The sequence below is a fragment of the Coregonus clupeaformis genome, chromosome 1 (genome assembly GCF_020615455.1).
Source record: "Coregonus clupeaformis isolate EN_2021a chromosome 1, ASM2061545v1, whole genome shotgun sequence".
NCBI classification, from domain to species: Eukaryota; Metazoa; Chordata; class Actinopteri; order Salmoniformes; family Salmonidae; genus Coregonus; species Coregonus clupeaformis.
Window position 1 is genome coordinate 33,558,250 of NC_059192.1, and position 141,263 is coordinate 33,699,512.

The 141,263-nt window shown below is 43.0% G+C and overlaps 3 protein-coding genes across 7 annotated transcripts; 1 reads left to right on the forward strand and 2 right to left on the reverse strand.

Moving 5' to 3' along the window:
• Positions 1–22,282: 22,282 nt before the first annotated feature.
• On the forward strand, positions 22,283–77,705 carry LOC121567065 (myosin-binding protein C, fast-type). 5 transcript variants are annotated; one of them, XM_041877011.1, is made up of 32 exons: positions 22,283–22,372; positions 37,033–37,050; positions 37,170–37,196; positions 37,480–37,497; positions 41,934–41,957; positions 43,998–44,021; positions 46,289–46,315; positions 54,926–54,994; positions 55,288–55,436; positions 55,611–55,728; positions 61,645–61,693; positions 61,913–61,972; positions 63,991–64,160; positions 64,302–64,434; positions 66,705–66,829; positions 67,509–67,614; positions 67,853–68,016; positions 68,244–68,409; positions 68,664–68,770; positions 68,943–68,972; positions 70,694–70,836; positions 71,054–71,318; positions 71,459–71,647; positions 71,941–72,075; positions 72,849–73,016; positions 73,345–73,433; positions 73,707–73,902; positions 74,246–74,385; positions 74,772–74,931; positions 75,093–75,229; positions 76,968–77,154; positions 77,585–77,705. In XM_041877011.1, exons 1-32 carry the CDS (start codon positions 22,351–22,353, stop codon positions 77,617–77,619), a joined length of 3,450 nt encoding a protein of 1,149 aa, XP_041732945.1. In that variant the 5' UTR covers positions 22,283–22,350; the 3' UTR covers positions 77,620–77,705. The 5 variants fall into 5 exon arrangements, with proteins under 5 accessions (XP_041732945.1, XP_041732954.1, XP_041732951.1 ...); XM_041877020.1 differs by lacking the exon at positions 46,289–46,315; XM_041877017.1 differs by lacking the exon at positions 41,934–41,957.
• A 1,670-nt stretch (positions 77,706–79,375) lies between these two features.
• LOC121567097 (testicular acid phosphatase homolog) lies at positions 79,376–93,437 on the reverse strand. Its single transcript, XM_045219870.1, has 13 exons — positions 93,199–93,437; positions 93,026–93,084; positions 92,552–92,707; positions 91,869–91,964; positions 91,460–91,546; positions 90,497–90,652; positions 85,351–85,449; positions 83,186–83,284; positions 81,444–81,576; positions 81,121–81,203; positions 80,788–80,894; positions 80,068–80,246; positions 79,376–79,832 (listed from the first exon to the last, which is right to left on the reverse strand). The coding sequence occupies exons 3-13, from the start codon at positions 92,639–92,641 to the stop codon at positions 79,723–79,725; spliced, it is 1,239 nt and encodes a 412-aa protein (XP_045075805.1). The 5' UTR covers positions 92,642–92,707; positions 93,026–93,084; positions 93,199–93,437; the 3' UTR covers positions 79,376–79,722.
• A 13,991-nt stretch (positions 93,438–107,428) lies between these two features.
• LOC121567109 (leucine-rich repeat-containing protein 4B) lies at positions 107,429–121,032 on the reverse strand. The gene is made up of 3 exons (XM_041877050.2): positions 120,274–121,032; positions 111,021–111,621; positions 107,429–110,890 (listed from the first exon to the last, which is right to left on the reverse strand). The coding sequence occupies exons 2-3, from the start codon at positions 111,261–111,263 to the stop codon at positions 108,875–108,877; spliced, it is 2,259 nt and encodes a 752-aa protein (XP_041732984.1). The 5' UTR covers positions 111,264–111,621; positions 120,274–121,032; the 3' UTR covers positions 107,429–108,874.
• Between the last annotated feature and the right edge of the window lie 20,231 nt (positions 121,033–141,263).

Consider the following 141,263-nt stretch of genomic DNA (forward strand, 5'->3'; position numbering starts at 1 on the left):
TCCACTCATTACCTGTATTAACTGCACCTGTTTGAACTCGTTACCTGTATAAAAGACACCTGTCCACACACTCAATCAAACAGACTCCAACCTCTCCACGATGGCCAAGACCAGAGAGCTGTGTAAGGACATCAGGGATAAAATTGTAGACCTGCACAAGGCTGGGATGGGCTACAGGACAATAGGCAAGCAGCTGGGTGAGAAGGCAACAACTGTTGGCGCAATTATTAGAAAATGGAAGAAGTTCAAGATGACGGTCAATCACCCTCGGTCTGGGGCTCCCTGCAAGATCTCACCTCGTGGGGCATCAATGATCATGAGGAAGGTGAGGGATCAGCCCAGAACTACATGGCAGGACCTGGTCAATGACCTGAAGAGAGCTGGGACCACAGTCTCAAAGAAAACCATTAGAAACACACTACGCCGTCATGGATTAAAATCCTGCAGCGCACGCAAGGTCCCCCTGCTCAAGCCAGCGCATGTCCAGGCCCGTCTGAAGTTTGCCAATGACCATCTGGATGATCCAGAGGAGGAATGGGAGAAGGTCATGTGGTCTGATGAGACAAAAATAGAGCTTTTTGGTCTAAACCACTCGCCGTGTTTGGAGGAAGAAGAAGGATGAGTACAACCCCAAGAACACCATCCCAACCGTGAAGCATGGAGGTGGAAAAATCATTCTTTGGGGATGCTTTTCTGCAAAGGGGACAGGACGACTGCACCGTATTGAGGGGAGGATGGAAGGGGCCATGTATCGCGAGATCTTGGCCAACAACCTCTCTCCCTCAGTAAGAGCATTGAAGATAGGTCGTGGCTGGGTCTTCCAGCATGACAACGACCCGAAACACACAGCCAGGGCAACTAAGGAGTGGCTCCGTAAGAAGCATCTCAAGGTCCTGGAGTGGCCTAGCCAGTCTCCAGACCTGAACCCAATAGAACATCTTTGGAGGGAGCTGAAAGTCCGTATTGCCCAGCGACAGCCCCGAAACCTGAAGGATCTGGAGAAGGTCTGTATGGAGGAGTGGGCCAAAATCCCTGCTGCAGTGTGTGCAAACCTGGTCAAGACCTACAGGAAACGTATGATCTCTGTAATTGCAACCAAAGGTTTCTGTACCAAATATTAAGTTCTGCTTTTCTGATTTATCAAATACTTATGTCATGCAATAAAATGCAAATTAATTACTTAAAAATCATACAATGTGATTTTCTGGATTTTTGTTTTAAATTCCGTCTCTCACAGTTGAAGTGTACCTATGATAAAAATTACAGACCTCTACATGCTTTGTAAGTAGGAAAACCTGCAAAATCGGCAGTGTATCAAATACTTGTTCTCCCCACTGTACATACACATACACATCCTTTAAAAAATATTTGTCCCTTTATTATCTTCCAACCCCACCACCCCTTCCCTAATTGGAGTAAACTAGTGAACAACAATGCTTAGGCTTCTACTTCCAGCTTATACATACTATATAAAATTTATGGACACAGTCAATTTTACAATAATTCTATTTTGTTTGTTTTTACTCCTGAACTTCCCTCAACCTCGCCAATCATTTTCATGATGTCCATCCGGTTTGCTTCTATATGCCATACCATATATTTCTAACTGTGCTCTTTCACAAAAGCTCTGAACCTATAACCTATATACTTATTATGCTTATTATGGACACAGTATGCTTACATTATTAGTTATCTTGTTGTTATTGGTTGTTGTTAGTTGTTTTTAGTCCCATCCTTCAACTCCATTCAACACCACCCATCTATCTCTTAACACCATCCATATTGGATTTCTATTTGCCATATATTTTTCAACTGTACTGTGATGTTTTACTAAAGTTCTGAACCTTTCTATTCTCATTGTTTCTGCAGATTGTAAATGGAAAATAAACATTTTTGCTAAACGTATTATTATATTATTGATCGATTGACTATGACTTTTCAGATCACCCAGTAATGCTATCTGCAGGGTTAGCTCCAGGTAAATATTGCAATCCTTTAGCCATTCCTGGACCTGTGTCCAAAAACAAGCTACAAATGGACAGTACCAAAACATATGATCTAATGATTCTGTCTCTTCGCAGCAAAATCTGCAGAGCTGGGAAGATTGTATCCCCCATATAAATAACATTCTATTGGTTGCAAGAATTTTATATAATAATTTAAATTGAAAATGTTTACGTTTTGAATCCGGCGTCGTTTTGCGAATAAACACTATGCCATGGAATTGGTACGTCAAAAATCTCTTCACAACTATTTTGCAATCTATATGGGACGGCTGTCAATCTTTTGGTCCTTAAATGAAACTGGTATACTTTTTTATTTATCACAGTTTTCATTAACCAATTATGTTCTTTAATGCAAGGCCGACATACAAGTTCCTTACTTTTTCCCCCTTCCACTTTCCTCTTCCATTTTTGCGGTAATGCTGCAATTATTTGGCTGTAATTTTGGGTAGAGCAGACATTTCCATATGTTTTTGTTAGCTGCATGTGCGACATGACTCCACCAGTCCTACCGATGAGATCATTTACGAAGATTATACCTTTTTTAAACATTTTGTCCCAAAAAGTGTTTTATCAATTAGTATATTTGAGTTTAACCACAATATTTGTTGCATTATTTGTTCTGTCGTTTCTGGAGGATTAAATTGAAATTGCAACCAACGTTCTATGGCTTGTTTTAGAAATAGTGATATTTGGGAGATTATTTCCTTTTCAAATAACTGAAAGTGAGAGGTTGTAATCTGATAAAGGGAAAAAGGACATTCTTGAACATTGGGTGTGTCACGATCGTCAGGGAGAGACCAATGCGCAGCGTTGAAGGTGAACATATTTCTATTTATTAGGGTATGATCACACGATCAAAATAACAGACGAAAACGTGATGTCTACGGTTTAACACAAACCAAATAAGAACAAGAAACCACCAACACAAAGTGAAAGACAGACAGTTAAATATGGCTCCCAATCAGAGACAACCAGCTGACACTCGTTGCCTCTGATTGGGAGTCACTCAGGCCAACATAGAAATACAAACATAGAATTACACACCCTGGCTCAACATAACAGTGTCCCCAGAGCCAGGGCGTGACAGTACCCCCTAAAGGCGCGGACTCCGACCGCGCCAACTAAATCACCACAGGGGAGGGACCGGGTGGGCACTCCGCCTTGGCGGCGGATCCGGCTCGGGCCTGATCCCCACTCCCTCTCCAACCCCCCAAAGTACCCCTGGTCCGGTCTGGCCCCGCTGGCCGGAGCTGGACTGCACACTGATGGAGCGGATTGCTCTAGCTCCGGCGTAGCGCATCTGACCGGTGCCAGACCAGGCACCAGTGGAACAGGCACGGGCCGTGCCGGACCGACGACGCACACCACTGGCTTGGTGTGGGGAGCAGGAGCGGACCGAGCCGGGCTGACGCAAACGCACCACTGACTTGGTGCGGGAGCAGGAGCGGGCCGGACCGGAGCTGACGAGCGCACCACTGACTTGGTGCGGGGAGCTTGGATGGGCCGGACTGGGCTGGCGACGCGCACCACAGACTTGGTGCGGAGAGCAGGAACGGGCCGGACAGGGCTGACGAAACGCACCACAGACTTGGTGCGGGGAGCAGGAATGGGCCGGACTGGGCTGGCGACGCGCACCACAGACTTAGTGCGGAGAGCAGGAACGGGCCGGACAGGGCTGACGAAACGCACCACAGACTTGGTGCGGGGAGCAGGAATGGGCCGGACTGGGCTGGCGACGCGCACCACAGACTTGGTGCGGAGAGCAGGACCGGGCCGGACAGGGCTGACGAAGCGCACCACTGACTTGGTGCGGGGAGCAGGAATGGACCGGACCGTACTGGGGACACACACCACTGGCCCTACACCGGGATCTGGAACGGGCCGGACCGGACTGGCAACACACGCCAGTACCTCTCGCCGTGCCTCTACATCCTCCATCCCCTCTTCGACCAGTGGCCCCCGTAACCTGGCGGCCTCCTCTGGCAACCCGCTGGACCGCTCTATCGCGGCCTCCTGCTGGTCCGACGTCGTGAGCCCCCCCCCCTAAACATTTTCTGGGAGTCTCTCTTCCCCGTGGGCCAGGCCTCGATAATTCTCGCCCAACTCTCGCTCTTCTGCTTCCAATCTCCGCCATTCAGCTCCTCATTCGGCTTGACCCAGTCGAAGCTCTGCCTCCACTGTTGCCAAGTCCACCCACTCTGCTCCTCACTAGGCTGCTTGGTCCAGTTCTGGTGGTTTCTTCTGTCACGATCGTTGACACATGATGAAGCGGACCAAGGCGCAGCGTTGAAGGTGAACATATTTCTATTTATTAGGGTATGATCACACGATCAAAATAACAGACGAAAACGTGATGTCTACGGTTTAACACAAACCAAATATGAACAAGAAACCACCAACACAAAGTGAAAGACAGACAGTTAAATATGGCTCCCAATCAGAGACAACCAGCTGACACTCGTTGCCTCTGATTGGGAGTCACTCAGGCCAACATAGAAATACAAACATAGAATTACACACCCTGGCTCAACATAACAGTGTCCCCAGAGCCAGGGCGTGACAGGGTGACACGATCTTACTAATTTGCTAGAGAACCAGTTCAGATTTAAGTATAACTTTTGTAAGACTGAAGCTTTTAGTGATAGGTCTTATGCTTTAATATTTAATCATTTCTGTCCTCCGAATTCATATTCATTATATAAATAGGCCCGTTTAATTTTGTCTGGCATGCCGTTCCAAATAAATTAGAATATTTTTTTCTCATATAAATTAAAAAACTGTTCACTAGGCGTAGGCAAGACCATAAGCAAATAGGTAAACTGGGATAATACTAAAGAGTTCATCTGGGTGATTTTCCCACATAGGACAGGTATTTACCTTTCCATGGTAGCAAGATCTTATCTATTTTTGATAACTTTTTTGTCCAGTCCAGATAACTCTTGTCCAGTCCATTTACTCATCAGATTTCAGTCACAGAGATGATTTCGTCTCGTTTCTGTCAACCAAAACAAAAAATAATTTTCATTTAGTTATATTTTTTTCTGGGTCTGTTTAGTCAGTTATCGTCTAGTCAATTGCCACTGAAAAATAGGTGTATGACGAATATTATTTGTATCTATTTATGTTGACTAAATGAACACTGAGATGGATTTGTTGTCTTCTTTTGGTTGAAAAAGTGAAAGGCAAGTGGTGAAACGTCACAACATTTTCTCTGTGTCCCACTTGTATTAACGACTTGGAGGGTCGTTCAAGAGAAATGTCCCAGTCAGAACTCTGACCTCCTAATAACTCCTATAGCATGTACCTCAAAAGGTTCTTACCCTGTCACATGACACTGTATATACCAGGAAATGGAAATTATGAGTTCTTCTAAAACTTTTTCCTCAAATGACCTGCATAAATCATCTTAAAGTAGCTTACACAATCAATTTCAGACACTTTGGGATGTTTTGGGACGGAAATTTAAAACATGCTAATTTGAGGGATATTGACTTGCATGGTTTTGGGACAAAATACTTAAGTCAGCATTTGATGATGGCAACCAGATAAACAAAACCAAAATACAGGTTGATGTCTCTCTCTCCTTTTCCAAAGACTGTTTACAGGGTAAGGAAACCAATATGTACTTTTTCAAAATATGATCAGTGTGACCGTGACCACCCTTATTATAGTTTGTTTATTTGACAAACCTTGCTGTTATGCACTGTGATATTCCCCCACAAGATGGTGCAATGCAATAAACCAGGACATCCCCTTGTGTCTCTGGACATTTTGCCTACGTTTCAGGCTGGTGTATCTATCAGATTGGCCTACCTGTCAGCCATCCTGGGAGAGACCTGCTGTCAGAATGAACTACCTGTCGAAATCCCACATCATATAGGCAATAAATTGTTGTTCATACTTTTCGATAGTAGAATACACAAGTGCTACAAGTAGATCACAAAACAATTGCATTCTTGAGTTTTATTGGCAAATGTCAATCAACAAATAAGGTCCGCCAAGCAAAAACCTGATAAGAAATTAATTCACAAGAATGCTGTAAGTTCAGAAATGGTTTTCTCTGTGACAACTGTGAGGAGTTTGGAGGTTGTGACAGCAACTATGTGTTATAGACACTATGTCCTGGGATTTCCTATGATCTACTGGATGTAGAATAACCCCTTTCCTTCTAACTACGCTTGTGTGGCTTGTGAATTTCATAGAGCAAAACAGATTACATGTAGGTGTTCGTGAGAGTCTCAGCTTTAATAGCTCAAACCGTTCGGACTTTACAGACGTTTTTCAGGATCCGCCCTTGTCTAACAAACACCACTCTAGTTCAGCCCATGTAAATCGCACAGGCTAATGGTTGGTATCGGTGAATGCAGAAGAAATAGATTAATCCAATGCAAAACAATGATTAATAGGGGTTAGAAGAACTAAATCACACCGGCGTGACCGTGGGACTCAAGCATCACCAATTTTGACAGTTTCCATTCCCCTCTGGAACATTTTTTGTGACTGTAACATAAGACTAACATTCCCGTTTTCACGTTGTCGCTAATATACTATACTGAACAAAAATGCAACATATAAAGTGTTAGTCCCATGTTTCATGAGCTGAAATAAAATATCCCAGAAATTTTCCATACGCACAAAAAGCTTATTTCTCTCAGATTTTGTGCACAAATTTGTTTACATCCCTGTTAGTGAGCATTTCTCCTTTGCCAAGATAATCCTGACAGGTGTCGCTTATTAAGAAGCTGATTAAACCGCATGATCATTACACAGGTGCTGGGGGCAATAAAAGGCCACTTTAAAATGTGCCGTTTTGTCACACAACACAATGCCACAGATGTCTCAAGTTTTGAGGGAGCGTGCAATTTGCATGCTGACTGCAGGAATGTCCACCAGAGTTGTTGCCAGAGAATTTAATGTTAATTTCTCTACCATTTCTCTATCATAAGCCGAGGCGGTTTTAGAGAATTTGGCAGTACGTCCAACCGGCCTCACAACTGCAGACCACGTGTAACCATGCCAGCACAGGACCTCAACATCCGGCTTCTTCACCTGTGGGATTGTTTGAGACCAGCCACCCGGACAGCTGATGAAACTGTGGGTTTGCACAACCGAAGAATTTCGGCATAAACTGTCAGAAACCATCTCAGGGAAGCTCATCTGCGTGCTTGTCGTCCTCACCAGAGTCTTGAACTGACTGCAGTTCGGCGTCGTAAAACCGACTTCAGTGGGCAAATGCTTACCTTCGATGGCCACTGGCATGCTGGAGAAGTGTGCTCTTCATGGATGAATCCCGATTTCAACTGTACTGGGCAGATGGCAGACATTGTGTATGGCGTCGTGTGGGCGAGTGGTTTGCTGATGTCAACATTGTGAACAGAGTGCCCCATAGTAGCGGTGGGGTTATGGTATGGGCAAGCATAAGCTACGGACAATGAAAACAATTGGATTTTATCGATGGCAATTTGAATGCACAGAGATACCGTGATGAGATCCTGAGGCCCATTGTCGTGGCATTCATCCGCCACCATCATCTCATGTTTCAGCATGATAATGCACAGCCCCATGTTGCAAGGATCTGTACACAATTCCTGGAAGCTGAAAATGTCCCAGTTCTTCCATGGACTGCATACTCACCAGACATGTCACCCATTGAGCATGTTTGGGATGCTCTGGATCTATGTGTATGACAGCATGTTCCAGTTCCCGTCAATATCTGGCATATTCGCGCAGACATTGAAGAGGAGTGGGACAACATTCCACAGGCCACAATCAACAGCCTGATCAACTCTATGTGAAGGAGATGTCACGCTGCATGAGGCAAATGGTGGTCACACCAGATATTGACTGGTTTTCCGATCCACGCCCCTACCTTTTTTTGAAGGTATCTGTGACCAACTGATGCATATCTGTATTCCCAGTCATATGAAATTCATAGATTAAGGCCTAATGAATTTATTTCAATTGACTGATTTCCTTATATTAACTGTAACTTGTTACATGTTGCGTTTCTATTTTTGTTCAGTGTACATTCCTACATTAGGAATTGCAAAGAGCTTAAAGGCCATGTAGAAGTGTTACCAAATACATAACGGATCATGAGTCATGACGAGACACTCAAACCCTACCAAGTATACTAACCTCTGATACAAAACTATTTCTGCTATGTATGCAACTGGAAAATTGGTATTGAAACACAAGGTGGATGGGAACGTGCAGGAAGTAAGAATTCAACCTAATACCTCATAAACAGTTTAACCATATTTTGAGATTGTACAATCTTACGTGACTAGTTAAACTGGAAACTCAGAAGAATAAGACCATAATGTATTAGGTTTGGTTAAGAATCACTGATGTCGAGTGTTGTCACGTCTCCTCCTGTTGCTCCCCTTCGGCACTCTGATTCGCCGGCCTACTGAGCCACCGGTCTGAGCGCACCACCTCGGCAACACCGGAATGGAAACCCAATGCACCCTAATCACCTCCAGCGCACCTGCACCTCATCATCTCATCACCACCCCTATATAGCCCTGGACTGTTCTGTATGATGATGATGTGTGTGATTGTTTAGCTTCGTGTCGTTTACTCTATCTTTGTTATTTATCTTTGTCATTGTTAAGTAAACATTGACCTTGTTAATCCCTGCGTCTGCATCCTGCCTCTTCGTATACTCAGTACGCGTCACAGAATCACACACCAAACGAAAATGGCCAAAAAAGACGGAGGACTGAGACCATGCATTGACTACAGGGGGCAGAACACAGTCACCACCAAGTCCCGGTACCCCCTCCCTCTGGTTCCGTCAGCCATCGAGCAGCTACGAGGGGCCCATGACTTTACCAAGTTGGACCTGAGGAGTGCCTACAACCTGATCCGAATCCGGGAAGGAGACGAGCGGAAGACGGCATTCAGCACTACCTCAGGCCACTATGAATACTGCGTCATGCCCTACGGCCTCGCCAACGCACCTTCTGTGTTCCAGTCCTTCGTCAATGATGTGTTCCGGGACATGCTGAGTAGACAGGTGGTGGTGTACATCGACGATATCCTGATCTACTCGGCTACGTTCGAGGAGCACGTCAGGGACGTCCGAGCTGTCCTACTCTGCCTCCGGGAACACAGCCTGTTGGTGAAGGGGGAGAAATGTGAATTCCACCAACAGGCCATCTCCTTCCTGGGATACCGGATCAGTCCTCAGGGGGTGTTCATGGAAGGAGTGAAGACGGACGGCGTCAGGTCATGGCCAGTTCCCACCACCATCAAGGGCCTACAGAGCTTTCTGGGCTTCACTAATTTCTACCGGTGTTTCATCAGGTCCTTCAGCTCCATAGCTGCCCCACTCACCTCTCTCCTTAAGGGTGGGCCTCAGAAGCTGGCCTGGAACCCTGAGGCTGACGCTGCCTTCAAGAGGCTAAAGGAGAGGTTCACCATAGCGCCCGTCCTAAAACACCCAGATCCATCTCGTCCTTTCATCCCAGACGTGGACGCATTGGAGGAGGGCGTGGGTGCAGTCCTCTCCCAGCGGCACGGTAAGCCAGGTATCCCTGTGCTTTTTTCTCTAAAAAGCTTACCCCTGCAGAGAGGAACTATGGAGTTGGAGACAGGGAGCTGTTGGCGGTGGTCCTCGCTCTGGAGGAATGGAGACACTGGCTGGAGGGCGCAGTCCATCTATTCCGTATTCTTACTGACCACCGGAATTTGGAGCACATACTGGCAGCGAAACGGATTAACTCTCGTCAAGCCAGGTGGGCCCAATTTCTCACTCGCTTCCAATTCATTCTGTCCTACTGCCGAGGATCCCAGAATGTGAAGGCCGACGCACTCTCCAGGATGCACCATACCGGAGAAAGGAAGGATCTGGGGGGTCCTATCCTGCCCTCGTCTCTCATTGTTGCTCCTGTCATTTGGGATGTGGACGAAGACATCCGCCTGGCGGCTCAGGAGGACCCAGCACCTGCCAACGCCTCTCCGGGGCGCGTGTATGTACCCACCAGTGTCCGTGACCGCCTGCTGATCTGGGCGCACACCACCCTTACGGCAGGGCACTCTGGTATTACACGCACCCTGCATTCTCTAGCCCAAAAATAGTGGTGGCCCACCTTGGCTTCTGATGTCTCCCGCTTCGTCAACTCCTGTTCCATATGTGCCCAAACGAAGACACCTCAGAACGCCCCGGCAGGCAAACTAGTTCCTCTCCCAGTGCCTCAGCGACCTTGGTCACACCTGTCCATAGACTTTGTCACGACCTTCCACGTTCTGACGGCTTCACCACAGTCATGGTGGTCGTAGATCGATTCTCCAAATCATGCCGTTTTTTGCCACTAACTGGTCTTCCTTCTGCTCTCCAGGTCGCTGAGGTCCTGTTCCAACAGGTCTTCCGGCATGTGTCTCTCCTCAGGCCGGTGGTTCCTGGTCCTCTGGCGGATGCCGTCCCACGGGGTACACCTCCTCCGCCCCTGGACATTGACGGGAGTCCGGCATATGCGGTGAGGGACCTACTGGACTCCAGGTTCCGTGGGGGACGGTTCCATTACCTGTTGGACTGGGAGGGGTATGGTCCTGAGGAGAGGAGCTGGGTTCCAGCTGGGGACGTTCTGGACCCCAACCTAATTCGGGACTTCCACCGACACCCCGCTCCTCGTCCTCGGGGTCGTCCTCCTGGTCGTCCTACTGTCACGTCTCCTCCCGTTGCTCCCCTCCGGCGCTCTGATTGGCCGGTCTACTGAGCCACCGGTCTGAGCGCACCACCTCGGCAACACCGGAATGGAAACCCAACGCACCCTAATCACCTCCAGCACACCTGCACCTCATCATCTCATCACCACCCCTATTTAGCCCTGGACTGTTCTGGATGATGATGTGAGGGATTGTTTAGCTTCGTGTTGTTTACTCTATCTTTGTTATTTCTCTTTGTCATTGTTAAGTAAACCTTGACCTTGTTAATTCCTGCATCTGCGTCCTGCCTCTTCGTATGCTCAGTACGCGTCACAAGTGTACCTACATTTTCATTGCAGTAATTTGGATACCAATACATTTAAAATGCAACACAACAATACTGTTGGTCTTTTATTTTTATGAGTTTTTTAAACAGGACTTACCTGCCATTTACCATAACATTCTGTGGTAACAATAGATACCAGATACTTATAGTCGCTAGTGAAAGTCTACACACCCCTTGCACAATCTTCACATTTTGCTGCCTAAATCAAAAAATTGATACATTTGGTGGTGGGGGGGGATTTCTAAAAAAAAAAGTGGATCATCAACATTGCATTCACTCCACATTACTAAATCATCCATTCTGTTTGCAATAAGGCAATACTACAAGACAACACACAACTACAGGTTTGGGTCAAATTGAATACAACACAGAGTTATGGGTATGCTTGTCATCCGCAGGGACTGGGGAGTTTGTCCGGATCAAAATAAATATGAGAGGAGCAAAGCCCAGGTAAAAAGAGAGAGGTAAACCTGTCTCAGTCTTCTGGAAACCTAACCCTGGGATAGAGTTTTATTTTTCAGTGGGACAATTACACAAATGCCAAAGACCCACCAGAATGGCATTCCAAGAGGTGTTGAGTGTTCCTGAGTGGTCCAGTCTCTCAATGTGCTTGAAAATCTGAGACAAGGTTTGAATATCGCTGTGCATCAATGATTCCCAACCAAATTTACTGAGCTTTAGCAATTTTGACAAAAAGGATACACACTGAGTGTACAAAACATGAACACCTGCTCTTTCTTTTTTTTGTAATTATACTTTTTATTGTTTATTTTCATGATATAACAATGCAATTGAATTACATTTAACACTAAACAATAACTTGACAGACATTAATATATATACAATAAAGAAGATAGAAAAGGAAATAAACGTTTAATTTTTTACCCACAACCCCCCTCCCCATAACAACTATTACAACAAAAGGAAAAACTAAACAAACAAACAAAAAGACCCTACCCCTACCAGTCATCTATGTACAGTATGTCTATAGTCTATCAGGTGATTGTCACGGTTTCGGCCGAGGCGGCTCCTCCTCCTTGTTCGGGCAGGTTTCGCCGGTCGTCGTCTCCGGAGTTCTAGCTGCCACCGCTCGATGTTTCGTGTTTGTTTGGTTTTGTCTGTTAGTCACACCTGTTTTGTGTTAGGTCATTTAGCACCCTATTTAGTTTCCTTGTTGTTAGGTTTGTGTTGTGTGTGATTGTTCATGTCGTGGTTGCGCTACCCGTGTCGGTACGCTATTTTCCTGAGCTTCCTCCTTGTGTTGTGAGGAGAGATTTACGCACCTGTGTGTGCGCTAGTATTTACGCCTGTGTGCGTCTTTTGCCTCCGGGCTGTTTTGGATTACTTTTCGTGCACAGTAAAGTCTTGTTGGACTTACCCTCTGCTGCCTGCGCCTGATTCCACACCACACCCATACACAGCACCGTGACAGAATCACACACCATTAGATGGAATCAGCAGGAGCACCCGTCGACCCCATGGAGGAGCGTCTCCTTGGACACGAGCACCGGATCAACCGTATCGGGCACGCCTTGGAGGGCGTCATGGACACCCTTCGTCGATGGGAGACCAGCGGGGTTCCCATAGCCCCACCTATCGCACCATCACCTTCACCACCGGACAGCCAGCCCGTCCATCGACCGGAACCCAGTGGGATTCGGCTCTCGCTCCCGAGGGCGTACGACGGCACCGCTGCCGGGTGTCAGGGGTTCCTCCTACAAGTGGAGCTCTACATCGCCACCATACACCCGGCGCCCTCGGGATACGAGAGCGTTTCCGCCCTCATCTCCTGTCTCACCGGCAAGGCGTTGGAGTGGGCCAACGCCGAGTGGAGGGGAATAGACGCCGCCACCGTCACCTATGCGGAGTTCTCCCATCGCTTCCGTGCGGTCTTCGACCATCCACCAGAGGGGAGAGCGGCGGGGGAACGTCTATTCCACCTCCGACAGGGGATGAGGAGCGCTCAGGCGTTCGCGCTGGAGTTCCGACTCTAGCGGCTGATGCGGGGTGGAATGAGAGGGCCCTCATAGACCACTTCCGATGTAGCCTTCGGGAGGGACGTCCGCAGGGAGTTAGCCTGCAGGGACAGTACACTAACATTTGACCAGCTGGTGGACATGGCCATCCGACTGGACAACCTGCTGGCGACCCGCGGGACGTCCCAGGTGGGGGTCTCCCATTCCACCCTCCAGCGCCTCCGAGCAGTGTCCGATGGAGCTTGGAGGTGCTGGCGCTAGAGGGAGAGGAGGTAGGAGCCCGAGGGGGCAGTCTCCTGCACCAAGTGTGGGCGCGGAGGGCACACCGCGGCTAGGTGCTGGGGAGGGTCCCCTGGTGAGGGAGAGAGCAGGTCGTACAGTGGGGAGTCCACCCAGGTGAGTAGGCGCCCTACTTACCCAGAGCTTTCTGTCGTTCACATTACCTTACCTGTTTGTTTCCCACAGGTTGCACCTCGGTCCCAGCATAAGGCGCTAGTCGATTCAGGCGCAGCTGGGAATTTTGTAGACCGGAGATTCTGTGTTAAGTTAGGGATTCCCCTCCTTCCAGTCGACAAACCCTTTCCTGTACATGCCCTAGATAGTCGTCCGTTAGGATCTGGGTTGATTGGGGAGGTCACAGCGCCACTTCGGATGATGACGCAGGGGGGTCATGAGGAGACGATTCAACTCTATCTTATCGACTCTCCTGCGTATCCGGTGGTACTGGGGCTTCCCTGGTTGATGACCCATGATCCTACTATTTCGTGGCGAGAGAAAGCTCTTAAAGGGTGGTCTGCTCAGTGTGAGGGGTTATGTCTGGGTGTTTCCGTAGGGGCGACCTCGGTGGAGAGTCCGAACCAGATGCCAGCACTGCACATTCCTCCTGAGTATGAGGATTTGGCGCTCGTGTTCAGTAAGACCAGAGCGGCACAGTTGCCACCTCATAGACAAGGGGATTGTGCGATAGACCTCCAGACAGGAACAGCGCTTCCGCGGAGCCATGTGTATCCTTTGTCACAGGAGGAGAAAAGGGCAATGGAGACTTACATTGCCGAGTCTCTGAGACAGGGATACATACGGGCCTCCACTTCTCCCGCGTCCTCGAGCTTCTTTTTTGTGAAGAAAAAGGATGGAGGTTTGCGTCCGTGTATTGATTACCGCGGTCTCAATCAGGTGACGGTGAAGTACAGCTATCCACTTCCTCTGATTGGGGCCATGACGGAGTCCTTACACGGGGCAAGGTTCTTCACAAAATTGGATCTCAGGAGCGCATATAACTTGGTGCGCATTAGGGAGGGCGATGAGTGGAAGACAGCATTTAGTACTACATCCGGCCATTACGAGTATCTCGTCATGCCATATGGGTTAATGAATGCTCCATCAGTCTTCCAATCGTTTGTAGACGAACTTTTCCGGGACATGCAGGCGCAGGGAGTAGTGGTGTACATAGATGATATTATTGTGTACAGTGCTACTCGGGCCGAGCATGTAGCCCTGGTGCGCAGGGTATTGAGGGAGACTGTTGGAGCATGACCTGTATGTCAAAGCTGAGAAATGTCTGTTCTTCCAGGAGTCAGTTTCCTTTTTGGGTTACCAGTTGTCTGCGTCAGGGGTGAGAATGGAGGTGGACCGAGTGTCCGCCGTGCGTAATTGGCAAACCCCAACTACGGTTAAAGAGGTGCAGCGGTTCTTGGGTTTTGCGAATTACTACCGGAGGTTTATCCGGGGTTTTGGACAGGTGGCAGCTCCCATAACGTCTCTTCTGAAGGGGGGTCCGGTGCGCTTGCAGTGGTCAGCTGAGGCGGACAGGGCTTTTGGGAGACTGAAGGACCTGTTTACCTCGGCCCCGGTGTTGGCGCACCCGGATCCCACTTTACCCTTCCAAGTTGAGGTGGACGCGTCTGAGGCCGGTATCGGGGCAGTTCTTTCTCAACGATCCGGTACACCACCTAAGCTCCGCCCCTGTGCTTTTTATTCTAAGAAGCTCAGTCCGGCGGAGCGGAATTATGACGTAGGGGACAGGGAGCTGTTAGCCGTAGTACAGGCCCTAAAGGTGTGGAGGCATTGGCTTGAGGGGCTCAGCACCCTTTCCTCATTCTGACCGACCATCGTAACCTGGAGTACATTCGGGCAGCTAGGAGACTGAATCCTCGCCAGGCTCGATGGACTATGTTTCTCGCCCGGTTTGTGTTCAAGATCACTTACATCCCTGGGTCCCAGAACGGGAAGGCAGATGCTCTGTCCCGTCGGTATGACATGGAGGAGAGGTGCGTGGAGTCCATTCCTATACTACCGGGGTCTTGTCTGGTGGCACCGGTGGTGTGGGAGGTCGATGCGGAGATCGAGCGGGCGTTACGCACCGAGCCTAGTCCTCCACAGTGTCCGGTGGGTCGGGTGTACGTCCCGCTCGAGGTCCGGGATCGGCTGATTTATTGGGCTCACACGTCCCCCTCCTCTGGACATCCGGGTATTGGCCGGACGGTGCACTGCCTTAGTACGAAGTACTGGTGGCCAACGTTAGCCAGGGATGTGAGGGTTTATGTCTCCTCCTGCTCAGTATGTGCCCAGTGTAAGGCGCCCAGACACTTGCCCAGGGGTAAATTACAGCCCCTGCCCGTTCCACAACGACCCTGGTCTCACCTCTCGGTGGATTTTGTTACCGATCTTCCCTCCTCCCAGGGGAATACCACCATCCTGGTCGTTGTGGATCGGTTCTCGAAGGCCTGTCGTCTCCTTCCCATGCCGGGTCTTCCTACGGCCCTACAGACCGCTGAGGCTCTATTTACTCACGTCTTCCGGCATTACGGGGTGCCCGAGGATATAGTGTCCGATCGAGGCCCCCAGTTTACCTCCAGAGTCTGGAGAGCATTTATGGAACGTTTGGGGGTCTCGGTGAGCCTTACCTCGGGTTACCACCCGGAGAGTAATGGGCAGGTTGAACGAGTCAACCAGGATGTGGGTAGGTTTCTGAGGTCATATTGTCAGGGCCGGCCGGAGGAGTGGGCGAGATATGTGCCCTGGGCCGAGATGGCACAGAACTCTCTCTCCGCCACTCCTCCACCCAACTAACCCCTTTTCAGTGTGTATTAGGGTACCAGCCGGTTCTGGCACCATGGCATGAGAGCCAGATCGAGGCCCCCGCTGTGGATGAGTGGGTGCGGCGCTCGGAGGAGACGTGGGACGCTGCACACGTCCATCTGCAGCGTGCCATACGTCGACAGAAGACGAGCGCCGACCTACACCGCAGTGAGGGGCCAGTGTACTTACCTGGAGATCGAGTCTGGCTCTCAACCAGAAACCTGCCCCTCCGCCTGCCCTGCCGGAAGCTGGGTCGGCGGTTTGTGGGGCCTTTTAAAGTCCTGAGGAGATTGAACGAGGTGAGTTACAGGTTAGAACTACCTATTGATTACAAGAATATTAACCCCTCGTTCCATGTGTCTCTCCTCAGGCCGGTGGTAGCTGGTCCACTCCAGGACTTTGAGATTGAGGAGACTCCTCCGCCCCGTTGGACATCGAGGGGGCTCCGGCGTACACGGTTCGGACCATCCTGGATTCGAGACGCCGGATGGGGGTCTCAATATCTCGTGGAGTGGGAGGGGGTACGGTCCGGAGGAGCGGTGCTGGGTGCCAAGGAGGGACATTCTGGATCCGTCCCTGATGACCGAATTCCATCGTGGTCATCCTACGCGCCCTGCTCCGCGTCCCCCTGGTCGTCCCCGAGGCCGGGGGCGGCGCACGGCTGGAGCCGCGCGTCAAGGGGGGGGTACTGTCACGATTTCGGCCGAGGCGGCTCCTCCTCCTTGTTCGGGCAGGTTTCGCCGGTCGTCGTCTCCGGAGTTCTAGCTGCCACCGCTCGATGTTTCGTGTTTGTTTGGTTTTGTCTGTTAGTCACACCTGTTTTGTGTTAGGTCATTTAGCACCCTATTTAGTTTCCTTGTTGTTAGGTTTGTGTTGTGTGTGATTGTTCGTGTCGTGGTTGCGCTACCCGTGTCGGTACGCTATTTTCCTGAGCTTCCTCCTTGTGTTGTGAGGAGAGATTTACGCACCTGTGTGTGCGCTAGTATTTACGCCTGTGTGCGTCTTTTGCCTCCGGGCTGTTTTGGATTACTTTTCGTGCACAGTAAAGTCTTGTTGGACTTACCCTCTGCTGCCTGCGCCTGATTCCACACCACACCCATACACAGCACCGTGACAGTGATTACATATTGTTTTCTCTTTCTATCTCTGAGAGAAAATGTCCCCACATGTCAGAAAGGTTATTGAGTTTACCAGAAATGTTATAAATCAATCTTTCATATGAAGCTGTTTCTGCCAAGCCTATGTACCATTCCTTATATGAGGGAGGGTCCTTCTCCCTCCAGTGTCTCAATATGACTATTTTGGCTGTGGTTAGAGCAACTTTTAGCCAGTTTAAACATGAGCTTCTCAGTCTATCAATATCCTTAGTGATATTCAGTAATAGCAAAGCAGGATTTGCAAGTATTGTGGTACCCAGAATATCCCCAATCTTTTCCATTACCTTCTGCCAAAAGGTATGCAAGCTTGGACAGTTACAGAACATATGGATCATGTCACCTGTACTTGACTGACATCTCCAGCATAGGTTGGATTCTATCAAACCGGTTCTGATCAACCTCAGAGGAGTCCAATAAATCCTAGTGAACACTTTATAGACTGACCAGGTGACCTTGACACAACATGGGCCAACATGGGCCGACATGGGCCAACATGTTTTGTGTACGTTGGCCTAAAAGTTGTGCAAAGTTAGTATAATCGTATTAAAAATGATTCACAGCTGTAATGGCTGCGTTACAAGGTGCAAGACATCTGTTTTTGTTCATGTATTAATTTTGAAAAATATCGTTTTCTTTCACTTTGAAAATGTTGAGTATGTTTCAAATTCAAAAGAATCCAAAATATAATTAATGAGTATTTATTAGGTAATTGCCATTTACCATGTGATATCACACAGTAAAATAAATACCGGATTAATAGAGACTGTAAAATGAAGTATGACAACATTTTACATTTAATTCACACCGTAAACTTAATGGCTATGTTTACAGGCTATTAAGTGTCAGATCAGTCAAAGGGTGACGGTGTCAGCCACTCCACTCAATCTCTATTTACCTCTCTCACTGCATAGTAACATCTATTCTTAAATTGCATTTAAAAATAGGTGGTCTTCACTCTTCCATCCATTTGGCTATATTGGGTTCAGGATATAAAGTTCAAATTCTGACAAGATGTTGGTCTAATTCTGTGCTCTCCTATTTTTTAAATGACGAATGTGGGAAAACTATTAAAAATACTATAACTATATGAAAAATCCCGTCCTGTACATCCATACAGACACCTACCCATCTAGTTAGTTCATCCAGATTTTAGAGCTAGTATTTAAATAAAAATAAAGCAGAAACCCTGCCACCTTTTTTGGTAAACACTCTCAAATTTATAAACAGAGCTATGGATGCAAAGACTGACCATCCATGAGATAAAAATGATATGTTGTTTTGAAGCTATACAGCATTTGTTTACAAGAACATTGTTTGCAATCAATGAAGTAAGTAAAACAAGCTTATATTTTGGGTTCTAATGGGTTACGACAGTTGAACTAAGTTCACGCATAAGTTATATTCTTCAAGAATCAATGGCTATGTATCATTAATTTAAAAGTCCCAAAATGGATTTAGCAATCCCATTTAAGGGCCAAATCCAAACTTAAAGTCTGTGCATATATCTCACATTTCTGTGCAACCTCAGATTAAAACCAATGCATTTAGGCAACGTGTTAATGCATGTGTATTAAGTTCAGATCTGGCCATAAATGTGCGATGTCCTTAGGGAGTTGGTTCGTGTTAGTGTGTGGACCTTTGGGGTGTTAGTTGAAAGTGACCCCACCACCTCTCTGCCTGTTGAACAAAGGGTATCAAGTTCCTCCCTCTGTCTCACTTTCTTCACTCTCATCCCCTCTATCCCGTTCTCTCAGTGCATTTCAGCCCTGTCTGCAACTATATCCCTAGGTGGGCCCACTGGGCTGGCGTGCTCGTCTCTTTCACAGATTTACACTAGTGCTGAGCAGCAGGGGACTTGTCTCCACGGTGACACTAGCTGTCAAGCCAGTCGCATTCTGCTAGCTGAGGAGGCGGTGACGAGCAGTAATGAAGACATTCCTTCAGACCCGCTTTTAAACCACTAGATGTCAGTGAACAGGAGACAGGCAAAAGTCTCAGATGGCATAACCCTAGTGGCACACTATCCAGTTGGGTCAGGCTCTGTTGACCATTATAGCGTATATAGCTTCTGAGAGCCTTATTGGTACATTTAGAGGGGCCTGGGGAGGGGGAGTAAATTATGAGAGGGAGACATTGGATTGGCTATATGTTCCATGTCGATAGGCCGACAAAAGTGGGGAAAAGAGAAAATCATTAAGAATTCTATATTGTTCAATCTTTATGGTCTCACAAACAAAATGTTTGTTTTTAATCAGGGGTAGGAGTGGTGAGGGGGTCATCCGGCCACTTGTTTGGGTACGCTCATTCACCGGTTATTAATAGCTCTGATATCAAACATAGGAACTAAATTAATTAATATAGTACAGTTGAAGTCAGAAGTTTACATACACCTTAGCAAAATACATTTAAACTCAGTTTTTCACAATTCCTGACATTTAATCGTAGTAAAAATTCCCTTCTTTGGTCAGTTAGGATCACCACTTTATTTTAAGAATGTGAAATGTCAGAATAATAGTAGAGAGAATGATTTATTTAAGCTTTTATTTCTTTCATCACATTCCCAGTGGGTCAGAAGCTTACATACACTCAATTAGTATTTGGTAGCATTGCCTTTAAATTGTTTAACTTGGGTCAAATGTTTCGGGTAGCCTTCCACAAGCTTCCCACAATAAGTTGGGTGAATTTTGGCCCATTCCTCCTGACAGAGCTGGTGTAACTGAGTCAGGTTTGTAGGCCTCCTTGCTCGCACACGCTTTTTCAGTTCTGCCCACAAATCTTCTATAAGTTTGAGGTCAGGGCTTTGTGATGGCCACTCCAATATCTTGACTTTGTTGTCCTTAAGCCATTTTGCCACAACTTTGGAAGTATGCGTGGGGTCATTGTCCATTTGGAAGAACCATTTGCGACCAAGCTTTAACATCCTGACTGATGTCTTGAGATGTTGCTTCAATATATCCACATCATTTTCCTTCCTCATGATGCCATCTATTTTGTGAAGTGCACCAGCCCCTCCTGCAGCAAAGCACCCCCACAGCATGATGCTGCCACCCCCGTTCTTCACGGTTGGGATGGTGTTCTTCGGCTTGCAAGCATCCCCCTTTTTCCTCCAAACATAACGAAGGTCATTATGGCCAAACAGTTATGTTTTTGTTAAATCAGACCAGAGGACATTTTTCCAAAAAGTACGATCTTCGTCCCCATGTGCAGTTGCAAACCGTAGTATGGCTTTTTAATGGCGGTTTTGGAGCAGTGGCTTCTTCCTTGCTGAGCGGCCTTTCAGGTTAGGTTTCGATATAGGACTCGTTTTACTGTGGATATAGATACTTTTGTAACTGTTTCCTCCAGCATCTTCACAAGGTCCTTTGTTGTTGTTCTGGGATTGATTTGCACTTTTCGCACCAAAGTACGTTCATCTCTAGGAGACAGAACGCGTCTCCTTCCTGAGCGGTATGACGGCTGCTTGGTCCCATGGTGTTTATACTTGCGTAATATTGTTTGTACATATACCTTCAGGCGTTTGGAAATTGCTCCCAAGGATGAACCAGACTTGTGGAGGTCTACAATTTTTTTTCTGAGGTCTTGGCTGATTTATTTAGATTTTCCAATGATGTCAAGCAAAGAGGCACTGAGTTTGAAGGTAGGCCTTGAAATACAGCCACAGGTACACCTCCAATTGACTCAAATTATGTCAATTAGCCTTTCAGAAGCTTCTAAAGCCATGACATAATTTTCTGGAATTTTCCAAGCTGTTTAAAGGCACAATCAACTTAGTGTATGTAAACTTCTGACCCACTGGAATTGTGATACAGTGAATTATAAGTGAAATAATCTGTCTGTAAACAATTGTTGGAAAAATTACTTGTGTCATGCACAAAGTAGATGTCCTAAATGACTTGCCAAAACTATAGCTTGTTAACAAGAAATGTGTGGAGTGGTTGAAAAACGAGTTTTAATGACTCCGACCTAAGTGTATGTAAACTTCCGACTTCAAATGTATGTATCACGGTTGGGGTCAGTTCGAATTGAAGGCAGTCAATTCAGGAAGTAAACTGAAATTCCAAATTTTGTAATTGAAAAAAGGCATATATTGTCAATGACTTCTTAATAAACTGAAAAGTAGAAGCTCTTTATTTCAACACTTTTTCTTTTTACGCCCATTTTTTGAAACCTTTAACCCTAACCCTGATATGTAAATGTAGGTCAAGAAAAGGTATCCTATTACATTGACATACATATGATACATTAAAATTGAAACAATATACTTTATATCATGTGATATAATATAATGACAAATAAATCTAACTAGAAATGGAAGAAGGAAAGAAGACAAAAGAGCATAACCCAGAGGTGCTTTCATTTAGCCTCTGGGTCAGGCCCTTTGCATGTGATTTAAGGCTTGCACACATCGCACCGAACGTGACTCTAGCGTTAGTCTGACGATCGTTCAGCGCGCTGTGTTTTAGGGACCACCTGCAGTAGACCTCTGACTGCCGACATTTTTCACTTGATTTTACATGTAAAGTTGTTGCGCATTCGGTTAGCAAATTACGTTCAGAGGTGCTAAATACTCTCGGCCAGCAAACACTATTAGTGTGTCTGAGCGCTTAATGGTAGCGTGAGAGGTGATGATTGGGGCAGCAGATACGTACATGAGGTGTAAGACAAAGTGCTAGAAAAGCGTCAGATGTTGCTATGCTCACAGCATAGTTTCCCTCTAACATGACAAGTATTCAACAAGTTTAATCTCATGGTAAAAGCAACCCCTTTCACCACTCTCTCCACCTTCTCACCCTCTCTTGTCTCCCCCACCTTATCACTCTTGGACTCACTTCATTTCCTTGGAATCCTCATTGGTTTCAAGTGACAGCCTCGCCCTCTCTCTCTCTCTCTCTCTCTCTCCCTCTCTCTCTACCGTCCTCCCTTGTGGATGGGTGACTTAAGTGCCAAGAGAGCTTTGAATGAGAGAGAGAGAGAGAGAGAGAGAGAGAGAGAGAGAGAGAGAGAGAGAGAGAGAGAGAGAGAGAGAGAGAGAGAGAGAGAGAGAGAGAGAGAGAGAGATAAAAGGAGTAAGCACAGCAAGCCCTCAGACTTCCAGCCGAGACGAGAAGGCACTGGGGATAGCCACTGGGATAGTCATGTCTGAAGCCGCTGATGCAGGTATGCACCTGAAGGATCATTAATTTAAATCAGTATGTGGAAATTATTTTAGTTAGAGGATGCATATCTAAGATGGGAGGGTGTAAAGCACTAATTTGTAAAATGTTAAAGGATTTTTACATAGTTGTTAGATATTTAGATAATTGTTCATTTGTTTTTCAAAAGTGGCGTACTGTACACATATTGTTGCAGTATTGAACATGCATTCTGATATATATTTAGGTCAATGTCCATAGAGTTATTTTATTGTTAGTAAAGACTACTTCATAGAAAACTCTATCTCCAAATTCCTCAATGAAAAAATTGGAAATTGTTGTCGTCTCATGAATTTAGTAAATTGAGTTGTCAATTTACTAAACAGTTACGAAAGTGAATTGCTTTGAGCAAATGCATAGATAATATGAATACATACTGTACTGAATATGACTTAAAATACATTCAATGCCAGAGCAATTTCCAAACAGTGTACACTGATGTAATTTGTAATATTGTCAGTAAGCTACAGTACATTTCTTAAACCAGACTGCATGGAATTCGGTTCCAGCTAGCAACAAGCTGATTTGAAAATGTACTGCATATCTTAGGTTGGAGAGGACAATATAATGGAGGAAGAGCTTAGTACATACTGTATGTCATGTCAGAAGATGGAGAGAGGAACTGATGGCAGGTGCAAGGGAAGTGGTTTGAGGGACTAGTTTGCTGAGAGAGCAATTACTATACCTACAGGGGGTCTAACCTGATTGCCCTCTCAGTTTCGTCATTGCAGTACAACTTGAACTTGATCCAGATAATTACTATTGGTGTATGACACTATAGGGTGACCAAATGCATGTGATCAGATGAGCTAATCAGGTGATGCAATCATAGGCGATGGATAGCTTACATATGCCCTAGAAAACTGGTGATGTGTACAAGTTTAAAAGTGCAGGCTCTTGCACATGTGAAGTAAATAAACATATGTGATGATTGCTTTACTATGGAAAACTCAGCAGTCACTAAGTTTTATCAAATAAATTGTACTGTATCTGGGGAAGTTTTGAAAATAATAATAATGTATGAATAGTACAGTTCTGTGTAAGGCACATTCTGTGATTACATACAGATATATGCTCCCTCAAATGTAATATATATATATATATATATATATATAAACATACAAAATGCTGACTATAAGCTCTGATATCTTGTATGAGACTATAATACATAAATAGAAATGTAATAAATTGAGCTGATACCACAACCAATGGATTGGAACACTATCTACTTTATCATTTACTATCTGAATATGTGGTCATAACACTTAAGTAAATTCAGGTTGCTAGTTACGTGTCCAGAAGTACGTTTTTTTAATCGCTCCTCAGTTTTTTCAAATATTACAGCTCACACAAAAGCATATACCTCACCAATATTCACACATTTTCTGCACCTGTCCTGAAAAACACAAAAACATTTTCTTTCAAGGTTTTTTTTCATTTGTTTTTGTTCCACATTTGCTAGCTTGTTTCGCTCCAGACCATTGATTTATACACAAATGCATTCTAGGGAAGGCACACATTGGGAATTATTCCCATCTTGGAAGATTTCGTTTCTTGGTTACTTGGCAGGTCTGTCGGAAAGTTGGGAGATACACTGTTGTTTACGATGATGTCAGCTGATGACATCATATCGAAAATAAGCTTGGTAGCATCATGGCATTTGAATCCCAACTTTTCCTACCTATCAAGGTTAGACTGACATTTAGTAACCCAATAACGTTTAGGTATGTCATGACAGTTTATGAAAGACTTCAATCTTGTCATAAAACTTTGCACACTATATTTAGTGATGTGTGTCTATGGCGGATTTTAATATATGGTTGACTTCCTCTCCTCTGAGGAGCCATCTGTCCTCCCTTTTAACATCCACTTTGACCAAGTGTTACCGTAAATCACAATGCTGATGGTAACCTGAGCGACAGGGACTAGAAAAACAGAACGTGAGAGGGAGATGAGTTTTAATGACACCACGTTGATTTCAAGACAGGACGATTGGCCTAGTCTTTCTTTCATCGCTGCTCTACCCCTTTTTCCTCTGACGGAAAATCTCTATATTTCTTTGACACGTATCGCTGTCTGTTTTACACTGTGTTAGTCTTCAATGACAGTCTATGAAGTCTTGAAATGTAATATACAGTAAGCACTATTATGTTTTGAAGCTCCCACAGCTCCTTATCTTTATGAAGGCCTATTGCCACATTTCCAAGATTTCCAGACTCCTGTCCTACCCGCAGTCACCTAAGAAATAGTGACCACTGTAACCTGTAACCCCCATAAAGTCTCACCTCCTTCCCTCTACTCTCGTTATCTCCTTGCCATGTATGAACCCCCACCACCATCTTAGACCTCTCTTGACCTCGCCCTCACTCAACCGCTAACCTTTGACTGCACAGCTCAAATAACCACCACCCTCCCTGATTTACGGGTTCCTGTACATAAGGCTTACCAGAAAAAAACTCTAAATATAATATTATTTTGAAGGACAGATACAAACAGTTTATTTTGTATTTTATGAAAATACTCTGAAAATATATTACAGTTTTACAGCAAACTTCTGCCATAAAGAGTAAAAAAAATAGGAAATACCAATGTGTTCAACAGATTAACATGTATTTACATAAACAATTGATAAACAATTGGGGATGCTTTTCTGCCTGTCATTTTAGCTACTCAGGATACAGAATAATATACACTGTGTATATTTTACCTGTTTGTCCTTCAAACTACTTATCAATGACTTGGGGGGTCTTGCATTTCTGTGTCGTTCCATTATTAGGTAACCACACGGCCATTTCTTTCTTTCTTTCTTTCTTTTTATCACTGATATCTCTCTTCCCCCTTCTCCCAGTTAAAAATATCCCAACTTCACCTCTAACCTTTTTCCTCATCTACATTACTCCATCCATCTCAATAAGATATCACACCGGCATATCAGGTTTTATCGTATCCAACTTGCAAAATAATTAGCTATAAATCATGATCTAATCCTCCTTCTGTCTCTACAGATGTAGGATCTTAATTTTATCATCCTGTTGCAGGATAACTTTTCTGCAATGCAGGCAATTTAAAACTTGTAGTGTATTTGAGTTTTAAAAAGGCTTCTGAAGTTAGTAATTTCCAATTAGAAATGTCAGACTTGATTTTCCCTTATGAAAATGTATCAATCCCTACAAAACTGTCCATTAATTATAATCAACATAATAATTCCCTTTTCCTGTTGCTGCAGGATTATTTTCCTGCTGTAGCAAACTGGCTCAAATTAAGATATTTCATCAAATACAGTCCAACCCTTCCTATTTGAACTTCTAATTTCTCATACCACCCTTTCCCAACTCCTCCCGTCCCTCAAAAACTTGACAGGTCTGCTTTCAACATAAGTGGAGAGAGATCAGGAGAGAGTGAAGGGTGGCAGGTAGCCTAGTAGTTAAGAGCGTAGGGCCAGTAACTGAAAGGTTGCTGGTTTGAATCACTGAGCCAACTATGTGAAAAATCTGTTGACGTTCCCTTCTGCAAGGCACACTGGTAATAGCTACTGCTAAAATGTCAAATTAAATGTAGAGGTGACAGTTTGTTGGCCATAATTCCTTTCATCATTGCGGCTTGATGAAACATTATGGCGGCACACTAAACTCTTCTTCTCCCTCTCTCATGTTTCCTGTACATCCTTCTTTTGGTTTGACTCACTCTTATTTTGTCTTCCTCAATATGGCTTGTGCCATACACTTCCTGAAACCAGAAAAGGAAAACGTTGGCACTCAAAAAACGTCATTATTACCACCTCTTGCCACTATTACATTTTTGGGCCATATTGCATTGAATTGATTGCATTTCAATTCTTCAAGACATACAGTGCCTTCAGAAAGTATTGACACCGCTTTCCTTTTTGTTGTGTTACAGCCTGAATTTAAAATGGATTCAATTGAGATTGTATGTCACTGGCCTACATACAATACCCCACAATGTCAAAGTGGAATTATAATTACTTAAAAATGAAATGCTCAAATGTCTTGACAAATGGCAAGCCTAAATAAGTTCAGGAGTAAAACTTTGCATAATAAGTTGCATGGACTCACTCTGTGTGCAATAATAGTGTTTAACATAATTTTTTTAATGACTACCTCATCTCTGTGCCCCACACATACAATTATCTGTAATGTTCCTCAGTCGAGAAGTGAATTTCAAACACAGATTCAACCACAAAGACCAGGGAGGTTTTCCAATGCCTCGCAAAGGCCACCTATTGGTATATGGGTAAAAATAAAAAATAAGCAGACATTGAATATCCCTTTGAGCATGGTGAAGTTATTAATGACACTTTGGATGGTGTATCAATACACCCAGTCACTACAAATATACAGGCGTCCTTCCTAACTCAGTTGTTGGAGAGGAAGGAAACCGCTCAGTTACAGAGTTTAAAGGCTGTGATAAGACAAAAATTCAGATGGATCAACAACATTGTAGTTATTCTAATTGACAGAGTGAAAAGAAGGAAGCCTGTACAGAATAACAAATATTCCAAAACATGCATCCTGTTTGAAACAAGACACTAAAGTAATATTGCAAAAAAAGTGGCAAAGCAATTAACTTTTTGTCCTGATACAAAGTGTTATGTTTGGGGCAAATCCAATAGAACACATTACTGAGTACCACTCTCCATATTTTCAAGCATAGCGGTGGCCGCATCATGTTATGGGTGTGCTTGTAATCTTTAAGGATTGGTGAGTTTTTCAGGATAAAAAATAAACGGAATGGAGCTAAGCACAGGCAAAATCCTAGAGGAAACCCTGGTTCGGTCTGCTTTGCACCAGACACTGGGAGATAAATTCACCTTTCAGCAGGACAATAACCTAAAACACAAGGCCAAATCTACACTGGAGTTGCTTACCAATAAGACAGTGAATGTTCCTGAGTGATCGAGTTACAATTTTGACTTAAATCTACTTGAAAATCTATTACAAGACCTGCAAATGGTTGTCTAGCAATGACCAACGTGGTCCTCTGTAGCTCAATTGGTAGAGCATGGCGCTTGTAACGCCAGGGTGGTGGGTTCGATCCCTGGGACCACCCATACGTAAAAATGTATGCACACATGACTGTAAGTCGCTTTGGATAAAAGCGTCTGTTAAATAGCATATTATAATTATATTATTACCAACAACCAATTTGACAGAGCTTGAAGAATTTTGAAAATAATATAGGGGAAATGTTGCACAATCCAGGTGTGGAAAGTGCTTATAGACTTACCCAGAAAGACTCACACCTGTAATCACTGCCAAAGGTGCTTCTACAAAGTATTGACTCAGGGGTGTGAATACTTATGTAAATTATATATATTTCTGTTTAAAATGTTCTATAAATGTGCAAAGAAATTTGAAACATGGTTTCACTTTCTCATTATGGGGTATTGTGTGTCGATGGTTGAAAAAAATACATATTTTATCAATTTTGAACTCAGGCTGTAACACAACAAAATGTGGAATAAGTCAAGGGACTCCCCATTCTATGTTTATACCTTATCTGTCTTGTGTCTGTCATGGCTCTCTTCATGGCAACTTACAGTGAGCTCCAAAAGTATTGGGACAGTGGCACATTTTTTGTTGTTAGGGCACCAGACCAGGAGAGATGTCCGCCTCCCTGTGTAGGATTAATAAATCCTATCATCAGGACTGTCGTTTGAAATCACATTGATTTACCACAAGGCTTAACCGTTCCTCCAGATGTGTCCATAAAAGACGCCATATCTATGTGTCTGTGTATGGCCATGTTGCACCAGTGCTAGATCACATGCTCTGAGCTAAAGATAGCAAGACTGTAACTAAATATACAGTATCTGTTTCTATGTACATAATTTTATGGTATGGGCTGGCTTACCCCTATTACATCAGTCCCGGCCTAAAGTTCCTATTGGCTCAAGGCCAAGGTGGGTGATTAGTGGGTTGAAGGTCCCTTGAGAGGTCAGAGGTGTGACCTGTAAACGGACACTTCACACCTCCAAGGCAGAGGGGGGAGAGAGCCCTTCCTCCTGCAGCAGACTGGCTTTAAATGTAATCAACTCTAGCTCAGGGGGAGAGGGGTTTTAACAGCTGCCCCTCCAAGTTAAAGGACCATATAATATGCCATTTAGCAGACATTTTTATCCAAAGCGACTTATAGTCATGTGTGCATAAATTTTTTCATTGACCATTCAGTCAATGTCCCAATACTTTTGGAGCTCACTGTATGTCGATGACATTTTTACATTTTAGTTATTTAGCAGGTGCTCTTATCCAGAGCGAGTGCATACATAATATATTTTTTCATACTTGCCCCCCATGGGAATCGAACCCACAACCCTGGCATTGCAATCGCCATGCTCTACCAACTGAGCTACATCCCTGCCTGCCATTCCCTCCCCTACCCTGGGACAATTATGCACCACCCCATGGGTCTCCCGGTCACGGCCAGCTACGAAAGAGCCTGGATTCGAACCAGGATCTCTAGTGGCACAGCTAGCACAGGGATGCAGTGCCTTAGACCACTGCACCATCACTACACAGCATTTCTAGAAGGAAAATTCTAGTAAAGATATGAGTTGTCTGGTATTAATAAACCATATCATCAGGACTGTCATTTAAAATCACATTGATTTACCACAAGGCTTATCCGAAGCCTTATACGTGTCTGTGTATGGCCATGTTGCACCAGTGCTAGATCACATGCTCTGAGCTAAAGATAGCAAGACTGTAACTAAATATAGAGTATCTGTTTGTATGTACATACAGAACCAGTCAAAAGTTTGGACACGCCTACTCATTCAAGGGTTTTTCTTTATTTTTACTATTTTCTACATTGTAGAATAATAGTGAAGACATCAAAACTATGAAATAACACATATGGAATCATGTAATAACCAAAAAAGTGTTAAACAAATCAAATCTATTTTAGATTTTAGATTCTTCAAAGTAGCCACCCTTTGCCTTGATGACAGATTTGCACACTCTTGGCATTCTCTCAACCAGCTTCACCTGGAATGCTTTTCCAACAGTCTTGAAGGAGTTCCCACATATGCGGAGCACTTGTTGGCTGCATTTCCTTCACTATACGGTCCAACTCATCCCATACCATCTCAACTGGGTTGAGGTCGGGTGATTGTGGAGGCCATGCCATCTGATGCAGCACTCCATCACTCTCTTTCTTGGTCAAATAGCCCTTACACAGCCTGTAGGTGTGTTGGGTCATTGTCCTGTTGAAAAACAAATGATAGTCCCACTAAGCCCAAACCGGATTGGATGGCGTATTGCTGCAGAATGCTGTGGTAGCCATGCTGGTTAAGTGTGCCTTGAATTCTAAATAAATCACAGACAGTGTCACCAGCAAAGCACCCCCACACCATAACACCTCCTCCTCCATGCTTCACGGTGGGAACCACACATGAAGAGATCATCCGTTCACCTACTCTGCGTCTCACAAAGACACAGCGGTTGGAACCAAAAATCTCACACTTGGACTCATCAGACCAAAGGACAGATTTCCACCGGTCTAATGTCCATTGCTTGTGTTTCTTGGCCAAAGCAAGTCTCTTCTTATTATTGGTGTCCTTTAGTAGTGGTTTCTTTGCAGCAATTAGACCATGAAGGCCTGATTCACGCAATCTCCTCTGAACAGTTGATGTTGAGATGTGTCTGTTACTTGAACTCTGTGAAGCATTTATTTGGGCTGCAATCTGAGGTGCAGTTAACGATAATGAACTTATCCTCTGCAGCAGAGGTAACTCTGGGTCTTCCATTCCTGTGGCGGTCTTCATGAGAGCCAGTTTCATCATAGCGCTTGATCGTTTTTGCGACTGCACTTGAAGAAACGTTCAAAGTTCTTGAAATGTTCCGGATTGACTGACCTTCATGTCTTAAAGTAATGATGGACTGTCATTTCTCTTTGCTTATTTGAGCTGTTCTTGCCATGGACTTGGTCTTTTACCAAATAGGGCTATCTTCTGTATACCACCCCTACCTTGTCACAACACAACTGATTGGCTCAAACGCATTAAGAAGGAAAGAAATTCCACAAATTAACTTTTAAGAAGGCACATCTGTTAATTGAAAGGCATTCCAGGTGACTACCTCATGAAGCTGGTTGAGAGAATGCCAAGAGTGTGCAAAGCTGTCATCAAGGCAAAGGGTGGCTATTTAAAGAATCTCAAATATAAAATATATTTTGATTTGTTTAACACGTTTTTGGTCACTACATGATTCCATATGTGTTATTTAATCGTTTTGATCTTTTCACTATTATTCTACAATGTAGAAAATAGTAAAAATAAAGAAAAACCCTTGAATGAGTAGGTGTGTCCAAACATTTGACAGGTACTGTATTTTATTATAATTTTATGGTATGGGCTGGCTGACCCCTATTACATCAGACCAGTGGTGTGGCTATGATCCGGTCGATGTTCCTCAGACTAGGTACCTTTTAGTCCTCGGACTTGGTCTTGATCATGTGGCCGGCTTGCTTTAGCTTGAGTACTTCTAGTCTGCAGGAGGAGGTTTGTGCAAGGTCTTTAGCCGGTTGCATTCCAGTGCTCCTAGGGTTACGGAGCACTGCCTCCTTCTGTGATTTTGGCTATGATGAGACTGGTGAGACCAGTTTGCCACCTTGAGGAGCAGTTGGTCATTGCAGCTTAGCCATCCCATTCGCACTGTGCTCTTGGGGGCTGTGACAAGGTGACTAGTCATGGTCTCCTTGACTTGGATCTTGTGAAGGACGTGGAGGTGGCGTCCCTCACAGACGTTGCAGAGTTTCTTGAGGTTGCACTTCTCTGCTGAGTGCTATCGGCCACATCTTGTGCAGCGCTCCTCCTCCTCATCTAGGTCATTGCAGTAAGACAGTAAGGCTGGAGCTAGTCCTTAAACTTACGCCTAAGTGGCGAGGCTGGCTTTCCCCAGGGTGGACTCTGGTCGGTTCTGTGGAGAACGTTAGTGCCCCAGCTCTTCTGTGGCCTTACGCTCACACCTCTCTCTGGTCTCTTGTGCCCTGCCCTGAAAATCTGCCTCGATCTGGAGCCAATTCGCTAGGTCTGTGAGATCAGGACGCTCACCATCGAGCGGACAAGGATGGGGAATCTGCGGAGACACTTTGGATCATCCAGGCAGACATCAGCGGCGTCCATCGTGTGGGCGATCTCCTCCAGTGCCAGGTTGTGTGGGTGGCCCCACTGCTGCTCAAGGGCATCCATCGCTGCTGTATAGGGAGCTGGATTGTGCATGTGGGCCATGGCCATCAGTCGGGCATTCGGCAGCTTCAGTTGCTCGAGGAGGCAGGGGAACATGACCACCTTGTTCACCTCAGAGCCTAGCAGGTCCTCCAGGGCTAGCTTCAGGAATACGAATTCCCGGCAGTCATCTCACGTGATATATGGGAGAGATATTTTGGTAGCCTACAGCATCGAGCCTTCTCTTTTCATCAGGAGTCATTTGCTTTCCAACCTGTGTTTTCCCTCGATTGTATTTGAAATATTGCGAAAGGCCTGTTTTGTCTGCATGCTGTTATTTCACAGATTGGCCGTGCGTAACCGACTGTAGGCTATGCCTTGTTATTGGGCTACAATCCACAGCTAAGCTATTTTTAAAAATAAGCTATTGTTCCTCTGTGGCTAAATTATAGGCCTTCTCATGGTGTAGTAGGCTATTCTGAATGATTTCATTTATTTCTGAACAGACAGCAGTAATTCTATAACTTTGGCAAATGTATTTAAATGTATCAGGGGTGTTGCAGTTCCTTCAGAACCCTTTGTGCGGCTATGGTTCTCTAAGAAAATAAATGATGAAGTGCAAGGCTGGAGAGATGAGAGTTGCAGGCTCATGTCTATCAGAGCAGAGAGGGAGAAAGATCCTAGAAAGTGAATGTCATTCTAGTTATGTGAGAGATACTGTTGCGCTTCTCACAAAGCCACAACCATGCGTTGGTCTCAAACATAGGTTACAATGTTGCGCAAACCATAAACCCGGGCCGGCCCAACCCAAATCAACTCTTAGAATATTAGGCCAGGGCTGAAAATCTACTTTTCCACATTACGTTTTTTTGTGGTGGCAGGATAATTAACGAGAGTATGCACTGAAATAGTGAATGGAGGCCACTTTCCCGCCGGTACGTTTTTCACTCATGTTGGGTAGGCTACTCCGGTTCCGGTAATTTCGCTGCGTCACATGTGATATTCCGCCCAAATTCTGAATGCCATGGGCTGTCCAACCCTGTTCCTGCAGCTACCCAGTGCTTAATTTGGGAAACCAAGTGAAATCTGTTCGGGAACATCGATAGTAACATATTTTCACAACTAAACATATTTCATGAAACTGTTGACATCCCTCTGAAAGGGCAACAAGTGAAGAACAAACACCATTGTAAATACAACCCATATTTACTTTTGTACTTTAACTATTTGCACATCATTACAACACTGTACATATAGCCATAATATGACATTTGAAATGTGTCTATTCCTTTGAAACTTGAGTTTAATGTTTATTGTTCATGTTTGATTGTTTATTTCACTTTTGTTTATTATCTATTTCACTTGCTTTGGTAATGAAAACATATGCTTCCCATGCCAATAAAGCCCTTTGAATTTAATTTAATTGAAAGCAATGAAGTAGAGAGGGGAGGAGATGGAAAGTCATGGTGGTGAGATATTCTTTAGTTAAAGGTAATGTGTCAGTCTATTAATTATGAAATAAAAAAATGCCCTATTACTAGGCTATTCAAAATCTAAAACAAATTCACTATACTTGTAGGCTAAATCTGATTTTTTATTTATTTAGGCTTGACCAATTATGTACCAAAGATATCTTAAATCAGTCTTTTTTTATGTTTTTCTGCCATGTGTAATATGTGGTTGGCTATGTATTGTATAATGGGACAATCATTATTTTAATTCCGTTTATTTTTTCGAGCTTGGGCTCATATATAGGCTTATGCTTATGCATAAACTCTAATATGCATATGAGTTTTTTGAATTAATCATCGCCTTAGAAAGCACTGTCCATTTCGTTGTATTAGGCTTTGAAACAACATCCGCAAGACCATGTCTTCCACTCAGTTTCAACCTATTGTTGAACTTCTTTCTTCAAATTGATCAATCAGTGAGGTTAGTTTTTAAAGCACATACAGTTTTGATGATAAGTATTTGATGTCATTTTCAATCCCATTTGCTATGATGTCAGAGTGGTTAGAGGGACAATAGAGCCCTGAGTACCAGGCCTTTAGCGACCTGAAGATCATTAGCAAGTTGGGTAGCCTAGCATGACTCAACGGTCATGTAGAACTTTACTGTGGTCATGACTCATGACTCAAGCAACAGCCCTAGGTACCACTAGGGCTGTGTCTGTCCTTCATCTCGCCAGAGTAACCGTCCCCTATCCAGGCTAAAAGGAACGTGAAAAATAGAGCGCCACCTGGTGGTTGCTCCAAACATCATGGATGTTAAAAACCCTCTCCCCCTGAGCTAGAGTTGAAGAGTTCATTTCCATAATACAATATCCACCAATTTTTCACATTTGTGTTTGTTCATCAGAAATGATTCATGCGTGTGTAAAATATTACTGTTCTCAGAAGTTTTATTCATAGATTTTAGATTTGTATGAAAAGGAGTTTATATTTTTAGGGGGTAGATCATCTTTAATATTGCAGATAGATTGTAGCTTCCATCAATGTAATTGTCTGCATCATTTCCAATTCCCCATATATTTTTTGGTAAATATATACACATACATACACATACATACATACATACACACATACAGTACCAGTCAAAAGTTTGGACACACCTACTCATTCGGTCCGGGGCTTTCCCGTGTCCATTTCGGTCCGGGGCTTTCCCGTGTCCATTTCGGTCCGGGGCTTTCCCGTGTCCATTTCGGTCCGGGGCTTTCCCGTGTCCATTTCGGTCCGGGGCTTTCCCGTGTCCATTTCGGAACGGGGCTTTCCCGTGTCCATTTCGGTCCGGGGCTTTCCCGTGTCCATTTCGGAACGGGACCTCTAACTCCCATAACTATTACATTCAGATTATTCAAATTCATAAAGTGTTTAGAGAGTGATTAGAGGGACAATAAAACACTGAGTCCCAAGCCATTAGCAAATTGGGTAGGCTACGCATCAACGCCATTCATTTGCGCAGTTTTGGATGGGATTACCGTGACCAACCGTCACATGGAATTTGACTGCGGTCATGACTCCTTTACTGCTGGTGTGGCGGTAAAACGGTCATCACGATAGCCCTACATCCGTAATAATAATATGCCATTTAGCTCACGCTTTTATCCAAAGCGACTTACAGTCATGTGCGCATACATTTTTAGGTATGGGTGGGCCCAGGGATCGAACCCACTACCCTAGCGTTACAAGCGCCATGCTCTACCAAATGAGCTACAGAGGACCACCCATGGATCATCAGAGGCCATCATATGTGCCATCACTAGCACATTAGAGGCTGCTGCTGCCTATTGAAATCACTGGCCACTTTAAGAAATGGAACACTAGTCACTTTCATAATGTTTACAGTCACTTTAATAATGTTTACATATCTTGCACTACTCATCTCATATGTATATACTGCATTCTATTCTATAATATTCTACAGTATCTTAGTCCATGCCGCTCTGTCATTGCTTGTCCATATATGTATATTTTCTTAAATTCCATTCCTTACTAGTTTTGTGTGTATTAGGTATATGTTGTGAAATTGTTAGATATTACTTGTTAGATATTACTGCACTGTCGGAGCTAGAAGCACAAGCATTTCACTACATCTGCTAAACACGTGTGTGTGACAAATACCATTTGATTTGATTTGATTTGTTGAACCAAGTCATGCCCTCAGTGACTCCAACCTATCAGATGATTTGAGTTGGCAAAAGTAGGTGTTATGAAGTCTCATTATCTCTTCTACATCAGGAATACCACATACTGAATCAGAATCTCAAGTATGTCCATGACATCTCCTGCTGGTGTTAAGCTAAAACAACTTGGATACAAAGTGAGTTGGTATTAGTGCACCAGCTGTGTCATGGCACTAGGACTGGAGGAGCCTCCATTTCCCTAATGCGCTGGACTCTTCTGGCATACTGAAGAGTGTTTTACAGATTTACACTTACTCCTCTAACAGGGTATCAGGGGCATTCACACAACAGTGGTAGCCAGATAATAGCCCGCTGTCTGTATTATCCAATTACTTCCTATTGCAAGATGTATTTTTACGTAGATGTATGAAGCGGATGTAAAAAATAAATAAAATGTGAGCACATTCTGAAATGTACTTAGAGCAATAAAAAGTGTTATGTGATAACCATTAGTTCTATCTGATACTTACCTAAACACACTGAAGTCAACACAATAAATAAATACCTGGTATCAAACAGTGCATTATGAATCCAAAAGAAACAAAAGTTGGTAACAAAAGGTGTAATTCATGTAAAATGTAATTATTAGACAAAGATACCAGGTAAAAAGCAGACTGTAAAACAAAGTGTAATCTAAATTGGTGAGAAGAAGAACATTTTAAGAACATTTAGAATAACAACATTGGACCAATAAGGATGGTCAATGTATATATTCTAGATCGATCAAAGGTCTTCCTGGAACGAAAAATGTACTTTAGCAGGAGCTTTGGGGTAGAAAGAGAGCCTGGCTGAAGACTGCAGTAGAGGCCAGCTTTGACTATTTAGGACAATGATGGGCAACTCAGGGAGAACGGACATGACTTCAACAAGGATATAATACACTGTCCCTGGCCTTTTCCATCCGCCACGGTAACCCAGTCAGGCCTGAGAAATCGTTGGGAGCCAGCTATATGATATGCCTGATGCATCTATTTCATATTATAGGTTTTCTTACAAGCTTTCTGCCTCAACCAATCCAAAGTCGGTCCCCTGTCCAATACCCCTGATAGGCAAAAGGCTGGCTGGACAGAAACCCGGCCGAACCAGAAAGAGGAGTCATATCCGGCAGAGCAGATAGCACGGTCCCGTTCCTGAAATATCTACTGTAATTGATCCAACGACCCTGAGGTCACAGTGAAATGTGGGGTCAGATATCAAATTTAAGGGTAATGCAGGCTGTGTTTCACAGTCTCCTACAAATTATACTGGTGACGATTTTAAAGTGTATATAAAAGTCTGGTCTCTTCCACTCTAGAGTTACACTCCAAAGAAGTGAGCAACACAGTAAAATGAAACACTAAACTAAACATACCTGGTCTAACGTCATTGCATGGACCATCTGTTGCAAACAAACAGCAAAAGCTGCGAGGGAAAGACAAATATTGAATACAACTCAGTCTTATCACCTTATGTCCAAAATTAGGCATCTCGAAATACCTAAGTATTGTCCGAAAATGTTGTGTACCTTTGACAATAAAAAACAAGCTTTTTTTATTGAAATGCCATTTTTCTCAATTTAAGTGGTAAGCATTGCTTTAATTGTAATGGTTTCATAATTGTAATCGTGCATACATTATTGTAACACTGGCAATTTATGTTTTCCATTTCAGATCAGGTCATGTGAATATTTATTAAGGAATCAACTGAGGATCAACCATGTTTTCCTTACAGTCTTATCAACAATTCTGATGTGTGTGTACTGTGTGTTTCTGTTTTTTAGTGAAGCCGGAGGGCGAGGGTGAGTAACCTATGGTGGTGACCTTTGAGTGCATTACAGTGGCATAGTTAGACATGATAATGACTCACACTTTCACATTTGTCCATGTCTTCTTGTCAACTGGCCATGTCTTGCAACAGAGCAGGCCCCACCTCCTGCGGCAGAGGGTAAGTTACAGGTGCTACTGTACAACAAAGCCATGTCTCCATCTGTTATTATTGTGCATATGAAGGGGCTACATGGCAGAGTGGACTGATGTACCTAAAACATGTAACGAAAACATCCGTACCATGATAATGTAATATCATATTACCTATTGTCTTATTTTCATGCATTTGCAACACCCATAGAAAGATATGAGCATATTGTCATGGTTTTGACCAGTACTGATGATTGGTTATATACTGTCCACTTCTTCTTGTCTAACCAATTTTTTGTTTGCCTTCTCAGGAGAAGCGCCAGCAAAAGGTAAGGTGATTATGTCTAGTATAGACCTCAGTTCAGTGTCAATAAAGCCACCTTTCTATTGTCTTCATACAATGGTTTAGAATGCAACACTTTTAAACACTTGTGTAACACTGAAAATGTGATTCTAAAACGATCAGTTAGCACTAAACCCAACGCCACTAATAGAACATTAATGAATATGTAGTCACAACTAAATCAGCTGGCATACACAATCAAACCTAAATATCCCCCAAATTAACTCAAATGTATAGACTCAGACCCTGAATCACAAATGAAAGTGCAAAAATTACATCTCTGTTTTAGTCTAGCAACAATGTCTTTTAGCCTGGTGAAACCAGCCAGAATGCTACATTCCTCTGATTGGTTGAAGGTGATCCAATCGCTGACAAGCTGGTTTTTAATTATTCCCGTTATTAGACATAAACTCAAACAGTTTAAATATGGAGGAATGCCAGACTGACACGTGCAGTGAAAAAGAATGCTGAACGCAGCTATCAGGCTGGTTCCACCCGGCTAAATGTCTTTGTCCTCCAAACAAAGTGAATATTCAATTCAGTTCAGTGCCAAAATCCAGCAATACATTTTTAAAAAATGGCTCAAATCTAAATAATCCAGGCGCAAGAAATGTATTAAGGAAATAAGAAATGAAATAAACTTCCCAGTTCAGTTGTTAGTCTGTGTAATAATCCAAAAGACTATAGACGGGTGGGTTGACAAAATCACAACAATAATGTGCTGTGTGTTGTTGTCTTCTGAACCGTCAGAACACTAGTAAACATTAGAACACTAGTAACTCCTGAGTGGCGCAGTGGTCTATGGAGATCCTGGTTCGAATCCAGGCTCTGTCGCAGCCGGCCGCGACCGGGAGACTCATGGGCGGCGCACAATTGGCCCAGCGTCGTCCAGGGTAGGGGAGGGAATGGCCGGCAGGGATGTAGCTCAGTTGATAGAGCATGGCGTTTGCAACGCCAGGGTTGTGGGTTCGATTCCCACGGGGGGCCAGTATAAAATTAAATATGTATTCACTAACTGTAAGTTGCTCTGGATAAGAGTGTCTGCTAAATGACTAAAATGTAAATGTAGTAACAGTGACAAGAAGCTGCTGTGTGGTGAATCGTAGATGGCTTATTAAGCTAGTTGTATCTCGTGATGACAGTGATATCCCATTATGTAACAATGTACAGTCGTGGTCAAAAGTTTTGAGAATGACACAAGTATTGGTCTTCACAAAGTTTGCTGCTTCAGTGTTTTTAGATATTGTTGTCAGATGTTACTATGGTATACTGAAGTATAATTACAAGCATTTCATAAGTGTCAAAGGCTTTTATTGACAATTACATTAAGTTTATGCAAAAAGTCAATATTTGCAGTGTTGTCCCTTCTTTTTCAAGACCTCTGCAATCCGCCCTGGCATGCTGTCAATTAACTTCTGGGCCACATCCTGACTGATGGCAGCCCATTCTTGCATAATCAATGTTTGGAGTTTGTTAGAATTTGTTGGTTTTTGTTTGTCCACCTGCCTCTTGAGGATTGACCACAAGTTCTCAATGGGATTAAGGTCTGGGGAGTTTCCTGGCCATGGACCCAAAATGTCGATGTTTTGTTTCCAGAGCCACTTAGTTATCACTTTTGCCTTATGGCAAGGTGCTCCATCATGCTGGAAAAGGCATTGTTCGTCACCAAACTGTTCTTGGATGGTTGGGAGAAGTTGCTCTCGGAGGATGTGTTGGTACCATTCTTTATTCATGGCTGTGTTCTTAGGCAACATTTTGAGTGAGCCCACTCCCTTGGCTGAGAAGCAACCCCACACATGAATGGTCTCAGGATGCTTTACTGTTGGCATGACACAGGACTGATTGTAGCGCTCACCTTGTCTTCTCCGGACAAGGTGTTTTCTGGATGCCCCAAACAACCGTAAAGGGGATTCATCAGAGAAAATGACTTTAACCCAGTCCTCAGCAGTCCAATCCCTGTACCTTTTGCAGAATATCAGTTTGTCCCTGATGTTTTTCCTGGAGAGAAGTGGCTTCCTCGCTGCCCTTCTTGACACCAGGCCATCCAAAAGTCTTCGCCTCACTGTGCGTGCAGATGCACTCACACCTGCCTGCTGCCATTCCTGAGCAAGCTCTGCACTGGTGGTGCCCCAATCCCACAGCTGAAGCAACTTTAGGAGACGTGCTGGCGCTTGCTGGACTTTCTTGGGCGCCCTGAAGCCTTCTTCACAACAATTGAACCTCTCTCCTTGAAGTTCTTGATGATCCAATAAATGGTTGATTTAGGTGCAATCTTACTAGCGGCAATATCCTTGCCTGTGAAGCCCTTTTTGTGCAAAGCAATGATGACGGCACGTGTTTCCTTGCAGGTAACCATGGTTAACAGAGGAAGAACAATGATTTCAAGCACCACCCTCCTTTTAAAGCTTCCAGTCTGTTATTCTAACTCAATCAGCATGACAGAGTGATCTCCAGCCTTGTCCTTGTCAACACTCTCACCTGTGTTAACGAGAGAATCACTGACATGATGTTAGCTGGTCCTTTTGTGGCAGGGCTGAAATCCAGTGGAAATGTTTTTTGGGGATTAAGTTCATTTTCATGGCAAAGAGGGACTTTGCAACTAATTGCAATTCATCTGACACTCTTCATAACATTCTGGAGTATATGCAAATTGCCATCATAAAAACTGAGGCAGCAAACTTTGTGAAAATTAATATTTGTGTCATTCTCAAAACTTTTGACCACGACTGTGTTCACACTTTTTCAAATTCCTATATTGGAGTGTGCATTGGTGTGTGCCTTTTATGATGCCCCCCTTCAAAACATACAGTACCAGTCAAAAGTTTGGACACACCTACTTTTTACTATTTTCTACATTGTAGAATAATAGTGAATACATCAAAACTATGAAATAGCACCTGGAATCATGTAGTAACCAAAAAAGTGTTAAACAAATCAACATATATTTTATACTTCAAATAGCCACTCTTTGCCTTGATGACAGCTTTACACACTCTTGGCATTCTCTCAACCAGCTTCACATGGAACGTTTTTCCAACAGTCTTGAAGGAGTTCCCACATATGCGGAGCACTTGTTGGCTGCTTTTCCTTCACTCTGCGGTCTGACTCATCCCAAACCATCTCAATTGGGTTGAGGTCGGGGGATTGTGGAGACCAGGTCATCTGATGCAGCACTCCATTGCTCTCCTTCTTGGTAAAATAGCCCTTACACAGCCTGGAGGTGTGTTGGGTCATTGTCCTGTTGAAAAACAAATGATAGTCCCACTAAGCCCAAACCAGATGGGAATGGCGTATCGCTGCAGAATGCTGTGGTAGCCATGCTGGTTAAGTGTGCCTTGAATTCAAAATAAATCACAGACAGTGTCACCAGCAAAGCACCCCTACACCATAACACCTCCTCCTCCATGCTTTACGGTGGGAACTACACATGCAGAGATCATCCGTTCACCCACACAGCGTCTCACAAAGACACAGCGGTTGGAACCAAAAATCTCAAATTTGGACTCCAGACCAAAGGACACATTTCCACCGGTCTAATGTCCATTGCTCGTGTTTCTTGGCCCAAGCAGGTCTCTTCTTCTTATTGGTGTCCTTTAGTAGTGGTTTCTTTACAGCAATTCGACCATGAAGTCCTGATTCACACAGTCCCCTCTGAACAGTTGATTTTGAGATGTGTCTGTGACTTGAGCTCTCTAAAGCATTTATTTGGGCTGCAATTTCTAAGGCTGGTAACTCTAATGAACTTATCCTCTGCAGCAAAGGTAACTCTGGGTCTTCCATTCCTGTGGTGGTCCTCATGAGAGCCAGTTTCATCATAGTGCTTGATGGTTTTTGAAAGTTTCTTCAAGTGCAGTCGCAAAGTTCTTGACATTTTCCATATTGACTGACCTTCATGTCTTAAAGTAATGATGGACTGTCGTTTCCCTTTGCTTATTTGAGCTGTTCTTGCCATAATATGGACTTGGTCTTTCACCAAATAGGGCTATCTTTTGTATACCCCCCTACCTTGTCACAACACAACTGATTGGCTCAAACGCATTAAGAAGGAAATACATTCCACAAATTAACTTTTAAGAAGGCACACCTGTTAATTGAAATGCATTCCAGGTGACTACCTCATGAAGCTGGTTGAGAAAATGCCAAGAGTGTGCAAAGCTGTCATCAAGGCAAAGGGTGACTATTTGAGAATCTCAAATATAAAATATATTTTGATTTGTTTAACACTTTTTTAGTTACTACATGATTCCATATGTGTTATTTCATAGTTTTGATGTCTTCACTATTATTATACAATGTAAAGAATAGTAAAAATAAAGAAAAACACTTGAATGAGTAGGTGTGTCCAAACCTCTGACTGGTAGTGTACATATGTTAGCAGTTTTTTTGGCCTGCAGTTAAACAAAAATGCTTTAATATCTTTAGCTGAGGTGCCACCTGCAGAAGAGGGTAAGGAAAAAGCATCCTGCATAAACTTTGATCATGTGGTGTAATTTGTTGCAACCATGTGTTACCATGGCATACATGGAAAACCTGTGATTTTCATTTTTTCACAATAATGATTGTATTAATTACAGAAATATATATATATATATATATATATATATATATATATATATATATCACTGCTCAAAAAAATAAAGGGAACACTAAAATAACACATCCTAGATCTGAATGAATGAAATAATCTTATTAAATACTTTTTTCTTTACATAGTTGAATGTGCTGACAACAAAATCACACAAAAATTATCAATGGAAATCAAATGTATCAACCCATGGAGGTCTGGATTTGGAGTCACCCTCAAAATTGAAGTGGAAAACCACACTACAGGCTGATCCAACTTTGATGTAATGTCCTTAAAACAAGTCAAAATTAGGCTCAGTAGTGTGTGTGGCCTCCACGGGCCTGTATGACCTCCCTACAACGCCTGGGCATGCTCCTGATTAGGTGTCGGATGGTCTCCTGAGGGATCTCCTCCCAGACCTGGACTAAAGCATCCGCCAACTCCTGGACAGTCTGTGGTGCAACGTGGCGTTGGTGGATGAAGCGAGACATGATGTCCCAGATGTGCTCAATTGGATTCAGGTCTGGGGAACGGGCGGGCCAGTCCATAGCATCAATGCCTTCCTCTTGCAGGAACTGCTGACACACTCCAGCCACATGAGGTCTAGCATTGTCTTGCATTAGGAGGAACCCAGGGCCAACCGCACCAGCATATGGTCTCACAAGGGGTCTGAGGATCTCATCTCGGTACCTAATGGCAGTCATGCTACCTCTGGCGAGCACATGGAGGGCTGTGCGGCCCCCCAAAGAAATGCCACCCCACACCATGACTGACCCACCTCCAAACCGGTCATGCTGGAGGATGTTGCAGGCAGCAGAATGTTCTCCACGGCGTCTCCAGACTCTGTCACGTCTGTCACGTACTCAGTGTGAACCTGCTTTCATCTGTGAAGAGCACAGGCCGCCAGTGGCGAATTTGCCAATCTTGGTGTTCTCTGGCAAATGCCAAACGTCCTGCACGGTGTTGGGCTGTAAGCACAACCCCCACCTGTGGACGTCAGGCCCTCATACCATTCTCATGGAGTCTGTTTCTGACCGTTTGAGCAGACACATGCACATTTGTGGCCTGCTGGAGGTCATTTTGCAGGGCTCTGGCAGTGCTCCTCCTGCTCCTCCTTGCACAAAGGCGGAGGTAGCAGTCCTGCTGCTGGGTTGTTGCCCTCCTACGGCCTCCTTCACGTCTCCTGATGTACTGGCCTGTCTCCTGGTAGTGCCTCCATGCTCTGGACACTACGCTGACAGACACAGCAAACCTTCTTGCCACAGCTCGCATTGATGTGCCATCCTGGATGAGCTGCACTACCTGAGCCACTTGTGTGGGTTGTAGATTCCGTCTCATGCTACCACTAGAGTGAAAGCACCGCCAGCATTCAAAAGTGACCAAAACATCAGCCAGGAAGCATAGGAACTGAGAAGTGGGCTGTGGTCACCACCTGCAAAACCAGTCCTTTATTGGGGGTGTCTTGCTAATTGCCTATAATTTCCACCTGTTGTCTATTCCATTTGCACAACAGCATGTGAAATTTATTGTCAATCAGTGTTGCTTCCTAAGTGGACAGTTTGATTTCACAGAAGTGTGATTGACATTGTGTTGTTTAAGTGTTCCCTTTCTTTTTTTTGAGCAGTGTGTATATATATATATATATATATATATATATATATATATATATATACTAGTGTATATGTCTTCTGTATGTTTAAGGATACTTTGCAGGTGGACACATAGTCTTGTGACTATGTGTCGGTGGGACATGTTTACGTATTTGTTGATATATGTGAATGAATATCTGTACCAACGTACCGTAAACATTATTTTAAGGGTGCAATTTTAAATGTGTGTGATTTTGTACGTGTGGCAGAATATTGTTTTACAATAATATCCATGCTGTAGTCCCTCTGTAAATAATTATGATTTTTCCTCAGCCGGAGAACAAAAAGCAGAAGATGGTAAGAGACGCTATGTTTTATGTATTGAGTGTTCAGTGTTGATAGGTTTGGTTGTACATCCAGTATAACCTCAAAGATACACACTTCAGTTACGGAGTGACCGGTCAACTGAATGAGCAATATCAAACAGAAACATTTATTAACACATCAAATAGAATTACTGTGGGCTACCGTACAGACAAACATAAATGTTGTTGTCACGTGCCAAAACACATCAGACATTAACAGTATTTGGCTAAATGGTTACAAAATACATATAACACAACAAAAACGTATTCGTATCCCTGAGGTGTTACTGTACTGCAGTGTACAAGATGCAGTGTACTGTCCTGTAAAATATGCTATCATATGCACTTTGATGTCTGATGTAGTCCTGTGTTGATGATGTATCACCTGCTTTCTTGTGTTCTTCCATTGTTTTTTTTGTTTTGTATCTGTATCATTATGTGATTTGTATTTTTCTGTCTTGTTTTTTTAATTTTTGTACTTATTTGATCTAACTTGTACAGAAGTAGGCAAAGTGTCTAAAGTACTTAAATTAATTTACTTAGTAAAGAAGATGTGGAAATGTATGTACTCTGTCAGCTGTGTGTTGGTTTGTTTGTGTTGCATTACATATGATTTGATAACTGTGTCTATGTATACACACGTTTGATGTGTGTTTGTTTGCACATACTAGTGGCATGTGTGCCAGGTTGGTTTGACTGCTGTATTTTTTAGGTATACAAAGTATATTGAAAGCATGTGCTTCCACACAGGAGTTGCTCCTAAGTTAATTAAGTCAGTCACCAGATCTCAACCCAATTGAACACCAAATTATGGAATTTCTCGAATGGTGTCGCATCCCTCCAATAGAGACACTTGTAGAATGCCAAGGCACCAAGGCGCATTGAAGCTGTTCTGGCATCTCGTGGTGGCCCAATGCCCTATTAAGACAATTTGTGTTGGTGTTTCCTTTATTTTGGCAGTTACCTGTACATATGCATGCATGCATGTCTGTATGTACAGTGGGGTCTGAAATTGACACCATTGATAAAGATTAGCAATAATGACTGGATACAATAAATAAATTCAAAAACTGAGCTATATTGTATGTTCAAACAAATGGGGAAATAATATTTTATACAATTTCTCAGAGAAAGAGATTTTGTTTAACAAGTACATTTTTTTTCTCAAATAGGTAGGGATCAAAATTATTGACACCCCTAAAGATTCTTATAAATAAAGTACTCAAAAGTTTAGTATTTGGTCCCATATTCCTAGCACACAATGACTACATCAAGCTTGTGACTCTACAAACTTGTTGGATGTGTTTGCAGTTATTTTTAGTTGTGTCTCAGATAAATTTGTGCCCAAAAGAAATGAATGGTAAATAATGTATTGCATCATTTTGGAGTAATTTTTATTGTAAATGGCATCAAACACATGGAAATCATGTGTTTGATGTATTTGATACCATTCCACTTATTCCACTCCAGCCATTACCACGAGCCCGTCCTCCCTAATTAAGGTGCCACCAACCTCCTGTGTTCTAAACACTTTTACATTAATGTGGATGCTACCATGATTATGGATAATCCTGAATCAATCATGAATAATGATGAGTGAGAAAGTTACAGAAGGTCAAAGATCATACCCCCAAGGCATGCTAACCTCCCCTGTTATTGGTAATGGTGAGAGGTTAGCATGTCTTGGGGGCACTTGTATTAGTATACTGGACAAGATTATGTATGTATGTACGTAGGTGCCTGCATACAGGCTGTGTTCAGGTCATTGTAAACGTATAATACTCATAATATGGTATTTTGCAAAGTAAAAAAACTAAAAATTTTAGCTGATGCAAAACCAGTAGATGAGAGTAAGGGAAAAGCACATTTCAGGAAATGTGTAGGAACTAATGAATGTAGACCATCTGACTATGAGTGTGTGTATGTGGTATATGGACGTTATGGACACTGAGTGTACTGTATGTGTTTGTATGCATGTACTGCACTGTGCAGTATAAATGTTCCTCAGTGTGTTTACATTTGATATTAAAAATTATTAGATGAAATATCTGTATGTTTGAATAATTCCTCAGACTCTGGCATGTGTGGAACTATGTCATTCTCTAATTTTGGTGGTGTGTGAGCCCTGTTTCAGTCCCTCCTCAAGGAAGTCCAGTGTTTGCAGTTGAGTTGGTTCTGCATGCATCAGAATCGTATGTCCAATACACAGGAATGTGTATATTTGATAGTTTCCCAGTTAAAATTCTTCATTTTTCTCAGATGAAGCACAGCCTGAAGGAGAGGAGGGTAAGATACGTTTCACTGGACTGTATGAACTATCAGAGGATGCCTTTGTACTGTATGACTGCGAACACAACCTATGTGTCAACTGTCAACAGCAGACCTGGGTCAAATACATATAGGTCAAACACTTTAAAATATTTGTTCCGAGCTTGATTTAGTTTGCCCAGTACAATTGAACTAATGAAATAGCTGCAAAACTGCAAACTACAATAGCCCACCTCAAATGCTATCAAGTATTTGACATATGTATTTGACTCATGTATTTGTCCCCAGTCTGGTCTATTTAAGCAAGGCCTGGGGGGTTGTGGTATATTGTGAATATACCACGGCTAAGGGGTGTACTTATGCATGAAGAGACAAATATGTAATTTTGCTGAACTATCCCTTTAGTTAATCAAAATTACATGTTTATATATTTGTTTCCTTACTTTAAAAGCAGTCTATGGACAAGGAGAGACTGCAAATAAGGAAATAAATATATACAGTTGTAAATATATACAGTACATTCCTTTAATGGGGATAGCAGAAGAAACAACAATGATGTATTTGTATATTTTGTGTAATATATGAATGTTTGGATACTTTTGGATGTACAGTGTGTGGAATTTTGCACCATGCACAACATGTATGGGCCTGTACGTGTTGATTGCCTGAGTAATGAAAAATGTATGCACTCACTAACTCTGGATAAGAGCGTCTGATAAATGACTAAAAATGTTTTTAAAAATGTTATGCCATACAATGTATGTATGTATGTATGTATGTATGTACAGTTAATTGGTGTTATTTTAAAATTGTTTGCATATGGTTAAACATTCTATAATGGTTTTGTTTGGTCTTGGACATGGCAACACCATATCATTGTCTTTGATGGTGCATGATTGCAGCACAATAATTGTTTAGAATTAAATTGTCTGATTACTGTAGTTGTATTTTTCTCAAGGAGTACTTTGTATTCCCAGGAAAGGGAGAATGAAAATGTCATAATTTCCTTCTCTTTCCCAAGGAACTATGACCAGTGTTCATTATCAGAGGCAAAAGCTTGTACATTTTTTTATAATTTGATTTTTGGAAATACATACAGTATATGTATTGCAAATATTTATTTGGAAATATATATTTGGAATATAGCTACGAGCAGCAATGAACAGTGTTCACAGGATGAAAGAAAGGACACAACATCAGTTCGATAACAAAGCAAGCACTATCATGTAGGAGCTACTGTATATTCCTTTATGTGCAATCAGTGAAAGCATTATCTCGCAATACCACAAGAATAACACAAGGGAAGTTTAGTCTAGTGCTTTAGGTCGGTTATCTTTGAATGCAGCAGATAATCATTATTAAAATAATTACTTAATGTATTGAGTTTATGTACCAATTCTGGGGTCAATTGGTTTATGTTAAGATTTGTTAAATATTTTCAGCATTAGTGTATTGGCATATTGCAGTCATCTTTGAATTCTGGGACTTTATTTTGTCAATCTGTTTATGTAAATTATTTAAATCTCAGTTGGTACACTCCACATTAGCGTTCCAAAATACTTCAATACACTCTCACAGCTGTAATACGCTGACTGCAAGAGGCAGGACTTCCTGTTTCAAATGTTCCCTAATAAAATATCCACTTTTCACTACGTTCTGACCACATAATAGGGCAACAATACAGTGGGGAGAAAAAAATGTATTTAGTCAGCCACCAATTGTGCAAGTTCTCCCACTTAAAAAGATGAGAGAGGTCTGTAATTTTCATCATAGGTACACGTCAACTATGACAGACAAATTGAGACATTTTTTTCCAGAAAATCACATTGTAGGATTTTTAATGAATTTATTTGCAAATTATGGTGGAAAATAAGTATTTGGTCACCTACAAACAAGCAAGATTTCTGGCTCTCACAGACCTGTAACTTCTTCTTTAAGAGGCTCCTCTGTCCTCCACTTGTTACCTGTATTAATGGCACCTGTTTGAACTTGTTATCAGTATAAAAGACACCTGTCCACAACCTCAAACAGTCACACTCCAAACTCCACTATGGCCAAGACCAAAGAGCTGTCAAAGGACACCAGAAACAAAATTGTAGACCTGCACCAGGCTGGGAAGACTGAATCTGCAATAGGTAAGCAGCTTGGTTTGAAGAAATCAACTGTGGGTGCAATTATTAGGAAATGGAAGACATACAAGACCACTGATAATCTCCCTCGATCTGGGGCTCCACGCAAGATCTCACCCCGTGGGGTCAAAATGATCACAAGAACGGTGAGCAAAAATCCCAGAACCACACGGGGGGACCTAGTGAATGACCTGCAGAGAGCTGGGACCAAAGTAACAAAGCCTACCATCAGTAACACACTACGCCGCCAGGGACTCAAATCCTGCAGTGCCAGATGTGTCCCCCTGCTTAAGCCAGTACATGTCCAGGCCCGTCTGAAGTTTGCTAGAGTGCATTTGGATGATCCAGAAGAGGATTGGGAGAATGTCATATGGTCAGATGAAACCAAAATAGAACTTTTTGGTAAAAACTCAACTCGTCGTGTTTGGAGGACAAAGAATGCTGAGTTGCATCCAAAGAACACCATACCTACTGTGAAGCATGGGGGTGGAAACAACATGCTTTGGGGCTGTTTTTCTGCAAAGGGACCAGGACGACTGATCCGTGTATAGGAAATAATGAATGGGGCCATGTATCATGAGATTTTGAGTGAAAACCTCCTTCCAACAGCAAGGGCATTGAAGATGAAACGTGGCTGGGTCATTCAGCATGACAATGATCCCAAACACACCGCCCGGGCAACGAAGGAGTGGGGCGGTGTAAGAAGCATTTCAAGGTCCTGGAGTGGCCTAGCCAGTCTCCAGATCTCAACCCCATAGAAAATATTTGGAGGGAGTTGAAAGTCTGTGTTGCCCAGCGACAGCCCCAAAACATCACTGCTCTAGAGGAGATCTGCATGGAGGAATGGGCCAAAATACCAGCAACAGTGTGTGAAAACCTTGTGAAGACTTACAGAAAACGTTTGACCTGTGTCATTGCCAACAAAGGGTATATAACAAAGTATTGAGAAACTTTTGTTATTGACCAAATATTTATTTTCCACCATAATTTGCAAATAAATTCATTAAAAATCCTACAATGTGATTTTCTGGATTTTTTTCTCTCTCATTTTGTCTGTCATAGTTGACGTGTACCTATGATGAAAATTACAGGCCTCTCTCATCTTTTTAAGTGGGAGAACTTGCATAATTGGTGGCTGACTAAATACTTTTTTCCTCCACTGTATACATAAGGTTTACATGCCTAATTTCATGGTCCCATGTCCATCAGTTCAGTTCTTATAGCCCTGGTGTGATATGGTGCCATCTAGTGCTGTAGCATGGCCGACTTTGAATGCAGCAACTAATCATTGAGTCTACAGTATATACCAAATCTGGAGTCAATCTGGCTTATGGTTCACGAGAAGAAGATGTTAAAAGTATTTTTAGCATTAGCATATGTGCTAAGATGCATCTATAGGTACAGTGTGGCTATATTTGAATGCAGCAACTACAGTATTTATCAAAACTGTTCAAGACTGATGTAATGAGTCTAAATACAAAATCTGGACTGAATCTGACGTATGGTTCATGAGGAGAAGATGATTGCAGAGGATTTTGAGCATTAGCATTACATATGCAAATAATTCGTTGTTTATAGTTTCGTTGTGTTTTTAGATATCAATACCAAATTCAGTGTGGTTCATCTTAGGGACATCCATGGTAGCGATGACAAGTTTCAAGTTGATAGGCCACTGTGGAGTGTATTTACAGTGGTTTAAATGGACATGTAAAATCTGATTTTTTATTTGTCAATAACTTAGCCATCTTTTCATCAAACGTAAGTTAAGACGTACCATGTCCATACATTCCAAATTTGGTGTGATTTGGTACTGGTTCATGAGAAGAAGATTTTTGAAGTGTTTGGTAGAATATTTTTAGTATGGGCTAATATGCATCTAATGGTGAAGTGTGGCCATCTTTGAATGAATGCATCAATGTTATTTTCTCAAACTCTTTAGGGACTATTGTGATGAGTCCAAAGACCACATTCCGAGTGAATCTCACTTTTAGTCCATGAGAAGATTTTTGGGGGGATTATTTTAAGCATTAGTGTTACATAGTCCAAAAAGTGAATTGTTAATAGTTTCCTTATTTTTGTAAAGATATTAATGCCAAACTTAACATGGGTCATCATGGTAATGTATTTGATGACCCTAAAACGTTTCAAGTAGATAGGCCATTGTGCAGTGGATTTACAAAGGATTTAAATGGACACCAATCCCTTAGCTTTTCTCAAACTAAATTCAGATATGTACCATGGGCCTACATACTGAATTTGGTGTTAGTTGTTAGTTTTTCAAAGGTCTTCAAACATTTTCAAATTGGAGGAAAATATATCCTGATGGACCTTATGGGTCCTTGAGCGAAATTTGTTTAGCATGAGGAAAGACGCCTACATACAAAGTTTCAAGTCACTAGGTCAAACAGGGTGACGGATATGAGGATTTAAGTGAGACTGCTTATAACAGCGCCCCCTATTGGCCAATCAGTGACATATTTGACCAAGTTACTCATTGCCTCTAGTTCCTGTGTGCCAAATTAGAAAACAAGTTACCAGTCCATGCTTGAGTTATTTGACCATGTCAAGGAATTTTTTTTAAATCCAGCTTCACTGTGAACCCCTAAATATATATTTGGAAAGACATATTGATGATTTAATCATTACAATGTGTTATTATTATCAGAGGCACCTGCAGAGGCACCTGCAGCCACTGGTGAGGCTAATTATATTCGGGGAAAAGGGAAGCCACTGGTGAGGCTAATTATATTTGGGGAAAAGGGAGAATTAATATGTCATAATTTTTTTCTCTTTCCCAAGGAAATATAATGGTCGTTATCAGAATTCAAAAAGTTTTTGATTGGAAACAGATATTGATTAATCATTTATAATGTGTTTATTATTTTTAGAGGCACCTGCTGAGGCAGCTCCAGCCCCAAGTGAGAATGTAAATGTGGAACGTTGTTTATATTATCTGTCTCCTCTGTATATTCTTAGATATTAAGTCACCTATTTAGGGGACTTTGAGTGGTTCTGGACCAGTTCCGACTGACATTTTGGTGTACAAAGCGCTCTGTGAACATCGTAGGGTCCTGTTCCTTATTGTGCCAGAAAGCCCCATCAGTCTGCTCTCCACTACCACTCTCTCAGCGGAGCTGACTTAAAATGTCAGGTTCCAGACCCACATTTGCATAGGGAGTGACGTGTCACATTTTCTGACCTATCCAGACAAATAATCGATTTGATCTCCCTGTGAGCAACGGAGCCCAGCCTGGGAGATGGCATAATGAAAGGGGACAGTCAAGCGAATCCAAGTTGTGGTTTCATCTCACTCTGGTATTCCCTGCCGGATTTAGAGCTCTCAACATGAAACAATACTAAATCATTTCATAGAATTGAAACAAGACCACTTACTCTTGGTCACAGACAGACTAAATCACTTCTGCTTAAAGCTGAAGTTGTAACGGTGTCTCTGTGCCACTCAGTGGAAGGTTTTGGAAGAAAAGTATCTGTCGTCAGTTATGAAATGGTGCCAATATTGTACTGTAACTAATGATTATATTTATTTTACAGTTATAATAAAGGTGAAATCTTATAGTAAGTCGTTTATAATTTGATTGTTATTATATTTAGAAAACATTTCAGTCATTTCAAGCCCTATTGCCTCACTTTTGTTGAATAGAAGAACCAATTATTTTTTTACGGCATATTTGTACTACAGTATGTACTTGAGCTTGTGTCCTCAAAAGGGAGTACACCTCAGCATTTATAACAATACAAATCTAAAACTATGCAACATTAGCAGTTCTTGTTTATGGCCATCTCATGAAAAATAATTACGTTTGGGTATGTCTTTTTAGGCGTAAATCTACATTTTGCCCTATCATTCAAGACGGCACCAAAAGAGAATTTGTCATTTTCTGATACCAAAACTGTATTGATTCATAAACGTCTAAAGCCTCAAGTTGCATCGTATTTATTAGGCCTACTTACCAATGGCTTTAAAGAAAACCGGATAAAAGGCTGTAGTAATGGAATAGCCATTGTAGTCAAAAATGTGTTTTTCAACACTACTTTTCAAGGGGTTATCTGGTAATACATTTAAAGCATTTATTCATTCTTATGCTTTACAAATGAACAATAAATGTTATAAATGCTTATGAATTATAATGCTTATAAATGCTTGTACATGTTTACAATGAAGCAGTGTTGTAGTAGCCTACCCGAGACTACATATTGATTGTATCGGCTTTGACTCGGTCTCGGACAATAAGGACTCGTAATTTCTTCTCGAGACCAGCGAATTAAACAAATCATTATCAACAGCTCCCAGGGAGAGACCAGGGGAAGTGTATCTTTAGACCTGTTTGGGTTAGTGATAGTTAGTAGAGTGGCTCTCTATTTGCCCTCAGCGTGTATATTCTCACTATCAATTAAGTATGCTAAGTTGAGAGCCTATGAGAAGGTCTGTGAGAGGGTTTTATGCATGTATGCTTTTTTACATAATAGTATAGTTTAACAGGAATTATAAACGGTGGTTTGAGCCCTGAATGCTGATTGGCTGAAAGCTGTGGTATATCAGACCATATACCACAGGAATGACAGGACATATTTGTCCTGCTCTAATTACATTAGTAACCAGTTTATAATAGCAATAAGGCACCTCGGGGGTTTGTGGTATATGGCCAATGTACCACAGCTAAGGGCTGTATCCAGGCACTCCGTGTTACGTTGTGAAGAACAGCCCTTAGCCGCAATATATTGCCCATATACCACACCCCCTCGGGCTTTATTGCTTAAATATAAACCGTGTTGTTTGGATCGTGGATGCTGATTGGCTAAAACAGACTATGTGCAACGGGTATGATACAAAATACTTGTTTACTGCTTTATTGAAGTATCACTATGCATACCAAGGCAAATGACATAAGAAAACCAATAAGGCTTATATTAACACATTATTTCCCCTTGTTTCTAGCCTAGCAGTTGGTTTGCAACAACGGGGGTTTGTATAAACCTTGCTGTCTGTTTCACCGACTTCAGCAACAATGTAGAAATGTAGAAATGCGATCTCCCTGTAGCCTACCATAGAGAGTGAACGGTGTCCTGACGAAACAGCAACTTTTCTGACCTGACCCAGGCGAAATAATGCATCAGCATCATTACAATGGACAAACAAAAATGAAGCTGCTTTACTGTCATTTCAGCTGCAGAGGCTAACTAGCAAGTCGATGGCTAGCTAGCAAGTGACAAGAACGTTAGCCCACAGATGAAAGGTTAGCCTGCCTGCATAGCAAAAATTATTTGATTGCAACCAGATTTTCATCCAGACTATGTCCTCTGGTGGACGGATGAAATAGTATGAATTTACTTTTCAAAATAGTGTTTTTTATGAAAATATGTCAGTTATTGTTTTAATATGTTGGTAGCCGGTTTATAAAAGCAATAAGGCACCTCTGGGGTTTGTGGTATATGGCCAATATACCATGGCTAAGGGTTGTATCCAGGCACTCCGCTTTGAACTGTGCATAAGAACAATCCTTAACTGTGGTACTACATATTGGCCATACACCACACACCTTGGGCCTTATTGCTTAAGGATAAACGAATATCACGATATGCCTTGCTCATATCAATATCCAATGATATCGATATCATACTGAATTATCGATATTGGTGCCCACCACTATTATAAAGTCTTACCAACTTTTTGTAATGTTGTAGTAAAGTAGCCTACCTGCACACTCAATTGCTCTAACACATAGTTGTGGGGAAAAAATCATAGATCTTGATGACAAAAATCTTGATTACTTCAGAAAATAGCATTCTAATTCTGGATGTTGTGAAATGGTGAATCTGTTTAATAGTAACAAATTAACTGCTTTACTTTATTTAGAGACCCCTAGCATAACCAGCAGCACCATAAGAAGTAAAACATAACAAGAAACAATTCCTCCGTTGTCTGTCATGGTCGAAAGACTGTGGTCCAGTCCAGTATCTTGATTTTATGACTTGTTGATTTTCACAATTGTTTCAGTGGTATTGATTATTCTGGTAACATTCCTGCACAGTTAATATGGGTTTAAAGTATTATGATTCTTTCTGGATCTGTGTATGTATGTGGGTGTGTGTGTTACAAGATGTATCCAAACAATGGATTAGTGCTCATCCAAAAATGTCTGTTATGATTGTTCAAAACGTGCATATGTTACAAAAAAAGGGTGTGAGACCAGGTTATTTCCTTGTGCTTGCTTCCTTGTGTGTGTATGTATGTGTTTCAAGAGGTATCCAAACAACTGATTAGTGCTCATCAAAACATCTCTTTGTTAAAAATATGTATGTAAAAAAAATGGTATGAGACCAGGTTGCTTCCTTTTGCTTGCTTCCTGTGCAGGAGCAGGACAATTCTCAGCAACAAAAGAGTGATCAAATTAATATCCTACATCTGTGAGTGCGTGTGCGTATGTGTGTATGTGTGTGTTTGGAAGTGTGTTCTCATCTCTACCCTCACAACCCTCAGAGTCCCATCAGTCGCAGGAGATTACAGGACTGTTTCTTCAGCACCCTGAGACTACGGTTGCCGTGACAGGTTAGACAAACAACACTGCCAGTTGACTAATACTAGCTACATCCTAGCATGCATATACCAATTTGTCTTACTACCTTGTATTCACCTAGGCTATTTTTGCATTGAGTAGTTATTTGCTGAAAATAAATACTACAGTAGGCCTAATTCTGTCATGTACTTTACCAACCTGTTGCCCTGAAGTTTACACAATTCACCTGTACTGTAGGAACTTTGGTATAGGTACACTTACAAATAGAAAATGGCCAAAATTATACTCCTTTACTGGCTTTCTGAGTGTTGATTGTGAATGGCAGGAACGGACATTACGTTTACTGCCAAAGTGGACTCTACTACGCTATCAAGGAAACCCACCATTAAATGGCTGAAGGGGAAGTGGCTGGACCTGGGCAGCAAGGCAGGAAAACACATGCAGTTCAAAGAGACTTACGACAGAGCCACAAAGGTAGGTCTATGCAAGTGGGTGGGGTTGGCTGGATGGGAAGAGGACAAAAGTGTGTGAATGTTCTATGCATCACCAATCCCCCTCTCTCTCTCTCTCTCTCTCTCTCTCTCTCTCTCTCTGTCACTCGCTCACACTCACACACACACATACACTTAAATGTTCTACTCCACTTAGATCTACACCTGGGACATGAAGATAATCAAGGTGGTCCCTGGTGACGCTGGGGCCTACAGGTGTGAGGTCACCTCCAAAGACAAGTGTGACAGCAGCGCGTTTGACATCTCCGTGGAGGGTGAGTGGGACGTTTTGGGAACACTGACCACTGTCCCCTTAAGGCAGTGGTTCTCAAACCTCTTCTCAGGGACCCCAAGACATTTCACAATTTATTTGTAGCCCTTAACTACCACCACATCTGATTCATCTACAAGGCTTGATGATGAGCTGAATCATCAGGTGTGCTACCTTTGAAATGGATGAAATACATGGAACGATTGGGGGTTCCTGAGAAGAGGTTTAAGAACCACTGCCTCAAGGGACCCAAGGGACCCTTTAAGTTAAAGGCATATTTTGTTGGTATGTTCTGTAGAGCAGAAGGCATCATAGCCTTTGTCAGGAGGTGATGATGTATCACCCATAAACCTAAAAAAATGATCAATGTCAAGTTATACCTAAATACTGAATGGAAAATGTTATTTACCATCTATTATTCCTTCTATTCAGAATTTCAAAAAGAACAGTTAGAAGATTGTATGATGTGTTTTTTGCTATTGGATTAAATGTTAGTTAAAATGACTAAACAGTGAGCCTATCATTATCTGATGTATCGAAAAATGTGTTAAACTCCAATGAATGCACAATCAAAGGTTCTTAACATAAGAAAGGGGTATTACAAGTGCGGCAGGTTGTCAAGGGCTGATGTGGATGCGGTGTTGGAGTCAGGCGCAGGACACAGAAGCTTAGTCGAACCGACTTTAATTGTCAAATAGACGAATACAAAAATAACGGGCCTCAACACACAGGAGGCGAGCGATTACGCAAATGGTGCGTAAAACACGAAACACTAGAAAACAATAAACATACACCAACGGACAGGCATTCAACAACACACAACTGCAAACAAAACCAAAGGAAACTTATAGGTGACCTAATCAATACATAATACGAAACAGGTGCACCAACAAGACAAAACCAAACAAACATAGAGAACATCAAGCGGTAGCAGCTAGTACTCCGGGGACGACGAACGCCGAAGCCTGCCCGAACAAGGAGGAGGAGCAGTCTCGGCGGAATTCGTGACAGTACCCCCCCCTTGACACGCGGCTCCAGCCGTGCGCCGACCCGGCCTCGGGGGACGGCCAGGAGGACGTGGAGCAGGGCGCGTAGGATGACTCCGGTGGAACTCAGTCAGGAGGGATGGATCTAAAATGTCCCTCCTAGGCACCCAGCACCGTTCCTCCGGACCGTACCCCTCCCACTCCACGAGATATTGTAGACCCCCATCCGACGTCTCGAATCCACGATGGACCGGACTGAGTACGCCGGAGCCCCTCGATGTCCAGTGGGGGCGGAGGGGTCTCTCTTATCTCACTCTCCTGGAGTGGACCAGCTACCACCGGCCTGAGGAGAGACACATGGAACGAGGGGTTAATGTGATAGTCATTAGGCAGTTGCAACTTGTAACACACCTCGTTCAATCTCCTCAGGACTTTAAATGGCCCCACAAACCGCCGGCCAAGCTTACGGCAGGGCAGGCGAAGGGGCAGGTTTCGAGTTGAGAGCCAGACTCGATCTCCAGGGGCGTATACTGGACCCTCACTGCGGTGGAGATCGGCGCTCCCCTTCTGCCTGCGGATGGCCCGCTGCAGATGTACGTGCAGCGTTCCACGTCTCCTCCGAGCGCCGAAACCACTCATCCACCGCAGGAGCCTCGATCTGGCTCTGATGCCATGGTGCCAGAACCGGCTGATAACCTAACACACACTGAAAAGGGGTCAGGTTAGTAGAGGAGTGGCGGAGAGAGTTCTGAGCCATCTCTGCCCAGGGGAAATATCCCGACCACTCCTCCAGCCGGCCCTGGCAATAGGATCTCAGAAACCTACCCACATCCTGGTTCACTCTCTCCACCTGCCCATTACTCTCAGGGTGGTAACCCGAGGTAAGGCTAACCGAGACCCCCAAGCGTTCCATGAACGCCCTCCAGACTCTAGAGGTGAATTGGGGACCCCGATCAGACACTATATCCTCGGGAACCCCGTAGTGCCGGAAGACGTGGGTGAACAAAGCCTCAGTGGTCCGTAGGGCAGTAGGGAGACCCGGCATTGGAATGAGATGACAGGCCTTAGAGAACCGATCCACAACGACCAGAATAGTGGTATTCCCCTGAGAGGGGGGAAGGTCCGTGACAAAGTCCACCGAGAGGTGAGACCACGGCCGTTGTGGAACGGGCAGGGGTTGTAACTTCCCCCTGGGCAGGTGTCTAGGCGCCTTACACTGAGCGCACACCGAGCAGGAGGAGACATAAACCCTCACGTCCCTAGCCAATGTTGGCCACCAGTACTTAACACTAAGGCAGTGCACTGTCCGGCCAATACCTGGATGTCCAGAGGAGGGTGACGTATGAGCCCAATAAATGAGACGATCATGGACCTCGAGCGGCACGTACGTCCGACCCACTGGACACTCTGGGGGAGTAGGGTCGGTGCGTAACGCCCGCTCAATTTCAGCATCGACCTCCCATACCACCGGTGCCACCAGACAAGACTCCGGCAGTATGGGAGTGGGCTCAATGGACCTCTCCTCTGTGTCATACCGCCAGGACAGGGCGTCTGCCTTACCGTTCTGGGACCCTGGGATGTAAGTGATCTTAAAAACGAACCGGGTCAGGAACATGTTCCACCTAGCCTGACGAGGGTTCAATCTCCTAGCTGCCCGGATGTACTCCAGGTTACGATGGTCAGTCAGAATGAGAAAAGGGTGTTGAGCCCCCTCAAGCCAATGCCTCCACACCTTTAGGGCTTGAACCACGGCTAACAGCTCCCTGACCCCTACGTCATGATTACGCTCCGCCGAGCAGAGCTTCTTAGAATAAAAAGCGCAGGGACGGAGCTTAGGAGGCGTGCCGGAGCGTTGCGACAGAACTGCCCCAATACCGGCCTCTGACGCGTCCACCTCTACCTGGAACGCTAAAGCGGGGTCCGGGTGCGCCAGCACAGGAGCCGAAGTGAACAGGTCCTTCAGTTTACAAAACGCCCTGTCCGCTTCAGCCGACCACTGCAAACGCACCGGGCCCCCCTTCAGCAGGGAAGTAATGGGAGCTGCTACCTGTCCAAAACCCCGGATAAACCTCCGGTAGTAATTGGCAAAACCCAAAAACTGCTGCACCTCTTTAACAGTGGTTGGGGTTTGCCAGTTACGCACGGCTGACACACGGTCAATCTCCATCTTCACCCCTGACGCTGACAACCGATGACCCAAGAAGGAGATGGACTCCTGGAAAAACAGACATTTATCTGCCTTGACATACAAGTCATGCTCCAACAGCCTCCCCAACACTCGGCGCACCAGGGCTACATGCTCGGCTCGTGTAGCAGAGTACACTAGGATGTCGTCAATGTACACTACCACTCCCTGCCCATGCAGGTCCCGAAGATCTCGTCCACAAATGATTGGAAGACTGAAGGAGCATTCATTAACCCGTATGGCATGACAAGATACTCATAATGACCTGAGGTGGTACTAAATGCCGTCTTCCATTCATCTCCCTCCCTAATGCGCACCAAGTTATAAGCGCTCCTGAGATCCAGTTTTGTGAAGAAACGTGCTCCGCGTAATGATTCAGTCATACTCGCAATCAGAGGAAGAGGGTAACTGTATTTCACAGTGATCTGATTGAGACTACGGTAATCAATACACAGGCGCAACCCTCCATCCTTCTTCTTCACAAAAAAGAAACTCGAGGATGCAGGGGAAGTGGAGGGCCGTATGTATCCCTGTCTCAGGGACTCAGCTATGTATGTCTCCATAGCCGCCGTCTCCTCGAGACAGAGGATACACATGGCTCCGCGGGAGTGCCGCACCTGTCTGGAGGTTTATCGCACAATCTCCCTGTCTATGAGGTGGCAATCGCGTCGCCCTCGTCTTGCTGAACACGAGTGCCAAATCCTCATACTCAGGGGGAATGTGCATTGCGGGCACTTGGTTCGGACTCTCCACCGTGGTCGCCCCAACGGAAACACCTAAACATCGCCCAACACACTGGCCAGACCATTCCTTGAGAGCCCTCTGTTGCCACGAAATGGTGGGGTCATGGGTGATTAACCAAGGAAGCCCCAGCACCACGTGATACGCAGGGGAGTCAATTATGTACAACTGAATAATCTCCTCATGACCCCCCTGCGTCTTCATCTTTAGTGGCGCTGTGACCTCCAGATCCCAACGGGCGGCTATCTAGGGCATGGACAGGAAAGGGTGCATCAACGGGCAGGAGGGGAATCCCTAACTTAGAACAAAATTTCCGATCAATAAAATTCCCAGCTGCGCCTGAATCGACTAGCGCCTTATGCTGGGAATGAGATGCAACCTGAGGAAATACCACAGGTATACACAAGTGAACAACAGAGAGCTCTGGGTGAGTGGGGTGCCTACTCACCTGAAATGACTCCCCAGTGCGCGACCTGTTGCCCCGATTCCCTGGAGACCCTCCCCAGCAGCTAGCCGCAGTGTGTCCTCCACGGCCACAGCTGGTGCAGGGGACGGCCCCCCTCGGGTTCTCTCTCCTTCTCTCTCTAGCGCCAGCACCCCCGAGCTCCATAGGGCTCGGCTCGGAGGTACTGGGGGATGGAATGGACGGCCCCAACTCGGGACGTCCGCGGGTGGCCAGCAGGGTATCCAGACGAATGGACATGTCCACTGGTCTAGCTGGTCGAAGGACAGGTTGGTGTCCCTGCAGGCCAGCTCTCGACGAACGTCCTCACGCAGGCTACACCGATAGTGGTCGACGAGGGCCCTCTCATTCCACCCCGCATCCGCCACTAGAGTCCGGAAAAACAGGGCGAACTCCTGTGCGCTCCTCTTCCCCTGTCGGAGGTGGAACAGACGCTCCCCCGCCGCTTTACCCTCAGGAGGGTGATCGAAAACAGCCCTGAAGCGGCGGGAGAACTCCGCGTAGCTGATGGTGGCGGCGTCTATTCCCCTCCATTCGGCGTTGGCCCACTCCAACGCCTTGCCGGAGAGACAGGAGATGAGGGCGGAAATGCTCTCGTATCCCGAGGGCACCGGGTGTATGGTGGCCAGGTAGAGTTCACCTGAAGGAGGAACCCCTGACACCCGGCTGCGGTGCCATCATACGCCCTCGGGAGCGAGAGCCGAATCCCACTGGATTCCGGAGCTGGTCTGGTGGGGCTGGCCGATGGTGGTGGTAATGTAGGAGGAGGTGTGGGCACACCTCCCCTTTCCCATCGGCGCAGGGTGTTCATAACCTCCTGCATGGCGGAGCCGAGTTGCTGGATCCTGGCGTCCTGGCAGCTGACCCGATCCTCCAGCAACTCGGTCGCCGCCGCTGCTCCTGCTGACTCCATATTCTGGTGTGTTGTTCTGTCAAGGGCTGATGTGGATGCGGTGTTGGAGTCAGGCGCAGGACACAGAAGCTTAGTCGAACCGACTTAAATTGTCAAATAGACAAATACAAAAATAACGGGCCTCAACACACAGGAGGCGAGCGATTACGCAAACGGTGCGTAAAACACTAAACACTACAAAACAATAAACATACACCAACGGACAGGCGTTCAACAACACACAACTGCAAACAAAACCAAAGGAAACTTATAGGTGACCTAATCAATACATAATACGAAACATGTGCACCAACAAGACAAAACCAAACAAACATAGAGAACATCAAGCGGTAACAGCTAGTACTCCGGGGACGACGAACGCCGAAGCCTGCCCGAACAAGGAGGAGGAGCAGTCTCGGCGGAATTCGTGACACAGGTAGCCTAGCCGTTAATAGCATTGGACAAGTAACCGGAAGGTTGCTTGTTCGAAACCCCGAACCGACTAGGTGAAACATCTGTCCGTGCCGTTAAGCACGGCATTTAACCCTAATTGCTCTGGATAAGAGCGTCTGCTAAATGACTAATCAGTTTAGAGTTTAAATGCACGCAACTGTAAACCAGATGTGTTCTTTATGCAATCCCTCTTATTCCAGCTGTGGCTATTGAGGAGGAACATGATATTATGGCCGCATTCAAAAGAACGTAAGCATTTTTATTCATGTTTGAGCTTGTTAGTATTTCTTTGTGTGTGCATGCGCGTGTGTGTGCACGTGCACACCTGTATACGTGTATGATTGTGTGCTATTCATAATATGTTTGACTGCATTTCAGCACAATATAATGTCCATTGCATTTTATGTAATAGAAATCTGCTTAATCTAGAATGACATCTTATTTTGTGTACTGTCTTTCTCTAATTAGGGATGCTGGGGAGGATGAAGGCAGTCTGGATTTCAGTGCTTTGCTGAAAGCTACCAAAAAGTGAGCACTGTTAACACTGTGTGCCTTATGTAGGTATCACATACAGTACCAGGGATCAGGGATCACCTACCACATTCCAGGGATCAGGGATCACCTACCACATTCCAGGGATCAGGGATCACCTACCACATTCCAGGGATCATATACAGTGCATTTGAAAAGTATTAAGACCCCTGACTTTTTCCACATTTTGTTACGTTACAGCCTTATTCTAAAGTTGATTAAATTGTTGTTTTTTCTCTTCAATCTACACACAATATCCCATAATGACAAAGCAAAAACAGGTTTTTAGACATTTTTGCAAATGTATATATAAAAAAAACTTTAATATCACATTTGCATAAGTATTCAGACTCTTTACTCAGTACTTTGTTGAAGCACCTTTGGCAGCAATTACAGCCTCGCGTCTTCTTGGGTATGACGCTACAAGCTTGGCACACCTGTATTTGGTGAGTTTCTCCCATTCTTCTCTGCAGATCCTCTCAAGCTCTGTCAGGTTGGATGGGGAGCGTCGCTACACAGCTATTTCCTGGCTGGGCCACTCAAGGACATTCAGACACTTGTCCCGAAGCCACTCCTGCGTTGTCTTGCTTAGGGTCGTTGTCCTGTTGGAAGGTGAACCTTCACCCCAGTCTGAGGCCCTGAGCGCTTTGGAGCATGTTTTCATCAAGGATCTCTCTGTACTTTGCTCCGTTGATCTTTCCCTCGATCCTGACTAGTCTCCCAGTCCCTGCCGCTGATAAACATCCCCACAGCATGATGCTGCCACCACCATGCTTCACCGTAGGGATGGTGCCAGCTTTCCTCCAGACGTGACTCATGGCAATCAGGCCAAATAATTCAATGTTGGTTTCATCAGACCCGATAATCTTGTTTCTCATGGTCTGAGAGTCCTTTAGGTGTCTTTTGGCAAACTCTAAGCGGACTGTCATGTGCCTTTTACTGAGGAGTGGCTTCCGTCTGGCCACTCTACCACAAAGGCCTGATTGGTGGAGTGCTGCAGAGATGGTTGTCCTTCTTAAAGGTTCTCCCATCTCCACAGAGGAACACTGGAGCTCTGTCAGAGTGACCATCGGGTTCTTGGTCACCTCCCAGAACAAGGCCCTTCTCCCCCGATTGCTCAGTTTGGCCGGGCGGCCAGCTCTAGGAAGAGTCTTGGTGGTTCCAAACTTCTTCCATTTAAGAATGATGGAGGCCACTGTGTTCTTGGGGACCTTCAATGCTGCAGACATTTTTTGGTACCCTTCCCCAGATCTGTGCCTCGACACAATCCTGTCTCGGATCTCTACGGACAATTCCTTCGACATCATGGCTTGGTTTTTGCTCTGATATGCACTGTCAACTGTGGGACCTTATATAGACAGGTGTGTGCCTTTCCAAATCATGTCCAATCAATTGAATTTACCACAGGTCGACTCCAATCAAGTTGTAAAAACATCTCAAGGATAATTAATGGAAACAGGATGCACCTGAGCTCAATTTCAAGTCTCATAGCAAAGGGTCTGAATACTTATGTAAATAAGGTGTTTTTATTAATTTTTCATTTTTTTCTAAAAACCTGTTTTTGCTTTGTCATTTTGGGGTATTGTCTGTAGATTGATGAGAAAAAAACAATTTAATCCATTTTTGAATGTGGGAAAAGTCAAGAGGTCGGAATACTTTCCGAATGCACTGTACATACCAAAAATGTATATATGATTACATTATTATTGTTAATAGGCTATTATTTTTCATGCTACATCCATTTGCAGTGTACAGTACATCCCTTAATGTAGCCTATCCTTTAAATTACACGTACAAAGGTGATTGGATGGTATGATAGAACGTGCTGGAACGAGTCGTTCGTTTGTAACAGTAATATTAAATGGAAAACTGAGAGTCACAGTGGAATGACCATTGATTTGATAGATTTTTGTGTTGTTGACTATGAAACCTCTCCCTTTGTCCACTCTCTTCATTTCGGACACTTCACCTTCATCTTTATCTCTTTCTTTCTTCCTTCCATCTTTCACCCACAGGAAGAAGAAGCCAGTTGAAGATGTGGAGAAGAAAGATGTGTGGGACCTTCTGAAGGACGCTCACCCCAGCCAGTATGAGAAGATTGCTTTTGAGTACGGCATTACAGACCTGAGGGGTCTGCTCAAGCGTCTAAAGAAGATGAAGACTGTTGAGCCCAAGCACAGCGATGGTAAGATGGAAAGGAGAGGGTAGGGAAGGGGAAATATTATTATATAAAAAAAATTTAAAAAGGTTTCTCAAAGTTCACCAAACTACCTTGCCAATCTTACAACAATTGTACCCAATGTCATGTTTTCTGTTTCCCCTGCAGCTTTCCTAAAGAGAATGGAGTCTGCCTACTCTGTGGATAAGGGCAAGAAAATCGTACTGACGGTGGAAGTGGTTGACCCAAATGCCCAGGTCAAATGGTTGAAGAACGGTCAGGAGATAAAATCATCAGCCAAGTACGCACACAAATAAACACAAATACACACACACACACACACACACACACACACACACACACACACACACACACACACACACACACACAGTCTTACTTGTGGGAACATACAATTCAGTCCCATTTAAAATCCTATTTTCCCTAACCTTAACCCAAAAACCTAACCTTAACCCTAACCCTAAACCTAACCTTAGCTCCTAACCCTAACCCTAAAACTAACCCTATTTCCTAAACCTAACCCTAACCCTAAACCTATTTCTAACCATAACACTAATTCTAACCATAACCCTAAACCCCCTAGAAATAGCATTTGACCTTGTGGGGACCAACAAAATGTCCCCAGTTGGTCAAATTTCTCTTGGTTTACTATTATTGAAAAGGTATAGTTAAACATGTCCACACACACACACACACACACACTATCGCACACACACATCCTAGCAGAGATTACTGGGAGACTGAGGCTCAGTGAGGGCCATTATGGTTAGAGTTTATCATGACTGAGGGCCGAACCCCAACTTGAGAAATGAGGGCGTAGCTAGAACCTTCGCATAAATTACTGATGTAAATAAGCTAGTCACATGCATCTCCTGTTAGGATATGGCCATAACTTACTGACGTAATACTAGCAAGGGGGAGCGACAGAAGTGGAATGCTTATTCATGGAGATGGAAACTAATGATTTACAAAGTAGATTCATAAAAGTCTATTTACGTGAGGAAGCTATAGGCTATATGACTGTTTCCTAGTGATTAGTTAACGTGACTTAACCCAAAACACCAAAAGCAAACTCACTAGGTCATCATGGAATAGTCAGACAACAAGATCAAGGTTTTCTTTTTTTTCAAGAGACGTTTTGCATCATGTAAGCCTTCCGTTGAACAATCTCCTTCAAAAGGCAATGTAGGCCTATCTATTTTTGTCTTCTCTCTGGAATGCTTTGGTAGAGCAGAGTCCTGTCTCTCAGTGGCGGCGTACAGTGCAATGCAAGATATGTGATTAATTAGACAGTAGGCCCTATCTGATTTACCGCAAGCTAAGATGGTGGTCTCCGCATCTCCTAGACTTGACTGGCAGCGCTGGAAAATAGCTCTCTAAAATTATCTCTCCACAACTCCATCATTCTAAATGGCGCTGCCATCAACACATTTTATTTATAGGAAGCCATAATCAGCTTCTCAGTGACCAACTGTAGTCCTCTGTAGCGCAGCTGGTAGAGCACGGCGCTTGTAACGCCAAGGTAGTGGGTTCGATCCCCGGGACCACCCATACACAAAAATGTATGCACGCATGACTGTAAGTCGCTTTGGATAAAAGCGTCTGCTAAATGGCATATTATTATTATTATTAAGTCACGTTGACAAGTCATATCATTCCCTGCACATAAACTCCTCATGCAGGTTTTTTGTTTGTTGTTTTTTTTATCAAAAGGGGCTTAGGTGGTGGGCTGAATTTTTGTTACAATTTTAGCGGTGTAGAGAAATCTTAGCAATTTTAAGTCAATTTCTGGCAATTCTACACATTTCTCCATGGAGCTGCAGTTTTAAAGCAAATTTCCTGAAAATGCTATTCATTTTGCCATGGCTAATGCTGTGTTCTTTTGCTCAAACATAATAACACAATCAATACTGCTCAATTCATTTTAATTATTTTTTTCTTTTATTTTGGTGATTGTTAGTTCTCAAAGATTATATTCTAAAAGAATGTATAGGTCAATTATCTTTTCTTCATACTTTGTATCTGGTTTTAGTCGTTTAAGTTTACACTAAAAACTGTTTGGACTTAAGCAGCCAGAAAAAACACTTAGGCTGCCCGCCGAAGCATTTTCTATGCAGAAAAATCCCTGCTCATGCACAAAGCCAGGTCTGAATCATTATCATGGACAAGGCTTAATTGAATGGTCATAGTTGTTTACTTGTGGCCTCGTGACAGTTTGGTTACCTTTACTGTACTTCACATCCGATTACTTGGTACTCTTAGCTAACTCTTAACTTAATACTCTAATATTCTTTATGAGATTTACTGTGGTACAAGAAAAATGAGCAACACTTTAGAAGACTAAAATAACCCATGCATTAGTTATTCTAAACGAATGACAGGTCAATCACTTTCATAAAACTGTAGATTGCCCTTTTATTCAAGTTTACATGTTGCTTATACATGTCTTGTAAACTGGCTTTTGGAGAATGTTAAACGACATTGTAACATTCATTTATGCTGCTGTCTGTCTGTCTGTCCATTTGTCCGTTTATCCGTCTATCTGTGCACCAGGTACATCATAGAAGCAATTGGTAACATCCGGACGCTCACCATCAACAAGTGTAGCCTTGCTGACGACGCTGCATACGAGTGTGTGGTTGGGGACGAGAAGTCCTTCACAGAGGTGTTTGTCAAAGGTATGCCTTCTTCTCACTTTTCTACACTCTTAGAAAAAAAGGTACTATCTAGAACCTAAAAGGGTTCTTCAGCTGGTCCCATATGAGAACCCTTTGAATAACCTTTTTTGGTTCCAGGTTGAACCCTTTTGGTTCATGGTAGAACCCTTTTGGGTTCCATGTAAAACCCTTTCCACAGAGGGTTCTACATGGAACCCAAAAGGGTTCTACCTGGAACCAAAAATAGTTTTTCAATGGTGACAGCTGTGTGGAGTTGTCATTTGTTGATGTCATGTATCATAAAGGGTACCTTATTGGAAAGTGTTACCCATGTATCCTTTATTTAATGAGGGGACCCCCATTTACATAGTAATCTTTTTTGCAATGAAACTTTGACCATCAGAATCATCCAGTATCCATATAATGACAATAATACCATAAAACAAAAAGATTTTGAATAATGTACAAAACATTTAAATAACATTGCAAGTAGCTGGTTGGAAGGTTATCCTTACCTTTTAAGTCAAGTGTAAGTTGTGTACGCTCACTGTCACTCAATTTTCAAAACTACTTTGCCCCTTAGGGCCACCGTGTAGCCAATGTAACAAGAAATAAACACAATGCTTTCTACACTGCACTTACAATAATGTCCCAGTTAAGGAACATGAAAATGGTGTCTTCTTGCTGTTGTCCTCTCCAGAGCCCCCGGTCACCATCACCAAGCTGCTGGATGATTACCACGTGGTGGTGGGAGAAAGGGTGGAGTTTGAGGTGGAGGTGTCTGTGGAGGGAGCACACGTTAACTGGTCAGTAAACCTTTCAGTAATGCTTTATTTTACAGTCTTGTTTAATCTGGTACCTTTATGGTATTTACATGGTGTTAACTAATAAATTGTGTAGTACAAATGTATACTTTATAGTACTAACCTCAAAGTTAAAAAAAAGTAAAAGTAAGTTCAGTTTGGTAGGTCTGAACCATTTTATGTTCCTAGTGTCTTAACAATTCACTAAGGTGTTTCTATGTCACCTACTCTCACTCCTCAGGATGTTTGAGGACCAAGAACTCACCAGGGACTCCCAGAAGTACCGCTTTAAGAAGGACGGGTTGAAGCACATGCTCATCATCCAAGAGGCTACACTGGAAGACATTGGAATGTACTGGTGCTTCACCAACGGCGGGCGAACCAAAGGAGAGCTGGAGGTTGAAGGTACCAATCTTTGTTTTAGGGAAAAGATTAGACAAATATTTTTCAGTCTTCATGGTGATTCAAATTCAGTCCTATATCTGCGGTGGATTTTTTGGTAATGTTATGGGCAAACACTTGTAGGTATGCTAGTTTGGGTATCCTCTCACTTTTCCCTCTCCCTCTCTCCCTGTCTCTCTCATTCCACATTCTCTTCATTCCTCTCTGCCCTCTCCCTGTTGCCCCCTCAGAGAAGGAACTGGAGGTGTTGCAGAGCATTGCTGACCTGACGGTGAAGGCCGAGGACCAGGCCATGTTCAAGTGTGAGGTGTCTGATGAGAAGGTGACAGGGAAATGGTTCAAAGATGGCGTGGAGGTGCTACCCAGCGATCACATCAAGCTGACCCACATCGGAAGGTACGGGACGGGAGAGACGTGGGGACAGGTTACGTGTCAAGTGACTGCACTTTAGATTGTAATTATGTTTTTGTATCAACTTATGTTTATGTTTTACCTACGTAATGTGTTATGGTCATATATAACCACATGGACTGTCGGTTTTATTTTCAGTATGTATTGTATTCTACAATTACGAGGAGCTGTGACTGTAATTTTGTATTGAACTAGAATGTGGCAAGTATCTCAACTTCCTCATCCTTAATGTGTTTTAGAATGCATCGGCTTACCATAGATGAAGTCAAGCCCGAGGACGCTGGAGACTACACGTTTGTCCCAGATGGATATGCCCTCTCACTGTCCGCCAAACTCAACTTCCTGGGTGAGAGAAAGAGAGAGAAAAAAATAGAAAATGAGAATTTTTGGAAAATGACAAATTCAGACTTTGCAGAAAATTACATCATGCCTATACATACTGTTTAAATGGAAATAAAGTCCCTTAACATCAGTACAAGTCACATATGAATAAAACCATTTTGTCTGCCTTTCAACAGAAATTAAGATCGACTATGTCCCCCGCCAAGGTAGGTTTTCTAAATTATTACTATAAACATAAATGTCATAAGTATTGATTCACATCAATATATGTAATATATCAATGTACATTGTATTCGGAAAGTATTCAGACCCCTTGACTTTTTCCATATTTTGTTGCGTTACAGCCTTATTCTAAAATTGATTTAATAGTTTTTTTCCTTCATCAATCTACACAAAATACCCCATAATGACAAAGCAAAAACAGGCTTTTAGAAATGTTTGCAAATTTATAAAAAATACAAAACTGAAATATCACATTTACATAAGTATTCAGACCCTTTACTCAGTACTTTGTTGAAGCACCTTTGGCAGCGATTACAGCCTCGAGTCTTCTTGGGTATGACGCTACAAGCTTGGCACACCTGTATTTGGGGAGTTTCTCCAATTCTTCTCTGCAGATCCTCTCAAGCTCTGTCAGGCTGGATGGGGAGCGTCGCTGCACAGCTATTTTTAGGTCTCTCCAGAGATGTTCGATCGGGTTCAAGTCCGGGCTCTGGCCGGACCACTCAAGCTCATTCAGAGACTTGTCCCAAAGCCACTCCTTCATTGTCTTGGCTGTGTGCTTATGGTCGTTGTCCTGTTGGAAGGTGAACCTTCGCCCCAGTCTGAGGTCTTGAGCGCTCTGGAGCAGGTTTTCATCAAGGATCTCTCTGTACTTTGCTCCGTTGATCTTTCCCTCGATCCTGACTAGTTTCCCAGTCCCTGCCGCTGAAAAACATACCCACAGCATGATGCTGACACCACCATGCTGCACCGTAGGGATGGTGCCAGATTTCCTCCAGACGTGACACTTGGCATTCAGGCCAAAGAGTTCAATCTTGGTTTCATCAGACAAGAGAATCTTGTTTCTCTTGGTCTGAGAGTCTTTAGGTGTCTTTTGGCAAATTCCAAGCAGGTTGTCATGTGCCTTTTACTGAGGAGTGGCTTCCATCTGGCCACTCTACCATAAAGGCCTGATTGGTGTAGTGCTGCAGAAATGGTTGTCCTTCTGGAAGGTTCTCCCATCTCCACAGGGGAACTCTGGCGCTCTGTCAGAGTGACCATTGGGTTCTTGGTCACCTCCCTGACCAAGGCCCTTCTCCCTCGATTGCTCAGTTTGGTCAGCTCTAGGAAGAATATTGGTTGTTCCAAACTTGTTCCATTTAAGAATGATGGAGGCCACTGTGTTCTTGGGGATCTTCAAAGCTGCAGAAATGTTTTGGTACCCTTCCCCAGATCTGTGCCTCCACACAATCCTGTCTCGGAGCTCTACGGACAATTCCTTCGACCTCATGGCTTGTTTTTTGCTCTGACATGCACTGTCAACTGTGGGACCTTATATATACAGGTGTGTGCCTTTCCAAATCATGTCCAATCAATTGAATGTCCAATCAATTGAAGCCACAGGTGGATTCCAATTAAGTTGTAGAAACATCTCAAGGATGATCAATGGAAACAGGATGCACCTGAGCTCAATTTCGAGTCTCATAGCAAAGGGTCTGAATACTTATGTAAATACATGTTTTTTTTACTTTCCGAATGCACTGTATATATATATATATATATATATATATATATATATATATATATATATATATATATATATGTGTGTGTAAATTAATAATCAAAATACTGTAGATAATAATCTAACATTCATATTTACATTACCTTTAACGTTGTCTTAACATTTACATTTACATTCACGCCGTTATTTGCCTTGTGTATAAAGACCCACCCAAGATCCACCTGGACACCACCGGCAACATGGTTTCCCAGAACACCATCATCGTGGTGGCCGGCAACAAGCTACGCCTGGACGTGGAGATCTCTGGAGAGCCTGCTCCCACTGTCGTCTGGGCAAAGGGAGACAAGGTAGGCACTTCTTATAGTAATTCACATAAAGAGTCTGTATGGAAGTTAGTTGCTAATTCTTTAACTCAAGTTCTGGCTTGAGTGTTTCCGGTATGGTTTATATACAGATATGATATAACATTAATCAATTTATATATTAATGAAACCAAACAAACCTTATTTTTAGGCTAACAATATACTGTTGCTCATGGGCGTGTTTTGATTTCCTGTCTCTTAGCCAATCACAGCTACGGAGGGGCGTGTGAGGACGGAGGCCAGGAAGGACCTGAGCTGCTTCGTCATAGAGGGGGCGGAGAGAGAGGATGAGGGCAACTACTGCATCACTGTCACTAACCCTGCCGGAGAGGACAAGGCTCATCTGTTGGTGAAGATTGTTGATGTGCCTGACTGCCCTGAGAATGTCAAGTGTACCTCAGTGGGAGAGGACTGTGCCACCATGGTCTGGGATCCACCCAAGTTCGACGGAGGCGCACCAGTCACAGGTACAGTCAAGATTTTGCATGGTTTTTAAATTCTGAAATACTTTAATGTTAAAAACATGAGTAACCCCTTTTAGTAACAGAACAATGTGGTGGATGGATGGATGGATGGGTCACTCATTCTCTTCCTCTCTCTCGTTCAGGCTATCTCATGGAGAGGAAGAAGAAGGGCTCCACCAGGTGGACGAAGCTCAACTTTGACGTGTACGAGGGGGTGACGTACGAAGCCAAGAGGATGATTGAGGGCGTGCTCTACGAGATGAGAGTGTATGCCATCAATGGCATCGGCATGTCCCAGCCCAGCCTTAATTCCAAACCCTTCATGCCCATCGGTGGGTGGAGTCTCAAACGGATCTCATAGTTTACTCCCTGTCACTATTGGTTGTCTCACGTCTTTCTGGATCGCTCAGTATTGTCCACCCTCTCTTTCTGTACTTGTCTCCCTCACTGCCTCTGTCTTTTTTCTATCAGTCTTTTCTGTCTCCTTTCTTTTTCACCCTCTTTTTCTCTCTCTCTTTCTTTCTCTTTCTGTCTCTGTATCTGTCTCATCTCTGTTCGCTTTAAAAAATAATAATAATACTCTCCCTCTCTCCTTGTCTTTTGTCTCCTTCTCTTCCAACCACAGCTACAACCAGTGAGCCTCTGGGCCTCAAGGTACATGATGTCACAGATACCACATGTACCCTGAAGTGGCTGGCCCCCGAGAAGGTCGGTGCCGGAGGCCTGGACGGATACATTATTGAGTACTGCAAGGAGGGAGGTGAGGGTGTGAGACAAAATAAGACTGTTATCACTTTTGAATGGGAATTTGAATTAGTCCTAGCTGTGTCTAAACACAGATTTGTGTCAATTCAACAATGGCATGAAATTAATGTTGGCCAAATACAGTAATTGATTGTGTATTAAAAGTTGTGGTAACATAGCTACAGAAACGGTACGTTTCCTATGCCCTGTGTCAAACACTATAGTCTAACATTGTCAAACTTCATGTATCTTTGTCAAATCTAATTTATCACTGTCAAACCTGATTTATCACTGTCAAACTTAATTTGTCACTGTCAAAACTAATTTATCACACTGTCAAACCACATTCATTGCTGTCAAACCTCATTAATGGTCAAACCTCTTTTTTAATTTTTTTATTTAACTAGGCAAGTCAGTTAAGAACAAATTCTTATTTATAATGACGGCCTAATTTGTAAGTCGCTCTGGATAAGAGCGTCTGCTAAAAGACGTAAATGTAAATGTAAAATGTACACCGGCCAAATCCGGACGACGCTGGGCCAATTGTGCGCCGCCCTATGGGACTCCCAATCACGGCTGGTTGTGATACAGCCTGGAATCGAACCAGGGCGTCTGTAGTGACGCCTCAAGCACTGAGATGCAGTTATCACTGCCAACCCTAATTTATCATGGTAAAACCTAATTAATCATGGTAAAACCTCATTTATCATGGGCAAACCTTACGTACCACACGGTCAAACCTCATTTATCACTTCCACCTCAGTCTGTTTCCCTTTCTTTTGGTCTTAGACACGGAGTGGGTGGTGGCTAACAATGAGCCGGTGGACAGACAGACCTACACAGTCCGCAACCTCCCCACTGGGGAGAAGATCAACTTCAGAGTGGTGGCCGTGAACATTGCTGGACGCAGCCCCCATACCGGCCTGGCCCAGCCCGTCACTATCCGCGAGATCGTGGGTGAGTGTGTCTGTCACCCATAGGAATAGGACTGTGTGCCCTTCTGAACATGACCCTGTTGTATTGTATGTGGTTCATCATTACATCAATCTGGAGTAGACAACTTAAAACCTCTCTCTCTCTCTCTCTCTCTCTCTCTCTCTCTCTCTCTCTCTCTCTCTCTCTCTCTCTCTCTCTCTCTCTCTCTCTCTCTCTCTCTCTCTCTCTCTCTCTCTCTCTCTCTCTCTCTCTCTCTCTCTCTCTCTCTCTCTCTGTCTCTCTCTCTCTCTCTCTCTCTCTCTCTCTCTCTCTCTCTCTCTCTCTCTCTCTCTCTCTCTCTCTCTCTCAGAACTGCCCAACATCCGCCTCCCTCGCTACTTGAGACAGAAGTACATCAGAAGAGTGGGCGACAAAATCAACATGACCATCCCCTTCCAGGTCTGTTGTTAAAAGTTACCCATTACACCGCGATTTGTGTATTTTCACCATTTTGATTTGAACTAAAGTAGTACGACGTATGATCCAAAGCTATCTTGAATGCTGTGATTTCTACAGAATCACTCTATATGGGACAAGCTTGAACAGCTTATCAGGTGCCCATTATTTAGTGAAGTTGGTTTACCAGGTACCACTGCAGTTAGCCATTGACAGCTACTGTTTTGCCCTTCATTTGTTTCTATTCTGAACAAAGTATTACCTTGTGTCTAATAGGGTAAGCCACGCCCCAAAGTGCAATGGTACAAGGATGGGGAAGTGGTTGACGCTCGAGTTGCCAGCATACGCAATTCCGAAGTGGACTCTATCCTGTTCATCCGCTCGGCTGAGAGAGCCCACTCTGGGAAGTACGAGTTGGTCCTGCAGATTGAGAACATGGAGGCCAGGGCTACTCTGGAAATCAGGATCGTAGGTAAGAGATGAAAGACAACTGAAGACATAAGGGTCCTGTTTATTAGGGCAGTTCCTCCCCTTTTCCGTCCGTTTAATGCCTAATGAACACAACCCAGGATCATAGTGAAGCCGATGGCTAAGTCATTTAGCATCACTACTGCCTTTCTGAGACCTGAAGTAGCTACTGTTGCCCCCAGAACCAGAAACGGCTTGGCTTTTTACATTGTTGTGTCGTGGGTTCCAATCCACGAAGTAGACAGTATACTTGCTTTAGGCCACTGTAATTGTCCTATTGTAGTAAATATTGTGCCATTTTCTCATCCTAATCGTAACAAAATGACCACATATTTTTGTCCAATCAGAGACACCTGGGCCTCCCGAGGTAGTGAAGATCACAGACGTTTGGGGCTTCAACGCTGCGCTGGAGTGGAAGCCACCGAAGGACGACGGCAACTGTGAGATCACCGGTTACACAATACAGAAGGCGGACAAGAAGACCAATGTGAGAGAGGAGGGCATATACAGTAGGGACAAAGGGATCAAATACTCCATCCCCCAGTATGCAAAGCAAAGCTATGGGCTACTGTATAGGATGTGGCACGGGGAATGGAAAAAAAGCAACTAGAACCAAATCAAATTCTTTAGTAATGGACACTGTGGAATTCTTAAAGTAACTTGAAACACCAGATCACTACAACTAACCTCTCTCTCTCTCTCTCTCTCTCTCTCTCTCTCTCTCTCACTTTCTCTCTTTCTCACCCCCCCTCCCCACCCCTCTCTCTCTCTATCTCTCTCTTTCTCTCTCTCCCCCCCACCCCTCTCTTTCTCTCTCTCTCTCTCCCCCACCCCCCTCTCTCTCTATCTTTCTCTCTCTTTCCCTCTCTCTAGGAATGGTTCACTGTCTATGAGCACAACAGGAGGACAAACTGCACAGCCTCAGACCTGATCATGGGAAACGAGTACATGTTCCGCGTCTTCAGCGAGAACCTCGTTGGAAAGAGTGAGGATTTCTGCCTCAGCAAGGACACAGCCATCATACCTAAGATAGGTGTGTGTGTGTGTGTGCTGTACATACTTACATACATTATATCAACAAGGCATACAGTATTTTCACAACATAATGTGTTTCAGAGACATCCATTACAGTATGAATTCATTACCACTCCGTATTAATTCACCGTATAATAACCTCCCTTTCCTTTCCTTCAGGATTGGAATACAACCCACCTCCATTTAAGGAGAAGGACATGCAAAGCGCCCCCAAGTTCATACAGCCCCTGCTTGACAGGTCTGTGGTGGCAGGCTACAGTACCGCCATCAGCTGTGCTGTCAGGGGCTTCCCCAAGGTATGTATTTTGGGACAAACAGTCCGAATACTCTAACTGTAGATGCAGGGGGGAAAATTGTGTCTCTGTCCTAAATGTCTCCAATTACCTTGTTATCATCTTCATGGCCACTGACCTGAAAGGATGTGTCAATGTTTTCAGTATTCTTTCATCGTCGTGAATGCACATTAGAGTGAATTCAATAAAAAACAATGTTTGCCAACCAGAAATATAATTTCATATACTGTATGGTAAACTCATACATGCACATTTATGAATATTCATAAAGGGATTTACAGTGCATTCGGAAAGGATTCTGACCCCTTGTCTTTTTCCACATTTTGTTAGGTTACAGCCTTATTCTAAAATTGATTAAATTGATTTTTTTATTCTCATCAATCTATACACAACACCCCATAATGACAAAGCAAAAACAGGTTTTTAGATTTTTTTGTACATTTATTAAAAATAAACTCTGAAGTATCACATTTACATAAGTATTCAGACCCTTTACTCATTACTTTGTTGAAGAACCTTTGGCAGCGATTACAGCCTCGAGTCTTCTTCGGTATGACGCTACAAGCTCTGTCAGGTTGGATGGGGAGCGTCACTGCACAGCTATTTTCAGGTCTCTCCAGAGATGTTAGATCGGGTTCTCAAGTATATTCAGAGACTTGTCCCGAAGCCACTCCTGCGTTGTCTTGGCTGGGTGCTTAGGGTCGTTGTCCTGTTGGAAGGTGAACCTTCGCCCCAGTCTGAGGCCCTGAGCGCTCTGGAGCAGGTTTTCATCAAGGATCTCTCTGTACTTTGCTCCGTTCATCTTTCCCTCGATCCTGACTAGTCTCCCAGTCCCTGCCGCTGAAAAACATCCCCACAGCATGATGCTGCCACCACCATGCTTCACCGTAGGGATGGTGCCAGGTTTCTTCCAGACGTGACGCTTGGCATTCAGGCCAAAGAGTTCAATCTTGGTTTCATCAGACCCGATAATCTTGTTTCTCATGGTCTGAGAGTCCTGTAGGTGCCTTTTGGCAAAATCTAAGAGGGCTGTCATGTGCCTTTTACTGAGGAGTGGCTTCCGTCTGGCCACTCTACCATAAAGGCCTGATTGGTGGAGTGCTGCAGAGATGGTTGTTCTTCTTAAAGGTTCTCCCATCTCCACAGAGGAACTCTGTAGCTCTGTCAGAGTGACTATTGGGTTCTTGGTCACCTCCCTGACCAAGGCCCTTCTCCCCCGATTGCTCAGTTTGGCCAGGCGGCCAGCTCTAGGAAGTGTCTTGGTGGTTCCAAACTTCTTCCATTTACGAATGATGGAAGCCACTGTGTTCTTGGAGACCTTCAATGCTGTAAAAAATGTTGGGTACCTGGACACAATCCTGTCTCTGAGCTCTAAGGTATTTCTGATTTTTATTTTGTAAGAAATTAGCAAAAAAATCTAAAAACCGGTTTTTGCTTTGTCATTATGGGGTATTGTGTGTAGATTGATGAGAACAAAAATATTTTAATCAATTTTAGAGTAAGGTTGTAACGTAACAAAATGTGGAAAAAGGGAAGGGGTCTGAATAATTTCCGAATGCACTGTATATACCTACGCATTTCTAAACATTTACAAGCATTTCAAATGGCTTATTCATGAAAGTGTTTATAAAGTGTTACCATATTTTTGTTTAATCCCTGATTTGTATTACATTGAAGGCCATTAAGGTCACATACGTGTCATGAAGCCGCTGACACAAGTCTCTCTTTGGCTCCGACTTAGCCTAAGATCAGGTGGTTGAGGAACAAGATTCCCCTGGACGAGAACCCTAGGTTCCTGATGCAGAACAACCAGGGGGTTTTGACCCTGAACATCCGCAAACCCAGTCAGTATGACGGGGGCAAGTTCACCTGCAAGGCCATCAACCCTCTGGGGGAGGACGTCGTGGAGTGCACCCTGCTCGTACGAGGTATGGATGGAGAGGGACGGAGGGGAAGGGAGGTGGAGGGAGAATGGGGGTGGAGTGCAGGGATGGGGAAAAGGATTGAGGGAGAAAAAAAGATGGCGATATGAGGTATGGAGAGAGGGAGGGATCGAGAGGAGGGGTATAGAGGAAAGGATGGGGAGAACGAAACAGGGAGAGGAGAAAGATTGCTTTGTAGCAACCCAAGGGAACAATAGTCAATATCTTTCCACAATCGTGGAATGATAGTCATTGTAATGGAAACAACACCATGGGTTCAAAAATACTACTTTTTATATGGTTGATGGATTTATTAAATGTATTCGTTTTTAATGAGGTTCTATGGTGTACATTATCTCACGTATATTGACCATGCAGTATGAACAGCACCTGAATGTTCCTTTGCAACCGCTGTCATTTTCTCCTCTTTCCATAGCTCTCAAGGACAAGGAGGAAGGAGATGAGAAATGAGATGCAGAAAAGCTAATAATGCAATACATTCACAATGTTTCAGTAGGTCTTGAAAAATGCATTGAAATAAAACAAACTTGAAGTTTTGGCTATTGTCTTTATTTCCTCTTGATCATATTTTCAATTTTTGTGGAATCAGAATAGTACATATAAAATACATAGAATCAGAATATTCAGCACGCTTGTTTAAGTAGGTTGTTACAAGAGTAAGTAGAAATAACAAAGAGTGCCTTCAGAAAGTATTCATACCCCTTGATTAATTCCGCATTTTGTTGTGTTAAAGCCTGAATTCAAAATTGATTAAATATATGTTTTTTCTCACCCATCTACACACAATACCCCATGGTGACAACGTGAAAACATGTTTTTGGAATGAGTGTTTGCATATTTATTGAAAATGAAATACAGAAATATCTAATTTACATAAGTATTCACACCCCTGAGTCAATACTTTGTAGAAGCACCTTTGGGCAAGTCTCTAAGAGCTTTCCACACCTGGATTGTGCAACATTTGCCCATTATTCTTTTCAAAATTCTTCAAGCGCTGTCAAATTGGTTGAAGATCATTGCTAGACAACCATTTTCAGGTCTTGCCATAGATTTTCATGTAGATTTAAGTCAAAACTGTAACTCGGCCACTCAGGAACATTAACTGTTTCCTTGATAAGCAACTCCACTGTAGATGTGGCCTTGTGTTTTAGGTTATTGTCCAGCTGAAAGGTAAATTCATCTCCCAGTGTCTGGTGGAAAGCAGTCTGAACCAGGTTTTCCTCTAGGATTTTGCGTGTGCTTAGCTCCATTCCGTTTCTTTTTTATCCTGAAAAACTCCCCAGTCCTTAACGATTACAAGCATACCCATAGCATGATGCAGCCACCACTATGCTTGAAAATATGGAGAATTGTACTCAGTAATGTGTTGTATTGGATTTGCCCCAAACATAACACTTTGTATCAGGACAAAAAGTTAATTGCTTTGCCACATTTTTTGCAGTGTTACTTTAGTGCCTTGTTTCAAACAGGATGCATGTGTTGGAATACTTTTATTCTGTACAGGCTTCCTTCTTTTCACTCCTCAATTAGGTTAGTATTGTAGGGTTACTACAATGTGGTTGATCCATCCTCAGTTTTCTTGTATCACAGCCATTAAACTCTGAAACTGTTTTAAAGTCACCATTGGTGAAATTCTTGAGCGGTTTCTTTCCTCTCTGGCAACTGAGTTAAGAAGGACGCCTGTATCTTTGTAGTGACTGGGGATACACCATCCAAAGCATAATTAATAACTTCAACATGCTCAAGGGGATATATTCAATGTCTGCTTTTTTATGTTTACCCATCTACCAATAGGTGTCCTTTGTGAGGCATTGGAAAACCTCCCTGTTCTTTGTGGTTAAATCTGTGTTTGAAATTCACTGCTCGACTGAGGGACCTTACCGAGAATTGTATGTGTGGGGTACAGAGATGAGGTAGTCATTCAAAATCATGTTAAACACTATTTTTGCACACAGAGTGAGTCCATGCAACTTATTATGTGACTTGTTAAGCACAATTTTACTCCTGAACTTATTTAGGCTTGCCATAACAAAGGGGTTGAATACTTAATGACTCAAGTCTTTTCAGCTTTTCATTTTTTATAAATTTGTTTAAAAAAAAAGAAAAACATAATTTCACGTTGACATTATGGGGTACTATGTGTGTAGGCCAGTGACAAGAAAATCTCAATTTAATACATTTTAAATTCAGGCTGTAACACAACAAAATGTGGAAAAAGTCAAGGGGTGTGAATACTTTCTGAAAGCACTGTAACTAGTAATTCAATCATTTTCAAAATATTATAAAAGCCCTCACTGTCTCCAAATCACTCAACAAAGACCTGAGATGACTTGACATTCTGCTAAATAGAACAAAATAGAATAGAACTCAATACAATACAATTCAAAACAGTACAATAGATCACAAGAGAACAAAAATCACAAGGTCATTGTATGGATTATTTACATTTTAATCTCAAAGATAGTAGGTCTATAAGTATTGATGTATTGCCCTGTCCTCTCCCAATGCCTCCATGATGTTTTAGGAAGACTTAGTCAAGTCTGGAGAGCCCTACTACCCCTCCCTGGAGTACAGGTTTCTCCTTTGGTGAATAAACACTGCTATGCTGGCCAACAGCGCCACCGTCAGGATAGCTACTGTCACTGCAAGCACCGCAATGACACCTGGCAAAAGTCAATGAAGATAAGTAATCAGATTTAAAAGATTTCAGTCTTAGAGTCCTGTTTCAATGAGTAGTGACAGTTTCCGAGTAAACATTATGTTAACTTTTACTTACAGTATCTGTGGCAATATTTATGGTTATTCTGGTATAGAATGACAGAACAATGAGCTCCTATAAGCCAAAGTAATAAAGCAAAACCTTTGAACCATTAGGAAGATATGGACTACCTTTCTTACCTGTGTCGGGCCATGATGTTTTGAGCCCACACTCGGCGTCCCAGTCCGTTGAGATGACATCTTTAACCAGGTCAGTAAATGAGGTCAGAGGGCACGGAGTTGTCTCACAGCCAGGCACAGGGGTCGGGTAGGGGTCACGAGATGAGTCATTACGGTAATACAAGTCAAGAGAATAGGACCTGGAATAGTTAACACAGACTATGTAAAGAGATAGCCTACAGTCATGTGTTATGCAGATTTCTGTAACACTTTAATACTAATTTCACATCTCGCATACCATTTCGTTGTCATTTAAAGGTGCAATATGCAGAAATCACTCAGACATTTCCAGGTTGCTAAAATTCTAATAGTTTGCCAAATGTTTATGTGACAAGACGAGCAGTGTAAAGAATCATTGTACCTTCTAAACCACTGTGCAATCTCTTTTCAATAACCCAAATTTTTGTTTTTTCAGCTGTTTGAAGCTGGTATACAAAACCGAAAATAAAAGATGCAAATATGAAACTTAAGCACGGGAAGCATAGAAATAGCGCACATAGAACAGATCTACCGCTTCTTAGACTTGCTTTCAATGTGAATGACTATGTGAATTTCTTCGGGTCACCCAAAAAGTTACATATGGCAGCTTTAAACCAAATCATTTCTACACTTTATCGTGCTAAAACATTAGCCTTGTACATATTATCATTTCTAGAGGTATCACAACTAAAACTACATTACCCATCATCCTCTTGGTAGAACTCAAAGAGCTGACAAGCAGCATAAGGAGGAAGAAGACTGTTGTACACATCTAGGGCAGCCTGGAGAGTGATGAGGGTGGAGTCATGCTAGAGAGAGAGATGTACACATCAGGACACATAGAATTAATTGTGTCGTATAAATTGCATTATCACATAGCATTAACATTGTGTTTGGTCATGCGTGGATGTGCTTGTGAATGTGTAAATATGAATACGGAGACATGCTAGATGTCAGATTGCATAATATGAAGTGTGAGTGTACATTTGTGCATGTGGATATGTGTGTATGTGTGTGCCAGCGGTGTTCACTAACTGCTGAATACATGATGAACTTGAGTGTGCTCCCTTGCTCCATTGCCTTGGAGAAATTCCTCAGGATGGCATTCAACAGAACCCCTAAACAATAAACAAACGATCAACATTATAAAAACAATCACAGTGACATACACACAAACAAACTGTTTGCATAATTCAACTCATTAACATAACATTGAGACCAACTCACAATCCCCAGCATATTTCATCCACTCAGCATGAGCAACCTCTCAGCCCACAGTCACAACATTAACTAAACGTTACTTCAACTCTTTTACAACCCACAGCACCTCTGACACCTTCTAAACTCTAACCTCTCACCTCCTGAGAGCCTGGCCTTTTCCTTTCTCTTGTGAGTGACGACGCTGAACATGACCTCAAAGGAGGATATTTCCTGTAGAGTGTTGAGTACTTCCTGTGTGGCCCAGCCAGGGGTGGTCAGGTTGTGATTCCTCTAACAGGGGTACAATGACAACCGTTAGCATCGTTCTGTTTGAAGCGCAATCTTCCACAACACATGAGTCACAACCAAGCCTATACCCGTGTAATTATTTTTGGATACATCCCAAATGGTACCCTATTCCCTTTATAGTGCACTACTTTTGACCAGGGCGCATAGGACTCTTGTCAAAAGTAGTATACTATATAGGGAATAGGGTCCCATTTTGGATGCACCCTGAATTTCATGGTTTGTATAAGTCTTTCTATTTATACCCATCTCTGAAAATAACAGATGTTGGATGTACACTTTGCACCGGTGCGAATGCGTATTACTGTAAATATGGCCAAGTCTCTTATATAATTATGAATATTTCTCATTTCAATGTGCTATTGAGTTATTTATCAAGCCCAACTGCCGAGATGATCACATGGCAGTGTTTCCACTAGATTGTTTGTTCCCAGGCGGGGCACAAAGACCCAAAGAGCAACATCCAGGCTTTCTGGCATCAAAGTTGTCAATTGAAACCAATAGAAGCCAAACTATTTGACACAGGGCAACTTGCAAGAGAGCTAGGCAGGGGAATGGAGGGTAGGTGTCCTGCCTGTACAATGAGTCAGGCAGGATGCAGAGTCAGATGAACTCGTGGATGCCATTTTTATGTCTCTGTGCAGTATGAAGGAAGTTAGAGGTAGTTTCGCGAGCCAATGCTAACTAGTATTAGTGCAATGACTGGAAGTTACATAGTGGCACGGACAACATGCAGGAAACGTGAGTTGAATGGGTTTCAAGCAAGTCTATGTATGCGTCCCAAATGGCACCCTATTCCCTATAGTGAACTACTTTTGACCAGAGCCCTATGGGCCCTTCACAAAGTAAGTGGACTATAAAGGGAATGGGGTGCCATTTGGGACGTAGACTATGTATTCTCTGGTCACCTTGCTCCTTGCCCTTCGAAGGGGGCTACGAAACCCCTACCTGTCCCAGACCTGCTGTTTTCAACTCTAAATGATCGGCTATGAAAAGCCAACTGAGAGACCTGAGCCCTAGGACCATACGTCGGGACTACCGGCCGTGGTGACTCCTTGCTGTCCCCAGTCCGCCTGGCCTTGCTGCTATTCCAGTTTAAACTGTTCTGCCTGCGGTTATGGAACCCCTACCTGTCCCAGACCTGCTGTTTTAAACTCTAATGATCGGCTATGAAAAGCCAACTGAGATTTATTCCTGATTATTATTTGACCATGCTTGTCACTTATGAACATTTTTGAACATCTTGGCATGGTTCTGTTATAATCTCCACCCGGCACAGCCAGAAGAGGACTGGCCACCCCTCATAGCCTGGTTCCTCTCTAGGTTTCTTCCTAGGTTTTGCCTTTCTAGGGAGTTTTTCCTAGCCACCGTGCTTCTACACCTGCATTACTAGCTGTTTGGGGTTTTAGGCTGGGTTTCTGTACAGCACTTCGAGATATTAGCTGATGTAAGAAGGGCTATATAAAATAAAATTGATTGATTGATTGATTGATTGACATGCAACTACCCCCACAGGGGAAACCCTACATGTGGCATAGTGTTTATTTCAGAGTCTGAGTGTGTATACAGCGAGCTACATACAGTAGTCCAGTACCTGACAGGAGAGAGTGTCGTAGACCCTCCAGATAGAATTTCTGCCCAGCAGCCTAGACACAGGGTACCCAGTGTGGTTGGAGAGCTCCTGTATAAATCGCTGTGGGAAGATGTTCATCTTATACGAATATTTTCCAGTCAGTCAATTTGATTATTGTGCCTGATAGATTCCTAAAAGCAATCACTCGGTCACATATTCTATGTCACATTCTTTTTTTGCTTCCATAAACAGTTGATTATTAAAACTATTCGTTTTGTCAAATAAGTGCACTGTACAAAGTTTTTTTTATACCCAGTGCTAAGTTGAGAGAAAATTACTAAGTGGAAGGTTCTCAATAGTCTAAAGCGACATCCTGTCCTTGTGTCCTTCCCTTCATTTACACTGATGCAAAATACATGACAAGTCTTGATTACTGTCAGTGTGTAGTGATAGGTCATCATTCAAGGTCCAGTATGTTGCTTTGTGGGCGACCCAACCAAATTCAGATAGAAATGTGAGTTGTAGATCTGTCATTCTCATTGAAAGCATGTCTGATAAGCGGCATATCCATTCTATGTGAGCTATTTCTATGCTTCCCATCCTTAAAGAGACTGAACGGGATCTTATGGACTTACAATTTCTTAACATATTGTACGAATTGAGCGCTACTTTTCAACTACTGACTGAAATTATACAAAACCTTTATAACGCATCTTTAAGTTTAGGTTTTGCATCTTTTTAATTTTGGTTTTGTACACCAGCTTAAAACAGCTCAAAATTCAATATTTTTTATTATAGAAAATATATTTCACAGCAGTTTAGATTGTCAATGATTCTCTACACTTGTTTTGTCACATAAACTGAAATTAGGCAAACATGATAGAATTTTAGCAACCAGGTAACGGGGAGCAATTTCTACATATTATGCCTTTATGCCCATTAACCTTTCACCTGCTTTTCAGATCACATCAAATGAGACAAGAAGAGGAAGCCACTTTGACTATTGAGATGCACCCAGGGTGACAACATTTTTCAGTTACTCCATGTTCTCACCAGAGGGTAGTAAAGAGTACCAAAGGACGCCTCCATCAAAAGCCAGACATCTCCTTAATAGGAATCAGGATGGGACTTAGTTTAATTAAAGCCTTTTCATTTTAACTCTCAACATAATTCAATCCTGTCATTAATTAACAGCTCTGAGAATGTGAGAGAAATTGTGCCGAGCAGCTTTTTGGAAGATGAAGGAGAAAACAGTGAGTGAGGAAATCACTGAGGACCTGATGTTACACCAAAATAATAACAAGGCCTTTGTGACAACTAACAACCTACTGGAATGAAACAATAATTCCGTCTTTGGATAACAAACACACGTAGCAAGTGAGTCAAAATGAATTCACCAGACAAGATGAATAGGGAGAGACAGGGTTGTGAGGAAAAGGGTTTCATTGCTGTGACATATTGCTCAAGGCTTAGCTATGCCAGGATATGACTTGAAATGACTAGACAGAACAACAAAAAGAAACATTAACAATAACAACATAATAAACAACACGCTGTCAACAAACTAGTGAAAGCGATTGAGGTGTGTTTGATTAACCTTGGAGTTTTCCCCTTTGGGGCTATTCTATTTTGACAAACTAAATCGAGCGCAAACAGTATTTGAAAGTATTTGACATACTGCTATGCATTTGACACAGGTCTGAACATGTTATGTCACGTCTACTACATGTGTAGTTTGCTAATTTGATCACTCTGTTATCGCTGAGAATTTTCCTGCGCCGCAGGATTTTCAAATGAGCCTCGTGATTGACATACATTCACTGAAAACCTGTGGTTCTCTTTCTCTCTTGCTCGCTCAAACACCAAATCACTAGACAGAATAAATGTCCTACTACAGGTTGAAATGCAGCCATACACATCAACAATTGTTGTTTTACATAGCCTAATAACACAACTAGATAATGGTCTATACTACAACATAGTGTATCCAAAATGCAGCCTATAGCCTACTGTAGCCTATCGAAACTAATTCCCGTTAGAAATTATCAGTTAAAAAATAAATTTATAAAATCCTCCTGCAGCAGGATTACTTTTCTCCTGCAATGAAACTGGTCCAATTAAGATGTATGAAGCATCATAGGCTTTATGATTTGATGTGGTACCTTGACAACTCTTCTGAGACTTACCTGGTGTGACTTGAGAACTCTCCGGTAGTGTTCGCTGCCAAACATCTCCCCCATCAGCTCTCTAAACCTGGGGCAGTGTTTGCTTGGGGACTTCAACAGCTTGTGAAATCCAAGACAAAACAACAACTTTTATTCCTCTGTCAAATCCTCTTCCTCTTCTCATAAACCCCATGTAAATTCGGTTTACAGCTTTGCTTTATTAGTGGCCCATTGATTTGTTTTTATCGCCATTTCCATCTCACTGCCAAATGGCCTATTGGTCAGAGAAATGGACATGAAGGTCCATGCTCACATCTCAAATGGGCGTAGTGATATTGCGTTTCACATCAGGCTCCACACAAAGCCAATATATCTTGATTCAAACTTTATTTTTTTCAAATACTTTGAGTGTTTTATTGACTCTGCCTGGAGTGCCAGAATCAGATGGGATGGGTTTACACTTTTGAGACTATTTCATTGGTTCCAATTTTTTTATTTTATTGTTTATTTTTTTATTTTTTTTCACCTTTATTTAACCAGGTAAACCAGTAGAGAACAATGCAATGCAACCAGGCAAGCTCAATCAAGCACAGCTAAAGTTTTTGAAAGAAAACAAACACTATGTTGAACCCAGGTCTGCTGGATAGATTCATACAGCTGTTTTAATGGATGATGTGTGAGTGAGTAGGCATGTTTGTCTATACCAGCCAGCCGCCAGCCCAGGACTCTAAATTAAAGAAATTAATTGATAGCACTGGTGCTCCCAATTTTTTAAATGTAGGAACACCACATGAAGTTTAGGAGCACCAGAATATTTGGGGAATTGATTGAGATACAGCTTATGTGTGACCTATATGAATTCTAGATACTTTTGAAGCACATCTTGTGCCCTAAAAATATGTAACACAGTAAATACATTAGTTTATTATAAAAGCTAAAATGGTGATACGAATACCTGTCATTAAAATTACAAAATCATTTGTGGAATATTTGGTTTGTACATTGTGTAAAGGCACTATTTTCCCATTGAGATGGATTACATTGAAAATGGTACAATGTCTCTTTAAAAACGTCATGTTTGTGATTAATAACAGCACTATTAGTGAAAGGAGGAGCTAGGAAACCCATTGGACAATAAATGGAGGACCGTATAATGCCCCACCCAGCAGACTCGACCAATTACCTTCACGTGGTCAGGCTGCGTCTAGCTAACTAGTCCTTCGCTAACGCCTGCTAGCTAGCACACAGTGTCCTTCGCTCCCACCTGCCGAACACCTGCCCTTAACAGAACTGCAGGAAAACAGTGCCCGACAGGCGGGGGCAAAGTACACTTTCTACCGGTGTCCTAGCTAGCTAGCTAACTATCTTGCCTCCCGCCTGCTATGTACCGGAGTCCTAGCTAGCTAGCTAGCACCCAGGGTCCTTCGCTAACTCCTGCCGAACACCTGCCCTCGCCATCGTTAACAGAACTGCAGGAAAGCAGTGCCCGACAGGCGGGGGTGAAGAACACTGTCTACCGTTTTCCTAGCTAGCTAGCTACCGTTGTCGCCCCTGCATCATCTTCTTTTGCTATGATATCATGGCGGTCCGCAAACAAACATTTAAGGTGCATGCGGGCACCTACTGTGCTGGAGGGTGCGATCAATCATGGGCTGCCTAACTCTGTACTAAGAAAATACAATTTTCAAACCAAATAAATCTCTACTAACTTCTACCACACCCTCCCCCAAAACACCCTTCCAAGCCCCTCAACCCCATTAAACTTGATCTATATCATGTTGAAACAATCCACCCTTAGGATTATTCAGCATGTCAATGACCATTTCGACAGTAACATCTGTTACCCCCAATAACTATTTTGCCATATCCACAATAGCCTTCAACCTGGCATTTCTGCTTTCCACAACTCGAGTCGTGTTGATAACCTTACCAATGAAAGTGATCAAGTTAACTTTATTCACTATCAAAGTGTCCTTTGACACAGCACATTCATGAGCGCAAGATTTCTGAACAGGTCTTGAAACCATGCCGGGACCAGCAGAAGCACCAGCCCCGACAGTAGGTCCACTTACTACAGGAGCAGCCATGGAAGCTCCATCAGTCCTGTAGTTCCACCAATCTGTTTTACAGCCTCAGCATACAGTGCATTCCGAAAGTATTCGGACTCCTTGACTTTTTTCCTCATTAATCTACACACAATACCCCACAATGACAAAGCGAAAACAGGTTTTTAGAAATAAAAAAGTATTCAGACCCTTTGCTATGAAATTGAGCTGTTTCCAATGATCATCCTTGAGATGTTTCTACAACTTGATTGGAGTCCACCTGTGGTAAATTCAATTGATTGGACATGATTTGGAAAGGCACACACCTGTCTATATAAGGTCCCACAGTTGACAGTGCATGTCAGAGCAAAAACCAAGCCATGAGGTTGAAGAAACTGTCCGTAGAGTTCAGAGACAGGATTGTGCCGAGGCACAGATCTGGGGAAGGGTACCAAAATATTTTTGCAGCATTGAAGGTTCCCAAGAACACAGTGGCCTCCATCATTCTTAAATGGAAGAAGTTTGGAACCACTAAGATTCTTCCCAGAGCTGGCCGCCCAGCCAAACTGAGCAATCTGGGGAGAAGGAAGGTGACCAAGAACCTGATGGTCACTCTGACAGAGCTCCAGAGATCCTCTGTGGAGATGGGAGAACCTTCCATAAGGACAACCATCTCTGCAGCACTCCACCAATCAGGCCTTTATGGTAGAGTGGCCAGACGGAAGCCACTCCTCAGTAAAAGGCACATGACAGCCCGCTTGGAGTTTGCCAAAAGGCACATAAAGGACTCTCAGACCATGAGAAACAAGATTCTCTGGTCTTAATAAAACAAGATTGAACTCTTTGGCCTGAATGCCAAGCGTCACGTCTGGAGGAAATCTGGCACCATCCCTACGGTGAAGCATGGTGGTGGCAGCATCATGCTGTGGGGATGTTTTTCAGCGACAGGGACTGGGAGACTAGTCAGGATCGAGGGAAAGATGAACGGAGCAAAGTACAGAGAGATCCTTGATGAAAACCAATTTGCATATCACCCTAACAGATCCACAGATGATGCAATCACTATTGCGCTCCACACTGCCCTTTCACACTTGGACAAAAGGAACACCTATGTGAGAATGCTATTCATTGACTACAGCTCAGCGTTCAACACCATAGTGCCCTCAAAGCTCATCACTAAGCTATGGACCCTGGGACTAAACACTTCCCTCTGCAACTGGATCCTGGACTTCCTGACGGGCCGCCCCCAGGTGGTAAGGGTAGGTAACAACACATCCGCCACGCTGATCCTCAACACGGGGGCCCCTCAGGGGTGCGTGCTCAGCCCCCTCCTGTACTCCCTGTTCACTCATGACTGCATGGCCAGGCACGACTCCAACACCATCATTAAGTTTGCCAGTGACACAACAGCGGTAGGCCTAAAGCTTCCAGTCTGTTATTCTAACTCAATCAGCATGACAGAGTGATCTCCAGCCTTGTCCTCGTCAACACTCTCACCTGTGTTAACAAGAGAATCACTGACATGATGGCAGCTGGTCCTTTTGTGGCAGGGCTGAAATGCAGTGGAAATGTTTTTTGGGGATTAAGTTCATTTTCATGGCATCTGATCACTCTTCATGACATTCTGGAGTATATGCAAATTGCCATCATCAAAACTGAGGAAGCAGACTTTGTGAAAATTAGTATTTGTGTCATTCTCAAAACTTTTGACCACGACTGTACACCTGTTGTATTCAGCGCATGTGACAAATAAAATTTGATAAGAGTAAAGGTTCTGAGTACTTATGTAAATGTGATATTTCAGTTATTTTGTTATTTTATTTGGCAAAATATTCTAAAAACCTGTTTTTGTTTTGTCATTATGCGGTATTGTGAGTAGATTGATGAGGGGGAAAAAACTATTTAGTCAATTTTAGAATAAGGCTGTAATGTAAAAAAAGTACAACTCTTAACCTTCACATTGCTCCCACATTCACCGTAATCATGTTCCCCTCCACACTTGGCACATCTTTTCTTTCCTTTACACTGAACAGCTATATGTCCCATTTTTTGGCATTTAAAACACCGCAATGGGGATGGGACAAATTCTCTGAAATTGAAACTAAGGAATCCTATCTGTACTTTTCCAGGAAAAACCTTCTCAAACCTCAGCAGCACTGATAAGCTTTCACTTTTTTGACCCTCTTTCCTTCTGATCAACCTTTTGGCCTCAATCACTCTGCATCCCTTCACATTTTCTTTAATATCATCTATGGACATAGATCTTGGGACCCCAGTGATGACCCTCCTCAACCTAGCATAAGCACCAGGGACGTGGCTTTTAATCTTCTTTCCATTAAGCTTTTACATTTGCAGAATCTTCCCTTGCTGAGCCTGGCTACCACAAAATATTAGCAATCTACAATTTCTAATGAACCTGGCTAGTTTGACTTCACCTATCTCTTTCTCTATGGCATTGGTTAATTGGATAGGGTGTAAATGAGGCCATGTGGTCTCATCAAACACCATCACAAGTTTCCATTCCGACACATTATTACTCTTGCTTCCTACCTTGGCCCTCTTTATGCTTTGTATACTAGACGCTCCACTGCTTTCAGTATCATTATCTCTCTTCTTCCTATCTCTTTCCACTACAGACCATTCAGATCCTTGACCCTAATCCTCCCGCCCCACATCATCAGAACTGTCACCCATATTGATCGCATTCCAGCACAGCTGTTGCTTCTCCAACCTTTTCTCCATTTCCTCCACTTCGTCCGCACTACTCAACGCCATTTCCAACCATCCGCCATACGTTACCGTTCCTCTACCTGTCTTTTCTGGAGGGAGCTGCCAGCTAGTGATCGATCCGCTATAGGAAGATACAAATGTTACGCCGATAATATGGGTCAGATCTTTTGACCTGGTTGGGCTAGAAGCACGCCGTTTTCGCTGTAGTAATTGTTTAACCACGACGCGAATGAATCTGCCTTCAGTTGTTTCTCTAGGGCACCCAGAAACAATGGTACAGCGAAGCCTTATCGTTACAGATTTTTTTCATAGTCGCTCAGTGCTCCCAAAATAAAACTCCTGGTCGCACAGCAAAATATTTGGTCGCACTTTAGAGCCCTGCGCCCGCCTACCTTATCCTGGGCTCTGGTGACAGTGTGCACTGGAATGGGCCGCCATGGTAACTGGGGCATGAGGGGAGGGGGGCGTCTGTTTGGGGGGAACAGCCCAGCCAGGTTAGCCTGGGCACTCATTAGAGTGCGGTCATAGTCTGTGCTCCGCACGTACACCTGTGTGGAGCGGAAGAAGTAAAGCTTAGGTTCCTATGTCTATACCAGCATACCACTTAGAGAATGCATGTCCAAAAAACTGCTTCACTGTACAGTAAGGGGTATGCCAGTGTGCATAATGGAACAAAGCTTTACTGTATTAAGAATGAATATGTTCTACTTAAAATGTGCTTTTCTGTCATCATATGTGAAGTGATTGCACACTGTAAATCATTTTGACAACATTGGCTTTTCCTGTGATGCCGATAAAGCTTGTTTGAATTCGGATGTCAAGGGACATGAAAGGTACAGCATGAGCTGAAACTTGAGTGCGACAACAAATCCTTAGCGACAGCAAATTAGTAAAGTAGTTATTTTTGGTGATAATTGCATGTTACTTTATGGACAGAGGGAGGGGGACGAGAGAGAAAAATATAAAGAGATAGAATGGAGGAAAGAGAGTGACGGGAAGAGGGAAATCAGATCTTTGTTGTAATGCCAGTATGATCCAAACAGCCTTGGGGCACACAGAGCCAAACAACATGCATGCAGTCTAATGCGAGATCAGGCGAGACTAGCCCACATGTTACATCATGTTATGAGGCCGGGGTGATGATGTCATCAACATGAGTCATTCTCATTAGCCTACACCAAAACAGACATTGCAGGCACTAAGTACCACATAACGTGTGGTCATATGCTCCAAAGAACATAGACGTATAGCCCGAAATAGATATGGCACGACTCAAATGCACAAGCAGCACACATGGTAATCAATGTAATTTCTCTCCTGTGTAATATGTACACGTTTGGGCTCCAGTAACGCACCTCTTTGCTGTTGTAGTCTTCACTGAGGAAGTGTCCATAGCGTCTCTTTAGAAACCTGCCCAAGTCAAACTGCTGTCTCATCCCCAACTGAGCCAAGTGAGACAAAAAAAGACGAGAGAAAGCTTAGACCTCACACAACAGCCTAGGTCAAGTAAGAACTTCTACAGAGAAGATTTGGGAGATACTACTGTGATAATATTGCTTGTTTTTGATGTGGTACAGGATTGTCTAACATTTCATGACAGACTCCTTCAACTTTTCCTAAAAAAAATGTGTGTGCTTGCTTAAGCTTATAGTTGTCTTATTGTTGTGGTAGAAGTTACAGGCACATTCAGAATGAAAATATAGGTATTGGGATATGTTTTTTGAAATATCATTGTCATTGCATACTCAAATAGGATTTCTGTACCTCAGTTAGCTGCCCGAAGCCTTGTTCCCACACTTCCTCTCCATGAGGGTCCATGGGAAACGACTCAATGGGGGATCGATCGCCATGACGAAATACCTTACGCCAGTCATATGTTTTATGTCATATGTATAGAGCTACAGTACCGTACACAAGTCATATGTCTTATATTCTTATGTGATATGCAGAAGTATCTTTTATACCTGGTGCTAACGTGTGCTTTGTCCTAATGTTATCCACATTCTGATTGTGCCGACATATTAGCCGTTGCATCTCCACATGGTATTAAAATGTATCTCTTATCTGTTTACTGTGTCCTCATTGTGACCAGATATCCTAGTCCCTCCGGAGGTGGTCAGGAAGATCTGATCACAATCAGAAAACAATGCGTCTTTTAATCATCTACACCTGTCTAAAAATGTGGGCACAATCAAAATGTGGACAAGATTAGAACAAAGGACACATGTTAGAACCAGGTATAAACTGGGCTAAAATTGGGTTAAATTAAGCTTGATTGATTGGGTTAATACATGGCTCCTACATCAGGCATGAAATACAATATGATTATTGATGATCTTTTTACTTATTTTCCCTTCAAGCATAAAGCAAGTGTTAAATCTGTCAGGATTTCATCAAACATTTCAAAACAAACCCCAGAACAGTAAAGCAGAACTGAAAAGACTTACGGCGACAACAAATTTCAGAACGCGGGATTCAGTCGATGAGACACAAGAGAGAAGTAAAACGTATCCCAAAATCTTCAGGTACCCCACCATCTCTTCTGTAGTTTCTTTCACTTCTGTTACAGTGGGGACGCCTTTTAGAGGTTAACTGAAAAAAAGCTAATATCGAATATCGATAAAGACAATGAAAACGTTCTGCCAAATTCAGTCTATTTTCTCACTCAATATTACTTGGAAACTTTTAGCAGAAACACACTATTTGGCAAGTCCATTAATAAAGTCATTATTTTATATAAATGTAATGGTGATTCAAATTCCACAAGTTTAACAGTTGTTAATTAACTAATAATAGTTTGCTTGTTTAATAATAATTTGTTCATTTGTTTTGAACTCTTATGTCATTAAATGTAAATGATGACCTGTCATGTAACAAATTATAATAATTATAAAACATAATTACTGCAAATGTTCACTTACCTTAATTTGTATGTAACAGACTGGTGTGGTTCCTTACAGCTGTTTGTATTTTAAGAAATCTATGAGAAAAAGGCCCACTGCAGTAAATCTTATCTGTGAAGCTATACACAGATATGACTTGACATTTAGTTCATGTTCCAGTAAAGGATGCACTGCTTTCATATCCCACATACCTGACCCCTTCTTCCTCTTCTCTTCCTCTCTCACTTGTGACGCCTGCTCCCAAATCACACTGGCCGCTCAAAATCCCAAATCACTGTCTCTGTCAATCTCACTCTCTCTCCCTTGACGTACCAATGGACCAATATACCCTGGCAGTTCTCTTTAGATTCGCATTTGATCTGTAGACATATATGTCCACCTCAGACAGGACAGCTCTCCTTATGTAGCAGCCATACAGTGCCTATGGTGAAACAAGCCCTAAACATGAGAATCATAGCCTTACTCACCTGGTGCCTCACTTAGCTCACCCCCCCCCCACACACACACACATACGCACACACACACACACACACACATAAACACACACACACATCCGTGGGCACACAGACACATGCATGAATGCATTAAAACATGCAAGCACACACGCACGTATGCACACACGCACACATACACACATGAATGCATGTATCCACACACACCACACACACAGCCCAGGGCCACAAACACTCATTATATCGTGCCATGTCATCCACCATGGGTTTTGCCCCAAAATTACAGTGCCTGCAGTGTTTTCCCTGACTTAGCAAACTTGTAGGGATCTGTTAGTATCAAAGTCGCCTTATGGGTCAGTAAAATAGGGTAACATGATGTACTATAGGCTTACAGTTTATGCCCCATCATGATTGGAACAAGTGAGCTGACTTTTAGTGCTCACTTATTCATCAGTTCATTATTTTGTAACCCTGTACATTCTTAGAAAAAAAGGTGCTATCTAGAACCTTAAAGGGTTCTTCGGCTGTCCCCATCGGAGAACCCTTTGAAGAAACATTTTTGGTCGCAGGTAGAACACTTTTGGGTTCCATGTAGAACCCTTTCTACAGAGGGTTCTACATGGAACCCAAAAGGGTTCTTCCTGGAACAAAAATGGGTTCTCCTATGGGGACAGCCAAAGAACCCTTTTGGAACCATTTTTTGTAAGAGTGTAGGTATGTTTATACAGAGTAGGATGGTCTAGCAGTACAAGCTAAATGAGACATTTGAGTATACAGCCATAAGCCACAAATAGTATGCCCACACTGTAGGCATTCACACACACACACACGCACACACGCACACACATACAGTGCCTTCAGAAAGTATTCACACCCCTTGACTTTTTCCACAATTTGTTGTGTTACAACCTGAATTTAAAATTGATTACATTGAGTTTTGTTGTCACTTCCCTACACACAATACCCCATCATGTAAAAGTGGAATTGTGTTTTTTGAAATTTTTACAAATTCATTAAAAATGAAAAGCTGAAATGTCTTGAGTCAATACATTTTCAATCCCTTTGTTATGGCAAGCCTAAATAAGTTCAGGAGTAAAAATGTGCTTAACAAGTCACATAATAAGTTGCATGGACTCACTGTGTGTGAAGTAATAGTGTTTAAAATGATTTTTGAATGACTACCACAAAGACCAGGGAGGTTATCCAATGCCTCGCAAAGAAGGGTACCTATTGATAGATGGGTAAAAAATGTATTACACTATGGATGGCGTATCAATAGACCCAGTCACTACAAAGATACAGACGTCCTTCTTATCCTTCTTAACTCAGTTGGAAATCGCTCAGGGATTTCACCATGAGGCCAATGGTGACTTTAAAACAGTTACAGAGTTTAATGGCTGTGATAGGAGAAAGCTGAGGATGAATCAACAACATTGTAGTTACTCCATAATACCAACCTAATAGACAGAGTGAAAAGAAGGAAGCCTGTACAGAATAAAAATATTCCAAAACATGCATCCTGTTTGCAATAAGTCACTGAAGTAAAACTGCAAAGAATTTGGCTAAGAAATGAACGTCATGTCCTGAATACAAAGCGTTATGTTTGGGGCAAATCCAACACAACACATCACCGAGTACAACTCTTCATATTTTCAAGCATAGTGGTGGCTGCATCATGTTATGGGTATGCTTGTCATCAGCAAGGAATGGGGATTTTTTTTTAACAATAAAAATAAACGGAATAGAGTTAAGCACAGGCAAAATCCTAGAGTAAATCCTGGTTCAGTCTACTTTCCAACAGACACTGGGAGACAAATGTACCTTTCAGCAGGACAATAACATTTTACATTTACATTTTAGTCATTTAGCAGACGCTCTTATCCAGAGCGACTTACAGTTACTGAGTGCATACATTTTCATACTGGCCCCCCGTGGGAAACGAACCCACAACCCTGGCGTTGCAAGCGCCATGCTCTACAAACTGAGCTACACGGGGCCCTACAACACAAGGCCAAATATACACTGGAGTTGCTTACCAAGATGACATTGAAATCTATAGCAAGACTTGAAAATGACAGAGAGACTTGTCATGAAGCCACTCCTGCGTTGTCTTGGCTGTGTGCTTAGGGTCATTGTCCTGTTGGAATGTGAACCTTCGCCCCAGTCTGAGGTCCTGAGTGCCCTTGAGCAGGTTTTCATCAAAGATCTCGCTGTACTTTGCTCCGTTCATCTTTCCCTTGATCCTGACTAGTCTCCCAGTCCATGCTGCTGATACACATCCCCACAACATGATGCTGCCACCACCATGCTTCACCGTAAGGATGGTGCCAGGTTTCCTCCAGACGTGACACTTGGCATTCAGGCCAAAGAGTTCAATCTTGGTTTCATCAGATCAGAGAATCTTGTTTCTCATGGTCTGAGAGTCCTTTAGGTGGCTTTTGGCAAACTCCAAGCGGGCTGTCATGTGCCTTTTACTGAGGAGTGGCTTCCGTCTGGCCACTCTACCATAAAGGCCTGATTGGTGGAGTGCTGCAGAGATGGTTGTTCTTCTTAAAGGTTCTCCCATCTCCACAGAGGAACTCTGGAGCTCTGTCAGAATGACCATCGGGTTCTTGGTCACCTCCCTGACCAAGGCCCTTCTCCCCCGATTGCTCAGTTTGGCCAGGTGGCCAGCTCTAGGAAGAGTCTTGGTGGTTCCAAACTTCTTCCATTTAAGACTCTCCATTTCGAGTCTCATAGCAAAGGTTCTGAATACTTATGTAAATAAGGTATTTCTCTTTTTCGTTTTCAATACATTTGCAAACATTTCTGAAAACCTGTTTTCACTTAGTCATTATGGAGTGTTGTGTGTAGATTGATGAGGAAAAAAATAAATGTAATCTATTTTTGAATAAGGCTGTAACGTAACAAAATGTGGAAAAAGGGAAGGGGTCTGAATACTTTCCGAATGCACTGTAATTGCCACAATTTCACAATGGTTGTCATGGAAACCCAGCAGTTGATGCATTTTGACCTAATCTGAAAATGGGAGATGAGAGGTGGAAGGATACACAAATCCACCAAACGAGTGAACGTTACCAAACAGTGCAGGGCATTTCAACACAAAAGGCTCCAATGGGAATGAACTGTTGTGAGAAAGAGCACAAGAGAAAGAGAGAAAGAGTGAGGGCAAAAAGGACGGTGAGGGAAAGAGCGAGCTATTTTAGGCCGCGGGTTGTCATGGAAACAGCAGCCTCGCTACTACAAATGGAGACAACTAGAACACATGGATCGACAAACAAATGGCGTGCGTACAAGCGCATGCAAATGCCACGGCGTGTGTGACTACTCTCCATCTTGGTCGGGTTAATCCTCATGATAACACAGTCTCTTTCAGCCAGAGTGAATATGAATGGGGCGCTTTAGTGAGGGGGGACAAACGCTGGGAGTCAGGGGCTAAGTAATGTCCATTCAGTCAATAGTGAGCCAGCCACTCAGTCTGTCTTTTAATTAACCAGTCCCTTTAGCCGCTTCCTTCCCTCTCTTTTTCTCTCTTTCCCTCTCTATTTCTCTCCCTCTCTCCGCCTTCTCCCTTTCTCTCTCCCTTTCTCTTTCTCTCTCTCTCTCTCTCTCTCTCCCTCTCTCTGAAGGACAGAGGTATTCCCACAGTTCTCGGTTGCTATAGCAACACTGCGGTGAGTGAAAAAAAAAGAGAGGACACAGGCGGGAGGAGGAGGAGAGAGATGGAGGAGGAGGAGAAAGGGGGAGGGGTAGAGAAAAGCAGGGCCTAAGATGAGGGGATGTGTGAACAATGCTAATGCTAATGATAGCCGCTCCCGACCGGGGCGATGGCGAATCTCCCCTTGTAGAGCCGCCGAGAGCCCAGACTGTCACTGTCATTAACATAATTGTCGCTGGATATCTTATCTTGCTTCGAGTCGATATCTCTCTCTCTCTACAGAACACAGTGGAGGCCTATAGCCATCTGCTCATTCATTTGACATTGAGTTCCTCGATTGTCATAATTGTGTTGAATTTATTTACCTCGTGAGCGTCGTTCAGAATGACAGGAAAAACAGTGATAAGATCCAACACATCATTACTTTACCCAGGGAGACTGAGAATGACAGGGGGAGAATGCAGTGTGTGGTTATTCCATAAGAACTTAAACAATGCAAACCAAAGGGCCCATCAGGATTTTTTAAAACATTGTAATAAAACTGATAAACATGGTATAAAGTTACATACTGTTACATACATACTGATATGATACCCTTCCGTGAATGTATACAAAGTCGGCATGCTGTTGGTCCAGTTGACGACACCCGACGCTGACTCTCAGCCGAACATGCCTTCACTCAACCGAGTTCGGCCCGAGTGCTGGTGCTAACTGGGTAATAACGACGGCACTCAATCTCTAATATGTATATGTAGGTAGGCTATGTGTAATATCAAAAATGTCTGTCACATCAACACATGAACACAACCAAAGACATACAGTATGTGCCACTGAAGGCCATGAGGAATATAAAGGGAAAATAATCTGGGTGTCATTGTTGCCAAGGACACTTGGCAACAAGTCTCCTTGTACTGAGTGTACAAAACACCTGCTCTTTCCATGACATAGACTGTCCAAATGAATCCAGGTGAAAGCTATGATCCCTTATTGATGTCACTTGTTAAATCCACTTCAATCAGTGTAGATGAAGGGGAGGAGACAGGTTAAAGAAGGATTTTTAAGACTTGAGACAATTGAGACGTGTATTGTGTATGTGTGCCATTCAGATGGTGAATGGGCAAGACAAAATATTTAAGTGCCTTTGAACGGGGTATGGTAGTAGGTGCCAGGCGCACCGGTTTGAGTGTGTCAAGAACTGCAACGCTTCTGGGGTTTTTCACGCTCAACAGTTTCCCATGTGTATCAAGAATGGCCCAGCACCCAAAGGACATCCAGCCAACTTGACACAACTGTGGGAATCATTGAAGTCAACATGGGCCAGCCTCCCTATGGAATGCTTTCGACACCTTGAGTCCATGCCCCGACGAATTGAGGCTGTTCTGAGGGCATAAAGGGGTGGAACTCAATATTAGGAAGGGGTTCCTAATGTTTTGTACACTCAGTGTACATCTGGTAGACACATGCACAAAGTCCAATAGATACATGTAGGCTATGTATCACAATGGACATCAATGCGTGTCCCATGCATACCGCATTAGGCCTACTACAGGGACTGTTGTTGTTGGCGTCTCGTATACATTCTGCATGTCAACTGTCTCTCTGTCCTCTCTTCTCAATCAATAACTAATCTCTTGACGTCAATACTGTTGTACCCCATGGGACAAAAATGTCCTTCTTTAGGACAAATGGAGTATAAGAGGGGAGAGAGAAAGACGGACGGACACAGACAGACAGACAGACAGACAGACAGACAGACAGACAGACAGACAGACAGACAGACAGACAGACAGACAGACAGACAGACAGACAGACAGACAGACAGACAGATAGATAGATAGATAGATAGATAGATATATAGATAGATAGATAGATAGATAGATAGATAGATAGATAGATAGATAGACTTTTCAGAGAGAAAGAGGACCTGCCCCCAAATTAAGAATACAAATTGGAACAGTAATAAAATGGAATCAATATATTAATCTAGACACCACAGAGAGGCAGCAGACACGAAAAGATCAAGTGCTTTACAACTGCCCCATAATCTCAAGTGCTGAGTTCGCAGACTCAGACTTGTCACTTAGGCCTACTTCTACAGTACCGAGATAGTTGTGAAACTGACAGTTACTTGCAAAAGCATTCAAATTAAATATATATAGCTTATGTTACCAGGTTCGAAACTGAACAATCCACTCAATGAGTAGTGACATGTTCTAGACATCATCCTACGGTGGCCCTAAGGGGCAAAGTAGCTTCACAGTATCATCCAGCAACCAGAGGCCTACTGTAATGTACCATATGCAGGTGTGATGCATACTGTAGTCTATTCCAAGATGCATCCACAAACATCAACATAGTGCATAAACTTACCTCAGCATACCAACATACATGACCTACTACTTCTCCCCCGTTCATCTGCTAGACTGGGATATTGGAGACGATAGAGAAATCGCTAAAAAGCAAGGGATCCCTTTCTAACCTCAAAACTCTTTTCACAGGGGCTGGCCCTGTGCTTGTTAGAGGTTCTGTATTGGTAACATCTAACATGGTTAGAATACATTATGAATGAGATCCTAACGCACTGATGCATTCTGAATGTGTGAGCTATTTTAGAGTGTGTTCATAATGCACCACAAGAAAAATATATTTTGGTCATTGACCCATTGCTGCATTGCTGGAAATGGAACACAAGACAATCATCAACAAAGTTTTTTTTAAAATGAAGATATTTTGCTGACATTTTCTGTTAAGGTAACATGTTTAAGCTGAGAGTAAAATAACATTCTAAGTGGAGACTGGAGACACAATGCTTGACTTGGACTGAAATAGGTGCCGCTACTCAGTTCCGGTGAGCTGCTGCCCAAGTCAAGCACTGGTTTTACAGCTTTAGAATATAACGGTGATAGCGTTGTGTATGTCCTCAAAGACATGGACAAGCTGTTCAGGAAGCTTGTCAAGGAAATAAGATACACATTTTAAAATCATGTATGCATAGTATAAACACTGTATCTCCTCTTCAATCTCAGTACCATTGGGAAATGCACACAATTCCTCCCAGTAACAATACAGGCAAAGGTTTCCATTTGGAATCAAACATGCATTTCTTAACAACAACAATGTCCATATTTTATTCCACAAAATTTGTTTCAGGTGAGCACATGAACCGATTGGATCATCATAAAATAATTGGCACAGGCTCCAGATAAACTGTATCAACCTACTCCCACTCACTACCACCTTTTTGCATTAACCGATAGAAGAAATTCATCAAAATGAAACCAATAGGCGAAAATGTGTTTTTTTCAGAGTAGAAAGACAAATATGCAGTTATTCCAGGTGACATAGCTTGCTGGGTTGAGCGCTGTCTCCCCCTGAGAGACATCAAAAGAGGTGATGAAACTGCCCTGGGGGAGGAGTGTGTTAGGAAAGTGGAAGTGGGGATGGATGGATATATGGGTTAAGAGTATGACTAAAATAGAACCAGGATAGCATCTTCCATAGCACTTTGCGCTAGAATACACTGTCTAGAATATTAATCAAGATAAAAATCACATTTTCCTGAAAAATATCTGTACATTTACATCTGTACATTTCCACATTGTGTTAGACACTGAGACATTCGAGAGCATTTGGTCCTCATCTAATGGGTATCCGTAATAAAATGCAAATACAAAATAATAGTAAGCTGAAGTAGTAATTTGTCTCTATACAGTACCAAGTTTGGACACACCTACTCATTCAAGGGTTTTTCTTTATTTTTACTATTTCCTACATGAAAATAACACATATGGACTCATGTAGTAATGAAAGAATTGTTAAACAAATCAAAATATATTTTATATTTGAGATTCTTCAAAGTAGCCACCCTTTGCCTTGATGACAGCTTTGCACACTCTTGGCATTCTCTCAACCAGCTTCATGAGGTAGTCACCTGGAATGCATTTCAATTAACAGGTGTGCCTTGTTAAAAGTTAATTTGTGGAATTTCTTTCCTTCTTAATGCGTTTGAGCCAATCAATTGTGTTGTGACAAGGCAGGGGTGGTATACAGAAGATAGCCCTATTTGGTAAAAGACCAAGTCCATATTATGGCAAGAACAGCTCAAATAAGCAAAGAGAAATGACAGTCCATCATTACTTTAAGACATGACGTTCAGTCAATACGGAACATTTCAAGAACTTTGAACGTTTCTTCATGTGCAGTCGCAAAAACCATCAAGCACTATTATAAAACTGGCTCTCATGAGAACCTCCACAGGAAAGGAAGACCCAGAGTTACCTCTGCTGCAGAGGATAAGTTCATTAGAGTTAACTGCACCTCAGATTGCAGCCCACAGAGTTCAAGTAACAGACACATCTGAACATCAGCTGTTCAGAGGAGACTGCGTGAATCAGGCCTTCATGGTCGAATTGCTGCAAAGAAGAAGAGACTTGCTTGGGCCAAGAAACACAATGGACATTAGACCGGTGGAAATCTGTCCTTTGGTCTGATGAGTCCAAATTTGAGATTTTTGGTTCCAACCGCCGTGTCTTTGTGAGACGCAGAGTAGGTGAACTGATGATATCCGCATGTGTGGTTCCCACCGTGAAGCATGGAGGAGGAGGTGTGATGGTGTTGGGGTGATTTGCTGGTGACACTGTCTGTGATTTATTTAGAATTCAAATCAAATCAAATTTTATTGGTTACATACACGTGTTTAGCAGATGTTATTGCGGGTGTAGCGAAATGCTTGTGCTTCTAGCTCCGACAGTGCAGTAATATCTAACATTTCACAATATATACCCAATACACACAAATCTAAGTAAGGAATGAATTAAGAATATATACATATATGGACAAGCGATGTCAGAGCGGCATGGACTAAGATACAGTAGAATAGTATAGAATACCATATATACATATGAGATGAGTAATGCAAGATATGTAAACATTTTTAAAGTGACTAAGATACCGTAGAATAGTATAGAATACAGTATATACATATGAGATGAGTAATACAAGATGTGTAAACATGATTAAAGTGGCTAGTGTTCCATTTCTTAAAGTGGCCAGTGATTTCTAGTCTATGTCTATAGGCAGCAGCCTCTAATATGCTAGTGATGGCTGTTTAACAGTCTGATGGCCTTGAGATAGAAGCTGTTTTTCAGTCTCTCGGTCCCAGCTTTGATGCACCTGTACTGACCTCGCCTTCTGGATGATAGCGGGGTGAACAGGCAGTGGCTCGGGTGGTTGATGTCTTTGATTATATTTTTGGCCTTCCTGTGACATCGGGTGCTGTAGGTGTCCTGGAGTGTGGGTAGTTTGCCCCCGGGTAATGCGTTTTGCAGACCGTACCACCCTCTGGAAAGCCTTGTGGTTGCAGGCGGTGCAGTTGCCGTACCAGGTGGTGATACACCCTCAATTGTGCATCTGTAAAAGTTTGTGAGGGTTTTAGGTGCCAAGCCAAATTTCTTTAGCTTCCTGAGGTGGTTTGGAATGAGTTGGACTGCAGAGTGAAGGAAAAGCAGCCAACAAGTGCTCAGCATATGTGGGAACTCCTTCAAGACTGTTGGAAAAGCATTCCTCATAAAGCTGGTTGAGAGAGTGTAAAATAATTGTATTTAATACAATATATCCCTAATACGCACACTAACTCCTATTCAGTTGAATGTCTTCTGTTCCTTAGGCTTTCTCTCACGTTTAGATGTAGCTGGGAAATTTAGTCCAGTCCCAGGCTTTGAGTGGCATTGAAAGGCAGAGCATATCCACTCAATTCCCTAACAGACCACATAATCCACAACCAGGATCTAGCCATTGATGCTACATCCACACTTGAATATAGCTACCATAAACTGCTCTTGTATGCATGTACTGTAGGCATGCCCAGAAGTATGCTAAATCCCTACAGCAAAAAACAAAATGTCCATTGTTCCAGAGAAAAGGCACTACTGTAGCTGCCCACGCACTGTGACACCTCTGCTCCATAGCTCCATAGTGGAGTTCATGTATTGTCAGTCTCCCAACAGACGCTGCAGTATATGTGCAGTATATTTGTTGGCCAGGGGAGTGAAAAGGGAATCCCTTGAGAATCACTGCTGGGAGGCTATTGAATTTGAAGGGAACGATAGCATGGAAAAAGAAAAACAGGGCAGGAGAGCAGGCTCAGGGAGGCTCAGGGAGAGGATAGATAAAACAATTTGATCCAGGTAAAGGGGACAGCGATGGGGAGGAAAGTTGCATCCATCAACAAAAACAATTTGTCCCCCTTTCATTTCAATTAGTCAGGTCACAATTAGAAGAGCCATAGCATAATGTTAAAAAAATTGCCCCCAGTACATTTGGTTGTGCCTTGCTTTGAGCAATGAGAAAGGTATTTTCACAAGATCACCTTGCGCTGCCACATTTGTCCGTGTTAAGATCACACGCTCCTCTAATAACATTTGCATTCCAGCATTTTATCTTTCATCTTTTAGTGTGGATGTGTGTTAAATTTGTTTTCCGTCGCCGCATACGATGCATTCCGCTTCTCTCTTCAAGGCCTCTTAAGAATATTACTATTTATGTGTTACCTAAATCTGCCTGTTCTGTCGACATAAAAGCATACTTAAGGCACGAGAGATAGATGTTATGTAGATGTTTTTTCTTTCACTAACCCACATTTATTTCCTTTCAGCTTATTCTGTGTGTTTGGCAACACAGGTTATGATTTATCTACTAGAATTTTCACCTCAAAGTGTTTTGGGTGCGATCGCTTTCAAGCCTCATCGCAGCTCGAGGTTATCTCCTTCAATTTATTAATAAACACCATCCTTACTGGCAGCTACAAATCTAACTCTGTTTTTCTGTTACAATTCACCAATCGCTACCAACCCATCTCTTTAGATCCAATCAATGTCTGTACTGCATTGTGATGCTTGTTCCAACAATACGTTGTACAGAAAGTCTCCAGGGGCTGCAGGAGGACAACCACATATAAACATGCCCCAGAGAACATGCCCCAGAGAATTGAATAGTGTCCCAAATGTACAGTAGTCTTAGTTAAACATGGCACATAAGCGTCACAAATCATCAAATGTTGCAAATTCTAAATGCAAAATGGATCATCAATGTATACCTTATTTGGCTTTCCACATTTCTTTATATTGGTTGTAATCAATTTGCAATAAACCTTATGAAACTGGGACAAATAAGTGGAACATACTATGATTCCAGTACAGTAGGCTTATACCAGCGGTTATGGGAAGTTAGGTTTACCTTTGTATGATGAACCAGATGTTGGTAACTGTTCTCAACCATTACTCTGTGACTAATTGGGTGCAAAACACAGACTGTTACACTATTCTGACCATAAAATAAACCATGTGCTGTGTTCTAACAGTGTGTCAAATCAAGGAGTTAATCTAGACGAACCAAGGATAAAATCCATCTAATGTCATTTTTTGTCAAATACTGTAAAGATAAATATCTTTACTTTGTATTGTGTGCCCTGACAGATGGTAGGCCTTTTTGTCACTCCTATGTAAATATTATGAAGACAGTATGTCAGGCCACCTCAAGTATTATTACCTTGGTACTTGCTGTACAGCTCAACATGCTAGCAAGCTAGCAACATCACAACAACAAAGAGCACCTACTCATGTGTAGTTAAACGAACTTGCAATGACTTCCACTCATGCATTGATTAAGAGCGTACTTTCATAGCCCAATGGCATTAGGCCGTACTGCAGTGTAAGATTCAGACAATAATTCATAAAGTCCACAGCAGTGACTCACACCTGTCTACTACGGTGTCCATATTAGGACACTTACTCCAAGCGACAATGATATCAACTCAAAGTGACTCTGACATAAACCCCTGCTGACTCTGACACCACTTCCATGGATGTGTCTCTGACCAAATATGGGCACAGGGCTAGTGGTCAATTAAGTACTAACTTCCTCTTCTTCTTAAAAAACTAAAACAAAAAATGACAAAACACACAGAATAATGTGTATTTTTCAGAATTAATTTCATTTTTGTTTGATCAAATCCACGCCATAACTTAATGTATCATCATGTAACCCCGGCTTAACTGTTAAAACTCAAGTATTTTGTAGTACGTGGTGCTCAAGATGGGAAAGCAACAACAAAAACTAAATTGGAACTATGTGTATTGAATAGTTCTAAATTGGAAATATGATTTACAGCTGGCAGAAAGTTAAGCCAAACTGGCATAGACAGCAACGTATAATACCTCTCAGTCATTGTATGACAATCATAGAAGTGTAAATACCATATGTATTGATTTGGCCAAAGGTATAGAAAAGTAGTACAATGTTTCAAACCTTCTACTCCACCATTTTGTATCCCTGGGTTTATGATTTATACAGATGACAGTACAATGATAATGACCATATTAATAATATTACACTTTAGATACAACCAACAGTTTCGGAGGAAAATTTAACAAATGAAACACAAAAATGACACTTTTTATTATTTTGCATTTAAAGAAATCTATGTTTTCTATAGCTTAACTTCATTTATTTCGCATCATTAAAAAGCTTTCCAAACAACAACATAGTTCAGTTTCTTGTTCTATTTTTCAAATGAAATCTCGTACCAAAAGGTCAGTTTGTGGTTTAGAATACAGTATTCCATTATTTTTCTCACAATTTTGTGGCTGAAGTAATAGTAATCCACATTCGGTGTAATTTATCAAATTTTGCTCCAGACACCAAAATAAATGGCATCTGGGCTGTAGCATCCAGCTGTAACAAGGGGCGGGACAAACAACACACTCAGTATTCCATCTGTTGCAAGAGGCCATCATCACCTTCTTCTGTGAAGTAGAGTGAAGAAGACATAGTTGTCAAAGTTCATGTGTTCTCTTTTGATGTTGTTACTCGGGGCATGACTTAGTAGTAACTGTATAGTACTTCCTGTTGTGTAATTCCTCCATCATATTCCAGTTGTGTAGACATTCACTACACCATTAACTTCAGGGTGTAACAGGGTGGTTGATAATTCTAATAATTCTAATAATAATAACAATAATAACATAATAATATTAATAATAGTATGGCTTAAATAATATATTTGATTCTCCAATGGTACAATAGTGACAAAAGTAATGGTAGAATAGTGATTTTGATCATCAAACTGCCAAATATTATAATTCTAAGAAAGGACTTTCTTGTTCTACTAGCATATTCAGGAGGTATTTAATATGCTCTTTGAAACCTGATAGCGCAGTTACCAAATGTAGCACATCAACTGTCATCAACAGTGTAGCCATATGTTGGAGTTTTTAGTCTTCATTTATATTCTAGTAGCGTCTCAGTAGGGAAACAGTTGAACTCTCTGCCGGGCCACATTACTAAAATACTATATCATCATTCTACTTCACTCCTTTTGAGGAGGAGTACCATAATTACTGAAAATGTGTGTAAAACGTCAGGGAAAACATTGCTTTACTACTCCCTAATCATTCCTTGGTTGGTCAGTTGTTTTGACTGTCTCATCTCAGAAAGACTACAGGCAACACATTAACTGAGTGATATTGAGAACTGACAAATTGCATTAACAAGTAATTCTGCCCTGTTATTCAGTATGTTCCTTTCATATCTTAATACTGATCGAACTAACTTAAATCCCTATGTAAATGTACAAGAGATATTATCATATATTCTATCATAATTTATCATATTATTATTCATGTTATTATTATCATGGTTGTTTTGATCATTATCATAATAATTATTTCCTAAAAACGGTGCACTCGTTACCGGAGTATAACAACGAGTAGATCAGAAGACCCAGCCATCCCCACCCACTCAAGCTCTGAAAATGTATGCAGCACTGCGAGGAGCGAGCAGTGCAGCAATAGCGATTGTTGAGTGGTTTGCAAATTACACAGAGCAGCATGTTGGTGCAAGATCACCTCCATATACACAAAGACTTCTGTGTGTAGCATTACCATCACACACGTCTAATCTCATTTGCAACAACCGGTCTTTCACTTGAATGTAGTTGGAGTGTTCAGTTTGCTCTCAATTGCAACAACCATTTTCATATCAGTTTTCCGTGTTGATTCACACCACTTTCTTGGGGTTAAGGAGACAAACTGGATTCTGTGTCATTTTAAGCAGCCTTTTAATGCCAATGTAACTCCCTCATAAGAATGACTAAAAGCCTGTCCTGAGAGAACAGACATCATAATATGATTTCCAAGATGACTAATGGGTGAATCGTATACCATATAGGTTCAACCTAGATTGAAATATGTAGCCTATTGATCACTCTTTATAACTACTGCATGTTTTCAGTTGGTTTCCATTGACCGCCCAGACCTCGATATATGATTTATTTATTTCATGTGAATGGTACATGGCTAGACAACTGTACACATTATATCAAACTAAGCAAAAATAATTGAAGACATAGTTTAAATGCACAAAGCTTTAAATGGTATTAACACATGAAAGGTACACTGTAAAAAGATGGTTCGTACAATTGTCATACAACCAAATACTATTATCATACATTTCTGTTCCACTAAAACAAAGAAGGTGGTCGAATCCACCCACTGAATGCCATTGCAAAGACAGGAATTTAATCACCCTTATGACAGCATTATGTGGCATCAAAATGGTCACCATGAGAAAGGAGTTCATATCAAATTCGCCACTTATAGCTAATTTCTTGCTACTGATCTGAGTCGAGTTACACATTTCCCATTGCCCATAAAAGTCTTTGCAAGGTATTAGCTCACTGTTGATGTGTTTTGTTATTTCACCTAAATTTGCTGATGGTACATGTATATGCTGGCATCTGGAGCTCTTATTTGAATAATGAAGTAGCCTGCTGAAATATATGGAATATACTCTCAAAACAAACAAGAACAGAAGTGTCCAGTTATCGTCACTGTTGAGGGAGTGAAACACAGAAAAAAGCTAGCCAAACAGAAAACTGTGGGAACTCTCCTACCATTCTTCAATATTCATGGCAGCCAAATTCATAGATTCACAATGAGTGTTGCAATTGAGCCCTTATGTTTTGGAGGAGTAGCCAAACTCAAAACATATGTATCGTATAATCAACCTTCACAATCACCGCCCCTGATTATTCACAAAACAAACTATTACAGCTCATACATCCTCCAAAATATCTCTGCATTGGAGTCTGCAATGTAACATATTAAAATGAAAATATATTTATGTCATCTGTGGAATTTTCACAGTAGTTTGTACTGTACTGTACTGTATGTCCCTTTTGTCCTTCCATTTCTGCCTACCTACAGCCTCAAGTGAGACTAGTGAGTTCATACGATAGTGTCTTGCACAAGTATTTTCTGTGAAAGAGAAATGTCTCTAGTATTCTTTCCTGCAATGTCTCCAAACGTCACTGTGGTCAGTGCTGTGCGTGTCTTACGTCTTGACTGACTGGCCAACCACGACTACAGTACTTGGAAAGGCTTTTTTTTCTATGTTAATACAACTCATAGAAACTGCAAGAAACATTTGCTTTGGCACAGATTTACATTGCAGCGCTGTTCGTTTTTGAACTCCATTGCCGTGATCGTTACTACAAACACAAGTAGCCCATTGTGGTAATCCTTGGCTCAGTACACTGTCGCTGACCAGTCTATGTGTTTGTGTATTGCAGTGTCAGTCTATCCTCTCTCCTGGTGTAATGTCAATGCACTGTAGTGTTTAATCGTTCGCCACGTTAAGAGGCCATCAATCCCCTCTCTGTCTTTCCCCTGTGCGCTCTCTCTCGCTCCTCACTCTTTGTTTTCAGATTTGAGTCTCTTGAACGTTTTCCTTTGAGTTTCCCTTGAACAGAAGAGGCTCCATTTGTGGATTCTGGTTCTGACCCATGAAACCCTTGATCGATCCATGTAATCCCATGGGGGACATGGGGAGGGACATCGGCAGAGGTGGGGAAACAGAAAGAGGGTTGGTGTTGGTGCCGTTTCCGGACATGGTCTGGAAAGTGGCTGAGGTGATTGGAACCTGTGTACAGGAGATGGGGATATCCTGGCCTTGCTGGTTAAGTGGGGACGGGTTATTCTTGTTACTTAGAGTACCGGCGCCTGCCCCTGTCCCAATGCTCAGACCCATCACGTTGTTGTTGAAATTATTGGCCTTGTAGTAATGGTTAAGATGCTCTGATCGCCCGATGTTGGGAAGGTTGACTATTTCCGGGTGATGCATCCTCAAGGTTCCGTCTCCTCCGCACCCGGATTGCATAGTCGATCCCCCTGAGATGCCGCTCCCGGCCCCGGCACCGATCTCATCCTCCACATTGATGATCTCGATGGCGCGGGTGGGGCCGTGGTGCTTGTGCAGCTGGTGCTGCTTCCTCAGCTTGTAGAAGACCACCAGCATCACGGCCGCCATGAAGGTGATGGCCACGAAGCAGCCGATGATGATCTTGGTGGTCTTCATCACATCGTCCAGGCCAGGGATGTTCGTGACCTCCATTATCGACACTGTGACTGCCTTTTCAGTGGCTCTGGTGGCTCGTGGGGACAGAGAGGAGAGAGATGAGCGTGATGGAGATATGGTGAATCCAGCCCTGCCTTTACCCAGTACCCCTCCTGAAACAGTGGGACCCAGGTAATCTGGCGGTACGTAGGTTTCGTTGATGTACTGCCTTGCAGCGGAATCCTCCCCATTGTTAGTTTCCACGGTTTCCACAGTGACGGTGGTGAAGTAGCTGAAAGGGTTGCTGGAGTCGGAGGTGGACACGTTGAGCACTGCGGTTGCCGTGGTGTTGCCGGCGGAGTTGGTCACCATGCAGGTGTATTGGCCCGTGTCCTGCACAGTCACATTGGTGAAATTCAGGGTTCCGTCGTGAAGGACTGAGATCCTGACACGGTACGACCCATGCGTCATGAGGGTGCCATTTGGGGTGAGCCAGTTGACAGACGTCATGGAGGTGCCGGTGCGACACTTCAGTTCGGCAGCCATGCCCTCTGTGACATTGAGGTCGGTGGGTGGCTCTACAATGACAGGAGCGTAGCATGTGAAGTGGCTCTGGTCCAGCTCACCTATGTACCGGCCCTTCAGGCCTGGGGGCGCGTGGCAGCGGGCACAGCATGTGGTGTTACTGGGCACCGTCTCCTTCAGCCACCAGCTAAGCCACAGGACATCGCAGTTGCACACCCAGGGGTTGTGGTTGAGGTGCACCCGCTCCAACTGGTGCAGCGGGGTGAAGAGATCGTGGGGCAGCGAGTGCAAAGTGTTGTGGGACAGGTTGAGTTCCTCCAGGTTCTTCAGGTCGTCGAAGGCATTGCGCTCAATGACCGTCACCTTGGAGTGCATGAGCCACAGTTTGCGCAGCGACACCAGGCCCTGGAAGGAGCCGGGCCGGACATTCCCCAGCTGGTTCCCAGACAGCTCCAGCTCCTCCAGTCGGACCAAGGGTGTGAGGTTGGGGATGTCCTTCAGACCGCACATACCCAGGTTCAGGAAACGCAAGTTGACCAGGCCCTCGAAGGCGGCCTCAGAGATGTAGTCCAGCTTCCTGAGTTCGCCCAGGTCGAGACGGCGCAGGGAGGGAACGCGGTGGAAGGCATATGCCGGCAGCGTCTCGATGGGGTTGTTCCGTAGCCAGAGCTCCCGCAGCTTGCTGAGGTACTCAAAGGCCTGCGACGGTACCAGCGTGAGGCGGTTGTCGAAGAGCTCCAGGGTGTTGAGGTTGGGCAGGCCATTGAACGCGCCCACCTCGATCTGTCGGATGTGGTTCTTGGAGAGCTGCAGGATTTCCAAATGCCGCAGGTGCTTGAACGTGTCAGACTTTATCACCTGTTGAGAGAGATAAATACATGTTGGTACATTGTAGCCATATGAAACCTCTCTGCCGTAAAGCATACTCTTTTCATATGAGTACATGTATGAATTGTCTGTAAATGTAATGAGAGAAAGGCATATTTACCTCAATCGTGTTCTCTTGTAGGTTAAGGTATCTTGTGTTCACAGAAATACTGTCCGGTACTTCCACTAAACTCTTCCTTGTACAGATGACTCGGCTTGCCTGATTGGAGCAGCTACAGGGGTTGGGACATGGGGGCGCGGCCTCTGTTAGCTGAGGTCCATGGTGGTGGAGCCAAAGTAAAAGCTGGACCAACCAGAGGAGGGGGGAAGGGGTGGAGGGGCTGGTCACCATGACAACACGCATGGCAAATGGGTCATGACCCACCCCTAGTCCTAATATGTTGATAAGTCACCTCTGATACAAGACAGTTAAGTGGTTCTCTTGTTGTTCATTTTACGATTCCATTATATTCTTCTCTTTCAAGTCTTTTTAATACTTGTGAAGAACTTTTAGAGATTAAATGTTCTCTTCATTTATCATTTATATTTCCTCACTTGACTATGTTAATGTCAGTGTAAATATAAAATGCCTTCTATTTTTCAGCAGTTTTTTGGGGAATTATGTACTTGTAGATCCCATGATAATTATTAGAACCACAAAGTAGATGTTTGGTGAATCTGCTCTTGATAGGTGTATCTCTGTGGATGGTAGATGCTCCTCACTGTATAGGGGAGGAAGAGAGAGAGAGAGAGAGAGAGAGAGAGAGAGAGAGAGAGAGAGAGAGAGAGAGAGAGAGAGAGAGAGAGAGAGAGAGAGAGAGAGAGAGAGAGAGAGAGAGAGAGAGAGAGAGAGAGAGAGAGAGAGAGAGAGAGAGAGAGAGAGAGAGAGAGAGAGGGATCAGACAACCTCACAAAGCATGAGTTCTGTAACTGTAGAAGCATCGTGAAATTTCTGTGGGCACTGAAACATAGAATCATGCTGGACTTTTAACGCAATTGCAAGATTGATAGTCAATAGATAACATGTTTGGAAAGCATGTCAGCTTTCAGGTTTACACTAGAGTATTGGTTCTCATAAATTAGGCTCTAAAGCTTACTGGTGAGACACCTACTATTTACTTTAGCGGCAGGTGGCCTAGCAGTTAGAGCGGCAGTTAACCACCCTCCCCAAGTTTCAGTTGGACATTGTGTGCCATTGACAATGTAAATGTAATCCTTCATAGGTCAAGCGGAAACATTTCAGTCAAGGCTTGATACTCTGAGTTTGTTCATGGAGAAAAGGTATTTGTGTAAAAAATAAACATAATCACTCTAAGAGACTATAACAAGCAAGCGCTGAACTGTCAGTTTGCTACTCTATTTAATGAGGTAGAACCCATTTTTAGAATGACTGTTATACAACTACTGCTACATGAGGGAAACAGCAAAACGTTTCCCTACATCAAATTTATGGTGACCTAGCCCTAGTGATCTGCAAGACAGATATTGAGTCACAATCAGTTCTATTGATTACAAGGAACTGGAGGGTATGCTTTGTGATACTGAGGGGTACTGCCACAACCAAGTGTACAGATGTTGGATCTTAATTTGAGCCAGTTTGCTACAGCAGGAAAATAATCCTGCAGCAACAGGACATTTTAGTTATGATGTGGATTATAATTAATGGCATTTTTTTGTAGGGGTTGATACATTTTTGGTATTGGCAAATCTAGTCTGACATGTTTAAGTGGAAATTACAAACTTTAGAAGCCTTTATAAACCTTGAATACATTACAAGTTTGAATTTCCTGCTGTGCAGGAAAATTCTCAGCAACAAAAGAGTGATCAAATTAAGATCTTACATCTGTAACTCAGTTATCTGCATCCCTCCTGACTGGTCTGCATCCTCCAATAGCCCTACAGTGTTTGATTGGGGTGAAAGAACCCAGGTTAAACTTGTACCCCCTAGTCTTGCGACTGTATCATTTCAGTAGCCCATTTCACAGTGAACGTGTTTTTCGCTAAGCAACTCAGCCCTTGCACCTCTAGTGTGATACCATCAGGCTACTCATGATGTACACATACCACATCTGAAAATAATTGTCTTATTATTGCTGTGTACCATGTTGCCAATTTCTGCTTCTACAAATTGGGAAGTAAAATAGCTAACATGGTTATCTTAGCATGTATACAAACATGGGATCCTCTTCTCATCCTCCTTCCCACAAACTACCCTGTACTGTACCTTTAAGACCAACAAATATGGAGACCCTTATCAGAACCTCAATACAATACTGCATGTGGTTCAAGGCCCTGTTGTTCAAACTAAAGCTACCTGTGCTCAGATTCTTGTATATCCATTTATATCATACCTCTCTGGTGAATAGTCAGATTTTAACCCCAAAACATCCTCTTTCCTACGCAGTGCCATGGATGCATGCGGTCCTAGAAACCCGGTTGCTGTGGCAACCGGCTCACACACCATCTTATGTTTCACTGCCCAGTGCCCTATCCTAATTTTGATTTTACTTTCTACAACTCAAATATTATTAGGTATAACAGTACATGCATTGACTTTTATGTGTAATATCTTGACCTCTGTATTGAAACGTGTCTGTGTGTCCTAACTTCTGTTTTTAACATGTCTGATGTATGTATGTTGTCCTTTTGTATATATTGTTTTCATGTTTATGCCTGGGACCTGCAGATGTAAAGTAGCTGTTAGCTAAATCTGGTGCAACGCATCACTTCTAACTTCTGAGATGTATGTTTTTGTTGTACATTGTCCCTGACTAAATAAACGTAATAAATAAAATAAAAATATACCACGCTAGCACTGTGCAGTTATACCTACTGTAGCAGATGTACTGTATGTGAGTAATTTTCAACCAATCAGTGTCTCACTTTTCCCTCAATTAACACCTACACTCAGTGTCCGGTATATTAGGTACACCACCCCATTCACGAAAATGGTTTGCTCCTACAGACAGTGAGCGTGGCTTGCTACATAAAGCAGGCAGACAGGCAGACAGGCAGACAGGCATCGAGGCATTCAGTTACTGTTCGATTGAACGTTAGAATTGGCAAAACGAGTAACCTAAGCGACTTTGAGCGTGGTATGATCGTCGGTGCCAGGTGCGCCTGTTCCAGTATCTCAGAAACGGCCGGCCTCCTTGGCCTTTCACTGTGGGCTTTTGTCCTTTGGGTGAAAATAGCTCGCTGATGAGAGAGGTGGCAAGAATCGTGCAACGATTGGAAGTGATGCAGACAATTACATTGATGGAAGTTACAATCTATCTGCAATATTAAATCTGATCTACCCCCCCAATTTTTTTTTTTTTATAATAAAAGAATTGTGCAAGCTAATAGGCGGGCAACAAACAGGAAAATAAAGTTGCAGTACAACAGTGGTGTGCAGAACAGCACCTCGGAACTCACAACTCGTCAATCCTTGTCATAGATGGGCTTTTGCAGCAGACGGCCACACTGGGTTCCACTCCTATCAGCTAAAAACAAGAAGAAGTGGCTCCTGTTGGCATGCGATCACCAACACTGGACAATTGAGGAGTGGAAAAACATTGCCTGGTACGACAAATGCTGATGGCAGAGTCAGGATTTGGCGTAAGCAGCATGAGTCCATGGCCCCATCCTCCATGGTGTCAACGGTATAGGCTGGTGGCAGTGGTGTAATGGTGTGGGGAACGTTTTCCAGGCACACGTTAGGTCCCTTGATACCAATTGAGCAATGTTTCCATGCCCCAAAGAATTCAGGCTTTTCTGGGGGAAAAGGGGGGTCTGACCCGGTACTAGTAGGCTATGTTACACTGTCGAGTGCCTGCATGTCTACAGCCCACACTTGCTCAGTAGACATAGCATGTTTCCTTCTCTGACAAAGGGGTCATTAAAAAGTGATGCTTTACAAATGTTCTAAACCAATCTGAAATACCTGGCTGGTGGTTTACAGCTCTAGTAATAGAACTAGGCCTACCTATTGAAATGATTGAGTAGTGTAGTGTCTGAAGGTCTATTGATTTTGCTGATGTTTGCAAATGGTGTAATAGATGAACTTTACTCTGCTTTGCTGAAGCATCTGGAAAGCATTGCTACATAGGCTTCTTGGAATAGAGGACATTTGGAGATATGTGGAGGCCAGGGATTGGTTTATCTAAAACCACCCATCTTATGTTACATAGGATAAATACCATGTTTGAACAAAGGACGGGAGAGACAACATATTGGATCAACAGATTGGCCGTTTCTCTCCAGATATAACTGCAGATATCTGTAAATTAATACTGTGAACTTTGATACAATAAATCTTTATAATCAAAGAACAGTGTAAGCGGACTTCTTATCATCACAGCATAATTAGCAACGTTGACTTGGACACCACAGTAGCCTAAGTGAGTCCAAGATATCTTTAGACCAAACTTAACATCAATAAAGGAAAAATACACAAACTTCCCCTTGCACATCTCCACAATGTCACAGTACCTGATCCAGAGATAATCCCTCAAACGTATACATTGCACACATTGAACAGTGCACACTAAAGCCAACCCTTGCCTCTCACGATCAAAGCGTAGGGAAACAAACTCTTCATGAATCCTAATGTGCACATAGGCTACAGATTAGATCCACATCAATGTGTGTTAAAATATTGCTGGTCTTAAAGCAGCCATTAAAGGACCCAGTGCAGTCAAAAACATGATTTTCCTGTGTTTTATATATACTGTATTTCCACACTATGAGATTGGAATAATACTGTGCAATTGTGAAAATGATGATAGTGCCCTTTTAGTGTAAGAGCTGTTTGAAAAGACCACCTGAAATTTCAGCCTGTTTTGGTGGGATGGAGTTTTGGCCTTCCATGGTGACATCACCATGCAGTAAATTAGTTGATAGACCAATAAGAAAGACAGTTCCAAACATCTCTGCAAATAACAGCTAATTTTCCATTTTCCCCTCCCCACTCAAACCACTCCAAGACATTCCTGGCAAAATTCTTGCTTGAGAAATTGCTCTTTGCTAAGAAGCTATTGTTGTTTATTTTTTTTACCATTTTAACAATCACAGTAAGGTACTTAATTGTTACCTAGAAATTATTTGATATTGAAATAAAAATGGCTGCATTGGACCTTTAAGAAGCTCATGATGGAGAATATGCTAAATATAGGTCTGCGGAAATGTTATTTACCCGCCCTCACACGCGCACAAACACACACGCAAACACACACACACACACAAACACTTGCACACACCAAAGTACAGTTTAAATCCATGATTCTCCACTATAATTGCAACATTGAGACAAATGATTGTTGTGTCACTGTGCATTAGATAGCTTACAGGTCTTTGCAATGGACAGTAGCATTGGGGGAGGGGAATATATTCAATATGTGCCCCAGGTGTCCCTTCACAATCTATGTGGGGCCTACACTTCAGGATGATATCTCTGAGATTATGTCCACTGGGCACAGACATCAATTCAACTTATATTCCATGTTGGTTTAACGTAATTTCATTGAAATTATGTGGAAACAACATTGAATCAACCAGTGATGGACTTGTCCGTAATTGTGAATATGTCCTCTTTTATTGTGGCGATCTTGATCAGGAAAGGTCCATTTTCACTACATAAGAAGTGTATGTTTGGTCTTACAAGACAACAGAGAGACACATCAATGTAAAGCGAGTTTATGAGCCAGACTCATGTCTGCATGGGGAAATGGTTGCTCTTTACTAAGACTCTTTCCAAAGCCATCAAAACAGAACACATATTGTTGTCCATGGATGTATCTATTTTTTTCTGACGACTCTCTCATACAGGCGGTGCACTGTGGAGGCAGGCAACTGCAATGGTGTAATTCCTTAGTGCATATTCTCTTATTGTAGGTGAACATTGGCTAAAACTAAAACATGTCAAATCATAACATTTTCTCTCAATACAATTGATCTATCACAATAAGACCTGCGAACTTATACAAATGTGTGCCTTATTATTTTATTTACTTATTTGACTGAACCCCCTTGCCCTTTTCTCCCTTCAACTACATTGAACGTCTCTGTTAGGGAGGTGGCTTTAGCCTAGCTTAGGATGCACCATTAATCACTGCAAAAAAACAACACGGCACACTCTTGAGTTACCTTATACCACACATTCCACCTTCAGTGGAAGACAAGGTTGAGTAGTCTGTCGCCTTTTTATCTTATTTCCTGTCGCCATAGAACATTACATTATGTTCACATAACATGGCTCCGGTTTTATTCCTATATGACATAGGTCCTTTTTACTCTTTACACCTCTGATGCAATACATTTTTCTCATGTCAAGAACTGGTTGCAGTTGCACCCATGTAGCTATTGATTTACTACACACAATCAGTTCTGGGAGAAGAAAGCGTTCAGTCGTGAAGAAACAAATGATCTGCAACCTGCTGGCCAAATGTTACACCAACACATGATTATTGTGTAATCACTGTCTACCAATGGTTTATTCTTTGGATTTGTTGAGGTGAATAGTGGGGTAACACTTTACTTAAATAGCCAGCGGTTTCAATTTACTTCGATAGCCTGCAACTATAATGTCCATTATGATGCAGTTATAATGCATTGTCGAGTGTATAATGTAGACTATTATAATTGTGTCATAATGATCCTGAATAAATAACAGCCATTTTGAGTAAGTTGAAATGTTGATACATAATAGAGACATAGGCCTAACATAGCCTATTATAAGCCTTATTATAAGACATTATAAAGGCACATAGCTTAAATGCTTATAACAAGTTATAAAGCACAACAGTCTAATAAAGTCACAGTAAAGTGTTACCAATTGTGGCTTTGTTTTCAATATCCTCGGGCTAAAGCCTACCTGAGCATAAAGAGAGTATGCTCATAAAGTAATTCATATAAAGACCACAAGATGTCACCAAATTATTTTCCCAACACTTGCTCAATAAAAAAAATCCTCTGGAGATATTTCAACAAAACGATTTTGTGGTAAATTGATCACATTTTTTGAAATATTGAAAAAGTTGTAGATATATTCCAATGAAGTTAGATCTATAATTGTTTTCTAAATATACAAGTTGGAAAGACTTAAGATAAATAATCCACTTGTTTAGAGAGAAAAATGTAGATACTTTTTTTGTAAAGTAGCAATATGTTGGATGAGTGTGTTAGCGTAAACTAGCGCTAACTGGGCTAGTCATTGTCTAAATGACAGGTAGAAACACATTCATAACCATAGATGGGTAACTAGCCCCCTAGGGGGTAACAGGCCCCTGGGGGCTAGTTACCCCTTTATGGTTATGAATGTGTTTCTACCTGTCATTTAGACAATGACTATCCCAGTTAGTACTAGTTTATGCTAACTTGCTAGCTAGCAACTTCACTAGCAGTAAATGCTAGCCAGCTAGCTATTTAGCATAAGCTGCTAGGAGTGCTAACTACCAACCTTACTACCAGATCGTCTGAGGTAAAATACAATAAAAAGATGACATAACTTAATTGCAGTTGTAAATGTTTCCACTAGTGACTGATAGCTTTACAGTTAATGTTACTTTATAACCTTTTAGCTATTTTACACAGCATTTTATGTCATATTGCTGGATCGCTAGCTACGTTTTTAAGAGAGAGCTTTTCAATTGGCATCTCTCCCCCTGTTTTCAGTCACAGGTCCCCACCTGGATTAGGTGTGAGCAGTGCAGGAGGTGGGCTCATGAGTTGTGCTCCAATTTGACTGGGGATAGCTTTATTTGTGACCTATGTAATTAGAATTGTGCAATAGCACAGCATAAGAGAGTTGCCACATCAATGTTAAACTGACTTAATTAGTTAAGTTATTAAATGTTGTATTCCAATGTTATTTAATGTTATTAGTTATATTCCATTCCAATTAATATTTGTATTTATTAATTAAAAACAACTATTGAAAATATTTTGCTTTTGAATGTCATTTTAAAGACTGCTGGGATTTAAAATCTTGCATTTGCATTATTCAAATAATATTTATTGCAATTGTACATAATGGATTGCATGGAAAAGGAACAACAAAGAAAGAACAATTAAAATGTATGTGCAGGTGAGTTAAAAAGAGGCACTTTACATCAAATCTCCTCATAGTGTGGATATTAATGGTGACATGTGCAACAACATCCCCCCCCCCCCCCCCCATATTTTATTCAAATAATTAAAATTAGACAACTAGACTTAGCTTAGCTAAAGAATTTCTAAATAAAACAGATTCAATTGATTTTAACACACTTGTGTGAAACCCTATGCCATATTCTTCAACCATTAAAAAAACGCCCCTTTTCTAAAAACAACATTTCATGAAATAATAAAAAAAAGTGTAAACTGTAGCCTTTTACTTCCCTTTATCGTTTATTCGCCTAAGCATGACCTTCATCCACATACCATTTTTTCCCCAAACCGTTGCTTTTTTGTGTCAGCAATTAGACATTGTTCTTAGGGGGGGGCTAGTTACCCCCTAGTACCCTATACCACGCTAAATTAGGCCTGATATTTACAGCAGGTCTGAGATTAACACAAAGCAGCAGCAGCGCTAACATCTAGGCCTACTGTAACTATGACAACACTAAATTGATTCGGAGTTGTTGGACGTGGGCATCCTGTTAGGACGAGGCTATATTCAAAATAGTGGTAATCAGTGTGTTAGCCTATTGGGAAAATTAGGTAGGTCAAAATGGTGCTTCAAACTCAATTGCAGGAGAGATTTTCTCCTTAATTGGTCTGACATTTTACAGCATAAAATGGAGAGTTTAAACATTGGAATAAAAAGTCGAATTAGATTATTTCCAAGGAATTTATATGACAAATAGGTGTCATCTATTCTCAATTTAGGGCCAAAGCACAATAAGCCCTTGTGAATATAAATGAATATATAATTTCATTAATGCAGCTGGCCTCGCGCTACGGCGCACCTTCTATGAACGCAATTTAAACTCTTAGAATAGGCCTAATTCTGCACATGCTGCATTACAAAATGGCTTGCATCGACTTTATCTTTGAATGTGGAATAATGACAACTACACAATTGCAACAACAATAATGCTATTTAACGTCAGGAAGGTATATTTCTACAAAATTGCCTTACATAAGGTGACAATATGATTTCAACAGCTTTTAGAGTTGAAATGATCTTAAGAATACATTTCAACACAATCAGCTTTGATTTTCAAAATGTCTAACGTTAATTGGAACCTACTAGTTAACCCGGGTGTCCATTTATACTTAGCCAATTTAGCTAATAAAACAGTAATGTCTCCACCTGATATCCGCAGAAACAAACCAAAATAAGAAATAGGTTGACAACGACTGTCATTTCAGACGTTTCTACGCTTATTAGGCTATGTGCAATAGACTCATACCTTTCTGTTTCAATTGCTGCGGCGTGAGGTCGACGTTCTCTCCTTTCGATCCCTCTCCTCTCGTCAGTCCCCCAACCTCTCTATCTATTTCTCATTTTCTCTTCTCTAAATTGATTCGCTCGCTTCCACGGCTGTGAGTTCGGCTCTTGTTCTTGTCTTCCGCAGCACCAACGCAACAGGGACTTCATACACCGATAGCACGTTTAATATAAGCAGAATCCACACACCACAAAAAAACGGTGAAGAAACGTTTACATTACAATATATAAAGCGGTATAGTTCAAATAAAAACGAAATCCGGAATGGATGCATCCAAGCGTCTTCTTATCATTGGAGACGCGCGCAGGCAGCGAACGCGACCGCGCCGGTTGGGCAGAGTATTTTTGCGCTCCAGCATAAGCGGCAGTTTACGCACATTCCGTAGGTCTGCAGCTGAATGCCACGAAGGCAGCGTAGAGCTCTCAACATGGACCACAGAAGACCAACCATTCATTATGGAGGGCCATGATCAAGAAACTCGCCATGTATTCCAATACATATGGCGCTGATGCACTATAATATCCTCATGGTCTTTGCAATCGTTGTGCAGTCCCTACTATAACCTATGTTTGTAGGGTGAGTGGGCTATCAGGTCCAGTGGGTTTGAGGGAACCTAGATAGATCTATGGTGGGCTACCGACAGTGGTCACAGAGTGTAAAGTGTTTGATATGACTCAGCACTCTGTTGCTCGATTAATTGATTGATTCGGTAAATTTCAGGAAAAGTTGCATGAGGTTTCTCTGCAGTGTGCAGGCTTTGCAGGCTTTGAGATCAAGATATCGCTGGTTCCCAATTGCATCTCACAGTGAGTGAGCATATTGCCACTGGGCCTTTGGGCAAAGAAGCTATTTCATACCCCCTGGTCATTTTCAGTTGTACTATTGTTGCGCAAATGTTGCATATCAGACCTGACCTGAGCAATCAACATTGGTTTAACACAGTATAAAGGTTTCCTAGAAGAAGAAAAAAAAACATTGAGGCATTGGCTTTTCAATTAGGGTTTTATATTTTTGTAGTTTATCTAAGGTTGTGGCGTCATGGCATACAGCTTATTAGCAGTGTTGGGGAAGCTACTCCTACATTTGAATTTAATTAAACTCCACTACATGACCAAAAGTATGTGGACACATGCTCCAAAATCATGGACATTAATATGGAGTTGGTCCCCTCTTTGCTGCTATAACAGCCTCCACTCTTCTGGGAAGGCTTTCCACTAGATGTTGGAACATTGCTGCGGGGTACTTGCTTCCATCCAGCCACAAGGTCGGGCACTGATGTTGTGCGATTCCATGTTGTGCGATTCCAATTCATCCCAATGGTGTTCGATGGGGTTGATGTCAGGCCTCTGTGTAGGCCAGTCAAGTTCTTCCCCACCAATCTCAACAAACCATTTCTGTATGGACCTCGCTTTGTGCACTGGGGCATTGTCATGCTAAAACTAGGGCCTTCCCCAAACTGTTGCCACAAAGTTGGAAGCACAGAATCGTTTAGAATGTCATTGTATGCTGTAGTGTTAAGCTTTCCCTTCACTGGAGCTAAGGGGCCTATCCCGAGGCAGGGGAAACATCCCTAGACCATTATTCCTCTGCCACCAAACTTTACAGTTGGCACTATGCATTGGGGCAGGTAGTGTTCTCCGGGCATCCGCAAAACCCAGATTCGTCCGTCCGACTGCCAGATGGTGAAGTGTGATTCATCACTCCAGAAAACGCATTTCCACTGCTCCAGTCCAATGGCGGCGAGCTTTACACCACTCCAGCTGACACTTGGCATTGCGCATGACCTTAGGCTTGTGTGCAGCTGCTCGGCCATGGAAACCCATTTCATGAAGCTCCCGACAAATAGTTATTGTGCTGACATTGCTTCCAGAAGCAGTTTGGAACTCGGTAGTGAGTGTTGCAACCGAGGACAGACAAATTTACGCGATGCGCACTTCAGCACTCGCCGATCCCGTTCTGTGAGCTTGTGTGGCCTATCACTTTGCGGCTGAGCCGTTGTTGCTTCTAGATGTTTCCACTTCACAATAACAGCACTTACAGTTGACCGGGGCAGCTCTAGCAGGGCAGACATTTGACGAACTGACTTGTCGTAAAGGTGGCATCTTATGACAGTGCCATGTTGAAAGTCACTGAGCTCTTCATTAAGGCCATTCTACTGCCAATGTTTGTCTATGGAGATTGCATGGCTGTGTGCTCAATTTTATACACCTGTCAGCAACAGGTGTGGCTGAACTAGCCAAATCCACTCATTTGAAGGGGTGTCCACATACTTTTGTATATATAGTGTACCACCAAGCTACTGCAAAATTTTGTTAAATTACTAGTTGAACTGCATGTAGTTCACTCCTCCCCAACAATGCTTATTATGACATATGGACAACCAAGCAATCAAATAAACATTGACCATCTGATCTGAATTTTTGCTCAATGGGTATAACAGCGAATGGTTTTGTCGGGACATAGCAGCCTTGGACAGCAATTATGTGTGTTGGGATGCCGTGTGTGGCATGTGGTCCTGTTCCTTATCCTTTCCTTCTCGTAAATTGACTTCTAAACTAAAATTAATGGAGTTTAGGAGAAACGGTGACACTGCTCCACCTGGTGTATACTACCCACCTTGACTGTTAGCATTGCCCTCCACACCACCCAACTCTAGTAACCAGTTGGACAATGCACTGGATCCTGTCACTCTGTTTCCATGCATTCCATTGAGAGTTGTGTTCAATAAAAAAAACACAAGACTAGCTATTCTCAGCAATCAACTGCATTTGGAATTTGCTCTCAATCAATTTTCAAGCTGCACCCACATGAACCCATGATAAGTTCAAATGCGTAGCTTATAGCACCACTCCCTCCACCACCATTCCCCCTCACCCCCATCTATCTCCACAGTACAGGCTGTGGAGTAGAGCACAGACAAGAGTATTCACCAGAAGGACCCCTCAGATATACTCTCCTCTCCCTCGCTTTTCGACTCCTCCCCTTCCTCTCCCTGAATGCCGTAATGAGCATTGCTCACAACCGATAGCTTTCGCTAAGAGCCGCACAGCAATGAGGTCTCTGTGCCTTTTGCCTCTTTCTTCCTCTCCCTCCCCCTCTCTCTGCCTCTGACTCTCCCTCCCCCTCTACCTCTCTCACTCTATTAAATTTCCAGTCACACAGTGGTGCAGAGGATATTCCTCTTTTCCCTCTTTCTCCCTCTTCCCCTGGTCCCTTGCATTCCCTTGCATTCCCTCACACTCCTTCTGAAATCGTAGTCCTCTCCCAATCCCACTCTCCCTTTCTGTCGCTCTTTCAATCCCTTCTCTCTCTCTTCTTCCTCCGTACATCTTTTCCCCTTCCAACCCCTGCGCCATTTAAAATGTTTCCATACACACCACCAAAGCCCACCCCACCCCCTGTTTTCCCTCTTGCCCCCCTCTCCCAACACTCTGTCCTCACTGTCATTGCATGTCTGGCAGTACGTGTGTGTTTGTGCGTGTGTGTGTATGTGCACGTGAGTGTGTGTGTAGGCGAATGAACAAACACTCGTAGCTGTATTGCTTGTGTCATCAGTATGGAGAGGCTATCTGACAGAAATACAGTGGATGGCACTAATCCTGCCAATGAGAGAGGGTGTGTGTGCACAATCTCCAATACAGCCCAACACATAAACTCTGAACGTTGTGTTATGATCCATAGGGGAGAGAGAGAGAAAGAGAGAGACAGAGAGAGGGGGATGGAGATTTGGCAGTGACATGCCATCGCAAGACACTTGTAGCATGCTGATAGCTCTGGAGAGGTACAGCTAGGACTGTGGAGACACACAGGGGGGTCCTGCTACGTATTCATCAATTCCATGACACTTTGGATCAAGGATGTTGGATAGCTGTCTCAATGCCCTGCCTTTTGAGATAGCCAAGCTGGTTGTGCGCATTCCTATTGTGGTGAACATTCATTTACATGCATTGTTTGACAATGTGGGTAATTAAAAATGCTTTGAGATTCTAGTAAACAAAATAGCAGTCTGCTTGATAGGCATCTGATGTGAGCTTGCTAATGAAATGATATTTCAGGCACTTTAGACTTTTGGATCTGTTCTATTTATAACTGTGAATGAATAGACAACACCGTTCAATGTCATTTGTGATACAGAAAGAGAGAGATACTGAGAGAATTTAGTGCTATTCATGATGACAACGCTGTGTGCTGTGTGAGGGAGGGAGAGAGAGAGCCAGAGGAGAGATTCGAGTGTCACAGTATCTTAGCAACTGCCTCCATCTCCTTGGAGACAAGACCTGACATCATTTCCCGTCTGTGAGAAATCGCTTTGGTTTGTACACAGTGTGTTTATGTTTATGTGTGTGTGTGTGTGTGTGTGTGTGTGTGTGTGCGTGTGTGTGTGTGTGTGTGTGTGTGCGTGCGTGCGTCCGTTATGTGCATGCACTCATGTTTATGTGCAGATGTGGGCCTGTTATGATTACTAGCAGTATGTGCAGTGATGCGGTGGGGATGCATTCCAATGAAATTTGGTATATTTAAGAATGACTTTCAGAAAATAGTTTACAAATATTTATTAGTTAAAACAATATATTAAGACAGATGTTACCCAAAATACCTAACCTGAAAGTAAGATTATGAATGATGTCAAAACTATTTTTTTACTGAATTAAACTTTTGCTTTATTTTACAAATTATTTATTTGTACTTTATTTAAGGTAACAATAAACACGTAATATTTTTCTGTAAAGTGTATTTTTCCCATCAACACAAAATACAAATGTGCTAATTTGTAACAAGCATTACTAAACTATTTATTAACTATTCATAAATATTAATTTAATTACTTTTAAACATTCATAAACATTTAGAAGCATTTAGAAGCAATTATGATAATTTTGCAAGCACAGAATTTATAAATATTTAGCGAAGGATTTAACATGGCATATTCATGAAAATTATTATAAAGTGCCCCAAATGTGCTATCTCAGATATCAATGTTTCTCAGATAGCAAAAGTCAGAGATAATAAATAAAATTAATTTGAAAAGAAATGATGACACGTTTGACAATACTTTGTGAAAATACACTACATGACCAAAAGTATGTGGACACCTGCTCGTCAAAGATCTCATTCCAAAATCATGGACATTAATATGAATTTGGTCCCCTATTTGCTTCTATAACAGCCTCCACTCTTCTGGGGAGGCTTTCCATTAGATGTTGGAACATTGCTGTGAGGACTTGCTTCCATTCAGCCTCAAGAGCATTAGTGAGATTGGGCATTAGTTAGGCCTGGCTCATAGTCAGCGTTCAATTCATCCCAAAGGTGTTTGATCAGGTTGAGGTCAGGGCTCTGTGCAGGCCAGTCAAGTTCTTCCACACCGATCTTAACAAACCATTTCTGTATGGACCTCGCGTTGTGCACGGGGGCATTATCATGATAAAATAGGAAAGGGCCTTCCCCAAACTGTTGCCACAAAGTTGGAAGCACAGAATCATCTAGAATGTCATTGTATGCTGTAGCAGTAAGATTTCCCTTCACTGGAAATAAGGGGCCTAGCCCGAACCATGAAAAGCAGCCCCAGACCATTATTCCTCCTCCACCAAACTTTACAGTTGGCACTATGCATTGGGGCAGGTAGCGTTCTCCTGGCATCCACCAAACCCAAATTAGTCTGTCCGTCTGCCAGATGGTGAAGCGTGATTCATCACTCCAGAGAACACGTTTCCACTGCTCCAGAGTCCAATGTCGGCGAGCTTTACACCACTCCAGCCGATGCTTGGCATTGCACATGATGATCTTATGCTTGTGTGCGGCTGCTCGGCTATGGAAACTCATTTCATGAATCTCCCAACGAACAGTTATTGTGCTGACGTTGCTTCCAGAGGCAGTTTGGAACTAGGTAGTGAGTGTTGCAACCGAGGACAGACAATTTTTATGCTCTACGCGCTTCAGCACTCGGTGGTCCCGTTCTGTGAGCTTGTGTGACCTACCACTTCCTGGCTGAGCCGTTGTTGCTTCTAGATGTTTCCACTTCACAATAACAGCACTTACAGTTGACCGGGGCAGCTCTAGCAGGGCAGAAATTGGACAAACTGACTTATTCGAAAGGTTGCATCATATGACGGTGCCACGTTGAAAGTCACTGAGCTCTTCAGTAAGGCCATTCTACTGCCAATGTTTGTCTATGGAGATTGCATGGCTGTGTGCTCGATTTTATACACCTGTCAGCAACGGGTGTGGCTGAGATAGCCGAATCCACTAATTTGAAGGGGTGTTCACATACTTTTGTATCTATAGTGTACGTTGTGCTGATTTAGTATTTGTATTTCACAATACTACCAATGGTTCATGTATACATTGCTGATGGTTTACAGCAATAGTATGTCTGCTACTGTACTCCCCTGAACAACCAGTGTGCTCTGCTGTCATCTAGTGAACACAGGAGAAAACTACAACATTACTGAGTTTCACTTATACTCTTAAATTAATATGCATGCAATCATCTTCTAAAAAAGAAGATACACTGAGTGTACAAAACATTAGGAACAGCTGCTCTAATTTGAATCAGCTGTGTAGTGTTTGGTTAAAAACCAAAACGTGCACCCCTTGGGTTCCCGAGGACCGAGTATGGGAAACACTGGATTAGGGCCTACTGAATTTATTTAAATTGACTGATTTCCTTATATGAACCTAGTAAAATCTTTGAAATTGTTGCATGTTGAGTTTATATTTTTGTTGAGTGTACAGTATATTCCATAAATCTAATGTAGATTGCTGATATTCCATCTAAACGGACTTTATGCAAAAGTTAATCAAAATAATTATGATACACTTCTATTTTGGCATTTTGATTTACATTTATCAAAAACTCATACACTGAGTGTAAAAACATTAGGAACACCTGTTCTTTCCATGACATAGACTGACCAGGTGTTACCTGTTAAATCCACTTCAATCAAAATAAAATAAAACAAAACGTTATTGGTCACATACACATATTTAGTAGATGTTATTGTGGGTGTAGCGAAATGCTTGTGTTCCTAGCTCCAACAGTGCAGTAATAACTAACAATACACAACAATACATACGAATCTAAAAGTAAAATAATGTAATTAAGATATAAAATCAGTGTAGATGAAGGGGAGGAGACAGGTTAAAGAAGGATTTTTAAGCCATGAAACAATTGAGACATGGATTGTGCCATTCCGAGGGTGAATGGGCAAGATTGAAGTGCCTTTGAACGGGGTATGGTAGTAGGTGCCAGGCGTACCGGTTTGAGTGTGTCTGAGAAAAAAATTTCCACACGCTACAGATGGCTATATCGGTCCACTAATACAGGACTAGTAAAGGCCCAGTGGAATACTTTTGTGAAAAAATAACATTTCCAATAAATAAAAATTGGCCCGCACTACAGACGGCTATATCAGACCACTAATATAGGACTAGTACTACTACTTTTGCACCCTAATGGGTTCTTCGGCTATCCCCATAGGAGAACCCTTTGAAGAACCCTTTTTGGTTCCAGGTAGAACCATCCTTTTTTCTAATAGTGTACTTTGTCATGTACTTGATGACTGGAAGTTGCAATCACTGTGCACTTGTATAAAATCAAATAAAAAGCCTAATTCTATGCATTTTATGGATGACATAGATATACAAATATTTACAGTATATTATTCAGCCATCTGTTACTGAAGACCGTTACAGGTGGGTCTTCAGTAGTCGGATGAATTATCACATCATAATAACTCTAATGAGTGTCCCACCCAACTATTCACATAAGTGCCATTTGAACTACCCCCTTTTTATCTCTTTACAATGTGACTCTGTGATCAACTGATACATGTCATTATTCCTCCTGCCCCAACATTGTGGGATAAATACAGTAACTCTATGATACTCTCTATCTTTTCTCCTTCTCTGACCACATGAAGGCAACGTCTCCCCAAAATTATGTTTGTCTTCTCTTGGCCTCTGTGTGTGTCTGGCTCCATAAACTAGTTTCATGGATTTCCTCATCAAATTTCTCACTGAGAGATGTTCGCTTTTGTATCAATCTCTCTATCCTTCTCCTCCAGCTGTCTGCGGAACTCACTCTGCATCTTTGTCTTTGAGATCATGATGCTCCTCTGTAACTCAGGTAGGACCACCTTCATCAGGTTTCTCTCTGCTTCAACTATGGCCTCTTCTTCATGCTCTCTGATCTCCTCAATCTCCTTCCTGTGCTTCTCTTCCCTCTCCCTCCTCTCCTTCTCTCTGTTCTCTCAACATTTCTCAAGCTCTTTCTCAATCTCATCCCTTCGATCAGACTCAATCTTTAGCGTAATCATCTCTCTTTTCTTCTCCTCATCCCCCTCTTCTTTCACCTGTCTCTCCAGGTCAGTAGTTCACTCACTGAGTGTTCTGATATTTCCCTCATGCTCCTGAATTACTCCCTCCATCTTCTTCAGAGAGACCTGCCGCTCTTTATTAACCCTCTATCTCCTCCATTTGTTTTCTCTCTCTTTCCTTTTGTATATTTCCTTCTATATCTCTGACCTGGGCCTCTGCCACCAGGTACGTCTGACTGCTGTAGAAGCTCTCTATGTTTCCTGACACCATCTTCTCTACCTGGTCCAGCAGCTCTAGAACCTGAGTGCCATGGGCCCTGTCCTTAATGTCAAGGATGTGATACCTGTTTCCACATTTCTCTACAAGCTGCTGGAGGTCTTGACTCCCTGCTTGGAGAAACTCAATGCTCTGCTCATTCAGGCCATCAACATGGGTGAATATAATCACAGTTTATCCCCAACAACTCTCCCAAAACATCTGCTCCGTTCTCTACAGCATCCCTATCAACTCCCCCTTCAAGGGCTCCACTGGTATGACCAGGAGGAAGGCGTGGGCTCCCGGGGCAGAGACGGATACAGAGCCAGAGAGAATCCAGGGTTGAACCAGTCTGGCGAGTCCACCAGCTACAGCCATCTCCCACACACATCCCCCTCTCTACTCTTACTCCTCTGGGTAATTGCAGAGGGGCTCGCCTGGGCTCCAAACTCCTCTCTGCCCAGGATAGTGTTTCCTGCTGGCACTCCTGACAGCTCCAGTCTGGACAGGGGAGTCTGGACTGCTGCTCTCTCCTCCCACTGTAACACAAGACAAGACAATTAAAGATAAAGTTAATGATCAACGAAAATAGGTTTGAAAATATCTGATTGTTTGAGACTAAATGGATCACTCACTAGTTTCAGGAAGTCTTATGTTTATTCTCCTGACTCCTGACTGTAATGCAGGGTCTGTATTTGCAACCTGGTCTCAGAGTATTTTCTATTATTCTGTACATAAATCCGAGACACTTCATTTAGTATGATATGTTATGTTTGGTATGGTTACATAAGCTAGATGGTTACTTAAGGCAAAAAATAAAGTAGGGTGGTTGGTCAGGGTGAATGGGTGGGCGTATAACGTGAACGCCTAGCATCCCAAAGGTTGCAAGTTCAAACATAATCACAGACAACTTTAGCATTTTAGCTAATTGCAACTTTTCAATGACTTACTACTTTTTAGCTACTTTGCAACTATTTAGCATGTTAGCTAACCCTAACCCTAACCTTACCCCTTTCAGCTAACCCTTCCCCTAACCCTTTAACCTAACTCTTAAATGTAACCCTAACCTTAACCCTAACCCCTAGCCTAGCAAACGTTTGCGAGCTAGCTAACATTAGCCACCTAGCTACAATTCGTAACATATAACAGGTTTTGAAAATTCGTAACATATTGTACATTTTGAAAATTCGTAACATATAATATGATTTGTAATTGGTAACATATCATACGAAATAGATGATGGACATCCACAAATTAATACATACCATACAAAACGTAACATATCATACTAAATGGAGTGTCTTGGTTTCTGTACAGAATAATACAAAATGCTCTGAGACCAGGTTGGTATTGGAAATACCTGGCTAGTGCAAATAGTCTGGGTAGCCATGGTTAGCTGTTCAGGAGTCTTATGGCTTGGGGGTAGAAGCTGTTGAGAAGCCTTTTGGACCTAGACTTGGCGCTCTGGTACCGCTTGCCGTGCGGTAGCAGAGAGAACAGTCTATGACTAGGGTGGCTGGAGTCTTTGACAATTTTGAGGGCCTTCCTCTGACACCGCCTGGTATAGAGGTCCTGGATGGCAGGAAGCTTGGCCCCATGATGTACTGGGCTGTACGCACTACCGTCTGTAGTGCCTAGCGGTCGGAGGCCGAGCAGTTGCCATACCAGGCGGTGATGCAACCAGTCAGGATGCTCTCGATGGTGCAGCTGTAGAACGTTTTGAGGATCTGAGGACCCATGCCAAATCTTTTCAGTCTCCTGAGGGGGAATAGGCTTTGTCGTGCCCTCTTCACGACTGTCTTGGTGTGTTTGGACCATGATAGTTCGTTGGTGATGTGGACACCAAGGAACTTGAAGCTCTCAACCTGTTCCACTACAGCCCCGTCGATGAGAATGGGCGTGCTCAGTCCTCTTTTTTTTCCCTGTAGGCCACAATCATCTCCTTTGTCTTGATCACGTTGAGAAAGAGGTTGTTATCCTGGCACCACACGGCCAGGTCTCTGTCCTCCTCCCTATAGGCTGTCTCATCGTTGTCGGTGATCAGGCCTACCACTGTTGTGTCGTCAGCAAACTTAATGATGGTGTTGGAGTCGTGCCTGGCCATGCAGTCATGGGTGAACAGGGAGTACAGGAGGGGACTGAGCACGCACCCCTGAGGGGCCCCAGTGTTGAGGATCAGCGTGGCAGATGTATACCCTTACCACCTAGGGGCAGCCCGTCAGGATGTCCAGGAACCAGTTGCAGAGGGAGGTGTTAAATCCCAGGATCCTTAGCTTATTGATGAGCTTTGAGGGCACTATGGTGTTGAACACTGAGCTGTAGTCAATGAATAGCATTCTCACGTAGGTGGTCCTCTTGTCCAGGTGGGAAAGGGCAGTGTGGAGTGCAATAGAGATTGCATCATCTGTGGATCTGTTGGGGCGGTAGAGTGGGTCTAGGGTTTCTGGGATAATGGTGTTGATGTGAGCCATGACCAGCCTTTCAAAGCACTTCATGGCTACAGATGTGAATGCTATGGGTCGGTAGTCATTTAGGCAGGTTATCTTAGTGTCCTTGGGCACAGAGACTATAGTGGTCTGCTTGAAACATGTTGGTATTACAGACTAAGTCAGGGACATGTTGAAAATGTCAGTGAAGACACTTGCCAGTTGGTCAGCACATGCTCGGAGTACACGTCCTGGTAATCCGTCTGGCCCTGCGGCCTTGTGAATGTTGACCTACTTAAAAGTCTTACTCACATTGGCTATGGAGAGCGTGATCACATAGTCATCCGGAACAGCTGGTGCTCTCATGCATGCTTCAGTGTTGCTTGCCTCGAAGCGAGCATAGAAGTGATTTAGCTCATCTGGTAGGCTTGTGTCACTGGGCAGCTCGTGGCTGTACTTCCCTTTGTAGTCTGTAATAGTTTTCAAGCCCTGCCACATCCGACGTGCATCAGAGCCGGTGTAGTACGATTCAATCTTAGTCCGGTATTGACTCTTTGCCTGTTTGATGGTTCGTTGGAGGGCATAGCGGGATTTCTTATAAGCGTCCGAGTTAGAGTCCCGCTCCTTGAAAGCGGCAGCTCTACCCTTTGGCTCAGTGCGGATGTTGCCTGTTATCCATGGCTTCTGGTTGGGGTATGTACATATGGTCACTGTGGGGACGACGTCATCGATGCACTTATTGATGAAGCCAGTGACTGATGTGGTGTACTCCTCAATGCTATCTGAAGAATCCTGGAACATATTCCCGTCTGTGCTAGCAAAACAGTCCTGTAGCTTAGCATCTGTGTCATCTGACCACTTTTTTATTAACCAAGTCACTGGTGCTTTCTGCTTTAGTTTTTGCTTATAAGCAGGAATCAGGAGGATAGAGTTATGGTCAGATTTGCCAAAAGGAGGGCGAGGGAGAGCTTTGTATGCGTCTCTGTGTGTGGAGTAAAGGTGGTCTAGAGTTTTTTTTCCTCTGGTTGCACATTTAACATGCTGGTAGAAATGAGGTAGAACGGATTTAAGTTTCCCTGCATTAAAGTCCCCGGCCAGTAGGAGCGCTGCCTCTGGATGAGCGTTTTCCTGTTTACTTATGGCCTTATACAGCTCATTGAGTGCAATCTTAATGCCAGCATTGGTTTGTGGTGATAGATAGACAGCTACGAAAAATATAGATGAAAAGTATCTTGGTAAATAGTGTGGTCTACAACTTATCATGAGATACTCTACCTCAGGCGAGCAAAACGTTGAGACTTCCTTAGTATTGGATTTTGTGCACCAGCTGTTGTTTACAAATATATACAGACCCCCACCCCTTGTCTTACCGGAGTCAGCTGTTCTATCCTGCCGATGTAGCGTATATCCCGTCAGCTGTATGTTGTCCTTGTCGTCGTTCAGCCACGACTCGGTGAAACATAAGATATTACAGTTTTTAATGTCCCGTTGGTAGGATAATCATAATCGTAGGTCGTCTAATTTGTTTTCAAGTGATTGAACATTGGCTAATAGGATTGATGGAAGAGGCAGTTTACTCGCTCGCCGTCGGATCCTTACAAGGCACCCCGACCTACGTCCACGATATCTCTGTCTCTTTCTCATGCGAGTGACAGGGATTTGGGCCTTGTCAGGTGTCTGTAGGATATCCTTCGCGTCCGACTTGTTGAAGAAAAAATCTTTGTCCAATACGAGGTGAGTAATCGCTGTCCTGATATCCAGAAGCTCTTTTTGGTCATAAGAGATGGTGGCAGAAACATTATGTACAGAATAAATTACAAATAACACGAAAAAACACACATAATAGTACAATTGGTTAGAGGGCTGTAAAACGACAGCCATCTTCTCCGGCGCCATTTTTATATGTGCAGTAGGACTGGAGTTCTCTAGTTGACTCTTGTAATCATGCATGTCTTTTCCCAGTGCCACCAGTAGTTTCTTACTCTTCTCCATCGCTTTGGCAGTGGTCTCCTGTAGTATAGCTCTTTCTCTTTCAAAGGAGGTGGCGCTCCTAGTGGCCGGGAACTTTAATGCAGGGAAACTTAAATCCGTTTTACCTCATTTCTACCAGCATGTTACATGTGCAACCAGGGGGGAAAAAAACTCTAGACCACCTTTACTCCAAACACAGAGATGCGTACAAAGCTCTCTCTCGCCCTCCATTTGGCAAATCTGACCAAAATTCTATCCTCCTGATTCCTGCTTACAAGCACAAACTAAAGCAGGAAGTACCAGTGACTCGCTCAATATGCAAGTGTTCAGATGACGCAGATGCTAACCTACAGGACTGTTTTTCTAGCACAGACTGGAATATGTTCCGGGACTCATCCAATGGCATTGAGGAGTATACCACATAAGTCACTGGCTTCATCAATAAGTGCATCGATGACATTGTCCCCACAGTGACCATACGTACAGTGCCTTGCAAAAGTATTCATCCCCCTTTATTTGGATTTCATGTAATGGACATACACAAAATAGTCCAAATTGGTGAAGTCAAATGAAAAAATAACTTTTTTCAAAAAAAGTATAAAAAATAAATAATGGAAAAGTGGTGCGTGCATACAGTTGAAGTCGGAAGTTTACATTCACTTAGGTTGGAGTAATTAAAACTCGTTTTTCAACCTCTCCACAAATTTCTTGTTAACAAACTATAGTTTTGGCAAGTCGGTTAGGACATCTACTTTGTGCATGACACAAGTAATTTTTCCAACAATTGTTTACAGACAGATTATTTCACTTATAATTCACTGTATCACAATTCAAGTGGGTCAGAAGTTTACATACACTAAGTTGACTGTGCCTTTAAACAGCTTGGAAAATTCCAGAAAATGATGTCATGGCTTTAGAAGCTTCTGATAGGCTAATTGACATAATTTGAGTCAATTGGAGGTGTACCTGTGGATGTATTTCAAGGCCTACCTTCAAACTCAGTACCTCTTTGCTTGACATCATGGGAAAATCAAAAGAAATCAGCCAAGACCTCAGAAAAAACATTGCAGACCTCCACAAGTCTGGTTCATCCTTGGGAGCAATTCCCAAACGCCTGAAGGTACCACGTTCATCTGTACAAACAATAGTACGCAAGTATAAACACCATGGGACCACGCAGCCGTCATACCACTCAGGAAGGAGACGCATTCAGTCTCCTAGAGATGAACGTACTTTGGTGCGAAAAGTGCAAATCAATTCCAGAACAACAGCAAAGGACCTTGTGAAGTTGCTGGAGGAAACAGGTACAAAATTATATATATCCACAGTAAAACGAGTCCTATATCGACATAACCTGAAAGGCCGCTCAGCAAGGAAGAAGCCACTGCTCCAAAACCGCCATAGAAAAAGTCAGACTACGGTTTGCAACTGCACAGGGGGACAAAGATCGTACTTTTTGGAGAAATGTCCTCTGGTCTGATGAAACAAAAATAGAACTGTTTGGCCTTAATGACCATCGTTATGTTTGGAGGAAAAAGGGGTTGGCTTGCAAGCCAAAGAACACCATCCCAACCGTATATAACGGAGGTGGAAGCATCATGCTGTGGGGGTGCTTTGCTGCAGGAGGGACTGGTGCACTTCACAAAATAGATGGCATCATGAGGAAGGAAAATTATGTGGATATATTGAAGCAACATCTCAAGACATCAGTCAGGAAGTTAAAGCTTGGTCGCAAATGGGTCTTCCAAATGGACAATGACCCCAAGCATACTTCCAAAGTTGTGGAAAAATGGTTTAAGGACAACAAAGTCAAGGTATTGGAGTGGCCATCACAAAGCCCTGTCCTCAATCCTATAGAGAAGGTGTGGGCAGAACTGAAAAAGCATGTGCAAGCAAGGAGGCCTACAAACCTGACTCAGTTACACCAACTCTATCAGGAGGAATGGGCCAAAATTCACCCAACTTATTGTGGGAAGCTTGTGGAAGGCTACCCGAAACGTTTGACCCAAGTTAAACAATTTAAAGGCAATGCTACCAAATACTAATTGAGTGTATGTCAACTTTTGACCCACTGGGAATGTGATGAAAGAAATAAAAGCTGAAATAAATCATTCTCTCTACTATTATTCTGACATTTCACATTCTTAAAATGAAGTGGTGATCCTAACTGACCTAAGACAGGGCATTTTTACTAGGATTATATGTCAGGAATTGTGAAAAACTGAATTTAAATGTATTTGGCTAAGGTGTATGTAAACTTCCGACTTCAACTGTATGTATTCACCCCCTTTGCTATGAAGCCCCTAAAAAAGATCTGGTGCAACCAATAACCTTCAGAAGTCACATAATTTGTTAAATAAAGTCCACCTGTGTGCAATCTAAGTGTCACATGATCTGTCACATGATCTCAGTATATATACACCTGTTCTGAAAGGCCCCAGAGTCTGCAACACCACTAAGCAAGGGGCACCACCAAGCAAGCGGCACCATGAAGACCAAGGAGCTCTCCAAACAGATCAGGGACAAAGTTGTGGAGAAGTACAGATCAGGGTTGGGTTATAAAAAAATATCAGAAACTTTGAACATCCCACGGAGCACCATTAAATCCATTATTAAAAAATGGAAAGAATATGACACTACAACAAACCTGTCAAGAGAGGGCCGCCCACCAAAACTCACGGACCAGGCAAGGAGGGCATTAATCAGAGAGGCAACAAAGAGACCAAAGATAACCCTGAAGGAGCTGCAAAGCTCCACAGCGGAGATTGAAGTATCTGTCCATAGGACCACTTTAAGCTGTACACTCCACAGAGCTGGGCTTTACGGAAGAGTGGCCAGAAAAAAAGCCATTGCTTAAAGAAAAAAATAAGCAAACACATTTGGTGTTTGCCAAAAGGCATGTGGGAGACCCCCCAAACATATGGAAGAAGGTACTCTGGTCAGATGAGACTAAAATTGAGCTTTTTGGCCATCAAGGAAAATGCTATGTCTGGCGTAAACCCAACACCTCTCATCACCCCGAGAACACCATCCCCACAGTGAAGCATGGTGGTGGCAGCATCATGCTATGGGATGTTTTTCATCGGCAGGGACTGGGAAACTGTTCAGAATTTAAGGAATGATGGATGGCGCTAAATACAGGGAAATTCTTGAGGGAAACCTGTTTCAGTCTTCCAGAGATTTGAGACTGGGACGGAACGGAGGTTCACCTTCCAGCAGGACAATGACCCTAAGCAAACTGCTAAAGCAACACTTGAGTGGTTTAAGGGGAAACATTTAAATGTCTTGGAATGGCCTAGTCAAAGCCCAGACCTCAATCCAATTGAGAATCTGTGGTATGACTTAAAGATTACTGTACACCAGCAGAACCCATCCAACTTGAAGGAGCTGGAGCAGTTTTGCCTTGAAGAATGGGAAAAATCCCAGTGGCTGATTGTGCCAAGCTTATAGAGACATACCCCAAGAGACTTGCAGCTGTAATTGCTGCAAAAGGTGGCTCTACAAAGTATTGACTTTGGGGGGGGTGAATTGTTATGCATGCTCAAGTTTTCAGTTTTTTTGTTTGTTTCACAATAAAATATATTTTGCATAGTCAAAGTAGTAGTCATGTTGTGTAAATCAAATGATACAAACCCCCCAAAAATCAAATTTAATTCCAGGTTGTAAGGCAACTAAATAGGAAAAATGCCAAGGGGGTTGAATACTTTCGCAAGCCACAGTACATACCCCAACCAGAAGCCATGGATTACAGGCAACATCCACACAGAGCTAAAGGGTAGAGCTGCCGCTTTCAAGGAGCGGGACTCTAACCCGGACGCTTATAAGAAATCCTGCTATGCTCTCCAACGAACCATCAAACAGGCAAAATACAGGACTAAGATTGAATCCAACTTCACCTGCTCCGACGCTCGTCGGATGTGGCAGGGCTTGCAAACTATTACAGACTACAAAGGGAAGCCCAACCGCAAGCTGCCCAGTGACACAAGCCTACCAGACGAGCTATACGACTTCTATGCACGCTTCGAGGAAAAGCAACACTGAAGCATGCATGAGAGCACCAGCTGTTCCGGACGACTGTGTGATCACGCTCGCCGTAGCCGATGTGAGTAAGACCTTTAAACAGGTCAACATTCACAAGTCCACAGGGCCAGACGGATTACCAGGACATGTACTCCGAGCATGCGCTGACCAACTGGCCAGGTGGTAAGGGTAGGTAACAACACATCTGCCACGCTGATCCTCAACACAGGGACCCTTTAGGGGTGCATGCTTAGTCCCTTCCTGTACTCCCTGTTCACCCATGACTGCGTGGCCTAGCACGACTCCAACACCATCATTAAGTTTGCAGACGACACAACGGTGGTAGGCCTGATCACCGACAACGATGAGACAGCCTATAGGGAGGAGGTCAGAGACCTGGCCGTGTGGTGCCAGGACAACAACCTCTCCCTCAATGTGATCAAGACGAAGGAGATGATCGTGGACTACAAGAAAAGGAGGGCCTGCACGCCCCCATTCTCATCGACGGGGCTGTAGTGGAGCAGGTTGAGAGCTTCAAGTTCCTTGGTGTCCACATCACCAACAAACTATCATGGTCCAAACACACCAAGACAGTAGTGAAGAAGGCATGACAACGCCTATTCCACCTCAGGAGACTGAAAAGATTTGGCATGGATCCTCAAAAAGTTATACAACTGCACCATCGAGAGCATCCTGACTGGTTGCATCACTGCCTGGTATGGCAACTGCTCGGCCTCCGACTGGAAGGCGCTACAGAGGGTAGTGCGTATGGCCCAGTACATCACTTGGGCAAGCTTCCTGTCATCCAGGACCTATAGACCAGGCGCTGTCAGAGGAAGATCCTATGCCACCCTAGTCATAGACTGTTCTCTCTGCTACCGCACGGCAAGCAGTACCGGAGCGCCAAGTCTAGTTCCAAAAGGCTTCTTAACAGCTTCTACCCCCAAGCCATAAGACTGCTGAACAGCTAATTAAATGGCTACCCGGACTATATTCACTGAAACCCACCCCCACCCCTTTTTGTTTATGCTGCTGCTACTCACTGTTTATTATCTATTCATAATCACTTTACCCCTACCTACATGTACAGTTGAAGTCAGAAGTTTACATACACCTTAGCCAAATACATTTAAACTCAGTTTTTCACAATTCCTGACATTTAATCCTAGTAAAAATTCCCTGTTTGAGGTCAGAGGTTTGTGATGGCCACTCCAATACCTTGACTTTGTTGTCCTTAAGCCATTTTGCCACAACTTTGGAAGTATGCTTGGGGTCATTGTCCATTTGGAAGACACATTTGCGACCAAGCTTTAACTTCCTGACTGATGTCTTGAGATGTTGCTTCAATATATCCACATAATTTTCCTTCCTCATGATGCCATCTATTTTGTGAAGTGCACCAGTCCCTCCTGCAGCAAAGCACCCCCACAGCATGATGCTGCCACCCCCGTGCTACATGGTTGGGATGGTGTTCTTCGGCTTGCAAGTCCTCCCTTTTTCCTCCAAACATAACGATGGTCATTATGGCCAAACAGTTCTATTTTTGTTTCATCAGACCAGAGGACATTTCTCCAAAACGATCTTTGTCCCCATGTGCAGTTGCAAACCGTAGTCTGGCTCTTTTATGGCGGTTTCGGAGCACTGGCTTCTTCCTTGCTGAGCGGCCTTTCAGGTTATGTCGATATAGGACTTGTTTTACTGTGGATATAGATACTTTTGGACCTGTTTCCTCCAGCATCTTCACAAGGTCCTTTGCTGTTGTTATGGGATTGATTTGCACTTTTCGCACCAAAGTACGTTAATCTCTAGGAGACAGAACGCGTCTCCTTCCTGAGCGGTATGACGGCTGCGTGGTCCCATGGTGTTTATACTTGCGTACTATTGTTTGTACAGATGAACGTGGTACCTCCAGGCATTTTGAAATTGCTCCCAAGGATGAACCAGACTTGTGGATGTCTACAATTATTTTCTGAGGGCTTGGCTGATTTCTTTTGATTTTCCCATGATTTCAAGCAAAGAGGCACTGAGTTTGAAGGTAGGCCTTGAAATACATCCACAGGTACACCTCCAATTGACTCAAATGATGTCAATTAGCCTATCAGAAGCTTCTAAAGCCATGACATCATTTTCTGGAATTTTCCAAGCTGTTTAAAGGCACAGTCAACTTAGTGTATGTAAACTTCTGACCCACTTGAATTGTGATACAGTGAATTATAAGTGAAATAATCTGTCTGTAAACAGTTGTTGGAAAAATTACTTGTGTCATGCACAAAGGAGATGTCCTAACTGACTTGCCAAAACTATAGTTTGTTAACAAAAAATGTGTGGAGTGGTTGAAAAACAAGTTTTAATGACTCCAACCTAAGTGTATGTAAACTTCCGACTTCAACTGTACATACACTACCGGTCAAAAGTTTTAGAACACCTACTTATTCAAGGGTTTTTCTTTATTTTTACAGGTGTCTGTAACTTTCTCACTCATCATTATTCAGGTACATTAAAGATGATCCATAATCATGGTAGCATCCACATTAATGTAAAAGTGTACAGAAACATATTATAATCTTATTTAAAATAAAAGTTACTCCAAAATGTATGTGTGTGTTGTACCCTCTGTCCTCTCTGAAGAGGTTAGTGTGTGAGGGCTCTAGCCTGCTGCTTCTGCTCCCTCTGAGGAAGAACATCCTGAAAAACATGACCTTCCACCCCTTTTACCAGGACACACACATCTGTGAGTGTGTCCATGTGTCCTTGCATGTGTGTGTGTGTGTGTGTGTTTTAGTCTGCCCTACTCATAATACTCCTAAAAGTGTGTGTTTTTTGTGAGAGATAAGAGTGTGTTCACTGTTCTATGAAGTTGATGTTTGTTCTCAGTTATGTTTGATTTAAACTCATTCCCAGACACTTCCGCCCAAATACGGGAAGAGTCTGGTGGGCCAACGCGTCAATCTGTGGTCAGAGAGAGCTGGGGTGCAGACGGCAGACGGTGGGAGTGGAAGTAGTGGAGGTGTTTGGGGTGGAGAGGATGATGGACTCAGTGGAGGACATCCCAGCCACTTGGCAGTGTTGGCACTGCTACTTCCTACCTGACGGGTAAGAGGGCATCACTTCTACTTATACAATCAATCAATCAAGCAAAATTATATATTTTTTTACATCAGCAGTTGTCACAAAGTGCTTTTACAGTAACTCTGCCTACAGCACCCGGGACATACAGGGCACCACTGCTCCTGCCATATCTTTCTCCCTATGTCATGTCATATCCTGTTCCTGTTTAGGCACCTGGCCAGCCGAGTGCAGGTGGGCTCTCCCGTCAACATGAGGCTCCTGCTGCTCCCGCCCCAAATACACTCAGGTACACACATACACAGGTACACAGACACACACACGCTATTAGGAATGTTCCCCTAATTACATGTTTTTGTGCTGTGTGTCAGAGTTGAGGGATGATAAACCAGTGTTTGAGAAGAGGCGTCTGGTGTGGGAGGAGGACATGCAGATGCACTCCAAGTTCCTGGAAAGAAAGGTGACATATTAGTCTTTCCCTACACCCTACCATTACCCCCTACTCTCACCTAGCCTTTTACTCTTAAACCACCAACCCCTAGGTTTCCAACATGACCTGACGTGTGTGTGTTACAGGAGGAGTTGAAGGCGGAGCATGCCTCGTACCTGCGGCAGCACACGGAGTTCCGCGCCATGATGGCTGACTTCTTGCAGTTACTACGGAAACCGAGTGACATCTTCATGTTCGGCCGCCAGGACTTCTTCCCCTCCGCCTCTCGCCAACCCCCGGGGGGCACCTTCAACACCTCTCCTTGATGACACACACTGTGGCTGTGTCTCAATAGTCTAGTAACTTCCTCCCACAGGCACTTTAGTGAGGACAATACTCTTCTGGTTAGCACTTGTCACTAGTATGTTCAGAGGCCCTCGAGATCATCAAATATGAATGCTTTTATG

Excerpts from the sequence above, each read along its gene's own strand:
- LOC121567065 (XM_041877011.1), top strand. The coding sequence starts at position 22,351 with ATGTCTGAAGCCGCTGATGCAG. Across the intron at positions 55,437-55,610 it reads CTTACGACAGAGCCACAAAG|ATCTACACCTGGGACATGAA; the intron begins GTAGGTCTATGC and ends TACTCCACTTAG. Across the intron at positions 68,973-70,693 it reads CGACTATGTCCCCCGCCAAG|ACCCACCCAAGATCCACCTG; the intron begins GTAGGTTTTCTA and ends TTGTGTATAAAG.
- LOC121567097 (XM_045219870.1), bottom strand. The coding sequence starts at position 92,641 with ATGGTGGGGTACCTGAAGATTTTGGGATACGTTTTACTTCTCTCTTGT. Across the intron at positions 81,577-83,185 it reads ACGACACTCTCTCCTGTCAG|AGGAATCACAACCTGACCAC; the intron begins GTACTGGACTAC and ends TACCCCTGTTAG. Across the intron at positions 79,833-80,067 it reads AACATCATGGCCCGACACAG|GTGTCATTGCGGTGCTTGCA; the intron begins GTAAGAAAGGTA and ends GACTTTTGCCAG.
- LOC121567109 (XM_041877050.2), bottom strand. The coding sequence starts at position 111,263 with ATGCGTGTTGTCATGGTGACCAGCCCCTCCACCCCTTCCCCCCTCCTC. Across the intron at positions 110,891-111,020 it reads TACAAGAGAACACGATTGAG|GTGATAAAGTCTGACACGTT; the intron begins GTAAATATGCCT and ends CTCTCTCAACAG.